The sequence below is a fragment of the Carcharhinus amblyrhynchos genome, unplaced genomic scaffold (genome assembly GCF_965287045.1).
Source record: "Carcharhinus amblyrhynchos unplaced genomic scaffold, sCarAmb.v2.hapA scaffold_41, whole genome shotgun sequence".
NCBI classification, from domain to species: domain Eukaryota; kingdom Metazoa; phylum Chordata; class Chondrichthyes; order Carcharhiniformes; family Carcharhinidae; genus Carcharhinus; species Carcharhinus amblyrhynchos.
The window spans coordinates 1,289,645-1,433,823 of record NW_027649782.1 but is presented as its reverse complement, the minus strand read 5'-3'; the positions used below and the strand labels follow the sequence as shown (position 1 = coordinate 1,433,823).

The 144,179-nt window shown below is 43.7% G+C and overlaps 1 protein-coding gene across 1 annotated transcript; it reads right to left on the bottom strand.

The window, feature by feature from the left end:
• Positions 1 to 53,879: 53,879 nt before the first annotated feature.
• On the bottom strand, positions 53,880 to 140,223 carry zbtb40 (zinc finger and BTB domain containing 40). The gene is made up of 17 exons (XM_080181508.1): positions 139,419 to 140,223; positions 136,412 to 136,545; positions 135,813 to 136,011; positions 129,008 to 129,147; positions 127,003 to 127,192; positions 117,144 to 117,280; positions 105,241 to 105,439; positions 99,470 to 99,606; positions 91,501 to 91,672; positions 89,154 to 89,573; positions 84,687 to 84,893; positions 83,147 to 83,311; positions 79,623 to 79,837; positions 72,243 to 72,405; positions 68,614 to 68,700; positions 61,638 to 61,855; positions 53,880 to 56,202 (listed from the first exon to the last, which is right to left on the bottom strand). The coding sequence occupies exons 1-17, from the start codon at positions 140,191 to 140,193 to the stop codon at positions 55,999 to 56,001; spliced, it is 3,762 nt and encodes a 1,253-aa protein (XP_080037634.1). The 5' UTR covers positions 140,194 to 140,223; the 3' UTR covers positions 53,880 to 55,998.
• Positions 140,224 to 144,179: the final 3,956 nt, after the last annotated feature.

The window sequence follows — 144,179 nt, the reverse complement described above, 5'->3', positions numbered from 1 at the left end:
GAAATTAGCTGCTGTGTTTGCTACCTTTACAGAATTTAAAAATTCTATATTTGAAAAGACTTAATTGGCTGTAAAGTGCTTGTTGTGCAGTCACAAGGCAGTGTGGAAATGTTAGTCTTTCGTAGAGCGCAAGAGTGTATTTCTTCTGCTGTCTCTTCTGAACAGTAATAGCCCATGTTGTTACCAAATGTCTACAGATTTAATGGCAGATTTATTTATAGCAGGAAGAGTAATGGCCTACTCAGCTCAATTTTCTTCTCTCTTAATTATGAATAAATTTGCTAATATATGAACAGAAAGAATCTGTACTCAAGCTAAATATATATACACATGCCTAACAAGACCTAAGAGATGACACCAGCCCCTTAAAAGTTTGCCGTGTGCAGTTTTTCTGTTTATTTTTATAAACATTTTTTAATTGAATAAGAGACAGTTACACCTTGTGAATTTTCAGTAACATTTGCTTCAGTGATGAGCAGGATGATTAACGGGATCTTTCACTGGATTACTGTACAATTATCTTTCTTCATGTAATCATATTAACCATATATGGAGTACAAAATGTCACAGTCTTTAGTTTCAGAGGTGTAAAAGGCAGGGTTCCCCACTTTCTGGCGGATTAGTGGCAGGCAAGGACTCCCACCCAACTCTCTGAAACTGCCCTCATTCATAGAACAAGGAGTCTAATCGGGCTATCATATTATAGGATCCCTATAGTGCGAAAGGAAGCCATTCAGCCCATTGAGTCTGCACTGACTCTCCCACAAAACATTCCCGTAAACCCATGCATTTGCCATGGCTAATCCCTGTAACCTTTTGGTTATTAAGGGTCAATTTAGCACAGCCAATCCACCCAATCCGCACATCTTTGGCTTGTGGAAGAAAATCAGAGCACCTGAGGAAACCCACGCAGACATGCAGAGAACATACAAACTCCACACAGACAGTCACCTGAGGCCGGAATCGAGCCTGGACCCCTGGTAGCAGTGCTAAACACTGTGCCACCTGTTTGGCTCTTTGCCCAACCTCTACCCCATAACTCTTTGCATCTTCCTCCATCTCAATCATCCAGACAATATTCCCTTAATATTCCCACTGGTCATAACTGACTTATACAGTGAATTTCATGATTTAGTCTTCCTCATACAGAGCTTTACATGACAATGGTGAGAATCTGGACTTTGAACATTATGTAGGTTTCACCTGTAAAATTGTGAAGGACTTTCTCTTATTCCTGTTCCTATTGCTGAAAAAAAATACTTCTGTCAAAGCTTCTCATCTTGTACTCATCAGGACAATATCAGGTGAATAAACAACATTATACTCCATGAGAAGAGAGTGCTGATTGTTTGACAAGTAGACTCTGATTGGTACAAGTGTGCCATAAAGAATGCACTAGTTGAAGGTGACTGACAGTTAATTGCCAAGCCATTTAAACTAGGCAACTTGATTGATTGGTCAAAGAATTGCCCTCTGGAATGAACAAGTGAATGACTGTCACTCTTTTTATTGAGCTGAAGTATGTGCCTATGGTCTGTCAGCAAAGAACAGGATGTGTAGCTTCCAGTACATGCCAATGCGCCACACTGTGAGCCTGACTAACGGTATTCAATTGGTTGTCAGTGTAATTTTTAGTATACTGAGGAATATTCAGCCAATGGCCATTTGTGGAATCACATCTAATGTTGGACACAGTTTTGCGTTTTGCAAGCACGGGCTAGTTAGTCTGTACTTAACCTGCTGCAAACAACGGCAGGGGTATACTCTTCTTTTATTGTGGAATTCTTGAACACGAGCTCACAACCCAATCATGAAACTTCACTCCAGTTGCATTGTGTGTGTGTTCTCCTTAATTCTTTCTTTGATTCATTCATGAGGCATGGGCGTCGCTGGCTGGTCAGCATTTATTGCCCATCCCCTAGTTACCCTTGAGAAGGTGCTGATGAGCTGGCGCTGTCCATGTTCTGTGGGTTGACCCAGAATGCCATCAGGGAGGGGATTCCAGGATTTTTGACTCAGTGACTGCGAAGGAATGGTGATATATTTCCCAGTCAGGATGGTAAGTGGTTTGAAGGGTGGTGTTCCCAGGTATCTGCTGCCTTTGTTCTTCAGTATAGAAGTGCTTGTGTGTTTGGAAGGGGCTGTCTAAGGATCTTTAGTCAATTTCTGCAGTGCATCCTGTAGCTAGCGCACACTGCTGCTACTGAGCATCGGTGGGGGAGAGAGTGGATGTGATGCCAATCAGCTGGTTGCTTTGTCCTGGATGGTGTCAAGCTTCTTGAGTGTTGTTGGAATGCACTCATCCAGGTAAGTGGGGAGTATTCTATAATATTCCTGACTTGTATGTTGTAGATAGTGAACAGTTTTTTGGGGAGTCAGGACAAAAAAACATAGAACATAGAACCCTACAGTGCAGAAAGAGGCCCTTCAGCCCATCGAGTCTGCTCTGAACACAATCCCACCCAGGCCCTACCCCCATATATTACACCCACTAATCCCTCTAACCTACACATCCCGAGTGCACTTTTCTTGCCTCTGTCCTGCTCTTGTAGGCACTGTGTATGTGGCAAATCCAGTTGATTTTCTGGTCAATAATAACCCCAAGGTTTTTAAAGTTTTGTTTTACATTTTATTTATTAATGTCACAAGTAGGTTTACATTAACACTGCAATGAAGTTACTGTGAAAATCTCTGCTCCGGCTAAGGGAGAATTTAGCACGGCCGATGCACCTAACCAGTATGTCTTTCAGACTTGGGAGGAAACTGGAGCACCTAGAGGAAACCCATGCAGACACAGAGGAACATCAAGTTGTGCTTTAGTTTCTTTTAATAGTGCAGCTTTTAATTTCTCCTCAACGTCCATCAGTCTTGTCCTCTTCCTCTAAAGTTGCGAGGACCCCATCAATCTTGCTTTTATCTCTGGTTTTGGCCCTCCTTTGATCAAGATCTTCTGCGGCAGAGGCTCTTTTTTCAAAAGGATGGCTGGAACATATTCTGATGTGTTGCATTCATTGCTCCCGACATAAGATGCAATCACAATGGCGGAGAAGGACCTGAGTGGGGGGGTGGGACGGGGGTGGTCGGGCACGGGGGTAACTGTGAGTTGCAATGGCCTCTCTTTGTAACAGTCCAATGAGGTGAGGCCTAATCAGCTTCCAAACACAGAAACCCAAAGACAGACCATCAAGTGGAAAGAAAATGAGGCAAGGTTACTCAATGAATGCAGAAAACCTTGTAGCTACATGTCAGGCCATACCATTGAGGATTCATGAGCAATTTAATGGGATTGAGGGTTATACCTACCAGAGTGAAAATCCACTGCTGTTGGGGGCTGGACCAGAGTTTGTCTGGTGTCGAGGGGATCTGTCTTGTCTTCCAACTGTTCTGAGTCTCAAGAACATTTAACTGCAGAATTCAACTGATGGCCTCTATCCCAGTATCACGTGAGCATTAGTCTATGCTGTATTGAACCTATTTAAAGGGTTGTTTATAGAGGTTAGTTTGATTGGGGCAACTTATATATATTCATTAAGGATTATACATTATTGTAGTTGTTTTGGTTTTGTTTGTAATTGATAAAAATTCTTGCGAATGTTCTTCCTATACATGTTGACTATATTCTTAAATAAACTTTGCTTGACAAAAGTTCGCCAGTGGGTCTTTTGAATCATAGCTGAAGTGAAACATCTCATGCTTATCCCAGCCAAATTCAAGATGTACGGGGTGGCACGGTAGCACAGTGGTTAGCACCGCTGCTTCACAGCTCCAGGGTCCTGGGTTCGATTCCCGGCTCAGGTCACTGTCTGTGTGGAGTTTGCACATTCTCCTCATGTCTGCATGGGTTTCCTCCGGGTGCTCCGGTTTCTCCCCACAGTCCAAAGATGTGCAGGTTAGGTTGATTGGCCATGCTAAGAAATTGCCCCTTAGTGTCCAGGGATGTGTAGGTTAGACGGATTAGTGGGTATAATATGTAGGGATATGGGGGTAGGGCCTGGGTGGGATTGTGTTCGGTCTAGACTCGATGGGCCGAAGGGCCTCTTTCTGCACTGTAGAGTTCTATGAAATAAGAGTTTCTATGAAATGCAGAACTTATGATTCACGCAGGCTTCATAAAACAATCTGAACCATAACAGAATGTTGAAATGACCAAAAAGGACAGATGTATCACCAATTTGCAGTTCCCTTTGGTGGTGAGGATGGACCTTTGGCACGGCTGACGGTCTTGCTCAGCCACTTCAGGAAGAAGTTAAGAAACAACCACATTCCTGTGGAACTTGGAGTCACCTGTAGGCCAACCAGGTAAGGATGGCAGACTTGTTTCCCTGAATCACATTGGCAAGCTGATTGGCTTTTAACAGCAAACCAGGAATGGAAACTGAGGGACTTAACTGACTGGGATATTCAGAAAGAACTTGATTAATGTCCAAAAGTTTAGGTTAAAGGTTAAAATGAGTGATCAGTGAGTGAACCTGAATAAAAGAGGTTTGGTAACAAAGAATGGATATCCAAGGGACAATGATTAACGCAGGGCCCCACTCTTAATCCTTGTGTTCAGGAATCGAACTCAGGATGCAAGTCCTGTTTTTATAATGGTGGCTCATAATATCAGGTGATCTCCCTGAGGGCATATACACAGGGGGATAAATGGCAGTAAGTGTTCTTCACCAATTATGTCATGGGATCAGGAATTACTTAAGGAATGTAAGATATAGAATAGTTGAAATTATATTGTGGTGTTCATAAACTCAGGACACTTCAACGCAGGTCAACGCCAATATGGTAACATTGTTTTAATGCGACTTAGGAAATTAGAGCAGCTGATTGATACATAGCAAGGTCCAATTAAAAAATAAAGAGATAAAGACAGGAAATGCTGATATTACTCACTCGCACCCAATCACAGTCCTTCCCTTTTGTCTTTCTCCCCCTAGGCTCAAATTCTGTGCTGTCAAATGTGATGATTCTATGAATCTAATTCTTTACAAATAGAGAAGGTTAGATATTACTCAGATAAAATCAAATCACTCTGGAATCTGAAACTAAAACAGAAAATGCTGGAAAATCTCAGCAAGTCTGGCAGTGTCTGTGGAGAGAGAAAAGATGTGGAGATGCCGGCGTTGGGCTGGGATAATCACAGTAAGAAGTCTCACAACACCAGGTTAAAGTCCAACAGGTTTATTTGATCGTAATTCCACAAGCTTTCGAGGTTTGCCCCTTCGTCAGGTGATTGGAGAGTTCTGGTCTCAGACAGAGCATATAACAGCACACACAGTTTACAGGTTACTGATTAGAATGTGAGTCTTTCTAACTAACCTGCTATTCAAGTCTTAAAGATGCAGACAAGAGCCAACATTTCCAGTCTGGATGACCCTTTGTCTGAGCTTTGTCATCCAGACCCGAAATGTTAGCTCTGTTCTCTCTCCACAGATACTGTCAGACCTGCTGAGATTTTCCAGCGTTTTCTGTTTTTGTTTAGATGTTACTCAGTCTCCATCATGAGTTTTCATGACTTGACATCATTATGCTCTTATCAGACTTGGAAGATCAATAATTTCCTTTCAAATATCCTTCCTTTGACTTGGTGAATCTTCAGCAAGTGTTGTAATATCTGCTTTTTAATATGGTTGAGGAATAAACATTGAAAAGAAAATCACCAGGTCTCCATTTGGAAGATCCAGATGTTGAGTTATTAACTGGCAATGCACCAGATGTTGCAACACTTACTGAAGACCAAACAAGTCGAAGGAAAGATGTCTAAAGGGAGATTACTGATCTTCCAAATCTGATGAGAGCATAATCATGTAAAGCCGTGAAACCTCCAGGTAGAAAACTTTTACAGCACAGAAGGAGTCCATTCAGCCCATCATGTCTGCACTGGCTCCTGCAAGAGCTACATAGCTAGTCCCATTCTCCAGCATTATATGTAAATTCATCACTTTCAAATGAGTATCCAACTCTCTTTAGAAATGTCCGATGGAATCCGCTTCCACCTCTTTCCCAGGCAGTGCATTCCAAATCCCAACAACTCTGAGTGATGTAGTTTCTCCTCATCTCTCTCCTAGCTCTCTTGCTGACTATCTCGAAATGGTGACCACTAGTCACTGACTTACCGACTATTGAACACGAAAGATCCTTCTTTACCGTATCAAAACTGTTCAGAATTTTGAACACCTCAATAAGGTCACCTCTTTTCTGCTCAATTTCTCTAAACTTGCCTTGTATCTAAGATTCCTCATTCCATTTCAGTAGATCTAGAATTATGTTTATCCATTGAACAAATTACAGTTCGGACACACCTATTCATCAGGAATTATTCCTTAGCCAGTCACAACCAAGACAGAGAAATCCTGAATTATTCCCTTCACTCGAGGGTCAGTTTATCGAACATTAGAACTATCGCATCTACTTTCCAGACAGCAGTTACAATGTCCTCAGTCTCTGGGTTATATGAGAGAGAAGACAGATAACTGGTCAAGAGACCAAAGTGGTCACGGGCATTCAGCCTCTGACCTTCGGGTAAGCATTCTCCCAGGCTGCCTTCACGACACACGACAGCGCAGAGTCGCTGAGCAGAGACTGATAGCCAAGTTCCGCACACATGAGGACGGTCTCAACCGGGATCTTGGGTTCATGTCGCACTATCTGTAACCCCCATGACCTGCCTGGGTTTGCAAAACCTCACTCACTGTGCTGTCTGGAGACAATACACATCTCTTTAACCTGTGATCAGTGCTCCTTCCACACACATTGTCAGCCACTTTAAGGCTTGAACAGCAGGTTAGGTGTAAAGATTTGCATTCTAATCAGTAATCTCTAAACTGTCTGTGCTTTATATGCTCTGTCTGAGGCCAGAACTCTCCATTCACCTGACAAAGAGGTAACCTCGAAAGCTTGTGAGTTTACTATCAAATAAATCGGTTGGACTTAAACCTGGTGTTGTCAGACTTTTTACAATAGGGGTACCATTTGCATACACACGGGGCAAGGTAGGTGTAGGAAAATGCTTTGTTAAGATGGCGGCGCGGGCTCGTTGGGCCGAAGGGCCTGTTTCCCGTGCTGGGTTGTTCTTTGTCCTTTGTTCTTTGTTCTTTTCAGAGCACCATACTTCAGGAAACTTGGGGAAAGTTTTGGAGAGAGGACAGAAAGTATTTACCAAGATTGCTCCAGGGGTTAGAGTTACACAGATGGGCTGGTGGAACTGGGAATGCCTTCCAAAGGGAAAAGGTTAGTTGCAATTTGAGGGGTACAGAGAGAGTAAATAAAAAGAGAAATGTCAACAAATGTTTGTTCATCCAGCAGATATAGGCAACAAAATAAAACATAACTTTCTCCAATTTGTAAATCAAAGAAAAAGGATTAATAAAGAAACATCATTACTCCAACACTTAAAGCCTCACCCTGGGCCACTCCAAGCAATTTAACAGTATCAACAATTATACTGAGTCAGCTGACCACCACATCATTTTGTCATTGGTTACATAGTTTATTGGGTCAGCTGACCCTTACAGCTTGTTACCATTGGTTGCACGACAACAGGTCCAATGTTGCCATCGGTTACATTCTAACAATGTTAGCAAAGGGACCACGAGAAAAGTGTTTTTACACAGTGAGTGTTTCGGATTTGGAATACACTGCCCAATACAGGTCAAGCGTGGGATCTTCCAGTGCCACCGAAGTGGACCCCCTCAGTGAGTTCCCTAGCCATGCAAAACGTCCTAGGTTTCAGCGGGACTGGAAGATCCCGCTGGTGGTCACTGGGGGACTGCCTCCATTGCAGGAAAATCCATCATGGTAGTGGCCCCACATCAGCCTCTAAAACTGAATCGGGTAAATACTGAACTGAAGTTCACGTTGAAAGAGCTGGCATAGACCCGATGGGCCAAATGGCATCAGTCCATGATGTGTTGGTCAATGATTCTATAATTACACATTCCACCTGAGTTAATAAGTCAGTTTTCTCTGAATACCCTGTACGTGATGCTAATTGTTTTTTGTTTACTATTTGGAACACGTTGTTAATAATAATGAATAGCTACAATTAATGTTGTTAATTAATGCCCTCTGTGTCTCCTGCAGGTATCAGATGTTTATTCTGATATCAACACCAACACAGCATGTGTTAAATAATACCAACATGGCTTTATTACAGAAGCAATGCATTGTTCTAAGCAGCGGTGTGACTGGAACTGTACGCTGAGGTTGTTCTGTTGACATTCTTTGGTCTCAAGAGTGCTGACACTGTAGAAAATGCCAAATTTGATTATGGCCGATGTTCCACAAATTATCTCAACTGCTTCTGTCGCTGCTTTTATCAGTGTCTCTCTCCCGGCAGTGTTAAATTGCCACTTCTAGAAGCACAAGGAATTATCCAAACCCCTGTGAGTTTTTGTGGAGAGATCACCTCAGTATGTGCAAAGAATAAGTCCAATAATTTGTTTTGTGCCTTTTGAATAGTGAAACACCCTGAGCCTCTTGATGGGAAGAGCCATGCAAGGAGACATTAAGATGTACAAACAGAGAAGACAGGCAGAGACACTGAGAGGTTTAGGGAGGGGATTCCAGAGTTCAGGCCTTTGGCAGCTGAAGGCAAGGCCGCCATTGGCCAAATGAAGGGATTCGGGAGAGGGGAGTGTGCAGAGGGATCTGGGTGTCCTTGTGCACCAGTCGCTGAAAGTAAGCATGCAGGTGCAGCAGGAGGTAAAGAGGGCAAATGGTATGTTAGCCTTCATTGCGAGGGATTTCGAGTACAGGAGAAGGGATGTGTTGTTGCATTTATACAATCCTTGGTGAAGCAATATCTGGAGTATTGTGTGCAGTTTGGGTCTCCAAGGATATTCTTGTTCTCAAGGAAGTGGAGCGAAGGTTTACCAGGCTGATTCCAGGGATGGAGGGATTGACGTATGAGGAGAGATTGACTGAGTTAGGATTGCTTTTGCTAGAGTTCAAACAAATGAGGTGGGATCTCATAGAGACTTATAAAATTCTAACAGGACTAGACAGGGTAGATGCAGGGAGGATGTTCCCAATAGTGGGGGGAGTCCAGAACCAGGGGGGGTCACAGTCTGAGGATTCAGGGTAGACCAGAGATGAGGAGACATTTCTTCACCCAAAGAGTGGTGAGCCTGTGGAATTCATTACCACAGGAAATAGTTGATGTCAAAACATTGAATGTATTCAAGAGGCAGCTGGATATAGCACTTGGGGTGAATGGGATCAAAGGTTATGGGGAGAAAGCAGGATTAGGCTATTGAGTTGGATGATCAGCCATGATCGTAATGAATGGCAGAGCAGGCTCGAAGGCCTGAATGGCCTCCTCCTGTTCCTATCTTCTAGATTTCTATGTCCCTGTGTTAAATGAAGGAAACTGGGGGATGTGCACGCGGTCTGGATTGGAGAGATCTCGGAGGGCTGCAGGGCTGGAGGAGATTATACAGGCAGAAGGAGTGGTGAGGCCTTGGAGGGATTTGGAAACAAGGATGGGGATTTTAAATTGGAAGCATTGTTCAGCTGGGAGTTCATGCGAGGGCTGTAATGGTGGGTCACTTCCAGCACTGCTGAAAATTTGCCAGCAAGAGCTGGTTTGTTGTTATTAAGGGAGAGGCTGCTGTGCATCTACAGTGACCTCTGACCCAGGTGACAGGGTGTGTACAGGAGATATAAATTACTGTAGAAACCTTGGTCTTTCAGGGCAAGAAACTTCTGCAAGAACTCAACGTCCAAACTTTTACTCCAATAGTATTTAGCCAAGAAATACAATTTATTGAGGCAGCAATGACTCTATGTTCTCGCTGGACATTTAAGTAAATGTCAACATTCAGTTTCCTTTTGAGCTGAGAATTGAATTAAGGGCAAAATCACAAAGAATAGAGCAGAATGAACCTTCTAGGCTTCTAGGGAAAGACGGGCCACCATTTATTGCCCATCCCTACATTCCAGAGGGCATTTGAGTGTCACATGTAGGCCAGACCAGGTAAGGATGGCAGATTTCCTCCCCAAAATGATATGAGTGAACCAGATGGGTTTTTACAATAATCAACAATGGAATTCCAGATTTCTTTTTAATTGAATTCAGACTTCACCATCTAACCTGGCGGTCCCCAGATCATATCCTGGGTCTCTGAATTACTAATCCAGTCACAATATTGGTTTAATGGTATTCGGAACGTTCAAAAGTCTGCTGGCAGGCAAAGGATGGCTCATAAGTGGGATCCTTTCGAAAGTGTTTTAACCTGGGTTCAGGCCAAGCACACTGCTTTTCGAGTGAAGGGCAAGGCTGGTAGAAGTGGGAACCCTGGATGACTCAGGATATTGAGGCCCTGGTCAGGAAGAAGAAGGAGGCATATGACATGCATAAGGAGCTGGGATCAAGTGGATCCCTAGAAGAGTGTAGAGGGTGTCAGAGTAGATTAAAGAGCGAACTCAGGAGGACAAAAAAGAGACACAAGATTACTTTGGCAGAAAAGGCAAAGGAGAATACAAAGAGCTTCTACAAATGCATAAAGGTCAAAATAGCAACAAGGGAGAGAGTAGGGCCTCTTAATGATCAACAAAGTCATCTATGTTCAGATCCACAAGAGATGGGTTAGATACTAAATGAATACTTTTCATCAGTATTTACTATTGAGAAAGGCATGGATGTTAGAGAACTTGGGGAAATAAATAGTGATGTCTTGAGGAGAGTGCATATTACAGAGAAATAGGGATGGAAGTCTTAAAGCGCATCAAGGTAGGTAGATCCCTGGGATCTGATGAAGTGTATCCCAGGAAAGTGTGGGAGGCTAGGGAGGAAATTGTGCGTCCCCTAGCAGAGATATTTGAATCATTGGCAACCAGAGGTGAGGTGCCTGAAGACTGGAGGGTGGCAAATGTTGTGTCTTTTTTAAGAAGGGCTGCAGAGAAAAGTCTGGGAACTACGGGCCGGTGAGTGTCACATCTGTAGTGGGTAAGTTGTTAGAAGGTATTCTGATAGATAGGATACACAGGCATTCAGAGAGGCAAGGACTAAATAGGGGCAGTGGGCATTGCTTTATGAGTGGAAAATCATGTCTCACGAATTTGATTGAGTTTTTTGAAAGGGTAACGATGAAAGTAAATGAGGACAGCGCAGTCAACATTGTCTACATGGAATTTAGCAAGGCCTCTGACAAGGTACATCTGATACCTGCAGGAGACACAGAGCGTATTAATTAACAATGTAAGTTGTTGCAGGATCCAGGCTGAGGTAGCTAATTGGATACAAAATCGGCTTGACGACGGAAAACAGAGAGTGGTTGCAGAGGGTTGTTTTTCAAGCTGGGGGCCTGTGACCAGTGGTGTACATGATGTGGAGATGCCGGCGTTGGACTGGGGTAAACACAGTAAGAAGTCTCACAACACCAGGTTAAAGTCCAACCAGTTTATTTGATAGTAAACCCACAAGCTTTCGGAAACGCTGTTCCCTCATCAGGTATGTGGAAAGTTGCATTCTAATCAGTATTCTGTAAACTGTGTGTGTCTTTATACACCCTTCTCTGATCAGAACCTTCCACACACCTGACGAAGGAACAGCGTTTCCGAAAGCTTGTGGGTTTTTACTATCAAATAAACCGGTTGGACTTTAACCTGGTGTTGTGAGACTTCTCAGCAGTGGCGTAACTCAGGGATCAGTGCTGGGTCCATTATTATTTGTCATTTACATTAATGATTTGGATGAAATATAGGAGGCATGATTAGTAAGTTTGACACCAAGATGGATGTCTGAGAGCTCATGAGTCCACATAAACCTGTTGGACTTTAACCTGGTGTTGTGAGACATCTTACTGTGTTTGCCCGGAGATGATACCGGAGATGAGGGGGTTGGACTATGAAGAGAGACTAAATAGACTGGGTCTGTACTCGTTGGAGGTTGGAAGGATGAGGGGGGATCTTATAGAGACGTATAAGATAATGAAGGGGATGGATAGGGTAGAGGTAGAGAGATTCTTCCCACTTAGAAAGGACAGCAGGACTAGAGGGCACAGCCTCAAGATAAGGGAGGGGGCGGTTTAGAACGGAGTTGAGGAGGAACTTCTTCACTCAAAGGGTGGTGAATCTCTGGAATTCTCTGCCCGTTGAAGTGGTGGAGGCTACCTCACTAAATATATTTAAGTCACGGGTAGATAGGTTTCTGATAGACAGGGGATTAAGGGTTATGGGGGGGAAAGTGGAATTGATCCACTTCAGATCAGCCATGATCTTATTGAATGGCGGGGCAGGCTCGAAGGGCTAGACGGCCGACTCCTGCTCCTATTTCTTATGTTCTTATGTACCCCAGTCCAACGTTGGCATCTTAATTACTTAATGTGGGTGGAAAGCTAATATTACTAATTCATGCTTCAAGTTCACTGATCGCTTGGGCTTGTTTGGTTGATTTCAAATAAAAGAACAATGCAATCGAGTGGAAACTCCAAGAGCAATATTTTAATCAGTAATTGTGCTAAATGAGTATAAAAGTTACTGTGTAAGTCTACTCTGATCAAACTTTAGATGGGTTGGTGTATTAATTACTGAGCTCGAGTAATAATCTGATTGATTCTTCATTTGGTTTTTGGTAAATTTCTACTTTGTATTCAATCAGATTTCTGCAGTGTAAAGGTTAATAGTTTTATATTAGGAGGGTTTTAATAATATATTCTTTCATCACAATGAACTGATGGGAAAATGTGACACAATGCACCATTAATTTGTTTAAAATAAATGAATTTCCACCAGCACCTGCACCCCCACCCTCCACCCCAACTCCATTTCAAATTTAATCTAAAATATTCTAATTTGGAAGTTGGAAATTCCCGGCGGTTTACTGGGATCCGCTGCTTTAATTACTTAGTGTGGGTGGAATATTACTGATTGGAGCTTTTCAGGACAGGTTTCACAAGGGAATCAACCCCCTAATTATTTTAATATCATTTTTTATTAAAGTATTAAAGAAAATGTACACCCCTGAGAAACCAGGTACATCAAATTTACATTTATTAGACCTGGCAGAGTTGTAGCTCCATTGAAACGGTCCTCTTGCTGTGCGCAATGTCTTGTTAAATTGAGGATCAAGGAAAAGCTAAAAGAGCAGCACTTTCTGTGCTTAATCACCCATTCTGTCTGCAGCCTGGTGAGATAGAGGACAGTTACAGGATGACTGGCATAAAACCTTCCATAAGTGGGGGATCTCTGCATGGGATGGGAGGATTCGGCAGTTTCTCTGACAGAGCACAGCTCTCTCAGTCCTCAAGTGTCAGCCAAGATTTTATTTAAATTTCTGGAGCATGTCTTGACCTCGCAGCCTTCTGACGCAGACCCCAGAAGTGTTCCCAAAAAAACCACAGGCGCAATATCCAGCGCAACTTGACACTGAGCCACAGTCGGAGACATGGAGGTGGATGGATGTGACCAAGCAGATTTTAAGTGGTATCTTAAAGCAGGGGTCAGAGGTGGGGGGGCAGGGTATGAGGAGGCGATGGGATAGTTTGAGGTTAGGATTATGTTTAAGAACATAAGAAATAGGAGCAGGGGTAGGCTATCTAGCCCTTCAAACCTGCCCCGCCATTCAATAAGATCATGGCTGATCTGAAGTGGATCAGTTCCACTTTCCCACTTTCTCCCCATAACCCTTAATTCCCCTGTCTATCAGGAATCTATCGACCCGTGACTTAAATATATTCAGCGAGGCAGCCTCCACCACTTCAACGGGCAGAGAATTCCAGAGATTCACCACCCTTTGAGTGAAGAAGTTCCTCCTCAACTCTGATCTAAACTGCACCCCCCCCTCTTATTTTGAGGCTGTGCCCTCTAGTCCTGCTATCCTTTCTAAGCGGGAAGAATCTCTCTACCTCTACCTTGTCTAGCCCCTTCATTATTTTGCAAGTCTCTATAAGATCCCCCCTCAGCCTTTTAAACTCTAACGAGTACAGGCCCAGTCTATTCAATCTGTCTTCGTAAGCTAACCCCCTCATCTCCGGTATCAGCCTGGTGAACCTTCTCTGCACTCCCTCCAAGGCCAATATATCCTTTCGCAAATAAGGGGACCAAAACTGCCCACAGTACTCCAGCTGCGGTCTCACCAGTGCCCTGTACAGTTGCAGCAAGACCTCCCTGCTTTTATATTCAATCCCCCTCGCTATAAAGGCCAACATCCCATTCACCTTCTTGATCACCTGCTGCACCTGCAGACTGGGTTTTTGCGACTCATGCACAAGGACCCCCAGGTCCCTCTGCACTGTAGCATGCTGCAGCTTTTCACCCTTTAAATAATAATCCCTCCTACTATTATTTCTACCAAAGTGGATAATCTCACATTTGCTAACGTTATACTCCATCTGCCAGGTCCTCGCCCACTCGCTCATCCAGCTAAAGCTTAACCGTCCAGCTAAAGCTAACTGTCACTGGCTGAGTTCACATCGGAGACAATGGGTCTTCATTTGCTGTTGATGAGGCAAATCACCTCCTCTGGCAAATGATGAAACCGATTTAGACAAGGGGAAGAGGAATGATTACACTCCAATATCCACACATTATTATCTGCCTTGTGTTATTCCATCATTAGTTCCATGAAAATGGCATCCGGCTGCCTCCCTGAACAGGCTGAATGGTGTGACGGTCTCACAACAGCAGGTTGCTGGAGTCACCTGATGAAGGAGCAGTGCTCCGAAAGCTCGTGGTTCCAAATAAACCTATTGGACTTTAACCTGGTGTTGTAAGGCTTCTTACGATGCTACAGATACGAAGGGGACTTTGACATTACCTGAAGCAATGACTATTGTAACCCAAGTAAGTAAATACTCCAAACATGTTAATAACTGCCAATTAACTGCTCTGTTATTTGTTATCAGTGTAGAGAAGGGTTAATGATCAACCTCATACCTCAGGTTTCCCAATGGAACTTCCTGTTGCTCCCACTAACCAGTGGATGTTACTGGTGCCGCGATGTGGAGATGCCTGTGTTGGACTGGGGTAAACACAGTAAGAAGTCTCACCACACCAGGTTAAAGTCCAACAGGTTTATTTGATCTGCACAGAGCTGGAAAATCCCAGCCATGACTCAACATCGAGTTACTAATTCTATATTTTACTTCTCCATCCTTTCTCCTTCAACCTCCTTTTTTCCCCGTTTGCCTTTCCTTCTTTTTATTCCTCTCTGTGCCTCATTTCATCACTGAATTCACTCACTCTCCTTTTGCGCTGTTAATGCCAACAACAGCTCGCATTTATATAACAACTTTAACGTCGTAAAATCTCCCACAGCACTTCACAGGGGAATTATAAAACATAGCACCAAGCCACATGAGGAGATGTAGGACAGACAACACAAAGCTTGGTCAATAAATGTAGGGTTCAAGGGGAAATAAAAGCTGGATAGATTCAGCAGGTCTGGCAGTATCTGTGGAGAGAGAAACACAGTTAATGGAGCGATTCTCCGAAAAAAAATGATCTCCAAAAAAAATTGTGTGTTGATTCTGTGTGAAAACTGGAGTAAATCACACCGTTTTTTCAGCAGGATTTTTAAAATGAATCTCCCGCACTGCACACTGCAGAGTGCCCCAGCGTGAATCACTCTGAAAAGCTGCGGTGGGCTCTATTCCGGCTGGAGAGGCTGAAATCAGCGTGCTGAGAGGTCCCCACACATGCACACATCTCTGGGAGATCACTAAACTAATCCTCCCAGCATTGAAACCACTGGGCTCTGGTTCCGCTCCACGGACAGTGCTAGCCTCAATCATTGCTGGCCACAGCCATCACTGGCTGCTCACCCCCTTCCCTGCCCCCACTCCCCCCCGCCAACCCCACAACACCCCCCCCCACCCCCCCAACCCTCCAACCCCCCCATCCCCCCACCCCCAACGCCCACCCCCCCCAACCCCCCAACACCCCAACCCCCCAACGCCCACCCCTCCAACCCCCCAACACCCACCCCCCCAACCCCTCCCCCACCCCCCCAACAACTCCCCCCACACTCCCAACCCCCCAACCACCCCCAACCCCCCCACCCCCCCACCCCCGCATCCCCCAACCCCCCCCACCCCCCCAACCCCCCACCACAACCCCCCCCACCCCCCACCACCCACCACAACCCCCCCACCCCCCCAACACCCAACACCCCCCAACCCCCCCCACAACCCCCACCCCACCCCCCAAAACCCAACACCCCCCAACCCCCACCACAACCCCCCCCACCCCCCCAACCCCCCACCCCCCAGCACAACCCCCCCACCCCCCAACACCCCCCAACCCCCAACCCCCCCCACAACCCCCACCCCACCCCCCCAACACCCAACATCCCCCAACCCCCAACACCCCCACAACCCCCAGCACAACCCCCCCACCCCCCCAACCCCCCACCCCCCAGCACAACCCCCCCACCCCCCCAACACCCAACACCCCCCAACCCCCAACCCCCCCCACAACCCCCACCCCACCCCCCCAACACCCAACATCCCCCAACCCCCAACACCCCCACAACCCCCACCACAACCCCCCCCACCCCCCAACACCCAACACCCCCCAACCCCCCCCACAACCCCCACCACAACCCCCCCCACCCCCCCAACACCCAACACCCCCCAACCCCCCCCACAACCCCCACCACAACCCCCCCGCCCCCCCAACACCCCCCAACTCCCAACCCCCACCACAACCCCCCCCACCCCCCCAACACCCAACACCCCCCAACTCCCAAACCCCCCCACAACCCCCACCCCACCCCCCCCCAACTCCCAACCCCCCCCCCCCCCAACAACCCCCCCCCCCCCCGCCCCCCCGGCCAAAAGAATTCCTGGCTTCCTGGCCTTCCCGATCCTCCACTGACCCGGACACTGCTGGCCCTCCCATTCCCCCTCGCCCACACTTCACACACACACTGTGTTGTTCTGCCATCCACACCCCATGTCTGCGAGCATTCCCCCTCGTTAAATGAGAGCCCTGGGATTTGCACCCCCCCCCGGACACTGTACCTTTGGAGATGGCTCTATTGAATCCAGGTTGCCTGTGCATTAAACTCAAGGAAATTTACCTAACGGGCCTGTGAGTGGCCCAAACTGACTGCACCTGGACTCCCTTAACAAGCTCGAGCTGTATATAAGCTGCAATCATGGACACTCACCAGTCATGACAGGAAGGTGGTCCCAGTGCCCTGAGAGCGACCAGGCCCACCTGCTAGATGCAGTGGAGAAGAGGTGCCAGCTGCTCGACCCAACTCTGGGCAGTCGCTCAAGGGGGTCGCACAGCAAGGGCATTTTGGGAGACGGTCGCATCGTCTGTCAATGCCAGGACACTGACCTTGGCATTGGACACTGACACAGGATGCTGATAACACAACACAATCTGTGGTGCCACATGTCACCTGGTTAGGTTGCCTGCCATTGGCATCATGAGCACTACTGGCAGGGAGAGCATACAGGTTGGTCTGTGGGTGTGACCATTGTGCCCCCTGAGCCATTGCAGTGAGTTCAAGTACAGCGTTCCCCTCCAGGCATGTGTTGCAGGTCAGGGACAAGGGACAAGGGGCAAGGATAGACTCCTAATTATCAAAGATGTGTTCACGTTCACTGCAGAGTATTTCCCTATCCTCCTCGCTAAAACCCCAGCACTCAGTCCAATCCCTCACCACACCCCACGGCTAGAACACTGGAACAGCCCAGTGGCTGCGGACGGCAGCATCACCAGCACTCAGTAAAGGACCCTACCCCACAGAGACTACATTGCCGGGCCTGGGGGACAGCACTTCCAGCTCTCCAGGAAGTGCCCCACTCCAAGAATCATTCCCAGGCCCTGCCTCCAACCTCCCTGCACTCCAGGGGATACAGTCCCTTTAGACCTTATAGTCCCTTACTCCTGTCCAATGTTGCCACGCCAACTGCTGATTTTTATACATCACACCAGACTGGGGGTGGGCGCAGGGAGGGGGGCAGGTGTGGGGGGGGAGCTGGGTGGGGGGAGTGAGGGACTAGCGGTGGCAGAGATTCTAATCACACACCCGTTAATAATATGCCATGGTGCGTAAATGTATCGCATGTCCGTTACGCTGATTTTCAGCATGGTTCCATCCATGCCCAAGAATCCTAGGCTCAGAGACACACGGAGGGTCAGACACCCAGCGCAAATCGACTGTCGCTCAAATCTCCTGGCCCCTTTGCGCTGAAAGATTAGCGCAGCCCGGATTGGAGAACTGCCCCCAATGCTTCGAGAATATGACTCTTCCTCAGAACTGATGAGGGGTAGAAATGTGATGGACTTTATTGTGAGAGAGGGAGATTGGAGGGAGTGGGGAAGAACAGAAGGTCAGGGAATAGCCCTGAACCCGATACCTATCCCTGATCTCCTACCCTCCTCCAACCACTTCTCTCACGATGAAATCCAGTGTAGTCGAGGAGGATACTGAGATACAGGGTTGTAGACTAGACGGGATTGAGGTACATAAGGAGGAGGTGTTAGCAATTCTTGAGAGTGTGAAAATAGATAAGCCCCCTGGGCCGGATGGGATTTACCCTAGGATTCTCTGGGAGGCTAGGGAGGAGATTGCAGAGCCTTTGGCTTTGATCTTCATATCGTCATTAGCTACAGGTATAGTGCCAGAAGACTGGAGGATAGCAAATGTTGTCCCCTTGTTCAAGAAGGGGAGTAGAGACCATCCTGGGAATTATAGACCAGTGAGCCTTACTTCTGTTGTGGGCAAAGTTTTGGATGAATAATAAGGGATAGGATTTATAATTATCTAGAGGGAAATAAATTGATTAGGGATAGTCAACATGGTTTTGTGAAGGGGAGGTCGTGCCTCACAAACCTTATCAAGTTTTTTGAAAAGGTGACCAAAGAGATGGATAAGAGTAAGGCAGTTGACGTGGTGTATATGGATTTTAACAAAGCATTTGATAAGGTTCCCCATGGTAGGCTACTGCAGAAAATGCAGATGCATGGGATTGAGGGTGATTTAGCAGTTTGGATCAGGAATTGGCTAGCTGATAGAAGACAGAGGGTGGTGGTAGATGGGAAATATTCAACCTGGAGTTCAGTTACAAGTGGTGTACCTCAAGGATCTGTTTTGGGGCCACTGCTGTTTGTCATTTTTATAAATGACCTAGATGAGGGTGTAGAAGGATGGATTAGTAAATTTGCTGACGACACCAAAGTCGGAGGAGTTGTAGACCGTGAGGATGGATGTTACAGTTTGCAGAGGGACATAGATAAGCTGCAGAGCTGGGCCGAGAGGTGGCAGATGGAGTTTAATACAGAAAAGTGTGAAGTGATTCACTTTGGTAAGAATAACAGGAGTACAGAATATAGGGCTAATGGAAGGACTCTTAGTAGTGTTGACAAGCAGAGAGATCTCGGTGTACATGTGCATAGCTCTCTGAAAGATGGCACCCAGGTTGATAAGGTTGTTAAGAAGGCGTACGGTGTGTTAACTTTTATTGGTAGAGGGATTGAATTTCGGAGCCTTGAGGTCATGTTACAACTGTACAAAACTCTGGTGCGGCCGCACTTGGAGTATTGCGTACAGTTCTGGTTGCCGCATTATAAGAAAGATGTGGAGGCATTGGAAAGGGTGCAGAGGAGGTTTACCAGGATGTTGCCTGGTATGGAGGGAAGGTCTTATGAGGAAAGGCTGAGGGACTTGAGGTTATTTTCATTAGAGAGAAGAAGGTTAAGAGGTGACCTGATTGAGGTGTGTAGCAATTTGTCAAAAAAATGTAAAAAGCTAAACATGCAGGGTCATGTCTAACTAAAATCAGATGTAATTAGATTCAATGCAGCACCAAATGGTGGCCCAATAATTATTGGAGGGATAACAAATGATGTTTACCAGAAAAACTATATTCTACAAATGATTCAGTGCCTTGCGGTGAAGCAAGGCAAGGGGAGATTTCAGAAGCAGACCAGAGAGAGATTGAATAGGTTAGGACTTTATTCCCTGGAGTGTAGAAGAATGAGTGGAGATTTGATAGAGGTGTATAAGATTTTGATGGGTATAGATAGAGTGAATGCAAGCAGGCTTTTTCCACTGAGGCTAGGGGAGAAAAAAAACCAGAGGGCATGGGTTAAGGGTGAAAGGAGAAAAGTTTAAAGGGAATATTAGGGGGGGATTCTTCACACAGAGAGTGGTGGGAGTGTGGAATGAGCTGCCGGATAAATGCGGGGTCACTTTTAACATTTAAGAGAAACTTGGACAGGTTCATGGATGAGAGGGATGTGGAGGGATATGGTCCAAGTGCAGGTCAGTGGGACTAGGCAAAAAATGGTTCGGCACAGACAAGAAGGGCCGAAAGGCCTGTTTCTGTGCTGTAGTGTTCTATGGTTCTAGGAATAACTACAGAAATGTTAGCAAAGGAACACTCAATTTTGTTAATGGGGTGTTCCCCTATCCAGGATTTCACCGCAGCTGTCGACACATTTAATTAACGGGTGTTAAACCTTAAATTCTCCTCCATTATCACTGCTTGTTGTTTGTATCTACCTGTATCCACTACACTGCTCAAACTGATCTCCACAGGATGTGTTAATCCGGTGGCCTCGGTGCTCTCTTTTTGGACGTACTGCATTGTTATCCAGAGTGAACCGACGCTCTCAATTGCGTGTGTCAACTCCCATGCTCTAAAGAAAACCAAACTGTTCAAATCTCGCTGCTATTTCTCGCTTGGCAATTTCTCCCCCAGAAACAAGACAACTTGTTTTGTAGGTCACTTTTCTCCCATGGGTGATGTTAAAAAAAAATCCCATTCTGCAGCTTTTTTGATGCTATTCTTTCATATGAGCTTGCATTCATTGGCTGTACACTGACAGACACATTATAAACCGCTGCACAATATTTAGCATGCCTGAATATTGGTCTAAAAAGCACGATGACAATGTGGCGATGCTCTGAATGGTAAGTCCCGTTTTTGACCCATTCTGATGTTGCTCCATACTTCACACTCCATGCTGTGGTGGAAAACATTTCAATTATTTCACATTTCTACACAGATACAACAAATTAAATCGCAATTGAGGCAAAGTTAAAGAAAGGGAGGGATTGGCAGGGAAGGAAGGTTTAAAGGGTTTGGACAACCAGATTCCAGGAAACATGTCCAACTTTCCAAAAAAGTCATCTTCCTATTCCATCGCTCCAGGCATCTGAAATAATCGAAGCATTACGTAGAGAGGCTGAGAAACACTTTCATATTTGATCAAATATGTTCCCCTCTCTTGCAGTTTCCCAAATCTCCACTACATCCCCTTTCTCCCAGGACCCTGGCTCAGGCTAAGGCTCTGAATGGGTGAGTCACCGACCTTCGGGTAAGCGTTCTCCAAGGTGGCCTTCACGACACACGACAGCACAGAGTCGCTGAGCAGAGACTGATAGCCAAGCTCCGCACACATGAGGACGGCCTCAACAGGGATCTTGGGTTCATGTCGCACTATCTGTAACCCCCGTGGCTTGCCTGGGTTTGCTAAACCTCACTTACTGTCCTGTCTGGAGACAATACACATCTCTTTAACCTGGGCTTAATGCTCCTTCCACACACATATTTGGCCACTTTAAGACTTGAATAGCGGGTTAGGTGTAAAGATCTGCATTCTGATCAGTAATCTGTAAACTGTCTGTGCTGTTATATGCTCTGTCTGAGGCCAGAACTCTCCATTCGCCTGACGAAGGGACAAACCCTGAAAGCTTGTGAGTTTACTATCAAATAAATCGGTTGGACTTAAACCTGGTGTTGTCAGACTTTTTACTATGCTTAACCAATTATCCCAGCATGCTTTGTTAATCGCCATCTGAGGTGGCCCAATTGCCCCCAAGAGCCAAATGTTTTCTAAGACACCTTTGCAGTTTGTAGGATATTGTTGACCACGTTTAATTAGTTGAAATTCGTCACACATGAAATATTGAAGAGTTGGGTTAAGTTTACAATGACACATTGACTTCTTTTAAGAACTGCTTTCATTGATAAGATGTGTGACGGGGTTACTACCTAGTTCAAAGTGAGATGGATGAGACAGACTGACTGAGTTTGACTGAAGGGCTCTGTATTGACACATGAGGCAGACAAGGCAGATGCTCCTAACCCTCTCCGTTGCTGGTTTTCCCTGGAACAGGTCAACAGAGCTTCTTGCTTGAGTGGCGCCATTCCATATGTAGAGTGACTGATCAGGAGTCTCTGCCGTTCTTGAGCTGAAATTAAGAGAAATAATAAAAAATGAAGAAACTTCAGGTTCTGGGTTTGGACCAAGCAGAGAAATTTCCAATTGCAGAGTTGCCAGGATTCTCCCCAGAAAATTCTAAGTGTTGAATTTGCATAAAAATGGCAGTAATTCCTGCTGTTTTTGTTTGAGTGGGAGTTCAGACTAGAATCTCCCACACCCTGTGTGCTGCAGAGACCACCAGTGTGAATCTCATTATAAATCGGGGGGACGGGGCCTGTTTCCACCCAGGGGGCTACATGTGCAGTGGGCCCACACTGTCAGCCTCCTGATTGCTGGCCAGCGACCCCCCCCCTCCGACCACCCCACCTCCCCGCTCCCTCAGTCCGATCGCGGGCCTCCGACAATTCCTGGGCCAGCCCCAACCCACTCTCCTATCCCGGACTGTCCCAATCCCCAGACGCCCTCCGCCCCAACAGTTAGCCCCCTGCCGAATCGACAGTGCCAAGGTGCCCCAGGACATCAGCACGCTGCCCCGTGCGAAGGCTGGCACTGCCAGGGTGCCCATGCACAGGGGGCACCACCCTCCCTCCCTCACCTCCAAAGTCCCTGAGGGAGCCCTGATTCACTCCACTCCAGCAGGGGTGGGGAGATAGTGTAATATCTGCTGGAGTGAAACCCTCTGAGTGGTGGGAGAGGCTAGCAGCCCAGAGAATTCAATCCTGGGCCAACTAATAGCATTTAAATGGTATTTAAAATTATCCCCCCCCCCACACCCCACCTCCACTCTTGAGAATCACAGCTACCGTCTTTCATCTACACAAGAACGTAAAAAATAAGAGCAGGAATAGACCATTCAGCCCATTGAACCATCTGTCATTCAATACTATCATGGCTGATCTTGGGCTTCATTTCCCTGTCCAATCCCCAAATCCCTTCATGCCCTGAGAGACACAGGGTGGGATTTTCCGACCTCACTCACCCCGAAACCATAAAGTCCCAACATGGACTTTTCCACGTTCCGCCACTCACCTGCTCTGATTCCTGTGGTGGGTAGGGATACAAAATTCCAGCAAAGAACTCTGTCACAATCCACAACATATTTAACGATGGAACATCCTCAAGCAGCTGGAGGAGAGAATTCCAAAGATTCAAACCCCTCTGAGTAAAGGAATGCCCCTCACCTCGGCCCTAAGCGCTTTATCCTGAGACAGCGCCGTCATGTCTTAGATTCCCCGATCAACAGAAGCAATCCCTCAGTGTCCACCCCAAAAATGTGCTTTTAGGCTGATTGGTGTTACTAAATTGTCCCTAAATTAGACCTCCCTTAATCTGGCGCACATATAATTCTCTAAATTTGCACCCCTTTATTGTGGAGTCCAACAGACGTAGACAAAAGTCGTGGGTAGAAAAAGGATTGGAATGAGGCACTCACTGAGTGTTAAAATGGGCAGCGCGGGATCGTTGGGCCAAAGTTTCCTGTGCTGAGTTGTTCTTTGTTCACCCGATCGAATCCCATCAGGATCTATTACATTTCAGTCTCCTAAACTCCAGCAAAAATAGACCCAATTTGCTCAGTTTGTTTTATTGGCCTTTATATGGTACAGATGTTTTTGTTAAGTGGCAGTGATAAGGCCATACGCCGCACATCTGGAACAAAATACAGGTTTCAATGTCATAATGACACCTGAATGTATCCACCATGAAGTAATGTCCTTAAAAATCAGAATGGGGCAACGACAGAAAGACAACTGCCACATTAATCATATCCAGTTATTACAGAATTCATTCCTTTATGCAACGAAATTAGATCTTTGAGGAATAATCAAGCCTTTCCATGAAAGATCTCCTTCTATCTGCCTGCATTTATGCAGGTATCAGTAATTTGTGTTAGTATGTTTATTTACTAAAGGAAATAAGATTAAGGAGATGAGGCTGGGAGATTCTCCCTGGGTCCTAATTCCCATCGACAATTCATTGCTTCATCAACAGAAATTCAATTCTCTGAACATAAAGGAGTTCATGTCTCGAGTGATTCAACTAATTTGTTTTATAAATTGATAGGTTAAACTCTTGTTTTATTAGAGTTTAAAGAAAATACAAGCAAATAATTTCCTTGTCTAAGCCTCCTGACATTTGGCAACGAGGCTTTGCGAATTAATGCTTCCAGTGTGAGCTGCAGTTTAATTTTATGAGATTCTCAAAATGAGAACAGGATCCTAATTACCTCACATGTCATTGAAACGTTGTGCCCTCTAAATTATCCTGGAGCTATCAGGTGGAATTAAATGCCCTCTGGTCTGACGGGGTTGGGTGGTGGCTGGGTTTGATCGGGTGGGAGGACGTCAAATGGGGACCCCCCCACCCCTCTCCCATCTCCAGTCCAGACAGAACATGGGTCTTTCTCCGAATGGCAGGCAGCGACGAGTAGGGTAGTGCAAGGATCGGACCCTAGCTGCTCATGATAAATATAAAAGATCAGGATGAAGGAACCAAATGTAACATTTCTAACGCAAAGCTAAGTGGAGCTGTGAGTTGTGAGGAGGATGGAAGGAGGCTTCAAGATGATTTAGACAAGTTCAGTGAGTGGGCAGATGCAGTACGACATGGCTAAATGTAAAGCGTGAAAAACGGAACTAAAGAGTATTATTTAAATGATCCATTAGGGATGTGCGAAGGGATCTGGGTCTCCTTCTACACAGTCAAGGCAGATGCAGCAACTGCAGGGGGGCAGTAAGTGAGTGGGAGTTCAAGGGTTTGGACTCAGGGAGCTTTGGATGAGTTTATAGAGGTTGCAAGGTGCTAGACCAGGGCAAGGTTAGAGTCATTGAAATAAAACAAAAGACGCAAGAAATAATCAGTGGGTGTGGCAGTATTTGTGGAGAGACAAAAGCACAATTAATGGGCAAAAGTTTCAGACCCCTCCAAAGTCAAGGATTGAACAAGTGGGAATGTGGCAGTGGAGGGTTGGAGGGAGGCTGGCGTGGGGTTGGAGTGGGATGGGGTGTTGTTGGGGGAGTGGGAGGGGGAGTGGGGCGGGGGGGGTGGAGGTGGTAGATGATTTGGTTTGGCCTAAAGGTAAGCGCTCCAGCTATTCCCAGTGAGGGTCAATTTGGGGATGTGAGTTCGGAGGTCAGGAAGGTTACCCAGCAGTGCAATTAGGCTCACTCAGAGATAACCAGAGATTCAGGGATCTGGGATTTTCCCATTTGCCTCCAGTTTGCCCACGCAATTGGGAACAGGTGAACTTCCAGGAGGCTGGAACTCCGTTACAGGCTGGGATGAAAGCACAGCAGACCGGACTAGAGGACCTCCTTGTCTGCCTGGGTGAGGGTACAACCAATGGCCACCCAATTAAGGGTTCCCCCACCTCACCCTAAACTGCAACCCCTCCCCCAAAGTGGGGGCCTGGTGCGTTTTCCGGTTTTTAAAGTATGAGGGGGGCACCTTCTTGTTGAAGGGTCCTCCTGGTTATTTACCTTACAGCGAAGCTGGAAGGCCTCTGATTGGCTGTCCAGCTTTGACACTGCCCTTGGTTGGCCCCGGAACTTGTCCCAATCCCACTTTCCAGCAGTTGGCCCGTAGCCTTACAGCTAACAGCACTTTAGTCACAAATCCAGGAACCTTTTAAATGAGATGAGCATTTCATCCTCAGCCTCATTTAGTCAGGCAGTGAATTCCAGACACTCACCACCCTCAGGGTGAAACACATTTTCCTCATGTCCCCTCTAATCCTTCTCCCAATCGCCTTAAATCTAGGCCCCCTGTTAATTGACCCCTCAGCTCGGGGAGAAAGGTCTTTCTTATCTATCAAAGTCCCTCATAATTTTGGATAGCTCAAATTGGTCGCCCTTTAGTTCTAAGTTTAATCCTAGCCTATCCAATCTCTCCCCTTGGCTGCAATTTTCATGCCCCAGTAACATTCTTGGAAATCTCTACACTCTCTCCAGAGCAATTTTGTCTTTCCTGTAACACGCTGACCAGAACTGCACACAGAATTGAAGCGAGGTCTCACCCACATTTTATACAGTTCCATCGTTACATCCCTGCTTTTGTATCCAATATCTTATCCAATAAAGGAAAGCATTCCACGTGCTTTCTTCACCACCTTATCCACCTGTCCCGTCACCTTCAAGGGCCTGTGAACATGTGTTCCCAAGATTTCTCTTTTCCTCAACCCTCTCAATATCTTTCCATTTATTGAGGATTCCCTTGCCTTGTTTGCCCTCCCAAATGCACAACCTCACACTTTTTCTGATTGAATTCCTTTTGCCACTTCCCTCTCCACTCAACCAAACCATTGATATATATCTGGAGGCAATAACAATTCCTCACTATCAATTGATTTCCATTCACTAAAAAATCCATTGATCATTGCACTTTTCTTCATGTCACTGAGTCAATTTGGGATCCAACAAATCACCTACCCCTGTATCCAATGGGATTTCTCTTTTTTTGACCCGTCAGCCAAGTGGGACCTTGTCGAATGCCTTAGTGAAAGCTATGTAGACAACATCTACTGCACTACCCTCATCAATCCTCCCTGTTACTTTCTCCGAAAACTATCTTAAGTTAGTAAGATGCCATCTTCTCTTAACAAAACCGTGCTGACTATTCCTGATTAATCCATGCCTTTCTAAGTGACATTTTATCCTATCTCTCAGAATTGTTTCTGACAATTTTCCACCACTGAAGCCAGACTGAGCAGTGTGTAGTTTTTTGGCCTATCCTTGCACTCATTCTAAATAATGGTCCAGCTATTGCAGACGTCCAAGTCCCTTGGACATTGTCAGTATCTTATTAGGATTGGAAAATGAGAGCATCCTTTATTTTGTCCCTAGCTTCCTTTATTTTCACAGCCGAAAGATTCTGCAAATTCACAGCCAGGGGTAAACTTTCAAAGTTGTAATTCAGGGAAATGTTTCCTTGAATTCATTCCTGGGTGGCGCTGGCTGGCCAGCAGTTATTGCCCATCCCTCGCTACCCGAAGGCAGCTGAGAGTCAACCACGTTGCTGTGGCTCTGGAGTCACATGTAGGCCAGACCAAGTAAGGGCAGCAGATTTCCTTCTCTAAAGGACATTATTGAATGAGGTGGGTTTTTCTGACAATGGTTTCAGAGTCATCAATAGATTCTTAATTCCAGATATCTTTTATTGAATTCAAATTTCCCCACCTGCTGTGGCAGGATTTGAACCCGGGTCCCCAGAATATTAGTTGAGTTTCTGGATTAAGCCTAGCAATAACACCATCATTGTCGAGGTCATCGTCTCCCACTTCATAGATCGTAGAACCCTACAGTGTAGAAAGAGGCCCTTCGGCCCATCGAGTCTGCACCGAACACAATCCCACCCAGGCCCTACCCCCCATATCCCTACACTTGTGCATAGCAAGCTCCCAGCTGATCAGGACAATCTCTTTCGGTGGTTAAGGGATAAATGTTAACTGGGAAATCAGAAGAGATTAGCTCAGTCCTTCTTCAAATTCTGCTGCTAAACCTTTAACGTGCTCCTAATTGGTCAGAGAGGGTTTAATGTTGCGTTGAAAGGATTAGACCGCTGACAGTCCAGCATCCCCTCAGTATCGCACTGGGAGTGCTGGCCCCAGTATCTGCTCTGGTGCCTGATATAAAACTTGAACCTTCAAAACCTATTGAATCAGCAGATATCCAGTGGAGCAAAGTGACAGGATAATGAGATCAGCTTTACGAAGCTACACTTACCCACAGGGGAGGTGGCAATCTTTGCTGAAACACCAGACTGCAGGGCTGGTGTTTCTCATCAGGAGGGGGTGGGGTGGGGAGAGGTCCTGTAAACTAACAGTCACTTGTGTGTAACTCCAGACAGTCCTTTACAGAGGCAGAGATTTGAAAGCAGAATACAAGTACTCCGACAGCGAGGGAAACTGTACGGGAAGAGGAAATCTTGAAATTATTTTTAAATACTAGGATGTCCCATCATCTGAACTGTAGAAAGCACAGTTAGAGATAAGTGTATGATTTCCCCTCTCACATTTCCAGTCAGGAACTCACACGAATGGTGGGGGAGTAAGGCTGGCAGGAGTGCAATAAGTGTTCAGCCAGGGCCAGAGGGTTTATTCCTGTGCTGTAATTTTCCTTGTTCTTTGTTGAGTGTACATATTACAGAGAAGGAGGTGCTGGAAGTCTTAAAGCACATCAAGGTAGATAAATCCCTGGGGCCGAATGAAATGTATCCCAGGACGTTGTGGGAGGCTAGGGAGGAAATTACGGGTCCCCTAGCAGAGATATTTGAATCAATGACACGCAGAGGTAAGGGGCTTGAAGATTGGGGGATGGCAAATGTTGTGCCTTTTTTAAAGAAGGGCTGCAGGGAAAAGCCTGGAAACTACAGACCAGTGAGCCTTCTATCTGCAGTGGGTAAGTTGTTAGAAGGTATTTTGAGAGACAGGATCTACAGGCATTTAGAGTCGCAACATACTGAATGAGAAATTCCTCCTGAATACACTCAACAAATTTCTCTCCATCCAACCTTCTAATACTATGGCTATCCCAGTCAATATTGGGAAAGTTGAAGTCTCTTACTATTACCAATCTAAATTTTCTTGGAACAAGCTATAATCTCCTTACATATTTGCTCCTCACTTCCCCACTGACTATCTGGGGGCCTGTAGTACAACCCTATCAACCCCCTTCTTATTTCTCAGTTCTGCCCCTCTAGACTCAGTGGGCGAACTCTCAGAAATATTCCCTCTCCGTACAGCCGTGACGTTTTCCCTAATCAAATACGTAACGCCCCCCCTCTCTTGTCTCCTGTTCTATCTATTCTATAGCATCTCTGCCCTGGGGTGTTGAACTGCCAATCCTGTCCTTCCCTTAGCCATGTTTCAGTAATTGCTATAATATCCAAGTCCCATATACCTATCCGTGCCCTGAGGTAACCTTCCTTGACCATCAGGCCTCTTGCATTGAAATAAATGCAGTTTACTCTAGACTTCCCTAGCTCTCTGTCCTGCTTTTGCCTGACCTGTCTAGTACTAGGATTACTAACGCTGCCTTGACTATGTAATGTGCTCTCTTTAACTTCTATGCTGTCCTTAACCTTCTCTTCTGTCTCTCTGTTACTTGGGTCCCATACCCCACGTCAAACTAATTTAAACCCTCCCGAGTGGCTCTAGCAAATATCCCCACGAGGGATATCGGTCCCCCTCCATTTCAGGTGTAACCCATCACCTCCTGAACATGAAAGAAATTGTGAAGAAACTGTTCAAAATCCTGTGGTTCCGATTAAGATCGATGAGTTTGAGATTGCCATCACAGAGTGTAGTACAAGGAAGCTGTCAAACATCAGTGGATACGCTGTCATGAATACCATCAGAAGGAATCAGACAAGAGAATTCACATTTCATCAACGTGTTTGAGGTATCTCCGTCCTCACCCACTCAGCATTTCTACTGAAAAAGCTGCAGGAATTAAAACAAGCCCAGAAACAAGACGAACAAACTTCAAACCTGGGACAATATCTGGAAAGATGTTCAGATGATACCCCAGAATAATACCTGGGGTGTGTGGATCTTGTGAGAAAAGATTAGTTTTGTATCCACTGGGGTTTAGGAGAGTAAGAAGTGCCTTGATTGAAAGATATTCATTATAGTCCACATTACAAGAAGGATGTGGAAGCTATTGAGAGGGTGCAGAGGAGATTTACAAGGATGTTGCCTGGATTGGGAGGCATGCCTTATGAAGATAGGTTGAGGGAGCTGGGACTCTTCTCCCTGGAGAGACGAAGGTTGAGAGGCGACCTGATAGAGGTTTATAAAATGTTGAGAGGAATAGATAGGGTGGATTCTCGGAGGCTATTTCCCAGGGCTGAAATGGTCGCTACGAGAGGACACAGGTTTAAGGTGCTGGGGAGCAGGTACAGAGGAGATGTTAGGGGTCAGTTTTTCACTCAGAGGGTGGTGAGTGAGGCTGCCGTCGGTGGTGGTGGAGGCGAACTCGCTGGGGTCTTTTAAGAGACTTCTGGATGAATACTTGGGATTTAATGGGATTGCGGGTTATAGATAGGCCTGGTAGGTAGGGATATGATCAGTGCAACTTGTGGGCCAAAGGGCCTGTTTGTGCTGTAGTGTTCTATGTTCCATGTATATAAGATCCTGAGGGGTTATTGACAAGGTGGATACGGGGAGAATGTTTCCCCTTGTTGGAGAATCGAGAACTATGGATCACTGTTTAAGAATAAGGAGTCACCCATTTACAAAACAGATGAGGTGGAATTCTTTCTCTCACAGGTTTGCGAGTCTCTACAACTCTCTTCATGAAAAAGCAGTGGAAGCAGAGTCTTTGGCTGGAATCTTCCCACCGTTCACACCGGGGGGGGGGATTTTCCCTCCCGCTGCGTGAATGGAGATTTGGCTGGCTGCCAAATTCTCCGACCTCACCATAACAGGAGCACGGTGTGAACAGCCGGTAAGATCGCACCCTTTGAATATTTTTAGGGCAGAGGTGGGTAGGTTCTTGGTAAGCGAGGGGGTGATAGGTTATCAGGGATAGGCAGAGTATAGGTTTGAGGTTATTGTCATATCTGCATGATCTGATTAAATGGCAGAGCAGTCTCAAGGACCCAAGCGGCTACTCCTGTTCCTTGTTCACGTTTATATGTATCATTGGTAACCTGAAACTTCACCAGTACAAAGAACAAAGAACAAAACAGCAGGGGAAACAGGCCCTTCGGCCCAACGAGCCCGCGCCGCCATCTTAACATTATGAGTCCCCCCTCTACCCATGACCTTTGTCTACATCTATTGGGGAAGATTGAGGGGAGACTAATTTAGGGACAATTTGTTACACCAATCAGCCTAAGAGCACATCTTTGGGGTGTGGGAGGAAACCGGAGCACCCAGAGAAAACCCACGCAAGCACGGGGAGAATGCGCAAACTCCCACAGACACCGGCCCAAATCCATGTATCTGCACAGCAATCAGTGATAGTCACTAAGCTGTCGTGTTGCCCGTCAGTTGGTCCAGTTTAAGCGTACACTAACGACGTGAAGCACTAGGCAACTCTCGAAGCAACATCCAAGAGCAGCCCTCGCACGACTCACCGCGTGTATGCCCCTTGTTGGCCAACAAGGCGGACCGAATTTTAAGTAGTATTGACAACTTACCAATCTTCAACTGTGTGCAGTTTTGGTCGCCGCACTTACGCAAGGATATTTTGGCCTTGGAGGGAGTGCAGAGGAGGTTTACTAGGCTGATGCCGGAGTTGAGGGGGTTGAGCTATGAGGGGAGGCTGAATAAACTAGGCTTGTACTCGTTAGAGTTTAGAAGAATGAGGGGAGATCTCATTGAGACGTATAAGATGATGAATGGGATGGATAGGATAGAGGTGGAGAGGCTCTTCCCGCTCAGAAAGGACAGTAGGACTAGGGGGCACAGCCTCAAGATAAAGGGGGGGCGGTTTAGAACGGAGTTGAGGAGGAACTTCTTCACTCAAAGGGTGGTGAATCTCTGGAATTCTCTGCCCGTTGAAGTGGTGGAGGCTGCCTCGCTAAATACTTTTAAGACGCGGGTTGATGGGTTTTTGATAAGCGAGGGGATTAAGGGTTATGGGGAGAAGGCGGGAAAGTGGAACTGAGCAGCGACAGATCAGCCATGATCTTATTGAATGGCGGGGCAGGCTCGAAGGGCTGGATGGTCTACTCCTGCTCCTATTTCTTATGTCCTTATGTTCTTGCCCATTTCCCCGAGCTCCACGCACAGATTCCCTCCCCTCGCTGTCTACCCTCTTGCTGTTTATATATGTATAAAAAACCTTGGGATTCTCCTTAATCCTGCTGCCCAGTGATTTCACTCGGAGAATGAGGGGAACCTGATCGAGGCTCACAAGATTACGACAGGCTTGGGTGGAGTGGATAGTCAGAGTCTTTATCCCAGGATCGAAGGGTCAATTACTCAGGGGCATAGGTTGAAAGTGAGAGGGGGAAAGTTTAAAAGGGATGTAAGGGGCAAAGTTTTCACACAGAGGGTGGTGAATGTGTGGAACTTGCTGCTGCAGGACGTGATGGAGGCAGATTCTATAACAAGGTTAAGAGGCACCTGGATATTACAGGAATAGGCAGCGAACAGAGGGATATGGGTCATGTAGGGGCAAGAAAATATTAGAGAGGCATCTGTGTCGGCACAGATTCCTGTGCTGTACTGTTCTTTGCCCTCTTTGATCATGGACAGGAGATGGTGAACTCAGCTTTTGATGGCAAACTCAATGTCAGCTCCAGCAACCACTGGAGGGTAAAACCTCATGCGGACAAAGAGAGAAACAACCAGGATCGGAACTTTAATCACAGGCGTACAGCACGTGAGTTATCGGTGTTAAACCCAGCGAGAGAATCTGGATAAAAGCAAAACACTGCGGATGCTGGGATCTGAAACAAAAACAGAAAACGCTGGAAAATCGCAGCAGGTCTGGCAGCATCCGTGGGGAGAGAATAGAGCCAAAGTTTCTAGCCGGATGACCCTTTCTCAGAGCTGAGGGCAAAGAAAACCAGCAGAGGTTTATACTATGAAGGGGTGGAACGGGAAAAAGGAAATGTAACTAAGGATACTGAAGGCTGCGGAGGTGCTAAAAAGTGTCCATTAAGTGTGAATGGCAGGACAGAGGTACAGATTGATAAGGGGGAACTATCTGAGGAATGTGGCAGTTGCCCTGGGGGGGGGCGGTGGGGATGGGGTGAACAAAGAACAAAGCACGGGAAGCAGGCCCTTTGGCCCAACGAGCCCATGCTGGGGGGAAGCGGGGAGAAAGAAGGAGAGGTGGAATGGAGAAGTGGAAAAATTGAAGTAAGAGAGATGGATGAATGAGATGAAATGAAATGAATGGAAATGGGGTGAAGGTGGAGGGGGGAGTTCACGCTCTGAAATTGTTGAACTCAATGTTCAGTCCGGAAGACTGTAGGGTGCCCAATCAGACGATGACATGCTGTCCCTCCAGTTTGCATTGGGATTGGCTAGAACATTGCAAAAGGCCAAGGACGGACACGTAGACAGGAGAACAGGGTGGCGTGTTGAAGCAACAGGAAGCTCTGGGTCCTGCTTGTGGATGGACCAAAGGTGTTCTATAAAGAGTCTGGGTTTGGTGTCTCCAATGTAGAGTAGGCCGCATTGGGTGCAGTGAATGCAATAGACCAGATTGAAGGAAGTGCATGTGAAGCAATGCTTGCCTTGAAAAGGGGTGTTTGGGCCCTGGGATGTGACGAACAGGGAGCTGAAGGGGCAAGTGCTGCACCTTCTACGAGTGCATGGGAAGGTGTCGTGGGCAGGGGGTGAGATATTGAGTGTGATAGAGGGTGTCCCAGAAGGAATAGTCTCTGTGGAATGCCAATGAGGGGAGTGAGGGGATGTGTTGAGGGCTGGCAACATGGTGGAGTTGGCAAAAATGGCGGAGCTTGATTCTTTGAATGCGGAGTCAGGGTCAGTGAGGACAAGGGGGGCCCTATCCTGGTTCTGGGAGGGAGGGAAGGGGGCAACAACAGTGGCCCAGGGGATGGCTTGGACTCTGTTGAGATCACTGTCAACCACAGTGGAAGGAAATCCATAACTGAGGAAAAAAGGAAGACATATCAACAGCACTATTTTGGAAATGGGTATAATCTGATGCAGCAGAGGCAAAGGAACTGAGAGAATGGGATGGAGTCCATTCTGGATCCAAAACCAACAAAGTGAGGCCACAGTCATGGAAATAAACTCCATAACCAAGACTGGATCGAGATGGAACAGGGTATCAAAAGGAGAAACTACCTTCATATCTTAACAGAGAAACTCAAGAGAACCTTGGACTTATTACTTAGTTCCTGAAGATCGGTAAAGATTTACCAGAAGCTCTAGAACCAGTTAGGACTACATCACTCACACCGACAGAAGGGAAAACATGGAATATCCTCCACCTCAAAAGAAGGAGATCGGAGGGAGGGATTATTCAGGGCTTGTCAGAGACTAACCCTGTGAAGCTTTACATGGGGAGAGATGTGGGGGGAGGTAAATATGATGGGGTTAAAGATTTGGGAGGAGCTGTGGATGAAAGAGTTAACAGAAGCATGCATGATGCTGAAGCAATAATACTAGGTCGCATGATTGCAGAATGAGAGAGATCTGGAAGAGGAGAAGTTCTAACTTTGTCTGGAGGACAAATGTGTAAATATTTGCTGTAAATAAAGACTAACAGTTAAAGGGACTCGAGACTGGCAGCATACCATTCAGAGGCGAGACGATTAAGTTCCTACCACACAAAATAATTCTCTGCATTTGCTTGTTTCCAATACACTGGAATGTATTCATAAACAGCAACGTTTCACTCATCTCTCCCAGGCTCTGGGATGAATGACAATGAAATAAATATCATTCATTCTAGTGAGGTTATCACTGCTTGGGGAATGGCAACCCATTGAGGCAAACCCTTTATAGCGAGGGGGATACAATATAAAAGTAGGGAGGTCTTGCTGCAACTGTACAGGGCACTGGTGAGGCCGCAGCTGGAGTACTGTGCGCAGTTTTGGTCGCCGCACTTACGCAAGGATATTTTGGCCTTGGAGGGAGTGCAGAGGAGGTTCACCAGGCTGATACCGGGGATGAGGGGGTTGGACGATGAAGAGAGACTAAATAGGCTGGGTCTGTACTCGTTGGAGTTTAGAAGGATGAGGGGGGATCTTACAGAGACGTATAAGATAATGAAGGGGATGGATAGGGTAGTGGTAGAGAGATTCTTCCTGCTTAGAAAGGATAGCAGGACTAGAGGGCATAGCCTCAAGATAAAGGGGGGCAGTTTAGATCAGAGTTGAGGAGGAACTTCTTCACTCAAAGGGTGGTGAATCTCTGGAATTCTCTGCCCGTTGAAGTGGTGGAGGCTACCTCGCTGAATATATTTAAGTCATGGGTAGATAGGTTTCTGATAGACAGGGAAATTAAGGGTTATGGGGAGAGAGCGGGAAAGTGGAACTGATCCACTTCAGATCAGCCATGATCTCATTGAATGGCGGGGCAGGCTCGAAGGGCTAGATGGCCTACTCCTGCTCCTATTTCTTATGTTCAAACCATTCCAGCTGTTTAATGAATAACTCATCACCTTCTATCTTGGAAGTGGAAGGTAAATGGGATTAAGATAGTTCAAATAAAACACTGTTGGTAATGGAAGCTGAGAATCAATGCTACGCTCTGCAGTAGGTATGATCAATCCAACACCTCAACCAGTAGCCAATGGTTGAGGAGAGTCTTGGTGGTTAATCAGTTGGCCTGAACCACTGATGGGATCTGAGGCTCCCATTGGGACTTCTCCTGCTGACTTCATGTTACAACCCCAGCTGGATAAACAATAAGAAGATTATTCAATAATCTGTCCTGCTTTGTTTTACCAGGTTAAACTCTGCATCCTAAAAGTGAACTGGAACTCTTAGAAAGCTGCTGGGAAACTGAACCAAAGCCTCTAAATCCCTGAAGGGGAGAGGTGTGCAGGTTAGGCGGATTGGCCATTTTGTTACCCCTTAGTGTTGGAAGATGTGTAGTTGGGTGGATTGGTCAGGGGAAATGTGTAGGGTCACAGGGATATGGTGGATAAGTGGGCTTGGTTAGTATGCTCTTTTAGAGAGTTGGTGTTGACTCGATGGGCCGAGTGGCCTCTTCTGCAAAGAACAAAGAAAAGTACAGCACAGGAACAGGCCCTTCGGCCCTCCAAGCCTGTGCAGATCATGATGCCTGCCTAAACTAAAGCTGTACGCTCTCACAGAGTCCGTATCCTTCCATTCCCATCTTATTCATGGATTTGTCTAGTTGCCCCTTAAATGCCACTATTGTACCCGCTCCCACCACCTCCCCGGGCAGCTCATTCCAGACATTCACCACCTTCTGTGTAAAATATTTGCCTCACACATCTCCTCTAAGCTTTTCCTCACGCACCAGAAACTATGTCCCCTAGTATGTGACTTTTCTACCCTAGGAAAGGCATCTGACTATCCACTCTGTCCATGTCACTCAATCTTATAAACCTCTATCAGGTCTCCCCTTAACCTCCCTCTTTCCAGTGAGAACGAACCAAGTTTCTTCAACCCCTCCTCATAGCTAATACCCCCCAGACCAGGCAACATCCTGGTAAACCTCATCTGTACTTTCTCCAAAGCGTCTACATCCTTCTGGTAGTGTGGTGACCAGAATTGTACACAATATTCTAAATGAGGCCTAACTAAGATTCTTTAAAGCTGCAACATGACTTGTCAATTGTTAAACTCAGTGCCCGGATCGATGAAGGCAAACTACTGTCTGCTTTCTTGACCCACGAAGTGGAGGTGCCAGCATTGGACTGGGGTAAACACAGTAAGAAGTCTCACAACACCAGGTTAAAGTCCAACAGGTTTATTTGATTCGCTGTAAAGACTCGCATTCTAATCAGTATTCTGTAAATTGCCTTTGTATGCCCTGTTTGTGATCAGAACTCCCCACTCACCTGACGAAGGGGCAGTGCCCCGAAAGCTAGTGGCGTTTACTACCAAATAAACCTGTTGGACTTTAACCTGGTGTTGTGAGACTTCTTGACTCACTACAGGGTTCGATGATTCTATGATTCCACAACATAAGCTTCACATCAGGGAAATGGAAACTCTTTCTGGGTGGTCTTAAGAACAAAGAACAACACAGCACGGGAAACAGGCCCTTCGGCCCAACGAGCCCGCGCCGCCATTTTAACATTGTCAGTCCCCTCTTCCACCCATGACCCTTGTCTACACTTATGGCACTCCACATTGGAAACCAGATTAAGGGGAGACTAATTTAGGGACAATTTCTTACACCAATCAGCCTAAGAGCACATCTTTGGGGTGTGGTAGAAAACCCACGCAGGCACGGGGAGAATGCGCAAACTCCCACAGACACCGACCCAAATCCATGTATCTGCACAGCAAACAGTGATAGTCACTGAGCTGTCATGTTGCCCTTCTCTCCGTTCTGCTCGCTAGACAACTTTCCCTCTGTTTGACAAACCTCACTGACCAAAATAAGCCAAGGTGAGCAATAATGTTGTCCTGAGGTAAAAAGAGCAGGCACTGGGGCCAGGCAGACTTTTTTTTTTACACACAGCTGGGGAGACAACCAGTGACTTCAGCAGTGTTCCTGAATATGTTAAATCTACTCATAACAGGAGCTGTTCTGACCCAGCTGACTGACCTCTTTAAATCTATACACCCTGTTCACCTGTGTAATGGGCAGTAAGAATTAATGCCCCATCCTGTGAAATTTACAGATCCATCTCGATTTTAATTCCAGAGTGTCATTCATTCAAAATAGGAGAATAAAAACCATTATTTTAATCACATTTAAATTGTAATTATTTTAATCATACGTTATAAATCCTGAGTTTGAAGCATCTCAGAATTGATAGAATATTACGTGACCTTGTGTGAACCTGTTACTGATTTCCAGCATTTGAAAATCGATTTGTGATATGATACTGTCATCTGCTGGTGAAATGGGATATTATAATCCTGCAATGCAGTCACATTCAAACCTTTTCCTGATTTAAAATTGATTTTTCCTCCACAAATTTAACCTACTGGAGATAAAATTAAGACTAATGGACAACTACAAGTGAACTAGAAGTGAGGAGCGAAAGGTGGCACAATGGTAGCAGTTAGCATTACCATCTCCAGGGACCCAGGTTTGATTCCAGCCTCAGCCCACTGTCTGTGTGGAGTTTACATGTTCTCCCTGTGTCTGTGTGTATTTCCTCCAAGTGCTCTTATTTTCTCTGACACTCCAAAGCTGTGTGGATTGGTGGAGTTACAGGGATAAGCCATGTGTACTCGATGGGCTGAATGATCTCCTTCTGCACTGAAGAGATTCTATGAAAGTATTTAGCTGAGATCAAAACTGAAACATTCATTAGGTCTGGCAGTATCTTTGGAGAGAGAATATTTCAGGTCTAGGACGTACCATCAGGACTGGGAAAAGTTCAGGATGTAATAGGTTCTGAGCAAGTGAAAGTGGTGATGGTGAGGGGGAGAGAACAAAAAGGAACGTCTGTGGTAGAACATAGAACATAGAACATTACAGCGCAGAACAGGCCCTTCGGCCCACGATGTTGCGCCGACCAGTTAAAAAACAATGACCCTCTAACCTAAACCAATCCCTTTCCATCCATAAACCTATCCACGGATCTCTCAAACGCCCCCAAACTAGGCGCATTTACAACTGCAGCAGGCAGGGCATTCCAATCCCTCACCACCCTCTGGGTAAAGAACCTACCCCTGACATCCGTCCTATAACTACCACCCCTTAATTTAAAGCCATGCCCCCTCGTGCTAGCTTTCTCCATCCGAGGAAAAAGGCTATCACTATCCACCCTATCTAAACCTCTAATCATCTTATATGTTTCAATAAGATCCCCTCTTAGCCGCCTTCTTTCTAACAAAAATGAATGAGTGAAAAGATTCAATGACAAAAAATCATTGACACTTTAGTGGAAACAAGGCCAAAAGGTCTGGCAATGGGACAAGTAAAAGCAAAAGATGTGGCTGGATGAGGTGTGAATGGCAAGATGGTAGCCATCCAAATGCAAAGTAAAAGGATTAAGAAAGAAACAGGAGGGGAAAAGCAGAGTCAGCAAACATAATGAAACAAAAAGTGGAGAGGGTTATGATTTAACATTGTTAAAATCAATGATCCATTCAGAGAGTTGTAAAATGCCAAGTCTAAAACTGAAATACTTTATCTCGAGCTTGTGTTGAGTCTCACTGGAACCTGGAACAGATCGCGGACAGAAAGGACAGCTCGGAGCAAGAATGTCACGCTTCCAGACCAACTGGAGATGCTCCACAAAGTGGCCGCCCAATCTACCTTTGATCTCTCTCATGGAGAAGAAGAGAGGCGTTTTAGATGATATTTGTTAATCCGAATTTTACCTCTGGCTGCAATTCACAGCTTCAGAACATAGAAAAACTACAACACAAACAGACCCTTCGGCCCACAAGTTGTGCCGATCATATCCATACCTACCAGGCCTATCTATAACCCTCAATCCCATTAAATCCCCTGTAGTCATCCAGAAGTCTCTTAAAAGACCCCAGCGAGTTCACCTCTACCACCACCGACGGCAGCCGATTCCACTCACTCACGACCCTCTGAGTGAAAAACTTACCCCTGACATCTCCTCTGTACTTGCTCCCCAGCACCTTAAACCTGTGTCCTCTCGTAGCGACCATTTCAGCCCTGGGAAATAGCCTCCGAGAATCCACCCTATCTATTCCTCTCAACATTTTATAAACCTCTATCAGGTCACCTCTCAAATCTTCGCCTCTCCAGGGAGAAGAGACTTAGCTCCCTCAACCTATCCTCATAAGGCATGCCTCCCAATCCAGGCAACATCCTTGTAAATCTCCTCTGAACCTACTCCCCAGCATGCTTCGTAATGCAGAACTTCAAATATTATCTTTTGGAATGGATTGACCTGTGATCGGTTTGAAAGATTTCAGGGTCAGCTTCACGATAAAAATATATTTTCAATTTGTAATATAAAACCTGCCAAATATTTGAACTGTTGTGGCATCTTGATTTCTTGATAGAATCGGCCGTTTTGCAAGATTATTGCAAGAGGGAAGTATTTGCATTTCAGAAGAACCTTTCATGACCTCGGGACAGCAGAAAGCTCCACAGCAACGCTCTAACACTCAGAGCACTCCTGCGTCCAGAGTAGATCAGGGTATCTACTCCAACTCCTGCACTCTTAATAATCTCCCATGTGAAAGGATTAAATAACAGAACTTGTGACCACAACAAAAACTCATATTCCATCCTTATCAGATTTTTAAAACTAATTAGTGTCTGAATATTAGTGAACTGATTTCAGTCTTTAAAAGATTTCCCTTTGCCTGTTCTTTTAGCAATGTTCAAAGAAAATAGAGTAACATCTGTGTTAAACAACAGGCAAAGAATTCATATCATGCAAATATATTAAGTGTCAGTCTGTGAAGCCAGGGAGATATAGACACATCAGTCTAAGACTCTCAGTACACTATGAGGTGATTTTAACCCACCCTGCACAATCCAAACTGAAACAATCAATGTTGTTTATTTTACTGTCGACTAAGTTCTGAAGTCAATAGAAATACAATCGTACAAGTTTATAGAAACAGTTCAACATTTCAAGTTTGCTTGTTAGTAGACTTACACTAACACTGCAATGACTGTGAAAATTCCCCAGTCGGCGCACTCCAGTGCCTGTTTGGGTGCACTGAGGGAGAATTTAGCAGGGCCAATGCGTCTAACCAGCACGTCTTTCAGACTGTGGGAGGAAACCGGAGTACCCGAAGGAAACCCACGCAGACACGGGGAGAATGTGCAAACTCCACACAGACAGTGACCCGAGCTGGGAATCGAACCCGGGTCCCTGGCATTGTAATGTTGCTGTGCTAACCACCATAAAAACCAAGGCACCCAACGCAGGGCACAGTGGGAAGTACGCAACTTGACTGTTTCAAATGCTTTAGGAAAGTGTATTTCTCAAGATGACGTATGCAAGTCCCCTGTAAGTTGATGTGAGCTATCTGTCTGACAGCAACTGCAGAATCCAGTGCAGATTGTAAATCTGGTGTCATATTCCACCACCACTGCTGCATCACACTTTTACATTGGCTTCTTAAAATCACCGCAGTTCTTTTGAGGTTTTGACATAGGTGCAGAGATCATGAAAGAAGAGTTAGGCTACATGTAAAATATACAATTAATATGTCCAAACCCTCCCTCCCTCCCCCTGCCCTCACCCTGCTTTCCCCCACCCCGCTCCCCTCCTCCTATACCTCCCCACACCCCGTCCCTTCCCCTCCTCACATTCCTCCCTCCCTTACCTCCTTGTTTACAGAGGCAACAGACCCACTGTGTTAGAGTAAAAAAATCACTGATCGTTGTCAAGAAGAGTATTTTATTGCAAGAAATTTGAAAAAGTGAAGTAAAACACCACACTGCAGCTGCTAAAGTAATTAGTAAATGTTAACACCTCATCAAAATTTTGTACTTGTAACACTATTTTGTAAATAAACGATTTCCATTAAACTTTCCAAAATTTTACAAATGCTTGATTGAAACATCAAAATGCAACATTTAAATATGAGATAATTATAAATGAAGTAAACAAATCAGAAGAGTATTAACGATAATCTCTTGGTAGTTTTGATTTTCTACAGTGTAAGATGTGAACTCTCCATTGTTTAAGCCCATACAATAAAGATATCCAAATTATAGTCCGAGAAGCTCTGACATCTCTTCCCCAATTATGTTTTAATTTTCCATATTCTAAATTAAAACATATGAACATTATAAACATGCCATATATAAAATTACATAACAATATAATGCAGGTTTAAATAGTAATCTCACAGATTTAGAACAAATAACAAAACCTATATTCATTTATACATATTAAATAATACCCATCAATGATAAAAATAAAATTAAGAACTACATTTTAAATTAACCAATTCACTGCTAAAGAATTAGCACAAATAAATTTAATAATTCGACGTACCTTTATAATAGCTGGAAATCGTTACGATCTCACTAGCTCAAAGCTAGACCTCAATGGACATTCCCAGACTGGCCCTGTCAATAGCTAGCATGGCTGGAGTCCTCCTGTGCCAGGCTGCAGAGATTGTCCCACCAAAGGCCAATGACTGCTGCTCCCGTCTTGAGTTAGATCACGATTTTTGAACTATTTTTAATGGCCCATGACTTTCCGCTGCTAGTCAGAAGGTATAGGCCATTCTGTGCTTAGTTGTAACGCTCTGCACACGTGACACAGCTTCCAAACTTTAAGGAACAAGGACAAGTTTACAAGACAAGCAGCATGTGCCATCTCCAAGATGCACTGAAGAAACTTACCAAGGCTCCATTGACAGTGTCTTCCAAACCCGCCACCTCCATCACTTAAGAGAAGGGCAGCAGATAGGAACGACCCCACCTGGAAGTTCCCATCGAAGCCACTCACCATTCTGACTTGTAAATGTATCACCGTTCCTTTACTGTTGCTGGATCAAAATCCTCCCTAGCAGCACTGTGGGTATACCTACAATTCAGCTGTTCAGGAAGGCAGCTCACCACCATCTTCTCAGGGCAAGTAGGAAGGGCAACTAGCCAATGACACCCACAGCCAATGAATGAATTAAAAATAAAGATCTGGATTATGGGTGACAAATGAACCACATACTTCCGGGGGAAATGGTTCACTTTAATTTTACTGGAATGAAAATTGTGTAGGTTGTATAAGAGGCTTGTGATAAACCTTTCCAGCTTGCTATTTGCATATTAGAGATGAAAATACTTCTTAAGGGGTCAAACAATAGGACGACACGAGATGTTTTATTGATTTGAATGTTCTTGAGGTAGTTTAGTTTACTGTCCATTGCTATTGAGCCATTTTGATATTTACCAATAATTCCCAAAATAGTTCAAAACTGAATGTAAAGCACTTTGGGACATTCTGATACCATGAAAAATGCTATATAAATGTAAAACTTACTCCCTTTATCTCAAATGTACTTTGTCAATTAGAAGAGAATAAAATAGCAGCGCCAAAGAGATCAATGAATGGGGAATTTACAACTGCTTATCGGCAAAGTCCAGCCGTGTAACAACCCATTTTTAAATAAAAATCCATCAAAAGGCAAACTGTATTTAACACACACATCCACAGCTGTTGAGGATAAGTTACACAGCTAAAATAAAACAAAGGAACTTAAATGGTCCCAAAGCGCAGGAAGGAAAGTGTGTTTGATTTATGACTGCAATTCCTTGCATTCTGCTGCAGTGTCAGTGTTTAGTTTGCATATTTGAGTTGGTGGATTGTAGCATATTTATATTTAAAGGTAGTTACTGAGCTATATAATCTGCTCTGGAGGTTCCGTCTAAAAAAATCCGTTCCGAAGATGGAGGCAGTTTAACTTGAGATATCTGATGACTGATGTGAGGGTCTTTCTTGTGACGGATCGGCACGGCGAGGTAGAATTGTTGCCTATACATTACAGGAAATAACATTGCCACTGTCTTTTCATAAATCAACAATAGAACATAATTAAGTAGCAGGTCTGCTATTAAGGAAACTATTTCTTGAGAGGCCATAAAACAACTTACCGTAGGAGGTCATTTCTGATCTATCAACTTATTGTTCCACGCGCAAAGCAGATCATCCAGGTGTTTAATGAGAAAAGTAAGTTGGAATTTCAGTTCCTTTGTGAATACACACACTGAATTAGATCTACCAGTCTAATGGGAGGACAGATTAACTAGAAACTAAACTGCATACTTTGCTAAAATAATGCAGCTGTCTTTCTCAGAATAAATTCATCAAAAGCTATAATATTTCAGACAGAACAATTATTCCCTCTTTGTATTACAGGTGCTCGTTTGTTCCACTCAGAGCAGGTGATCTGACAACTCTCGCAACAGAATAAATATTGCAACTTGGTAATTCATCAGGGCTGCAGCCAAATTATAGCATTGTAGTATTAACACAATTAACCGTTGCAGTGTAGTCATACCAGCAAAAGATGAGCGCCTTCTGGGGTGACACGGTGGCACAGTGGTTAGCACTGCTGCCTCATAGCTCCAGGGACCCAGGGTTTGATTCCCGGTTTGGGTCACTGCCTGTGTGGAGTTTGCACGTTCTCCTCGTGTCTGCATGAGTTTCCTCTGGGGGCTCCGGTTTCCTCCCACAGTCCAAAGATGTGTGGGTTAGGTTGATTGGCTATGCTAAAATTGCCTCTTAGTGTCAGGGGAACTAGCTAGGGAAATGCATTGGGTTATGAGGATGGGGTCTGAGTGGGATAGTGGTTGATGCAGACTCAATGGGTTGAATGGCCTCCTTCTGCGATGTAGGATTCTGTTCTATAATTCATGTTTAATATCTATTGAACAGCAATTATTGGGTTATTAATCATTCAAAGACAATAATTCTTCCAGTCATTTCACACCCAGGAAATATTGACTCGATGAATGTATATAGACTCACTCTGGGCACTTTCTAATGAAGCAATAGTTGTGTGAATACCAAAGTGGTCATTAGGGATTGGCTGTGACTTCAGTGTTAATGTCACACAATGTCCAAATTATAAAATATTCAGCTGAATTTTCAGTGTTGAAACCACAAAACATTCCACTGGGCAAAGAAGTTTCTGATGAAATTATGATTTTAAAGTCAGCTTTGCTTGTAAACACACAGAGCATTCACACACAACAATATCATTAATAAAATAGATTAGCTGGCCACCTATTTGCTTGTATTTTTTGAGGGAACTTGCTGTGCTGTAGGGTTTACCATGCACAGTAGTGATTGTACTCCAAACATATTTTATTGGCTTTAAATCACTTTTTGATGTTGTGAGACACTACATCAACAAACACAACTTTTTAAATTTCTTTAGTAAATAGGTGTACACAGATTTTACCCTCCACATGAAATATTTTAGCTGGGAGGTTAGCTGGAGTGTTTCGGCAGGGTTTAAACTAATATGGAGGGGGGGTGGGGAGGAGACAGATAGCTCAGTAGGCACTGGGATTGGGAGTGAGTTGGGTGACAGGGTAAGTCTAGATGATAGGAAAATCTCCCAGGAGAAGGAGGATCCGAGTGGGCCTGAGGGTCTTCAGTGCATCTGTTTTAATGCGAGGAGTGTGACAGGTAAAACAGATGAACTTAAGGCCTTGATGTTCGCGAGGAATTTAGATGTGGTGGCAGTGACGGAGACCTGGTTAAAGGAAGGGCAGGACTGGCAGCTAAATATTCCTGGGTATAAGTGTTTTAAGCATGACAGGGGAGGGTCGAAAAGAGGAGGGGGAGTGGCGCTGTTGGTTAGGGATCACATCACAGCGGTGCAGAGGGAGGATAACATGGAGGGGTTGGAAATTGAGTTTCTGTGGGTGGCGTTGAGGAATAGGAAGGGAGTGAATAGGAAGGGGGTGTACTACAGGCCACCCGACAGCCCGCGGGCAGTGGAAGAGGGTATACGTAGAGACATTTTGGATAAGTGTAGGAAGAACAGTATTGTTGTAGTGGGAGATTTTAATCTCCCTGGAGTGGATTGGAAGGCACCTAGAGCTGGGGGTTTGGACAGGGAGGAATTCGTAAGATGTGTATTGGAAGGGTCCTTGCAGCAGTATGTAGATAGCCCGACTAGAGAGGGGGCGATACTGGATTTAGTTCTGGGCAATGAGCCAGGTCAGGTGGTTGAGGTTGCGGTAGGTGAACATGTGGCTAATAGTGACCACAACTGTCTACTTTGGATACGAATGGAAAAAGATGAGAGCTGTCCTAAGGGGAGGGTGCTAAATTGGGGGAAGGCTAGATACAGCCGGATTAGGCAGGAGCTTAGGGATACAGACTGGGATAGGCTGTTGGAAGGCAAGACCACGTTAGGCATGTGGGAGTCTTTCAAGGGAAAACTGAAATGGGTGCAGGAAAGGCATGTGCTGGTTAGGAGGAAGGATGGGAAAGGTAGGATTAGAGAGCTGTGGATTATTAGAGATATTGAGGACCTGGTCAGGAAGAAACGAGAGGCGTACGTCAGGTCTAAGCAACTGGGAACAGAGAGAGCATTGGAGGAATACAGAGAGAGTAAGAGGGATCTCAAAAGGGGAGTTAGGAGGGCAAAAAGGGGGCATGAAATGGCTTTGGCAGGTAGGATTAAGGAAAATCCAAAGGTGTTTTACTCCTATGTTAGGAGCAAAAGGGTGGCTAGGGGAAAAATTGGTCCTCTCAGGGACAGAGGAGGGGAATTGTGCTTAGAGTCTGAAGGAATGGGGGAGATCCTGAATGAATACTCTGCGTCGGTATTCACAGAGGGGCTTGATGTCTGGTACGGGCATCGAGGGAGCTTTAGACCAATTGAAGGAACTATCGATTATGAGGGAAGAAGTGTTAGGGCTTTTCGGTAGTATTAAAACCGATAAATCTCCGGGGCCCGATTGCATTTATCCTCGGCTACTTAGGGAGGTGAGGGATGAGATTGCTGGGCCTCTGACACAAATCTTTGTCTCTTCTTTGGACACAGGTGAGGTCCCAGAGGACTGGAGGATAGCAAACGTGGCACCATTGTTTAAAAAGGGTAGGAGGGATAACCCGGGTAACTATAGGCCAGTGAGTTTGACATCAGTGGTGGGCAAGTTGATGGAGAGGATTCTTAGGGATAGGATGTATGAGCACTTAGAGCTTTGCGATCTGATTAAGGATACACAGCGTGGCTTTGTCAAGGGGAAGTCTTGCCTTACGAATCTGGTAGAATTTTTTGAGGTGACAAAAACGGTCGACGAAGGACGAGCCGTTGATGTCGTCTATATGGATTTCAGTAAGGCGTTTGACGAAGTCCCCCATGGTAGGTTGGTAGAAAAGATTAAGGCTCATGGGACACAAGGCCAGGTATCTAAATGGGTTGAGAACTGGCTTGCTAAGAGGAGACAGAGAGTAGTAGTGGATGGGTCCTTTTCTAGCTGGAGGTCTGTCACTAGTGGTGTGCCGCAGGGCTCAGTACTGGGACTTCTTCTCTTCGTAGTGTATATAAATGACTTGGAAGAGGGAGTCAGTGGTGCGATCAGCAAACGTTGGTTAGACCGCATTTGGAGTACTGCGTCCAGTTCTGGTCGCCTTACTACCGGAAGGACGTGGAGACTCTGGAGAGAGTGCAGAGGAGGTTTACCAGGATGTTGCCTGGTATGGAAGGACTGGGTTATGAGGAAAGTTTGAGCAAATTGGGGCTGTTTTCCCTTGAAAGACAGTGACTGAGGGGGGAATCTAATAGAGGTATATAAGATTATGAAGGGTATAGATAAACAGAGATAAGCTATTTCCTATGTTAGAGACACACACTACGAGAGGCCATGGGCTTAAGGTGAGGGGGGGAGAGGTATAACACAGATGTTAGAGGGAGGTTTTTCACACAGAGGGTAGTGGGGGTATGGAATGCTCTGCCTAGTAAGGTGGTGGAGGCAGGCACACTGGAGTTGTTTAAGAATTACTTAGACAGACACATGAGTGGGTTGGAGATGGGAGGATATAGGAGATTGTTTTAAATAAGGTTCATTAGCATTGGGACATCCCTGGTAACGTAAAAGGATGTGGTATGACAATAATGTTTTTCCCTTTTAATTCACAAGTTTTAAGTCGGTCCGCCTCGTGTCCAACGAGGGGCATACACGCGATGGGTCGTACTGGGGCTGCTCTTGAACGTTCGAGATTGGCCTAGTGCTTCATGTCGTTAGTGTGTGCCTAAACTGGACCAGATACTGGGCCAGACGACAGCTCAGTGACTATCGCTGATTGCTGTGCAGACACATGGATTTGGGCCGGTGTCTGTGGGAGTTTGCGCATTCTCCCCGTGCTTGCGTGGGTTTTCTCCGGGTGCTCCGGTTTCCTCCCACACCCCAAAGATGTGCTATTAGGCTGATTGGCAGGAATAAATTGTCCCTAAATCAGTTTCCCTCAATCTGGATGGCCATAAAACAATAGATAAGGGTCATGGGTGGAGAGGGGGACTGGTAATGTTAAAATGGCGGCGCGGGCTCGTTGGGCCTGTTTCCCGGGCTGTTTTTGTTCTTTGTTCAATCCCACTCCCTGTCATTCTGGAGTGCTCCATGTGACTATCCAATAACCGTTTGAAAGTTCCTAAAGTGTCCGACTCCACTATCACAGCAGGCAGTGCATTCCACACCCCAACCACTCTCTGGGTGAAGAATCTACCTCGGACATTCCTCCTATATCTCCCACCCCTAGTAACAGCTACCCCCTAGTAACAGCTACATCCATCCGAGAAAAGAGTCTCTGAATGTCCACTCTATCAATCCCCCTCATCATCTTATAAACCTCTATTAAGTCGCCTCTCATCCTCCTCCAAAGAGGAAAGCCCCAGCTCCCTCAACCGTTCCTCATAAGACCTACCCTCCAAACCAGGCAGCATCCTGGTAAATCTCCTCTGCACTCTCTCCAATGCTTCCACATCCTTCTTATAGTGAGGTGACCAGAACTGAACACAATATTCCAAATGTGGTCTCATCAAGATCCTGTGTAGTTGCAGCATAAGCCCACGGCTCTTAAACTCAAACCCCCTGTTAATAAACGCTAACACACTATAAGCCTTCTTCACGACTCTATCCACTTAAGTGGCAACCTTCAGAGATGTGTGAATATGCACCCCAAGATCTCTCTGTTCCTCCACATTCCTCAGAATGCCAAATGCCTTCTGATTATGTTGAATATTTACAGTGCTCCTAAACTCAAGCTCACAGATGCCAGATCGACCTTCTTGAAAGTCAGCCCAGGGGAAGTAGCTGGCCAGGATGGAGTACCCAAACGAGCACTCACATCCTGTGCAGACCAGCTGACCATCTTTAACCTTTCCTTATACCAATCTGAGGTCCACGTGCTGCAAGAAGACAACCACCATCCGTGTATCAAAGAAAAGCCAAGCAGCATTCCTTAATGACTATCACCCGGTGACACTGACATCCATCATTGTGAAGTGCTTTGAAAGGTTAGTCATGGCACGAATCAACTCCAGCCTCCCAGATTGCCTGGATCCACTACAGTTCATCTATCATTTCAACAGTTCCACAAGAGTCACCATTGCCCTGGCCCCACACTCAATCCTGAATAACACAGACATCTTGCTAGGACTCCTATTTATTGACTACAGCTCAGCCTTCAACACCATTATTCCTACGAAACTCACTTCCAAACTTCATGGCTTAGAGTTCTGCTCCTCCCTCTGCAACAGGATCCTAGATTTCCTACCCACAGAACATAAGAACATAAGAAATAGGAGCAGGAGTAGGCCATCTAGCCCTTCGAGCCTGCCCCACCATTCAATAAGATCATGGCTGATCTGTCGTGGCTCAGTTCCACTTTCCCGCCCTCTCCCCATAACCCTTAATCCCCTCTCTGATCAAGAACCCATCAACCCGCTTCTTAAAAATATTTAGCGAGGCAGCCTCCACCACTTCAACGGGCAGAGAATTCCAGAGATTCACCACCCTTTGAGTGAAGAAGTTCCTCCTCAACTCCGTTCTAAACCGCCTCCCCTTTATCTTGAGGCTGTGCCCCCTAGTCCTACTGTCTTTTTTGAGCGGGAAGAGTCTCTCCACCTCTATCCTATCCATCCCATTCATCATCTTATACGTCTCAATGAGATCTCCCCTCATTCTTCTAAACTCTAACGAGTACAAGCCTAGTTTATTCAGCCTCTCCTCATAGCTCAATCCCCTCAACTCCGGTATCAGCCTAGTAAACCTCCTCTGCACTCCCTCCAGGGCCAAAATATCCTTGCGCAGGTGCGGCGCCCAAAACTGCACACAGTACTCCAGCTGCGGCCTCACCAATGCCCTATACAGACCACAATCAGTAAGGATAGGCAACACCTCTTCCACGATTATCCTCAACACCGGTACCCCACAAACCTGTGTCCTCAGCTCCTTTCTATACTCCTTATACACTGATGACTGTGGTGGCAAAATCCACTCCAATTCCATTTTCAAGTTTGCTGATGACACCACCATATTGGTTAGGATCTCTAACGATGAGATGGAGTACACGGACAAGATAGAGAATCTGGTGAAATGGTGCAACTGCAATAATCACTCCCTCAACATTAGTAAAATAAAGGAGATCATCATCAACTTCAGTAACCATAGTGGAGAACATGCCCCTGTCTACATCCATGGCGAAATGGAAATAGTCAAGAGCTTCAAGTTTCTAGGTGTCCAGATCAACAACCTGTTCTGGTTCCTCTAGTTAAGAAAATGCTATAGTTAAGAAAACCCACCAATGAGTACTTTCTCAGGAGGCTAAGGAAATTTGGCATATCCACTACGACTCTCACCAACTTTTATAAATGCACCATGAACGCATTCTTTCTCGCTGTCTCACAGCTTGGTATAGCTCCTACCCTGACTAAGACCACAGGAAACTACGAAGGGTTGTGAATGTAGCCCAGCCCATCATGCAAAAGAGCCTCCCATCTATTGACTCCATCTACACTCCCCGCTGCCTTGGAAAAACAGCATAATCAAGGACCACATGCACCCAGGATATACTCTCTTCCATCTTTTTCCATTAGGAAAAAGATACAAAAGTCTAAGATAACATACCAACCGACTCAAGAACAGATTCTTCCCTGTTGCTATCAGACTTTTGAATAGGCCTACCTTATATTAAGTTGATCTTTCTTGACATCCTAATACTCCATTCTGCACTCTCCTTCTCTATGAATGGTACACTTTGTCTGTACAGCGTGAAACAATACTGTATCCCAATGCGTGTGACAATAATAAGTCAAATCAAAATTCAATTGATTGCAATGATAACTTCTAGTTCTCTCTTAAACTGCTTTAAATTCAAGTAAATGTATAAAAACAACTGGACAATTTGAAAGCTTGATTGAAGAGCTAGAACAGATGTGTGTGCATGAAAGATAAAATTACCAGTGTTGGGATTACAAACATTTTTCAGTGCAGAAGGCAGCCTGATGTTGTGAGACTTCTTACTGTGCCCAGCCCTGTCCAACACCAGTATCTCCACATCATGTTTTATGACAAGAGAGAGGGGGATTACATAATGGTAATTCAAAACTCAACTATTAATTTCACTTGTCGGCAGTTAGTAAAGGTTTAATGCGAGTTACTTACCTGTGTGATGGATTCTAATTTCTGAGACCAATGAGACAGTGAGCAACAGAAAAAGGCAAACATGGCAAGTTCTTCAGTCTAATTAAGTGTATTCAAATGGATTTAACTCTCAAGTCCACAATTCATGGATATCTCAGTGTTTCCCACTGCAATACAACTCCTTCAATAAGTGGAGGGATAGAAAGACGGAGCAACTGATCTGCTCTCTGGTCAATGCTGATGGCACAATACACCAGTACTATGATAGTACCCAAGTCACTTTTATTATGATAACTTGTGCCCTGTCGTTGAATCACCTGGAATTAAGTTTCCAACAAACAAACGAATGCTCGAGACAGTCTGTCTGAATGATCTTGGGCTTTCCCCAGCTCCTGAGAAAAACTGAATAAGATCTGGTCGGTATGTTTAATTTTTCCACATTCTTGCTTGGCATCTGGGGCTTGGTCTCTGTACTGACCCACAGATTTACTGTGGGGCAATGGCAGTGTTATTGATCCATTCAAGTTTTGTTCCAATCCTTAAGTGTCCGCAGTCAGCTTTGTCAATTAGTTCAGGACAAGGCTGTGCATGGTCAGCAATCTCTCAGCACCAGATCATGCAAGTACCATCTCGGTTTGACTGTGGCTAATTGAAGGTCAGTTTTTTTGGAGCTTGCATCCCAAGCTATACAGTTTTGAACTATGTCATTGGAATGATGATTTATGGTCCTTGCTACTAGACTCCACCATCAACTAATGCAGCTGGCAAAACACATGGAAATTTGATCTTAAACAGGGCACTGACTATTACTGCTAACACATTCAAAAATATTGTTTAAAATTAATATTAATTTAATGTTGTAATGCAACTTTATAGCGATTTTGAACTGAGAATTTAGAACTTAGAATCCCTATAGTACAGAAATAGGCCATTTGGCCCATCGAGTCTGCACTGACCACAATCCCACCCAGGCCCTAACCCCATATCCCTACATATTTACCCACTAATCCCTCTCACCTATGCATCTCAGGACATTAAGGACAATTTTGGCACGGCCAATCAATCTAATCCGCGCATCTTTGGACTGTGGGAGGAAACTGGAGCACCCGGAGGAAACCCACGCAGACATGAGGAGAATGTGCAAACTGCACACAGACAGTGACCTGAGCTGGGAATTGAACCCAGGTCCCTGGAGCTGTGAAACAGCAATGTTAACTACTGTGCTATCGTGCCGTCCCCACAGACTTTGACTTTGCAAAAAACTGCTGTAGATGGCCAAACAGCCACATTAAAAGGGCAGATCAAACTCTTTATGGAACAAAGCACTGTTATGTCAAGGGGAGTTGAAGGTACCCCAGAAGTTAAGCACAAAAATCAAGACTGACACTCCAATGCAGTACTGCTGGAGTGCCGCACTGCTGGAAGTATCACCTTTCTGTTAAACATTAAATTGAGGCTCAATCTGTCTGCTGCAACTGCAAACGGTTTCAAAGTAACGACAAACTATTATAAAAGACAGCATTCCAGTGTTTTCAGGGCATTTGAATCGCAGCCCATTCAGTTATCTGGTCAGCAATGTAGGGATTAATTCTATCAAACTATTTCTCAAAAAAACTCATTAGATTGAATTCTAATATTGGACAACGAGACATGAGTGAAAGCAGATCAAAATACTTTCTAGTTTCATCATGATAAGTTTAATAAATCTTACAGAAATTATTACATTAGATGTAAACTGGTATTTTTATTCATTGTACAGTTTAAGAAGCGTTCTGCATGGGTTTTAAAAACACTAGATCAGTTATCAGTTCTCAATGTGCAACACGGTGTAACATTAACAGCTCATTGTGCAGTTTCTGCTTCGCTCTCTTCCCAAACTCTTTCCCCTTCCAATGCAGCCAAATATTCAATAAGGGTCTGGTGGAAACTCCATTTAAACCACCTGATCACAATAACCAAACATGATGGAACAACAGCCATTGTTTGTAATGAGCATTTAATGCAATCTTCACCTTGGCCACCAGAACATAAGTTGCTGTCACCAGACTCCTTGTCCCCAGTCCCCTCCATTATGAAGGACATTTATTTCTTTTTCAAAATTAAACTTGTATTTTAATACCACCGCCCCCCCCCCCCCCCCGCCCCACCCCCCACCTTATTTCAAGGCTACAATGAGAATATTTTTCAGGTTATAACACCAATGAATTCTCGATATCCAGTCTATCGGTTAAACACCTTTGCAATACCGTCCATGGGGAGTTTTCAATTTTCCTCTGGCACAGAAATCAGCATTGCTGCCTGCAGACTATAGGGAAGAAAAACCCATGATCTAATGACTGAGAGGAGCACTGAAGAGCATCGAAGATGCAAGGATATTTTAATAGTTCAGCAGCAATTGCTTCCTTTAAGGTACATCAACAGTCTCTGGTTTGACAAGGTTAATGGAAGAGACAGACAAAATTGCATTACATTATCCAATGATAACACTTTTGGTTCAGACAGTTGAAAAGGTTCCGTAAGGTTGCATAAACTTGCAACTCCAGCTATAATTGCCTGTCACAATTAAATATTATTCCATGACAACATTACAGGCTTGTCCTTTCGATTAGCCATCCAGTCTCACATCCTCAGCACCCATTTCATGGCTTGTAAATTCAGTTGACCCCATTAAGCATATTACTTAAGATCCTGAATTGATTGGACAAGATATCTCCCAATTTCCATCTCAGTTTATTTAACCATTTGAGTACTGGATGGGGTGTCCAGCTTTCAAAATGTGCATGTTTATAATATAAATCTAATAAGAATGACAAAAGGCAGTGCAGAGGGAATGAAACATTAAGGTTTTAGTCAGTAGAACTGTCAGCAGATCGGAAAGTAAGACCAATAGTTCAGCACTGCTTTCCGATTGCATCAACCTTTCTCAATGCAAGCCTCAGATCAGCATTCCTGCAGTGATCCATTTTCACTTCCCACACTCTTGCTGCTGCTGCCAAAAAGACAGCTTAAACAGTGAAGGATTAACGAGTGTCTGCTGACACTGGATAAAAACATTGATACTTTTTTCTTTTAGTGTCATCTTTCAAAAAAAATACATAGACACAGACACAGAGGCAGAAGGACCTTCATCACATTTAATGTCATCATTCCACGGTACGTTACAGCACCGAGTCAATTTAAACTAATCTGGTACCCTGACCTTGACAAACCGTTGGCCATGCTTCTGAGACGTCCATCCTATGGTCTGCCTTTCGCATGCCTGAAATCTACCTCTGAATTCTTGCCCTGTTGTATTTTTGAGTCCAATTTGTTCTACCTTATCTTTTCTTTCAGAAAGCACTGTTGAGATTGAAACCAAGTCCCCGGGTTCAGCCTGAACTGTTTCCTCTATGAGCCAGTCAGCCTCGTTTCACTATTGTTTCTCACATATCACTAGACATTCTAATTTGGGACTTTCCCAATTTACAGTATTCAAAATGTGATTATTCAAATTTGCAGTCATTAGTTAGACGCTACCTTTTCTAGTGTATAATGTTTTGGCAGGTTGTCCAATATGAAACTTCAGCCACTCTTCCTCCATTGTCCATAAAGTACACGGAGCATGTATAATCTATTGCTCTTTACTGATGTGAATGCTTAAATCTGACATGGGCTGTCACCTTTGAGATGAATAATAATCTGGATAATAACATTTGATCACTACTGTACACACAGACATGTGCAAATCAAATCCCGAGTGGCCCCATTAGCAAACCCTAAGCCAAAATATTGATTTTCAGAACAATTAAGAGCACCTTTTCATGAATATACTGGCAGGTCATAGGAGAAATAATGCTGACAGAGTGAAAATGTAAATTGATATTCTTTAATAGGCGCACAAAGCTGATCATTCTTTCCAACTCAGCATTGTGATTCACTTTCAACCTGGAAATGAAGTGGACTTCTCCAGAAGAATAACTTCCAACTGAAATCAATTTGATCAAATCAAAAGGATGTGGACGAGGAACCTGCTCCTTTCTCTAAGTAATCGGATGCACATATCAGAACACAGATAGTCAACCTGTGCTGCGTGTTTCCGAGTGTAATTACAGTCCAACATTGATCCAAACTGGAGTCCATTTTACACATGCAAACAGCAGATGGGTTCCTCTTCATTTTAATGAATAGGTGCAAAATAAACAAAGCATGCTGCTTTATAAATAGAGGACTGGTGTGTTAAAACTGGTTATAACAAACTCAGAGATAATTTGATAGTTGGTGAATGATTATTAACAGACTGGATTTTCCCTTTCATTTATAAGCCTACTGAATAAACATAACTTCATGTATTTTGTGCAAATTTTGCAAGACATTTCAGCATCGGTAAACTGTAGTAACCTTTAAGAGAGTTATAAACATTGATGTAATGGCAGTGCCTCTCTGGTGCCATTATTATAAATTGATTGAGTAAGAACACGTCCTGAACAACCCAGAGTCCATAGGACAACAGAATCCCTACAGTGCAGACAGAGGCCACCCGGCCCATCGAGTCTGCACTGACTCTCTGAAAGAGCATCCCATCCAGATCCTTCGCTCCGCCCTACCCTAAAATGATGATCTGGATCCTTTATTTCTCCTCAGGCAGGCTGAGGTAGATGCACACTAGGGTATATTTACGGTTGTGATATCAGAGAGCAGCCAGTGCCCGAGAGTCTGTACCATGATTATTGGCAGGACATTCAGCACATCTTTCCATTGATGCCAAGACCCCTGGCTTATTCCCCCTCCCTTTGACGGGAACGGCAAAAGCAACTGTGAGATCCACCAAAACGTGCCTGAGAATATAGCTCATTGATCGAACCTGGGACCCTGTGTCTGTCAGATTAATCATTTGGCAGTCAAAGAAACTTCTCCACACATCCTCAGCAATTGTTTAAAGAACTGTGATAGTATGAAAGGAATGAGGTTTGGATTTGAAATGCATCGCCCAGTGTTGGTACTACTGGACTCACTGCAACCTCAGCTCAACATTTTTAAAATGGATATTAACATGACAAATATTCAGGGAGTTACCAGATATTTGTACTGGTTAAGTTTCTAAACTTACATTAAAATCATTGCTGAAGTGCTCAAACGAGATCTAAAGTTGATATGATCCATGATTATCGAAAAAATTGCGAAGAAAAATGTCTTTTTCGTATCGCCAGAAGTCTTGCCTTTGTGTTTAGATCCTCTATTTTTAAACCTTCTATTTTTCATGGGGTATCTCCACAGATAAGCGTCACAGACCCATCAAGTAAATCGTTCACACTCACAGCCACAATTTCATGGGGTCCTGAGGAACTATTTTGGGAATCGGGCAATGCCACAAACACCTGCGATCCAACACCGCCGAGATCAGTATCCTCCAGGGATATGACCTGTTCAGTGGCAGTCATTTGTTCTGATGCTTGGATAACCTACATTAAAGAAACAGAAAATACATGGCAATCTCAATAATGCATTATAAAACCAAACACTGTGGTTAAAACAGCATTTGTGCAGAGAGGAGAAAAGTTTCTGATCCATTGCCCTTTGTCAGAATGACATGACACTCCAGACAATTTATGAAGGAAGATAACTAAGATCGCCCATTTGTAACAACACCCAGTACTGAAGGGCCCACAGATCGGAGTCATTAACTTTGACTTCCCCTTTCACAGAAGCTGTCTTTACCAAGTTTCAAATTCTGCAGAGTTCTCCCAGTATTTTATTTCAATACTATAAAAAAATTGCACCTAAAATGTAAGATGGTAAGATATTCCACTGGCCCTGACTCCCTCTCCAAGAATTTGTCCCAAACACACTATTTATTTTTTGAATTGTATTTTGCAATATGCCACCTACACCACTGTGACATAAAGCAAATGTATTGTGTTGGATGAAAGTTTTTCAGATTAGCAGGTAATTTGCAGTGGAGCCCCCAAGGGTCAGTTCTGGGTCCATTACTCTTGTCAGTTTTATAAATGGCCTCAACTTGGATGTCGGGAGCACTGCAAAGTTTGCAGGTGATTCAAGCCATGGTAAAGTATTAGTGATGAGGGTAGTTCTAGGCTTCAGGGTGATAGACAGGATGATGAGATACAGCAGACGGTCTTTAACGTGGAGAATTGTGAAGTGATAATCTTTGGAAAGATAGTATATTATAAATGGCCTCACTTTGAAACGTGTAGAAGAGCAGAGGGCTTGGTGTCCAGATAAACAAATCCTTACTGGCAAGTTGATAAATTCATTAAAACAAAACATGAGTTACCTGGGTTCATAAACAGAGGCATGGAATACTAAAGCAGAGATCATGCTAGAATTTAAGAAACCAATGACTAGTGTTATGAACAATCGTCTCTGATGAATGTACCAGATGCTATAAATTTAAAGTCATTGGCAAAACAACCGAGAGGGGAGATGAAGAGAAACTTTTTCACCCAAGAATTGAGAATAATTTGCAATTTTAACCTGAAAAGGTGGGAGAAGCTGCTTCCACAAATAGTTATAACAAAGATTGACAGGAATTTGAGGATGTGTAACTTGAGAGCTATGGACAAAAAGCAGGACTAAACATGACTGCTCTATCAAAGAGGCAGCAGAAATACGATGGACCAAATAGCTTCCGTCTATAAAACACTCACATCACTCACTGCTTTAGTGCTTGTGAATGCGGTTGCTGTCTGTACCATGTCACACTGTCAATTGGCATGCAACAGGTCAGAGAACAACCCTTTGCTCCATAAGTCAATACTCAGCAGGGAACACCCAGTTCTCCCTCCCACTCAATCTCATAACACCCACAAAGAAAAAAATATATCCCCAAATTCAGTGAAGATTGTTCATGTTTGTCAGCGGCAATGATAAGAGGCGAGTTTATGATTTAATAGGTGATCAAGCCCACATAGATCTTCCTGCGTTATGTATTAGCATTTTATCTCCCACCATAATAAATCCCATTCAATAGACTGAAATAAAACCAGCACGACGGCATGTACAATGCTACAACTCAATGCACTGCGGGATTCCATTGGAATTTGTTTTGAATAATTGGTGTAATAGCACTCTCATTAAATACCAATAACAGAATGGCACTGTGCATTGTTTAAATTTACAAATGATAATTGCTCCTTCAAAAAAAGTATTGCACAAAACCTTCTGGCAATTAAGGAAAATAAGTTCATTCAATTGTTCAGAGTATGTGCTTCTGCCCGGTGTTTCTGCCTTGTTAGCCTGATTTTCAGTACACAGCAGTGGACACAGTGAGTGCCTCAGCTCAGCATCACTGATCTAAGGTTGTTGCCATTGATGAAAGCCTTGCATCGCCTGTGTGTCGAGGGCGACATCCATAAAATCATTGCAGCCTGGTCAGGTGCATTGATTTGTCAAGCACAAGGTGCTTGTTTGACTAAAGGTAAGGTTGAAACACTAAGCACATTACAGTTAACATGAGATGTGGTGGATTGGAGGGAACTTCATAAATCCTAGAACCCTACAGGAGGCCATTTGGCCCATCAAGCCTGCACCGACCACAATCCCTCCCAGGCCCGATCCCCGGAACCCCATATATTTACCCTGTTAAACCCCTTAGACTAGGGTTAATTTAGCTTGGCCAATCCACCTAACCCGCACATCTTTTGAGTGTGGAAGGAAACGCACGCAGACACAGGGAAAACATGCAAACTCCACACAGACAGTGACCCGAGGCTGGAATCGAACCCGGGTCCCTGGCGCTGTGAGGCAGCAGTGCCAACCACTGTGCCACCGTGCCACCCTTAGCTCTCCTCTACTGGTCAGGGAATGAAGACTTATTGTGGGCGACGTGGTGGCTTAGTGATTAGCATTGCTACCTCTCAACACTGGGGACCTGGGTTCAAATCCTACCTTGGCTGACTGTCTGTATAGAATCTGCACATCCTCTCCCTATCTGCATGGGTTTCTCCGGGCGCTCTGGTTTCCTCCCACAAATCCAAAGATGTGTAGGTTAGGTGACTGGCTAAACTAAATTGCCCTTAGTGTCCCAAGATGTGTAGGTTAGATGGATTAACTATGGGAAATGTGTGGAATTACTGGAAGAGGGCCTAGGTAAGATACCCCGTTAGAGAGTCAATGCAGACCCAATGGGCCAAGTGGCCTTTTCTGCATTGTAGAGATTCTATGGTCACCACTTACAGTCTTAAGCACTGTCCTGTTGCTGTCAAATGCAATATAGATATAGCATCAACTGATGTTTAGGAATATACAAAATAAATTTGGAGAATTGGAAATGCATTGAAGGAAAATCACGAAGTAACTAGAATGGCAAAAGACTTGGTCAAAGCAGAAGATAGATTATTAATTTAGAAGAGACACGACAAGGAAACAGTTTGTGGAAAGGCACTTTGTACAAGAGAAAGAATTCCATGTAAGTAAATAATAGCACTGCTGGACAGAAGCAGTAAGGTGAGTGAACTGAGGTTACAGGGCTATTAAAGAAAAGGATGTCCTTCGGAGCAGATGGAGGAGGATGACAGGAGAGGGATGGTAGAAGTAGCGTAAAGAAAAGGTTAAACATGGGGAAACAAAAGATAACTTTGAGGGTTAAAGTCTTACCATGGAACTTCAGATGTGTTAGGATTTGCAATGTACTGCCTAATGTGGATACAGTTTCAACAATAATTCCCTTGCCAAGAGAGAACTGGATGAATATTTGAAGGGGAAAAGCTTGCAGCAACATGGGAAAGAGTGAGGAATGGAAGTAACGAGATTACTTTTTGAGAGAATGACTACAAAGTCTCCTTCTATTACTCAATTCTATAACTCTGTGGAGAGACAAGAGAGGCTCGAATTATTTTCCTTGGAGCAGAGAAAGTTGGGGCAACTATAACAGGCAGATTCAACATTATCAGGGACTCAGATTAAAAAGGGCAAAACTTTTCTACAAGCAGGAATACATGACCCAGGTTTAAAACCAAAGTGGGATACAGAAAGAATTGTTGTCAAAATATGATGAGTTGTCGCAATCTGGAACGGATTTCAAAGGAAACTTAAAAATAGATATACAAATTGATAAGGAAAAATCACATGGCTATGGTACAGAGCAGGAAGTGGGACTAATAGGCCGGTATTCTGTCAATAAAGTTTTAAACATTGAATTTGCAGGAAAACTGGAGTGAATCATACTGGTTTTTTCAGTGGGAGTTCACACTAGAATCTCCCACACTCTGTGCACTGCAGAGGCCAACAGCATGAATATCAATAGATTTCAGGGGTGGGACCTATTCCAGTCCAGGAGACTAACAGTTCAGAGCCACTACACATGCACAGAGGTCCTGAACTATCAACCTCTGGTTTGCTGGCCAGCCCGGGACCCCCACAGTGCTACCCCTCCAAACCTCCACGGCCCGATCGCAGCATCCCCCCCCATCCATTTGTGGGCCAGCCCTGAACACCCCCCTCCCCTCCTGTCTCTGCCCCTGCCCCAGCAGTGACGACACCACCCACCTGGCAGACCCTCCCCCCACCACAAACCCCTGGAGGCAAACGCTCCCTCCGGCTGATGACCCCACCCCCGACTGCGGGCCTCCCTCCAGCCTCCATCGATTGCAATGGCAGAATGGCAGCGGGGCCCCTCCGCTCCCACCCATTGTCCCCTAGGCCTTGCTCCCAGTAGGCCTAATCCCCTGGCACTGCCCCACGTCCCTGGGCATGGGCACTTTGAAAAGTCTGACAACGCCAGGTTTCAGTCCAATCGATTTATTTGACAGTAAACTCACTAGCTTTCGAGGTTACCCCCTTCGTCAGGTGAATGGTGGATGAAACCTGGTGTTGTCACACTTGTTACTGTGTTTACCCCAGTCCAGCGCCGGCATATCCACATCATGGGCACTTTGCCCCTAGGATAGTGCCAGGCAGCGCAAGCCAGCACTGCCAGGATGCCCATGCCCAGGAGGCACCAACCCACCCCCCTCCCTGATCCCCTGGGGGCTCCAACTGCCCCCTCTTCACTCCAGCAGGATCGTCCTGCTAGCTCCCCAAAAGTGGGAAGCTGATCTGAATCCCACTGGAGGGAAATACTCCTCAATCCCATGCCTGTTAATTACATTAAAATAAGATGTAAAGTATTTATCTGGTGCTCCTGCCTGTATCAGTGCGAATCAGACGGCGCTGGATATTAGGCGCTGGGAGATGCGTGCGCGGCGGGAACCTATGTGCGAGTACCCGGAAGCGAGATTCTTTCACCACGCTGCGCTTGAAAATTAGCACAGCAGGATGGGAGAATCACCCCCATAACTTCTGGCCTTGCCAGCAACACCTAGACTGCATGACCAAATTAAAAAAGTTAGACAACTCTTTCAGAGACATGAGGGGTTGAATAGATTCCTCCTGTGTTGTATTGTTCTCTGAATGCATGTTTCCAGGAATGTTGTGGCACTATTATATCATTCAAATTTATCCAACAGCCAATCGTATACTGAGACATTTCTGGATTTTACCTCAGTAGTGGCACAGCTAAAGTTTTCCACGTAGAAAGCATCAGAATATTCTGAATCCATAGAATACAGCACAGATTACTTCAAGGGTGTATTTGAAATAGAATGGTATAAATATAAGAAGCTTTTACAGAGCCAAGTCTAGGAGCGTGATTACCAATTAACTAGGGCACAATAGAAATGAATAGAAAAATGTTAAAATATTGAAGGAACGGAATGGCACAAGGATATACCATGTCATGGAAGACAGGCAGAGCAGGTTAAAATACAGCAGCCAAATAACAGTAGTCCACATGAGAATAATATAGAAAAGCAAAGCTATTTAGAATGACAAAGGCATTTAACATTTCAATAGTCAACAGCAGAGTTTTGCCAGTCCCAATACCTGACTGAACATTTACCATCTGAGCTGCTTCCTGAACATTAGCAAACAGTATTCCAGCGTGCTTGTTCCTCTGATGTTCCTCCAAGTCCTGCTGTGAGGTGAACAGCTGGGCACAATCCCCACACACAAAAGTGCTGGTTTGCGCAGTTGAATGTTCTGTGCTCAGATGATGATGCAGAGCCCCAGGAAACCTGAACGTTGATGAGCAGTACGAACATTTAAATGGATGGATTCCTAATAAGAAAAGTTCATACTTAATGCCAGCACAAGTCAATGTGAAATAATATTAAGCAAATTAAATTCCATTTGGTAAATGCTTCTCTGCAAAAAACACATATTTGTACTGCAGTGACAGGGGGAAAGATAATAGTCTTCTGCGAAATTAGAGTTAGTGAACTTCCATAGAATGATGACACTACAGAATGCAGCCATTCAGCCTCTTCTGTACTGTATGATACAATTAGCTCAACTGTATGCGCGATTCTAATGATAAAGTTGCACGATATGTTTTATTTAATTTTATACTCCAACAATAGATTCACTAATATAGAACCATAGAAAATTACAGCTCAGAAACGGGCCTTTTGGCCCTTCTTGTCTGTGCCGAACCATTTTTTACCTAGTCCCACTGACCTGCACTTGGACCATATCCCTCCACACCCCTCTCATCCACGAACCCGTCCAAGTTTTTCTTAAACGTTAAAACTGACCCCGCATTTACCACTTTATCCGGCAGCTCATTCCACACCCCCACCACTCTCTGTGTGAAGAAGTCCCCCCCCCAATATTCCCTTTAAACTTTTCTCCTTTCACCCTTAACCCATGCCCTCTGGTTTTTTTTCTCCCCTAGCCTCAGTGGAAAAAGCCTGCTTGCATTCACTCTATCTATACCCATCAAAATCTTATACACCTCTATCAAATTTCCCCTCATTCTTCTACGCTCCAGGGAATAAAGTCCTAACCTATTTAATCTCTCTCTGTAACTCAGCTTCTCAAGTCCTGGCAACGTGAACCTTCTCTGCACTCTTTCAACCTTATTTACATCCTTCCTGTAATGAGGTGACCAAAACTGTACACAATATTCTAAATTCAGCCTCACCAATGCCTTATATAACCTCACCATAACACTCCAACTTTTATACTCGATACTCTGATTTACAAAGGCCAATGTACCAAAAGCACTCTTTACGACCCTATCCACCTGTGATGTCACTTTTAGGGAATTCTGTACCTGTATTCCCAGATCCCTCTGTTCAACTGCACTCTTCAGAGTCCTACCATTTACCCTGTTCTACTTTGGTTTGTCCTTCCAAAGTGCAATACCTCACACTTGTCTGCGTTAAATATAAAATTAAAACACTTTGGATGCTGGAAATTTGAAATAAAAGCAGAAAATGTTGGAAATACTCAGCAGGTCTGGCAACTTCAGTGGAAAGAGTTAAAAGTTTCAGGTCATAGAATGATAGGAATACATGGCACAAGAGGTTGCCATTAGGCCCATTCTATCTGTGCAGACTCAAAAAAAGAGCTCTCCAACCTAACTCCAATTTCCAGCTTGTGGTCTATAGCTCGTGTGTTACAGCATGTCAAATGCATGTCCAAGGATTTAAAATGCATTGGTCCCTAGTCATTGATCACTCTGCTAAGGGAAATAGATCATGCTCATTCCCTCTGTCATACAATCCCTACAGTGCAGGAGGAGGCCACTCGGCCCATCAAGTCTGCACCAACCACAATCCACCAAGGCCCTATCCCCATATTCCCATGTATTTAAAGTAGTCAGTTCCCCTAACACTAAGGGGCAATTTAGTTGTCCAATCTACCTAACGCGCACATCTTTGGACTGTGGAAGGAAACCAGAGCACACAGAGGAAACCCACGTAGACGCAGGGAGAATGTGCAAACTCCACACGGACAGTGACCCAAGCTGGGAATCAAACCTGGATCTTGGCACTGTGAGGCAGCAGTGCTGGTCACTGTGCCACCATGCCGCCAATGAAATTGTAGGTCTCGGTCCTACAATTTCATACATCTCAATTAAATCTTCCCTCAGACTCCAAAGAAAACAATTCCAGTTTATCCAAGCTTTCCTTATAGTTAACATTCCCCAGTCTAGCAATATCTGTGACAATCTTCACTGTGCCCTCTAAGAATTGTACAGAGTACTGTAGCTGAGGCCTCAGTACTGTTCTAGTATAATCTCCCTGCTCTTTTTTCTATTGCTCAGTTAATAAAGGACATAAAGGTGCCTTATCACTCATTCTACCTGTCCTGTTGCCTGATCCGAATATTTTTAGTATTTCTTTGTTTCTATAATAGTGTTATTTCCATGGGTTAAGGATCCAATGCAATACCTAATTAAGAATTGTAGAATATTCAACCACATCCCTCCTATCAAAGGATAAACGTTGGATTGATTAGCGTGCCAAAGTTTTAAGCTCCTTGGTTGAGGTTAATTTGACTCTGCAAGCCAATATCAAAAGAACATTTCTGGAATCCGACATATTCTTTGCTTGAAGGTAACCAGGGAGAAAATTGCCAATTATGAAAAACGTTCATGACATAGTCCTGGCTTTCTTCTTTACGTTTTGAAGGCTGTTCAATCTCCATGCTGTGCACTTCAATACTGCCCCACTGTGCAGATGTTTTATCAAACTAATCCTCACCAGCTCATTTCTAAGATCTCTTCTGGACCTCACCTTTAATGAAATGACAGGAGGAATGCTCCAACAGAACCAAAAATATGGCAAACACATTACAAAGCATCTCTATAAGTCTATGATATAAAAGGAACCACGAGCTTCAGGATAGTCGCAGTTGTTCCATAGCTGTCCAGCAACAGTGTTTACTCCCTCCCTGGTGCTAAGTCAAGGATATCTGGAGCGGTTACAGGACATTTTGGAGAGGGAGGGAGAACAGCCAGTGGTCATGGTACACATCGATAATAATGACATAGGTTAGAAAAAGGGATGAGGTCCTGAAAACTGAATATAGAGAGTTGGGAAGTTGAAAAGTAGGACCTCAAAGATAGTGATCTCAAGATTACTACCAGTGTCACATGTTAGTCAGAGTAGAAACAGCTACATGGCTGGAAAGATGGGGGGGAGGAGGGGGTGCGGTGCAGTGGTTCAGATTCTGGTGGCATTGGGAGGTGGAGGAGTACAAGCAGGATAGATTATGCCTGGGCAGGACCAGGGCTGATGTCCAAGGGCAAGTATTTGCTAATGTGGTAGGGGAGGGTTTAAACTAGACTGGCAGAGGATAGGAACCAAAACAGGGAGCAAAGGAAAGAGAAAAAAGGATACTAATAAATGAAAGAACAATAAAATGCTAAAACAGTACACAGGGTAATCAAAGGTGAGGGACAAATAGGGTCTCAGTACAAAGAAAAATTAGGATGCTTAAAAATGGCAAAAAGACAAGCCTAAAACTTTATATCTTAAAGCACAAAGCATTCGGCATAAGGTTGATAAACTGATGACACAAATCAATGTAAATGATCTTATAGTCATAACAGACATGGTTAAAAGGTGATCAAAACGGAGAACTTAATAGCAGAGATATCTGACCTTTCAGAAAGATACGGGAGGAAGCAAAGTTGGAGGAGTAGCTTTGTCAGCAAGAGACAAAATTAGGTCAGTTGATTTTGATTTGATTTATTATTGTCACATGCACTAACATGCAATGAAAAGTATTGTTTCTTGCGCGCTATATAGACAAAACGTCCCATTCACAGAGAAGGAAACGAGAGAGTGCAGAATATAGTGTTACAGTCATAGCTAGGGTGTAGAGAAAGATCAACTTAATGCGAGGTAGGTCCATTCAAGAGTCTGACAGCAGCAGGGAAGAAGCTGTTCTTGAGTTGGTTGGTGCGTAACCTCAGACTTTTGTATCTTTTTCCCGATAGGCTTGGATGATGAAGGATCCATTTGGGTGGAAGTAAAAAAAAAAGCAAGGGAAAGAAGACATTGACGGGAATGGTGTATTGGAGCACGTAAAAAGATGAGAGCAATAATTATGGGTGACTTTAATCTTCGTGTTGATTAGGTTAATTATGTTGGAAAGGGAAGCTATGACAACAAATTAATAGAGTGCATTAGGAATAATTTCTGAGAGCAGTATGTCATGGAGTCAAACAGGCTACCTGGTAATGGATAATGAAGCAGGTTTAATAAATGACTTCAGAGTAAAACATCCCCAAGGAAGTAGTGATCATAACATGATAGAATTTAATATTCAGTTTGAGAATGAGAAACTTGGGTCAGAAACTGCTGTGTTTAACTTAAATAAAAGGAATTTAAATGAAATGAGAATAGCGTTAGCTGAAGTGCGCTGGGCAGATACTGTAGCAGGAAATACAGTAAGCAAGAAGTGGCAAACATTTAAGGAGGTAATTTATGACTCAACAAAAAGATACCCCAGTGAGGAGGAAAGATTTTGAGGGGGATAAACAAATCATGGCTAATCAAGAAAGTTGGGCTGAAAGAAAAAGCATACAAGGGAGCAAAAGTCCATGATTGCCCCAAGGACTGCGATAAATTCAGAATCCAGCAAAGGAAGAGTTTAAAAAAAAGAGAAAAAAAAACTACAAGGGCAAACTAGCGTGAAACATAAAAACTGATAACAAGAGCTTCTTGAAATATAAGAGGAAGAGAGTAAACATAGTAAACAAAGGCCACTTAGAAAATGAATCTGGGGATATAGTTATGGCAAACAAGGAGATAGCAGGACTTAACAGATATTTTGCATGAGTCTTTACGGTGGAAGATACTTCAAACATCCCTTTAAGACTAAAGAACACAGGGGAGGAATTAAGTACCATCATCATCACTAGAGAAATAATATTAAACAGATTAATGGGGATAAAGGCAGGTAAATTCCCTGGCCCTGATGCTTGCATCATGGGATCCTAGAATAAGTAGCTGCAGGGAGAGTGGATGCATTGGTTGTAATTTTCCAAAAATCCTTGGATCATGAAGAATTACTAGAGGATTGGAAAACTGCCAATATGATGCCCCTATTCAAAAAGATAAGGAGGCAAGAAGTGGGTAACTACAAGCTGATTAGCCAAAGATCTATTGTTGGAAAAATGCTGGAATCAATTATTAAAGATGTAGCAGCAGCAGCACATTTAGAAAATCATAATCTAATCTAACAAAGTCAACATGGCTTCGTGAAAGGGAAATCACGTTCGACTAATTTATTAGAGTTTTCCAAGGAAGTCACAACCAGAATAATAGAGGGGAATTAGAAGATGTGTTGCATTTAGACTTCCAGAAGGCATTCAACAAGACAACTTACGATTTAACCTTGTGTAAGATAAGAGTCCATGGTGTTAGAGATAGTATACTGGCATGGATAGAAAATTCACTAATGGACAGGATACAAGTGAGGGATAAGGGGTTATTTTCAGGGTGACAACCTTTAACCAGCAGGGTTTCACAGGAATCAGCGCTGGAACTGCAAGTGTTTACAATATATATGTATTAATGACTTGGAGGAAGGAAGTGAATATACCTTAGCCAAATTTGCAAACAACACAGAAGGAAGTGGAAAGACAAGCTGCGAGAGGGATACAAGCAGTTTACAGAGATATTGATAGGTTAAGTGAGCAAAAAGTTGGCAAATGGAATATAATGTGGGAAAATGTGTTCATTTTGGAAGGGAAGACAAAAGAACAGTTATTTAAATGGAGAAAAACTGCAGAAAGCTGCAACACAAAGGGACTTGGGGGCACCTGTGCATGAAACACAGAAAGCTATCACAGGTTCAGCAACCTATCAGGAAGACTAATCGAATGTTGGCCCTTATTTCCAGAGAGTTGGGAATACAAGGTACTGCTGAGAACACACCTGGAGAACTGTGAGCAGTTCTGGTGCTCATATTTAAGGAACTGGAGGCAGTTCGGAGAAGGTTCACTAGGATAATCCCGGTATGGAGGGATTGACTTATGAGGAAAGGTTAAACAAGAATTTATTGATCCCATTGAAATATTTCAGATTTTTAATGGGCTTGATAGGGTAAATGCTGAGAGGATGTTTCCCCTCATGGGAGAGTCTAAGACCAGAGGGCACAGTCTCAGAATAAAGGGATGCTAATTTAAGACCAGTTGGGGAGGCATCTCTCCTCTCAGAGTTGAACATACAAATCCTACAGTGCAGAAAGAGGCCCTTTGGCCCATCGAGTCTGTACCAACCACAATCCCACCCAGGCCCTACCTCCACATCTCTACATATTTTACCCGCTAATCCCTCTAACCTATGCATCTCAGGACACTAAGGGGCAATTTTTTTTAGCATGGTCAATCAACCTAACCCACACATCTTTGGATTGTGGAAGGAAACTGGAGCACCCAGAGGAAACCCACGCAGCCACAAGGAAAATATGCAAACTCCACACAGACAGTGACCCAAGCCGGGAATCAAACCCAGGACCCTGGATCTGTGAAGCAGCAGTGCTAACCACTGTGCTACCGTGCCATCCCATTGCATGTCTTTGGAACTTCTTAACACAGAGAGCAGCGGAGGCAGAGTCCTTGTGTGTATTTAAGACTGACATATATATATATATATATACACATAGATTTTTGGTCAGGAAAGGGAATCAAAGGTAATGAGGAAAGGGCAGGAAAGTGGACATGAGGAACATTGGATTAGCCATGATCCTACTGAGAGGAGAGCCATTGAAGGGCCAAATGCCTTCCTTCTGTTTCTATTTCTTACGGTCTTATACATGGTCTGAAAACCAGGTTTTACAGTAATCAAAAAACTGCACTAATGTGCATACATTATGTCATGATCGATAAAAATTACCCTTTACGTTCTTAACACGGCAACAACTTCATTTCACCTGAAGCATAAAATGTCAGATTGCAATGACTATTCACTGCAATGCCAACAGCACAGGAGCATTCACTCTGAGCATCCAACATCAGTGCATTTATCCATTATGGGGGGAGTCTAAATGGGTTAATGCTACCCAGCCCAACATACCTGAATGTTTGGACTTCATGTGTATGTGCAACAGTGCTTGTGTGGCAAAGGTGTCTTTACACTTCTCACACTCCAACATCTTGATATCTGAGAGAATAAAATGCAATATTTCATCAACAGAGAAAGAAAATGGTGATTAGAATTCAATACTCATCAGGTAATAGTTTACCTTATTACCATTGTTGCATTCTAGATTGAATATTTTATCTGGTTCTTCAAGAGTTATGGTCAGGGTCAGGATTTTCCCATTTCTGCTATCACCAGCCTGAGTGTTTCTACTTACTTTAATGTTGGGAAAATCATGGATTGATGAGCGCTGAAAGACTATCATTGTATCATAGAACCCTACAGTGCAGAAAGAGGCCCTTCGGCCCATTGAGTCTGCACCGAACACAATCCCACCCAGGCCCTACCCCTGTATCCCTACATATTATACCCAATAATCCCTCTAACCTATGCATCTTGGACACTAAGGAGCAATTTCTTAGCATGGCCAATCAACCTAATCTGCACATCTTTGGACTGTGGGAGGAAACCGGAGTACCCGGGGGAAATCCACGCAGACACGAGGAGAATGTGCAAACTCCACACAGACAGTGACCCGAGCCGGGAATCGAACCCAGGACCCTGGAGCTGGAAGCAGCAGTGCTGACCACTGTGCTACCGTGCCGCCCACTAACATGTACCACTTTGCAAACAGGAGAATTGTGCTCAGGTTAACAACTGATCGGGGCTGAATTTACGCCCTTTTCCAATGCTGACAGTCAGGACATATTGGACAAGTTACCGAGAGATGCATCCACTGCAGAACCAGACTTGGGCTAGGAATCAAATTACTTGTATTTTGAAAATAGCACACACTATGTTTATGTAGCATCAACTTGCTGCATAAATCACCTACATTTATGCAGGAAGTTCTTGTACAATAATTACCATGAAAGGCAATTTATATTCCAACTGTCGCAACATGCCTGATTGGACTGTTCACAATTATTACCCTGGAAAAGTTGTGCACCCCCTCCAAAGTAAACACAGAATTTTAAATAGAGTGTTAAACAACTAATAGGGATGAAAAGCAGAGAAGAGTTAAATTGCAAAATAAGTTGAAAATGTAGAAGAATATTAACATCTATATTTAAGACAAAAATCAAGGTTCAAACTGTAACATACTTTGATTTAACACTGAAGTAAGCACTAAGGAAACCAGGGATGTTACTTTTCCTCCCCGAATTCTTTCTCTGAGACAGCAGATCAATGGCTACCACAACTCATCAAGTGGGGTTCTTCACTCATAGGTCTACAGAACGTGATTAAGTTATTCAACCAGGGAGTTGTTGCAGCTGCATGTTAACATACATAACTGCTCTTCGAGTAAATCATGAATGGTTTCGCAACAGCCTAACCTGGTGTATCCAGCATGCTTTGCAATCCAACATTCCCAAATCATTTTTCCAGGTCCTGAAAATTTATCGATTTTGTTTCCAATTTTCACCCCTCTATCACCTTCATATGGCGCATCTGACACTTCTCTTGCCTTCCTTGACCTCTGTCTCCATTTCTGGTGATAGATTGTCCACCTGTATCCATTATAAGCTTATCAACTCCCACAGTTAGCTTGACTATAGCTCTTCACACCCCACATCCTGTAAGGTCTCTATCCCGTTGTCTCAGTTCCTTCGTCTCTGCCGCACCTGTTCTGATGATGCTACCTTCCAAAATAGCGCTGGCCAATATGTCTTCCTTCTTCCTCAATTGTGGTTTTCCACCCACTGTGATTGACAGGGTTCTCAACCATGTCTGACCCATCCCCTGGGCCACTGCACTCACTCCTCCCCTCCCCCCCCGCCCCCAGAATCAGGTTAGGATCCCTCTTGTCCTCACTTCTCACCCCACCAGTCTCCACACTCAAAGGATCATCCTCCATCAATTCCAGCATGGTGGCACTATTCAACACACCTTCCCCTCTCACTCCCCCATCAACATTCCAAAGGGACCGTTCTCTCCAGGGCACCCTGTTCCACTCCTGCATCACACCCAACACCTCACCCCCTGCCCACGGCATCTTCCCATGCAATTGCAGAAGGTGTGACACTTGCCCCTTCACCTCCTCCCTGCTCACCATCCCAGAGCCCAAACACACTTCTCAGGTGAACCTGCGCTTCACATGCATCTCTTTTAATTTGGTCTATTATATATTCAAGAGACCAAATGCAGCCTTCAGATCATCCATAAGCAGGACCCAGACCTTCCGAATGGGTGCATTACAGCCTTCCGGAGTGAACATTGAGTTCAACAACTTCAGAGCCTGAACTCCCCTCCATTTCCATTTATGTTATGTCATTTTATCTCATTCATCTATTTTTAATCACTATTTTTCCACTTCTCCAAATTCACTCTCCAGCTTGTCTCCAACTGCACAGCGCCACCACCCTTTTTCTTCAGGGCAACTGTCACATTCCTCAGCCAGTCCCTTAACAATCCGTACCTCTGTTCACACATTCTGATCTTTAATGGACACTTTTAGCACCTTTCTCAGCCTTTCATCACTAATTTACATTCCTCTTCTCCATTACAGCTTCTCTCTCCCCCGCCCCCTCTCCTCACAGTATAAATCTTGTCTGATATTCTTTAATCTCAGCTCTGACAAAGAGCTCAAAATGTTGGCTCTACTCTCTCTCCATAGATGCTGTCAGACCTGCTGAGATTTTCTAGCATGTTCTGTTTTTGTTTCAGATTCCAGTCTGCAAAAACCCAGCCTGCAGGTGCAGCAGGTGATCAAGAAGGCGAATGGGATGCTGGCCTTTATAGCGAGGGGGATAGAATATAAAAGCAGGGAGGTCTTGCTGCAACTGTACAGGGCACTGGTGAGGCCGCAGCTGGAGTACTGTGTGCAGTTCTGGTTGCCGCACTTGCAGAAGGATATATTGGCCTTGGAGGGAGTGCAGAGGAGGTTCACTAGGCTGATACCGGAGATGAGGGGGTTGGACTATGAAGAGAGACTAAACAAACTGGGTCTGTACTCGTTGGCGTTTAGAGGGATGAAGGGGGATCTTATAGAGATATATAAGATAATGAAGGGGATGGATAGGGTAGAGAGATTCTTCCCGCTTAGAAAGGATAGCAGGACTGGAGGACACAGCCTCAAGATTGGGGGGGAAGCAGTTTAGGTCAGAGTTGAGGAGGAACTTCTTCACTCAAAGGGCGGTGAATCTCTGGAATTCTCTGCCTGTTGAAGTGGTGGAGGCTGCCTCGCTAAATATATTTAAGTCACGGGTAGATAGGTTTCTGATAGACAAGGGAATTAAGGGTTATGGGGAGAAAGCAGGAAAGTGGAACTGATCCACTTCAGATCAGCCATGATCTTATTGAATGGAGGGGCAGGCTCGAAGGGCTAGATGGCCTACTCCTGCTCCTATTTCTTACGTTCTTATGTCCAGCATCGCAGTATTTTGCCTTTATTCCCAAATCATTACTGCCATGAAAGCCGACACTCCCGGGAATAGTATCAATTATCACTCTAGGGCAAGGGACCAAATACAAGACTTTCCTCCCGTGTGTGAACCAATGTCACGACACACATTTACATGCGGAGATTGAGAGGGGTACAAAATCAGAAAGATAGATATTACCTGAATGGTAGGACTTCACGTGCTTATTCAGAGATGCTGTGCTGCCAAAGGACTTCTCACATGCTGAGCACACCAGAGTGGCAAACTTTGGAGAGCGGTGATTCTGTGCTGCAAAGATGTCAGGGTGGTGGGTACGATTATGATACCAAAGCCCAGACAGTTGCTGCAAAAGATATGATAAAAAACACATTAGAACATTAGAAACGTCATAGATAAGAAAGGGCAGGCTGGTCCTCTGGGACTTCTGTTCATTTAGCTTCTCTTCTAAAGTATCTTCAACAATTCTCTCTTCAATTTCAACCTACCCGGTCAGTTAATCAGAAACTTATCATCTTTGCAAAGAAATTGGATTCAAACATAAAGAATGAATCAAATGTCAACTACCTCCTAACTGAACTATGCTGTACATTAAAGCAACATCTCATAATCTAGTCTATCGTAAAGTCATATAGTACCTAAGGGGCCCTTCAACCTATTGAGGCTGTACTGATAAAACTACAATAATCTACACTAACCCCACTTTCCAGCACTTGGCCCATAGGCTTGAATGTTCTGACATTTCAAGTACTCATCCATGTATGTTCTGACAATTGTGAGGTTCCCCCCTCTGCCACCATCCTAGGCACTGCATTCCAGACTGCCACCACCCTCTGAGTGAAAACACTTTTCTTCCAGTCTCCTCTAAACCTATCTCAACACTATGTCCCCTCATTGTTGACCCTTCAACTAAGGGGCACAGCTCCTTCCTTATCCCCCTCAAACTCACTGCTCTTTTATAGAACTATCTAATTACTTCCCTTCTTTCATGTTGGCCTAGAATAAAGATAAAGGTCAGTGATAGGAGGTGTAAAACCTAAATAACAAATGAACTCCATCTCTAGGTTTGCAAAGGAGCCAGAAGGTCTACACAATAAAACGTTTAAGCTACGTATATAGCATCCAGGTCAAAGGAGTGTAAAAGAGGAGAGTGGAATAACAGAACCTGCAGTTCTGGAGAAAGGGCAACTACATCTCTTAGCCATATGAATTATTCATATAGGTTTCATAACCAAAGAGTTATGTCAAAAATAAAAATTTGTTTGCATTTCTGGTTTGATAATTTCAAATACATGCCAAGCTGTTATGGTGATAGTGATTGAGAATGGAATTTTAATTATTTGTCTCTGTGTGTGTTTGCTGACAGAAGCAAACACTTCAGGTTGGATTTCATGAGGGAGGGGCAGCTGGAAGATTTCAGAGCCTTGTGGCAGAAAGGAACTAGTAGCATTAGCTTGGAAAACTGTGGATAGGCAGTTGCAACATAGAACATAGAACATAGAACACTACAGCACAAACAGGCCCTTCGGCCCACGAGTTGTGCCGATCACATCAACACCTACCAACCTACAGACCTATCTATAACCCTCAATCTCATTAAACCCCATATACTCATCCAGAAGTCTTTTAAAAGACCCCAGCGAGTTCGCCTCCACCACCACTGACGGCAGCCGATTCCATTCACTCACCACCCTCTGAGTGAAAAACTTACCCCTAACATCACTTCTGAACCTCCCTCCCCGCACCTTAAATCTGTGTCCTCTCGTAGCAACCATTTCAACCTGGGGAAATAGCCTCTGAGAGTCCACCCTATCTATTCCTCTCAACATTTTGTAAACTTCTATCAGGTCGCCTCTCAACCTTCGTCTCTCCAGGGAAAAGAGTCCCAGCTCCCTCAACCTAACTTCATAAGGCATGCCTCCCAGTCCAGGCAACATCCTTGTAAATCTCCTTTGTACCCTCTCAATAGCTTCTACATCTTTCCTATAGTGAGGCGACCAGAACTGCGCACAATACTCTAAATGAGGCCTGACAAGGGTCTTATAGAGTTGCAGCATTACCTCCCGACTCCTAAACTCAATCCCTCGATTAATGAAGGCCAGTACACCATACGCCTTCTTGACCACCTCCTCCACCTGCAAGGCCGATTTAAGAGTCCTGTGGACCCGGACCCCAAGATCCTTCTGCTCTTCAACACTACTCAGACTTCTGCCCTTGATAGTGTACTCGTTCATCCCGTTGGTTCTGCCAAAATGGACGACTACACATTTATCTGCGTTGAAGTCCATCTGCCACTTCTCCGCCCAGTCCTGCATCCTATCTATGTCCTGCTGCAACTTTTGCCATCCTTCCAGACCATCCACAACACGACCAACCTTCGTGTCATCAGCGAACTTACTTACCCATCCCTCCACTTCCTCATCCAGGTCATTTATGAAAATGACAAACAACAAGGGTCCCAGAACAGATCCTTGAGGCACTCCGCTGGTGACTGACCTCCATTCAGAAAAAGCCCCATCCACAACCACTCTCTGCCTTCTGCAGGCAAGCCAGTTCTGGATCCACAAGGCCAAAGGCCCTTGGATCCCATGCCCTCTCACCTTCTCAAGAAGTCTTGCATGGGGGACCTTATCAAACGCCTTGCTGAAGTCCATGTACACTACGTCCACGGCACTTCCTTCGTCAATGTGTTCAGTCACATTATCGAAGAACTCAACTAGGCTTGTAAGGCACGACCTGCCCTTGACAAATCCATGCTGACTATTCCTGATCATGTCAAACCTCTCCAAATGTTCGTAAATCTTGTCCCTCAGAAGCCTCTCCATCAGCTTACCAACCACTGAGGTTAGACTCACCGGTCGGTAATTTCCCGGGCTATCTCTGTTCCCTTTCTTGAAAATAGGAACTACATCCGCAATCCTCCAATCCTCCGGAACCTCTCCTGTCTCCATTGACGACGCAAAGATCATCGCCAGGGGCTCTGCAATCTCTTCCCTCGCCTCCCACAGTATCCTGGGGTACATCCCATCTGGTCCCGGCGACTTATCTACCTTGATGGAATTCAAAAGTTCCAACACATCCTCCTCCTTAATATTCACGTACTCAATCCTTTCCATCTGCTGGAAATCCATAACAAAATCTCCCAGATCGGCTTCCACTTCCACTTCCAGGAAAGAGGAATGGGCCATTTTGCCCTTAGTGTCTGCTCCACTATTCAATTAGATCGTGGCTGATCTACTATCTTAATGCCATTTTCTCTCCTTGTCCCCAAATTCCTTGATATCTTTAGTATCTAGAAATATGTTGACCTTTGTCTCAATACTCACAATGATTGAGCCTGCACAGCCTTCTGAGATCAAGAATTACAAAGATTCATCATCTTTTCTGAATGCAGAAATTCTTCCTCGTTTCAATCCGAAATGATCTACCTCTTATTCCAAAGCTGTGTCCCATGTCATCTGTCCTTTGAAAGTCCATATACACATCAGCCATACTACTTTCAAACCCTATCTGTTACTTCATCAAATAACTTAAAATCAGCTCTGATGAAAGTTTATCGATTTGAGATGTTACCTCTGTTTGTCTCCCCATACGTTGCCAGATATTGAGTAATTTCCGGCATTTTCTGTTGCTCTTAACTTAAAATCCGAGCTGGATTTCATTTATTCAATCATACGTCCCCAAATCCTAATTAATTCCATTGTTATTGTCTCCAAATTTCCTCAGTGAATGCATTGAAGTGTAAACATCACATTCTACTACAGTAATTAAGGAAATTAAGATTTCTGAAAGTTCAGTCTTTAGATGGAAGGATCCTAATGTCAGAGATCAAAAATAGGACCAAAGCCAACAACAGTGAAAGATGCTGGCTCTGTATCTCAATATTAAACATTTATTCCGAACTACCCCTTGGCTAGAGTTCAAAATTTTGTCTCATGGAAAATGTTTTGGGGTCTGAATGTGTTGTGTGAGGACCTTCTAACCAACTGGCATACTTCCTGCGAAAAATTTCCCATCTCCTGCCTCCAATTTATCCATCTGCTGACAACATTCAAGTTTTTCTAGTGAACAGCAATTAATTGCAGAGTATACCAAAATGGTTCAAAGCCATCTATCTAGTAGATAAACTTACAATCAGAGAGTCATAGAGATCAGCATGGAAACAGACCCTGCAGTCCAACTTGTCCATGTCGCCTTTTTTCTAAACCACTAAGCTGGTCCCAGTTGCCCATTGTAACTGTCTAAATGCTTTTTAAAAGACAAAATTGTACCCGCCTCTACTGCTACCTCTGGCACCTTCTTCCAGACCTGGCCCAGAACCAATTCAAGGTGTGGGTATCAGGGAGTCCCGAGGATCAGCCTTGACCCATCCTGACCTTTGATTTGGAAGGTTTTTAACTTGCCCCACAGCACGCAACAAGTACAGTTCTGGAAGCAGGATGAACATAGAACCGAGAATGTAAGTTGCAGCAATCCACACTACAGCTGGAATGTGCCAGGCCAGAGCTCAAAATGCTGCATATGTAAATACAGATCTGCACTTACGTACAACAGAGTGCCAACCACGATAAGATTAGGATTAGTTATTATATGCTAACTGCTCTGTTCTCTCCACATATGTCCCACTAGCTAATTCTCGCATTTTAAAATTTTCAGTTTCCAGTCTCTGCAGTTTTTTCTTGGTTTTAAAATGTTTTGTATTCTCTTTTTTATGTAGAGCATGTGGGCATCACGGGCTAGGTCAGCATTTATTGTCCCTCCCTAACCGTGTCCAAGAAGGTGGTAGCGAGCAGCGCACCCGAACCACTACAGCCCATGAGGTGTAGGTTCACCCACAGTGCTGTTAGGGAAGTAGTTTCAGGATTTTAACCCAGTGACAGCGAAGGAACAGAGATATATTTTCACGTCAGGGTGTTGTGTGACTTGAAGTGGATCTTACAAGTGATGGCAATCCCAAGCATCCGCCGCCCATGTTCCTCTACATGCCAGAGCTCACGGATGCTGAACGTACTATCAAAAGAATCTTGACACTTGTCAAAACAACTCAGCTGTAGTCCATTTTGTAGTTTGCACTCATCGAAGTAAATGGAGAGCATTCCATCTCATTTTTGATATGTAGATGATGGACAGGCTTTGGGAAATCAGGAGTTGAATTACTCGTCATAGAATTCCCGACATTCTGTGCCTGCTTTTATAGTCACAGTGCATGCGCGCATGCACACGCACACACAGCCACCTGGTTGAGATAGTGCTGGGCTCCTCAGTTGGGTGTACTTCAGAGTGAATTACTGACATCAGAAATTGAGAAGTTTGGGACAAGAATGAAGTGGAAAACTTATGAGTGGATATTCAATCCTACGAAAGTGAAACGTATTAGTTATACTAATTGTGTAGAACCTATAACTGGGCAATACTTGAGTTCAAGGTATCAAAATTACAATGTATCAGCAATTCTAATGCTACAATCAACAGTTAAGTGATTGAATATATCTGGACCTCTGGTTATACTAGAGAAACTAAGGACTTCTACGAACAAAGCAATTTCTGTTGGAGCATAAGCAACACTGATATAGTTGAGGTATATATCTATACAGTACCTTTCCAGATACTGTTACTATAATTAATCAAAACACATGCAAAGTTAAAACATAGTCCAATGTTTCGTTATCAGAATTAAGCAACTCACTGGGAAAGGAGGCTCCACAAAAATCACCACCCTCAATGATGGAGGAGACCAGCACATCAGTACAAAAGGTAAGGCATTCGCAACAATCTTCAGCCAGAAGTGCCTCATGGATGATCCAGCTTGGCTTCCTCTGGTGGTCCAGAGTATCTCAGATGCCAGTCTCCAGCCAATTCGATTCACTCCACATGATATAATGAAACGGTTGGAGATACTGGATACTGCAAAGGCAATGGGCCGATAACATTCTGGCAACTGAAGACTTGTGCTCCCGAATTTGCCACTCCCCTAGCCGGGCTCTTCTAGTACAGTTATAACACTGGCATCTACCCAACAATGTGGAAAATAGCCCAGGTATGTCCCATCCACAAAAAGCAGGACAAACACAACCCAACCAATTACTGCTCAGTCTACTCTCGATCATCACTAGAGTGATGGAAGGGGTCATCAACAGTGCTATCAAGCAGCACCTGTTCAGTGACGCCCATTTGGGCGTCACTCAGCATCACTCAGCTCCTGACCTCATTACAGCCTTGATCCAAACATGGACAGAAGAGCTGAGAGTGACAGCCCTTGGCATCAAGCTGCCTTCAACCTAGTATGGCATCAAGGAGCCCTAGCAAAACTAGAATCAATGGGTACCAGGGAGCAAACACTCTGCTGGTTGGAGTCATACCTGGCACATAGGGAGATGGTTGTGGTTGTGGAGGGTTAGTCATCTCAATTCCAGGACAGCTCTGCAAGAGTCCGGCAGAGTAGTGTCCTGGGCCTAACCATATTCAACTGCTTCATCAACGACCTTCCCTCTATCATAAGGTCAGAAGTGGGGATGTTCGCCAATGAACGTACTATCAAAGCAACCTTGATACTTGTCAAACAACTCAGCTGTAGTCCATTTTGTAGTTTGCACTCATCCAGGTAAATGGAGAGCATTCCATCTCATTTTTTATATGTAGATGGTGGACAGGTTTTGGGAAATCAGGAGTTGAATTACTCGCCATAGAATTACCATTCGCAACTCCTCAGATGCTGAAACAGTCCATATTCAAATACAACAAGACCTGGACAATTTCCAGGCTTGGGCTGACAAGTGGCAAGTAACATTTGTGCCACACAAATGCCAGGCAATAACCATCACCAATAACAGACACACTAACCATCGCCTCTTGACATTCAATGGCATACCATCACTGAATCCCCCACTGTCAACAGCCTTGGGGGTTATCATTAACTAGAAACTCAACTGGACTCGCCAAAAAAAAAAACCAGTAGCTACAAGAGCAGGTCAGAGACTAGGAATACTGCGGAGTGTAACTCACCTCCTGACTCCCCAAAGATATCCACTATCTACAAGATATAAGTCAGGAGTGTGACAGCACACTTGCCTGGATGGGTGCAGCTCCAACAACACTCAAGAAGCCTGACATCATCCAGGACAGAGTAGTCTGCTTGCTTGGCACCACATCTGCAAACATCCATACCCGTCACTCAGTAGCAGTAGTGTGTATTATCTACAAGATACACTGCAGCAATTCACCAAAGATCCTTAGATAGCACCTTCCAAAACAATGACTACTTCCATCTAGAAGGACAGCAGATACGTGGGAACACCACCACCTGCAAGTTTCCCTCCAAGCCACTCACCACCCTGACTTGGGAATACATCACTGCTCCTTCGCAATTGCTGGCACAAAATCCAGGAATTCCCTTCCTAAAAGCATTGTAGGTCAGCCCACAGCACATGGACTGCAACAATTCAAGGTGGTGACTCACCACCACCTTCTCAAAGGCAACTAGAGATGGGCAATAAATGCTGGCTAGACAGTGACGCCCATGTCCCATGAATGAATGAGAAAAAGAATGTCGTTCACACTGCCCACCTGATAGGCCTTGTCACAAATATCACAGTTATACGGCTTTCCACCAATATGCGTGACCATGTGCCTTTCAAGAAGCGACGGAGCACTAAAGTTCTTCCCACAAATGTCACAGGGATTGTATTCGGGAGGATGCACCTCTTGGATGTGCTTCTTATGCTCCTCTGGAGTTCGAAAACTCATCCGGCACTTCTGACAATCATATGGGTCTTCAACATCTGAAATGGTCAGAAAAATACTCCCATCAGCTAATTCTGCCTACACTATTAATCTGGTGCCAAAATACACTATCCCATTTAGGAACGTGTCCTTAACTTACAAAGAAAGGTGCAGATTCTGTGAACAAATTGCTCAAAACGATCACCGACTTGGAGTGAGCAATTCTCGTGCTTGGCTGGTCAAGCATTTTGATCAGTTTTACAACGCATTAGACTTACCACATTGATCAGCAGTTCTCTAATTGGTGATTCTTTTCAATTCCTAGTCATTGATAATGATAAAGTACTGCTTCATAAAGCATGCCTCACATTTTGCCGACGTTGACAATTAACAACGGACTTTTGTTTGCACAACTAGTTTCATGGAGATCAAACACCTCAGCTCCAGACTTTTCATTCATAAGGTTGGAAATAGATTCTGCATCAACAGTGGCAGCTCTGCATCCTAGCTGTGACTGTAACACTACATTCTGTACTCTCTCTTGTCCTTCTCCATGTACAGTATACTTTGTCTGTATAGTGCGCAAGAAGCAGTACTTTTCACTGTATGCCAATGCATGTCACAATAATAATAAATCAAATATCAGACTAATAGGCCAGCAGTTCAGTTCTCCCCGCCGCCCTCCATCCCCCAGCGCTCATTTTGTTGCAAAATCCATCTATCTACAGAGACTGAATGAGCCTTTTTCCTCGGATGGTGATAGCTAACACGAGGGGAAATAGCTTTAAATTGAGGGGTGATAAATATAGGACGGATGTCAGAGGTAGGTTCTTTACTCAGAGGGTAGTAAGGGCATGGAATGCCCTATCTGCGAGCAGTAGTGGACTCGCCAACTTTAAGGGCGTTCAAATGGTCATTGGATAGACATATGGATAATATTGGAATAGTTTAGGTTAGAGGGTCATTAGATTGGTTCCACTGATCGGCGCAACATCGAGGGCCGAAGGGCCTGTACTGCGCTGTAATGTTCTATGTTCTATAATCCATCTTGCACCCATCTGTAAACTTCAGCTCATTCAAAGCTCTGCTGTAAACATTCTAATTTGCACCATTCCCAATCACCCAACAGCTTTATACTCACTTACTTACTGTGGCTTCTGGTCCAGTAATTTTTAAATTATTGTCCTTATTTTCAAATCTTTTCATCACTTCCTCCTCCCAATCTTTATATTCCCTTCCAGCCGTACAACCCTCAGATCTCAGGGCAATACAAATTCTAGCTTCTTGCCTAAGCTCTATTTTAATCATTCAAACATAAGTAACCATGCATTCAGTTGCTTAGATCCCAAGTTCAGGAATTTGTTCCCTAAATCACTCTCTGTCTCTTTTTTTTAAAGGCGTCCCTTAAAACTCATATCTTTGACTAAGCTTTTATTTCTCTGTCCTAATTTTTCCTGGTTCAAAGTCAAATTTTATTTATTAAAGCTTCTCTGAAGCACCTTGGAATGTTTCAGTATTCCAAAGGTGCAATTTAAATGGAAGTTATTGCACTGACAGCAAAACCTTCAGCTATCTGAATACCCATCTGGCAGAGAAACAACTCATGTTTCTCCAGAAAGATGAGGAATATTGAATTAGAATCCCTACAGTGCAGGGGGCCGCCATTCAGCCCATCAAGTTTGCAACAACTCTCCAAAAAAGCAAAAGAGAAAATGCTGGAAAATCTAAGCAAGTCTGACAGCAGCTGTAAGGACAGAAAAAAGAGCTGATGTTTCAAGTCCGGATGCAGTCAGATTTTCTAGCATTTTCTCTTTTGGTTTCAGACTCCAGCATCCACAGTAATTTGCTTATCTCCAAAAAAGTATCCCACCTCGGCCCTCCCCTCTGTCCTACTGCCATAACCCCTTGCATTTACCATAGCTAATACACCCAACCTACACATTTTGGGATACAAATGGGGAATTTAATATTGCCAACCCATCTAACTTGCACATCTTTGGACTGTGGAAGGAAACCCATGCAGGCACAGGGAGAACAGCAAACTCTGCATAGACAATGACCCAAGGCCAGAATCAAACCCAGGTCCCTGGCGCTGTGAGGCAGCAGTGCTAACCACTGTGCCACCGTGCCGTCCACTGAAGCAGTTAGAGAGTTACCCTTACTGATGTGATTGATGTGCTCTTAATAGGAATAGCCAAATATATGAGATCCAGGGAGAGAATTTAAAAAAAGAGAGTCACTCAGAAAGATGCAAAGCTCGGAAGACGCAAGCAGACTGTGCCCTGGAGTGAGACAATTTTCTTTAAAGTGTGACCAAAGTCATTTCATGCTGTAACACTTCTGTCTTTCTAAGTTATCCATTAACAGATTGTGAACATCGCTACGGCGGTTCCATTATAATTCACGATCAGTGTGAACTATTTACAGGAGATCTTGTGGCGCAGCAAGGAGCTCTGGGTTCAAATCCCACCCTAGGGCTTTTAGGCCAAGGCAAGTGTGTTCATAATACAGCCAAACAGGTTGAGTATCAACCTATATAATCCTACCAATGTGCCAATGGCAGGCGGTCAGACTCCTGGTCAGCCATGCCTCATGTGGAGTGGTGCCCTCCTAGCTATAAGCCTCTAGTGACAGGCTAGTGACCTGTTCCAGGGAAACATTCACTATGGGAATGGGTAAAAGTTTGCCTTGTGCGCTTCTTGGTGCAGGAAATGAAACAAACAACAACGAACTGCACAGCAATGTCTCCAGATAGTGTTCCCCTATTTAGCATGGGATGCTGGATGTTTTCCCTTTCCAGCTTTTAATTCCACATACTTTTATCCCCTTCAAAAATGAATAAAGTTCATCAAATGTTAGAATATAACCGGTGACAACTTTGCACTGGACATAACGTGACCAATGGGAATAAGATGTAAAGGTCAGCTGACTCAGTAAAACCATGGAACCAATTACAAAGTGATGTAATAGTCAGCTGACCAGCTGATTCACTATAAATAGGGAACTATGTAGAAATGTGGGGAGCTTGGAGTGGCCCAGGGCGAGACCCCAAGTTTGGAGTAATGATGTGTATTAAACCCTTTCTTTGATTTATAAGTTGGAGTCAGTTTTATTGTATTTTCATTAGCTGCATTTTGAAGAGTTCCTTCTGAAGAAACATCAAATGCCACCTGAAAATCCATTTGGATTCTATATCGTTGGATTGATGTCATTAATTAAGTTCTGATAGATTTCACACAATGTGAAGGTACATTAGGCACTCCGCTTTCTTATCTCATTGCTTAAAATGTTACATAAAAAGCAGTGAGGCAACACACAGCAGTTTTCAAATATATAATGTTAGTACAGAGTACCTCACTCATACTCACTGTGGAATGAACGTAGGTGCATGGATAGCCCATTGGCCTGGCTGAATCCTTTGCCACATTCCCGACAGACATATGGCTTGTCCCCCGTATGGGTCCGCACATGGCGTGTCAACTCAATTGACTGGGCAAACACTGCTTCACAGTACTGACACCCGTACATTTTACCTGTGCAATTGTAAAAGGTGCAGGAGCTTATAAAACCATGACACAGATTTCATTGTTCATTCCATTTTCATCCATTAATAGGTCTGCCCAGGCTAGTCTCTTGTGGTCAATTCCTGCCTTCTCTACTCACTAACCAGTTAAGACACAATGGCCGCAATTCTCCCATCCGCGCCCACCACTTTTCTGGCTGGTCTGGCTGGGAGACACGCATCCACACATCTGCAGCCATGAATGGGGATTTGTGCATGCACATCTCCCAGAGCCGGCAGGCAGTCACCGACCAGATTACACTGGAAACCAGCAGGAAGACAGGTAAATAATTTAAATGTTTTTTTTCTATTTTAAATATGTTGATTTGTTTATTATTGGGACCTTTCATGTCCCGATCGAGTCTCCCACCCAGCCAAGGAGTACTTCATTTTGGCGGGCTTCAGGCTAGCTACCCACATTCGGGGAACTAGCGGGAAACCTCGTCAGAATGAAGGGGGGCAATCAGGGTGGCAGGGGATGGTGTGCCCTGAGCCAGCCTATATCCCCGGCACTGCTCAAGGGACAAAGTGCCCATGCCTGGGGGGGGGGGCATCTTGGTACTGCTCATCAGGCACTGGGCAGTGCCAAGGGGATGGAGTCTATCGTGAGTGGAGCCTAGGTGTGATTGGTGGGGGTGGGGGAGGGTCCCACTGCCACTGGGCATTGGGATCGGTCTGGGATGGAGGGAGGGCAGCGATTGGGGCAGGCTGGAGGGGGGCTCCCTTCGGGGGGGATCTGGATCTGCGGAGGGGGGTCGGGGGGTCTGCCAGGATTGGTGTGTGTGGTGGGGGGGGGGGGTGGAATCATCACTGCTGGGGGATGGGGGCTGGGCATCAGGGCGCTCTGGGACAGGGGGTATCATCAGGGCTGGCCCGGGAATTGTTATGGGGACCACGATCGGGTCATGGGGGGGGCACTGCGGGGTTCCTGAGCTGACCAGTGATCGAGCTGGGCGGCAAACGGTAGTTTGACAGTTTGGGGCCACTGCACAAATAAACCCCACCCCCTCAGGTTTTTAATGAGATTCACAACTGGGACCGCTTCAGTGCCCAGAGTGCAGAGGTTCAGGTGAAAAGCTGAACTGTCAGAACTGTCGTGATCTACAACAGTTTTCCCACTAATTCAGCACTTTTGGCAGCATTGTCCCATGTTTTTCCAGATTGACCCGATATGATATCCTCCTCTCGCTAATGAGAGGTTTCTGGCTGTGAGAATTACTGAAAAACAGCAGAGCAGATCCCAAATCGGAAAATAATCTGACAAGTCTTTCAGTGACACCTTGAAAAGTCAATAACACAACAATTTCCAAAATGACAATTTTGCAGTGAAGTGATGTCATTCCCACCTTCTGAGTGCTTTTTCTTCATATGATAGGCAAGTGCAGCAGCCTGCATGAACGTCATATCACAATGTTTGCAGAAGAATGGTTTCTCTCCAGTGTGGAGCCTCATGTGATTCTTTAGGGTGGAATTTGCTGCAAACTTTGCTCCACATTCACTACAAGAAAATGGTTTCTCATCAAAGTGATCAGAGCGTTTATGGTATTGCATTCCTGCAGAGAAAGATACTGGTGTAAATATTAAACATAACATAAAGCAGGCTAGAGGCAAGGACAAACTCTACTGTATGTATTGGGGAAGGCGCATGGGTTATCAGATAATGGGAAGGGAGTTTGAAACTCCTCAGCTGATGCTTTTTCTGAAGGGTCTGGTAGCTTAGTGAACACAATACTGGACAAACAACCAAGAAACATCAAATCCCACCATAGCAATCTGTGCATTTGAATTTTAAATGTCTGATAATTTGAGGGCAGACATCAGTAAGTGACCATGAAAATCAGTGTATGTTCAGTCAATGCTGATGATAGGTTTGTAGTAGAAGGTCTTTAGGGCAACATAAGAAATAGGAGCAGGAGTAGGCCATCTGGCCCTTCGAGCCTGCCCCGCCATTCAATAAGATCATGGCTGATCTGTCGTGGCTCAGTTCCACATTCCCGCCCTCTCCCCATAACCCTTAATCCCCTCTCTTATCAAAAACCCATCAACCCGCGTCTTAAAAATATTTAGCGAGGCAGCCTCCACCACTTCAACAGGCAGAGAATTCCAGAGATTCAAACCGCCCCCCCCTTTATCTTGAGGCTGTGCTCCCTAGTCCTACTGTCCTTTCTGAGCGGGAAGAGTCTCTCCACCTCTATCCTATCCATCCCATTCATCATCTTATATGTTTCAATGAGATCTCCCCTCATTCTTCTAAACTCCAACGAGTACAAGCCTAGTTTATTCAGCCTCTCCTCATAGCTCAACCCCCTCAACTCCGGTATCAGCCTAGTAAACCTCCTCTGCACTCCCTCCAAGGCCAAAATATCCTTGCGTAAGTACGGCGCCCAAAACTGCACACAGTACTCCAGCTGCGGCCTCACCAATGCCCTATACAGCCGCAGCAAGACCTCCCTACTTTTATATTCAATCCCCTTCGCTATGAAGGCCAGCATCCCATTCGCCTTCCTGACCACCTGCTGCACCTGCAAGCTGGGTTTTTGCGACTCATGCACAAGGACCCCGAGGTCCCTCTGCACCGCCGCCTGCTGCAGTTTTTCTCCACGCAAGTAATAATCCTTCCTACCATTATTCCTACCAAAGTGGACCACCTCGCACTTGCCAACATTAAATTCCATTTGCCAGTTCCTGGCCCATTCGCCCAGCCTATCTAGATCCTTCTGCAGACTCTCCACACCCTCCGCACAATTTGCCTTTCCACCAATCTTGGTGTCATCAGCAAATTTCGACACCATACACTCGGTTCCCTCCTCCAGATCATCTATATAAATGGTAAATAGCTGAGGCCCCAGCACCGACCCCTGAGGCACTCCACTAGTCACCAACCGCCAATCCGAATAGCACCCATTGACCCCCACTCTCTGCCTCCTATTTGACAACCAGTCCTCTATCCATGCTAACACCCTACCCCCAACTCCATGTCCCCTGACCTTCTGCAATAACCTCTTGTGAGGTACCTTGTCAAACGCCTTCTGAAAATCAAGAAAGACCACATCCACCGGCTCTCCTCTATCCACCGCCCTAGACACATTCTCATAGAACTCCAGTAAATTTGTCAGACACGACTTCCCCTTAACGAAACCGTGCTGCGTCTGCTCTATCAAGCAATTCCCCTCAAGATGCCTCGCTATTTCCTCCTTGATGACGGATTCTAACATTTTACCTACAACAGACGTTAAACTAACCGGCCTATAATTCCCTGCCTTTTGCCTGGCACCCTTCTTAAACAACGGCGTAACATTAGCCGCTTTTCAATCTTCCGGTACTTCCCCAGAATCCAGCGACGTCTGGAAAATAACCACCAAGGCATCCACTATCACCTCCGCCATTTCTTTCAGAACCCTCGGATGCATTCCATCCGGTCCTGGGGACTTGTCCACAATCAGCCCCTCCAGTCTGTCGCGCACCACCTCTCTAGTAACAGTAATGTCATCGAGACCCTCCAGTCCTACCACCGTTCCATCTCTAACACCCGGCAAATTATTCACGTCCTCCTCCGTGAAGACCGAAACAAAAAAGTTATTCAAGACCTCAGCCATTTCCCCATCCCCTACCACTAAGTCCCCCTTCTCATCCTTTAAGGGTCCAACGTTCACCCTAGCCAGCCTCTTCCTTTTTATATACTTATAAAAACTCTTGCTATCCTTTTTTATATTAAGCGCTAGCCCAGCTTCATAGTTTATCCTACCCTTCTTTATCAATTTCTTTGTCAATCTTTGTTGACATTTAAACCTCTCCCAATCCTCTTCTCGCCCACTACTCTTAGCTACTCTAAACGCCTCCGCTTTTAATTTAACACTTTAATTTAACACAAGGAACCCTTGCTTTTATAGGACAGGATATAGAGTATAAAAGCTGGAGTCTGATGTTACAGCTGTACGGAACGTTGGTTAAGCCACATTTGGAGTACTGCGTCTAATTCTGGTCACCACACCAGAAGGATGTGGAGGCTTTGGAGCGAGTGTAGAGAAGGTTTACCAGGATGTTGCCTGGTATGGTGGGTCTTAGGTATGAGGACAGACTGGGTAGACTGGGGTTGTTCTCCCTGGAAAGATGGAGAATGAAGGGTGACCTAATAGAGGGCTACAAAATTATGAAGTGTATACATAGGGTGAACAGTGGGAAGCTTTTTCCTAGATCGGAGGTGACAATCACGAGGGGTCATGGGTTCAAGGTGAGGGGGGGGGGGGGGGCGAGGTTTAACTCAGATATCAGAGGGACGTTTTTTACACAGAGGGTGGCGGGGGCCTGGAATGCGCTGCCAAATAGGGTGGTGGAGGCAGACACGCTGGGATCGTTTAAGACTTTCCTGGATAGTCACATGAGCAAACTAGGAATGGAGGGATACAAACGAATGGTCTAGTTGGACCAATGAGCAGCACAGGCTTGGAGGCCCTAAGGGCCTGTTTGCTGTGTTGTACTGTTCTTTGAACCCTTCCATGTCTGACCTGTGTCTCCAATTTTCCACCATGTGGTTGATTCCTAACGTTCTTGGGACAAACAGGGAGAGGCAATAAACAGTGTTCACTGGTGCCACCTACCAACCAAGCATGGGGGCAAGGGATAGCAATGAGGAGGGTGGGGGTCAGCAATATGGGAAGGGAACAAATGTGAGATGCAGTGGAATATGAAGAACTGATGAGTGATGTAGTGCAGGTACTGATAAACCAGGTTTGAGTTTGTCTTGCATCCCATACTTCTACTACTTGTACCAGGAAAGATGTGTACCAATGGAAAGGGATATTTTTGAAGTTTGTTTAGCCAGTGAGGGCCTAGCTCATGCACAGATCCTTTCTGAGGCTGTTGAACTTTCAGATATTGGGTCTGTGACTGACAACTGTCAATAGCATTGTTGCATTTGCTTAGTTCCAATGCTGCAAAGTCTCATCAATAGCCAACAATTCCTATCGGACAACATATATGCCTTCTCCCCAAGTCTCCTTCTGCAACCTGAGATATACATAATCTGGACCAGATGATTTATTGGGTCTATGTTTTCTAAACTTAAACTTCAGTGTCACACTGATCAAGTCCTCTTAAGATTTTGGGTATGTTGCAGATATTAAATTGTCATATCAAGGACATGGAGGCTTTGGAGACAGTGCAGAGAAGGTTTACCAGGATATTGCCTGGTAATGGAGGGTCTTAGCTATGAGGAGAAATTGGGTAAACTGGGGTTGTTCTCCCTGGAAAGACGGAGAATGAGGGGAGACCTAGTAGAGGTGTAAAAGATGATGAAGGGCATAGATAGGGTGAACAGTGGGAAGCTTTTTCCCAGGTCGGAGGTGACAAACACGAGGGGTCACAGGTTCAAGGTGGGGGGGGGGGGGGGGGGCGAGGTTTAACTCAGATATCAGAGGGACGTATTTTACACAGAGGGTGGTGGGGGCCTGGAATGCGCTGCCAAGGAGGGTGGTGGTGATGGACACGCTGGGATCGTTTAAGACTTATCTGGATAGTCACATGAACAGGCTGGGAATGGAGGGATACAGAAGAATGGTCTAGTTGGACCAATGAGTGGCGCAAGCTTGGAGGGCCGAAGGGCCTGTTTCCTGCGCCGTATTGTTTTTTGTTCTCTTTGTATATCCTCACCAAGTGAATACTTCCCGAAAATATGCATTCAATATTTTGATCAATTTATCTTCTTCCATTCCACTGGCACTTTCAGTTTTCACAAATTTAAGCATTCTCTCCAACTGATTTGTTACTTATGACTCAACCAACTGTGTAAGAGGATCTCAAAGCTGCTTTCTAACCTGACTGGTGAGCAAAAGATTTCCCGCAGATGTCACAAGTCACAGGCAACCGCCTCTTCTTTCCCTTTGGCGCGTTGTGCACTTCTACTCTTTGTTTTTCTAGATCCTTCTGGGAAGTCCTGGCCTCACCACATTCCTCACAGCTCGTTCCTTTAAGGTGACCACTGCTGCGGCAGCGCGTGAGGTGCAGCTCAAGGCGACATTTAAATGTAAAAGTTTTGCCACATGCGTTGCAAGTAAAAGTCTGCTTGGCCCCAGGTTTGCGCTTCACTTCTTTCTGATCTGCGATTGGTTCGCTGTCACCCTCTCTTTCACAGCCACTGCCCTCTGGGTGCTCTGCATCTTCACTTCTCTCTTCCTGATCCATCGGATCTTCTTTCTGATCCTCTTCCATGTCACTCACTGATTCTTTCATTAGTCCTGAAAAAGTTAGAGAATTCCACTTACGGGTTTCAGAATTTATATTTCCAACAACAATTCTACAAATCGTTCATCACGAATATTGCCAAACAGATTTGCAAAAAGTTTTCATACTTCCTCTGAAAAATTTAACTTTAAGTTTATTTATTAGTGTCATAACTAGGCTTACATTAACACTGCAATGAAGTTACTGTGAAAATCCCCTCGTCGCCACACTCCGGCACCTGTTTGGGTACACTGAGGGGAAATTTAGCATGGATAATGCAACTAACCAGCATGTCTTTTGGACTTTGGGAGGAAACTGGAGCACCTGGAAAAAACCCACGTAGACGTGGGGAGAATATACGGACTCTGTACAGACAGTGACCCAAGCCGGGAATCGAACCTGGATCCCTGGCACTGTGGGGCAGCAGTCTAACCACAGTGCCACCATGCAAAAACATGCAACATTACTGCCTACAATCTGTATAAAGACATTATATAAACTTGAGACACCTATAAGCTTAAACGTCCAGGTATAGCTTTAACTATTTAGTTTCAATGAAAAAGCTGCTGCAGTTTAGGAGACTCAAGAGCAGAGTTTAACAGATTAAAAATCCTTTCAGCTCTGGGTTACTCTTGGTCCAATCTAACAAACAAAAAGCTTCAATACACAAGTAAATACTCCGACATTGAAAACGTGAAATCAGACAGAAAATGCTGGAAATACCCAGCAGGTCTGGCAGTACCTGTGGAGAGTGGTCATCAGAACTTCTGAAACACGAACGGAGTATTTCCACCAATTTCTGTTTATACGATAAATGAAAAGCTTTTCCTCTCGATTTTGAAGTTGAAAAGGATTGAGAACAGTTCAGCTCAGCTGCAAATAGGTGTGAGTTCACTGTACGCACTATTCAAAATTTGTACTAATCTTAAAGGTCCATGTGGAGCTTGGTAAAGAAATTTGAAAAATCCAGACTGGTGCGGAAGACAAAAGGCCGCCATTCATTTCTCCAACAAGGTGAATTTGCTCTTCATTCTGATAAGCTACATTAACCAAAAAGTGTGCCACATGCTCTGTTCTACAGCATGTTTATCCCTCAGTGATAACCAAGGAAGTCTATCCTTTAAATCAAAATATAAACTAGGTATTGGTTTTACATCACATCCTAAAATATCTTAATTCTGTACTTTATTTTAAAGCAATGATTGCTGGACCATTATATAACTTTTCAGCTAAATTTTGTAGGTGATTTGGTTGGTGGTGCATTGTGAGCCCCCTGTGAGTGGGTTTTAAATCTACAAAGGATTATCACACCTCTGTCAGAAGTTAGTGTTGGAGGAATATCAGTCCAAGGGGCATGCAGAAGGGCACTTTTTTCAGGCAAGATAGAGGGGAAACTCACTTTCACCTTTCGTCACTGTAAATCTTTTAGTATTTTCAGTTGTTTCAAATTAGTTTTCAAGGTTGGCTGTTTTGTACTATCAATAGACTCACTCGTTATCACTGAAGGAATATATTGCAAACAATCAACTTTGTGGATCAGCATCAGCTTTCAGGAACGCTCGTGTTAAACATTTATCAAGTTCACCACGTGAAGCAGTGCAGGTTAGGAACTGGGAGGTGTGCTTGTAGGGATTTAGGAAAAGTAAGGAAGCAGTCAAGTAATTAGATTAACATACAACACAGAAAATCAGGGAAGTTCTCACGCATTGACATTCCAGCTTTGTAAAGGAGTGCAGGCAACAGCCAAAATTAATGGGGAGCACCTGAAAATTACCTTGCATCAAAATCAGAGTGAAACTTGAACTATTCCATGTAGCTGTATTAGTGCAAAGCAAACAAACGGACTAGCAATGGAACTGAATATTAGTTTTCTAATACCAGAAGCCAAAACTTTAAAATGTTACTTGCACTATATATGTAAACCCTTCATTGAACGGTTACCTGCATGCTCCATCGCCTTTATTACCAATTCAAGGGACGGATGGGACTCACTGATCATATGCAAGAGTCTACAGAACGTCAGGGCAGGAATGAGTCGCTCTTCTAGAATTTTACCCAGAATGCTTTCTAATGACTGACCAGCACTCTCCTTGTAACAGCAGCTCTTCAAAATCTGACAGTAGGAAGAAATATAAACCATCCAAATGATACAATAGAATGTATAAAATGAGCTTCTTCACGGCAATGTTAAATTCCACATGTTAAGTATCCTAGTCTGTACTGAACAAGTCACATCTCTTGAATAATTACTGATCAGATGAGTGAGTTTCCTTATATAAAGATCAAATAAACCAGGAACTCTGGACACTCCCTCAACCAGATTCAGAGCTGATACATCCAGCCAAGAATATTATAAAATATTGATACCAACCCACTATTTTTCTCCCAGTGGATTGCATAAAGGATTCAATACTTATGGTAACACCACCTATATGTGGTGGATATTGCAAGCACAGTCTCAAAAGTTACTTTCATTATAAATTACTTTTTTTGCTTCCCTATCCATTACTTGTGTGAATAAACAATCTGCATGCTCTCCAACTTCCTCTCCCAAGCAGACGCACTTTCTAGCTGCACATGTTTAAGTGCTGCGATGGCACGTTCTGTAACATCACATCCAACTAATAGAAATCAATTAATCTTTGTAACATTTAGCATTTTACCAACCAAACGTAAATGAGGTGAAATCACACGGAGTGGTGTTCCTGTATGAACGAGTCAATGGCATTGTATGAAAAAGGTTTACTTTGAGTTAAGTCTTTGCTTTTCTTCAAAGGAGTGGTTCCCAGATTGGTTGGGAACACTAACTATCTGTTTTGTATTTAGCACTTTGTATCTAGTGCACTCTTTCCTGCTTCCGTCTTGGCAATTAAATTTGTTTGTTGCTTTTCTTAAGCTGAAGAACTGCAAACCTAAATTTCTGATCTGAATACGTACAGTGTTCTGATTTGAACTCAAATATTATGGATTATGACATCAACATTATTAAGTCAGTCATTTGAAGAATGTAGATTTGCAGGATTTTCCTAAGCTCTCATTGAAGGCGGAATCATAATTCCACTCAAAATAGAGCTGCTTGTCCCCAAATCGGAACGAGGAAGAAAATACACGTTGCTGATGATCTTAGTCAACCATTGCAATCCCCTTCAAAAATCCAATTAGTTTTCCGTGGCCTTTTGCCTAAGAGTCAATTCTATGGGGCAGAGTGATTGTGATAGGACAGGACAGGAATGGCAGGCAGGGTTGGGCAAGCAGCTGAGACAGAGCAGGACAGGTCAGTCAGAGCAAGGAAAAAAAATCTTTCTAAAGAGTTTTTACATTCTTCCAAAAACTATCCTCCAGCTACCCAAGTAACCCACATCCTCAGCCACCACATCATCAAACTATCATCCCAATCTCCGCAGTTATATTCATGTTGTATTTACTGCAAATATTGAAAAACAGACACTGCTGCCTCACATTGAGAACTAAGACTGGGAAAAGGTCACAGGAGGGACAGGCTCTGCCACAAGACTACCAGCTCTCACAGAGAGACTTCCCTACAGGTGGTCAACTCCCACCTCACAACCTCTTCATGTTCGTGACCATGACTGCACACTCCAGCAGTGTGACGGGAGGGCATACCTGTGTATTTTAACAATGCAGCAACTTGCTTAAATAAGAAATAGGAGCAGGAGTAGGCCATCTGGCCCTTCGAGCCTGCCTTGCCATTCAATAAGATCATGGCTGATCTGTCGTGGCTCAGTTCCACATTCCCGCTCTCTCCCCAAAACCCTTAATCCCCTCTCTTATCAAAAACCCATCAACACGCGTCTTAAAAATATTTAGCGAGGTAGCCTCCACCACTTCAACGGGCAGAGAATTCCAGAGATTCACCACCCTTTGAGTGAAGAAATTCTTCCTCAACTCCGTTCTAAACCGCCCCCCCTTTATCTTGAGGCTGTGCCCCCTAGTCCTACCGTCCTTTCTGAGCGGGAAGAGTCTCTCCACCTCTATCCTATCCATCCCATTCATCATCTTATACGTCTCAATGAGATCTCCCCTCATTCTTCTAAACTCTAACGAGTACAAGCCTAGTTTATAAATAGTGGAAATATCAATTTTAATTCAATGTTGCAATATTTACTGCAATATTGCACAACATCATTTCATCCACATTATTTACATTTTAATAAAAGAATCAAATAGATACAACATTCCAGCGCAGAACAGGCCCTTCGGCCCTCAATGTTGCGCCGACCAGTGGAACCAATCTAATGACCCTCTAACCTAAACTATTCCAACGTTATCCATATGCCTATCCAATGACCATTTGAATGCCCTTAAAGTTGACAAGTCAAATGTACAAGGTAAAAGATTTTATTTTATAAGCACCCTGCAGAATGTGCACCTTTTCACTTCAATAAAGCACACTCTCTGATCATTGCTATATGTACACCAACGTACATAAGAATACACACTTTTAACCTGAAAGGGCTGTAGCAAAAATGTCAAAACTTTAGTTAGATTTAATATTGACTGAACAATAATATCAATGTAACTACAATAGTAGCCTCATTTAAGTCCCTTTAAGTCACTGGCAGCATGGAGCAAAAATGGGTTTGAAGTTATTTTCAGGTACTGAGAGATCAGGAACATTGTGTTCTAAAAGCATGAAGCACATTTCCCAAGGTTAAAACAAGTTCAAATTCTAAATTGGAGCAAGGCCAATTTTGATGGTCAGGCAGGAAATTTCGAAAGTTATTTGAGGGAATCTGTGGGAAAACAAAGGGACGTCTGGTTAGTGGGAGGCTTTCAAAAGTGTGTTAACCAGGGTTCAGGGTAAACACATTCCTCTAAGAGTGAAGGGCAAGGCTGGTAGAAGTTGGGAACCCTGAATAACTCGGAGATACTGAGGCCCTGGTCAAGAAGAATAAGGAGGCACATGACATGCATAGGCAACTGGGATCAAGTGGATCCCTTGATGAGTATCGAAGGTATAGGAGTAGAATTAAGAGAGAAATCAGGAGGGCAAAAAGGCAACCCGAGATTGTTTTGGCAGATAAGACAAAGGAGAATTCAAAGAACTTCTACAAATACATAAAGGGCAAAGGGTAACTAGGGAGACAGTAGGGCCTTTTAAGGATCAAAAAGGTCATTTATGTGCCAATCCACAAGAGATGGGTGAGATCTTGGTGAATGATTTTTTCACTCACAAAGATTGGGAACTTGGGGAAATAAATAGTGATGTCTTGAAGAGTGTATATATATATATATATCTCAGAGAAAGGGGTGCTGGATGTCTCAAAGCGCATCAAGATAGATAAATCCCCAGGACCTGATGAAGTGTACCCCAGGACATTGTGGGAGGCTAGGGGGGAAATTACAGGTCCCCACGCAGAGATATTTGAATCATAGACAGCCACAGGTGAGGTGCCTGAAGATTGGAAAGTAGCAGATATTGTGCCTTTGTTTAAAAAGAGCTGCAGGGAAAAGCCTGGGAACTACAGGCCAGTGAGCCTCACATCTGTAGTGGGTAAGCTGTTAGAAAGTGTTTTGACAGACAGGATCAACAGGCATTTAGAGACGCAAGGACTGACTAGGGACAGTCAGTATGGCTTCGTGAGTGGAAAATCATGTCTCGCAAAGTTGATTGAGTTTTTTGAAGGGGTAACCAAGAAGGTAGATGAGGCAGTGCAGTTGATGTTGTCTACATGGATTTTAGCAAGGCCTTTGACTAGGTACCACATGGTAGGTTGTTGCATAAGGTTAAATTTCACAGGATCCAGGGAGAGGTAGTCAAATGGATACAAAATTCGCTTGATGACAGAAGTTATAGAGGGCTGTTTTTCAAATGGGAGCCCTGTGACCAGTGTTATGCCTCAGGGATCGGTGCCGAGTCCACAGTTACTTGTCATTTATATTAATGATTTGGATGAGAATTTAGTAGGCATGTTTACTAAGTTTGTAAATGACACCAAGATTGGTGGCATAGTGGGCAGTGGAGGTCAACTAGGATTGCAACAGGATCCTGATCCATTGGGTTAGTGGGCTGACAAACGGCAGATGGAGTTTAATTTAGATAAACGTGAGGTGAAGTAGATCGAACCAAGTCAGGATTTACTCAATCAGTGGTAGGGCATTAGGGGTACTCGTTCATAGCTCCCTGAAAGTTGAATCACAGGTGGCGAGAATGGTGAAGAAGGCATTCGATATGCTTCGTTTCATTGGTCAGAACACTTTGTTGAAATTGTACAAGACATTGGTACGGCCACACTTGAAATACTATGTACAGTTCTGGTCACCCTATTATAGAAAGGATATTATTAAACTAGAAAGAGTGCAGAAAAGATTTACTAGGATGCTACTGGGACTTGATGGTTTAAGTTGTAAAGAGAGGCTGGATAGACTGGGACTTCTTTCTCTGGAGTGTACGAGGTTTAGGGGTGATCTAATAGAGGTCTATAAAATGAGAGGTGTAGATCAGCTACATAGTCAATATCTTTTCCCAGAAGTAGGAGAGCCTAAAACTAGAGGGCGTAGGTTTAAGTTGAGAGGGGAGAGATACAAAAGTGTCCAGAGGGGCAATTTTTTCACAGAGGGTGGCGAGTGTCTGGAACCAGCTACCAGAGGTAGTAGTAGAGGCAGGTACAATTTTGTCTTTTAAAATGTGTTTCGGTAATTACATAGATAAGATAGGCATAGAGGGATATAGGCCAAATGTGGGCAATTGGTACAAGCTTAGGGGTTAAAAAAAGGGGCAGCATGGAATAAGTTGGGCCGAAGGGCCTGTTTCCATGCTGTAGATCTCTATGATTCTAAATAATGTGAAGTGCTGACACAAAAACCATGAACTGAAGCACACAAGTGATATAGATTTAAAACATCTTTTTAAAAAAGTGTGAGAAGTTTAAAGGCAGTGGATGCATCATCATGGGAAAGTGAAACAGCAAAGACACTCAGCTGTAGCAGTATTAGTGAAAAACAAAGGTCAACTTTTCAAATGGGAAGATATCACAGGTGAGACAAAGGGAGAGGAGGAAAAGAGGCAATAAAATAGCAACAAGCAACTAAACATTTCATTGGCTACAATGCAGCCACCTTTAACAACTTCCAACATTAACTATAATTCCCTTTTTTCCCTGGCAGTAGCTGCTGACATTTCTGTAACAGGGAAAGGGAGCAGCTAACAACTGTACAAGTAGGATGGTCTGCAACCTTGATGTTGATCTTCTTATCTCTTCCTGTGCCATTTGCACCATCCACATTCCCTGACCCCTCTCCCCACCCCACGCCCTATTTACCAGTTTTACTATTTGTTGGACCATCTTTTGCTACTTTCAACTTGCTACCCATCTTTTATTCTTCACAACACGTCTCATTTCTTCTCATCCTTTGTTATTTAACCACATTAGCATTTTAACTCAAAATATTTTCCTGTGTATGATTTCCCCTTTGCTTCATTCTACTCATATGAGGAGCGAGTACAACATTCTTCATTCCACGCTGTGATGATGTTTGGGATAAGATGATGAAAAGCAGACAGGATTTTAAAATTGCTTCATATAGTGCAAAGCTATAAAAAGATTCCAATTATCTTAAATATTGCACTTACCATAATTTCCAATGGCAAAGTGACAGCCGAAACTGCATAACTAAGAGTTACATTATACATGTATGTATAACTAAGTTTAAATTGTACAGCTGCCTTTAAATTACATACTGGGGAGTATCTTGCAGAACGAGGGGTTAAATTATATAACCACGGGTTAAATTGGGGAAAAAGGAATTAGTATAGGTCAAATGATAAAGTGTGGGCTAAGTTGGAGAAGTAAAGTTTCATCTGTGATGGACATATGGCCAAAGGGCCTGGCAACGAGAAATTTCAACTTCAGCAAAAACTCCATCTTCAGCAAAGAGGAGAGAAATTAGGAGGGAAAATTAATCAGAAACGTACACAGTTCCTTTCTAACGTCACGCAAAGTTATCAACCTCTATCTGCAAGGACATCGGAGGATTGGATATTTACTATAACTACCACTTGTGGCATTTTATCATATCTTGGCCCCCACAGACTTTTTTCTCCTTGCCCCATTTACATAAGAACATAAGAAATAGGAGCAGAAGTAGGCCATCTGGCCCTTCGAGCCTGCCCCGCCATTCAATAAGATCATGGCTCAGTTGCGTCTTGTAAGCTGTTCAGTTTTAATATTAAGTAGAATTATCTGGCAATTACAGCTCAGGAACGGGTCATTCGATTCAACTAAGCTGCTCCAACATTCATGCTGTACATTCGGCTCCTCGACCCTACATCATCTCATCTCATGAACATAACCACTGACTGCTTTTTCCATCAAGGCTTCAGGATAAGGGGCAATCATTTAGGAGTGAGATGAGGAGAAATTTCCTCACTCAAAGGGCTGTGCTTGCAGCATTGTTGAATATATCCAAGACTGGGACGGACACATTTTGGGTTTCTCAAAGAATAAATGGGAAAGAGGCAGGACACTGGAGTTGAAGCATATTGATCATATTGCATTGCAGACTGGTTTGACAGCCAGCATGCTCTCCCTCTGCTCCCATATCTAATTTCTGGTTCTGACAAAGTGTTTGGCCTTGTTCTCTACAGATACTGCCTGAGCTGGTATTTTCTGTTTTTAGTTCAGAATTGCAGCAGCTGCTGCATTTTACTTTTTACACTGAGATTTATTTCTTTCCAATGATTCTACAAACACTACAGCATGCAACTCTGTAACATTCTCTGTTAAGAGTCGGGATTCCACCTCACATTCAGCGCATGAAGCTGCTGCATATTAAAAACTGACCAACAGCATCATTTTAAATGCACTGAGTTCAGACAATACAAAATTAGACTGGCAGAAACTATACAGTAAGCTACCATCTCGAAATGATACATAGGACAGGAAAACATTTCAACAACTGGAAAGGGTGGCACAGTGGTTAGCCTAGTGGCCTCACAAACCCAGGGACCCGAGTTCGATTCCAGCCTTGCTTGGCTTTTGCACATTTTCCATATTTGCATCCAAAGACGTGCAGGTTAGGCGGGTTCGCCACAGAAAATATTCACGAATTACGGGGATAGGGCGGAGGGGAGGTGCACTTTCAGAGTCAGTACAGACTCAATGCACCGAATGGCAAAGAATCCCTACAGTGCAGAAGGGGGCCAATTGGCCAAATGGAGTCTGCACCAACAACAATCCCACTCAGGCCCCATCTCCATAACTTATTTACCCTGCTAGTCCCCCTGACAATAAGGGGCAATTTAGCATGGGCAATCTACCTAACCCACACATCTCTGGACTGCGGGAGGAAACCGGAGCACCCAGAGGAAACCCACAAAGACCACGGGAAGAATGTGCAAGCTCCATACAGGCAGTCACTCAAGGCCGCTGTGAGGCAGCAGTGCTAACCACTGTGACATCATGCTGCCTGTGCCATATCTACTTGCACTATAGAGATTTTATGTTTCCATACATTCTTGCTAATTATAGCTTCTGAAATAAGCTAACAAATCCTACTGTCACCTTTTTGGCACACTTGTGTATCAACTGTTCACTGTGACAAACTCCTGTGTTCACCTGTATAATGGAAATGACCACACTACAATTACACTTTCTAGTCAATGGTAGCACTAGAGCAATTCAGATTTGCATACTGAATTGGATGTCCTAAAATACCGTAAGCTTTCTTATTCCACAATGCAGATATATATAAAAAGTTATGGGTAAAGACAGAGGATACGATCCCGGTCAAATTGCTCCTCACTCCTTTACCCCACTTCACCTGATGGCCCCATGCAAATTACACATGAAATCAACTTAACATAAATTTATCACAAACAGTTCAACATTTTTTTGGTAAAGAAAATATAAGCTCACGTAAAGGCATTGAACACATGAAAATAAAGCACCTCTATTGCTTCAGGGGGAAGATCCTCTACACCAGTCATAAAACAATCCAGAAGTGGACTGATATCATCAATTGCATCAGTGATCAGCTGTCTATGTCTCCTCAAAATATCCACAGCTTTACTTTCCTTGTCACTCACTGGAAAAGATCAGTAAAAAACATCAATTCACACCTACAACCAAGTACTCACTCTCAATTAAATACACTCTGTACAGATTGATACATGCAGAATCATTTTAAAATCATTCAAGCCTGATGAAAATTTTACGTCTATTTCTTTTACACATCTTCTCCTGCTGCTTTCCAATTTAACGCATTGTATAAAAGGGACCAGTCTAGAACCAGTCACACAGTTACTCCTGGTTTAAATAAATCTGTAAAGTTAATAGGGAAGCCAATGACTACTCATCAGAATCAATTTAAATCAGAAAAAAATACATCGGTGTCAATATCAAAATCATCTACAAAATCTACAATCTCAATGTTTGTAATCATCATCCGGCAAACTTTCTCTAGAACACTTATTATTGTCAGAATTTGAGTGCATCTTTATTCAATACATCTCAGTTATAGTGGCCACAGGCAGTGGGGGCTATAATTTCTTCTGAAACTCTAACTAACTTTATGATAGGAAGTTGTGTGCTGAATTGTGGCCTGACCAGCATAGGTTATACCAACCCACAGCTGCAGATACCTGCTGTCGTAGTCGTAATTAGCAACAAGAGGTTGTTGGTGCCAACAATGGCCAATGATTTCTGCTGTCAGTATCACTAAAATCTGCAGAAGTGGGAGACCGGCACAATGTGGAATTCATAGTTGCACCCACATGCACTGAATGTGGCCATTGCTGGCTAGGCCAGCATTTATAGCTTATCCTTAATTATTCTTAGGTGTTGATGATGATGATGATGACCTTCTTGAAATACTTGTAGTCCATGTGATGTAGGTATACCCACAGTGCTGTTAGGAGGGAATCCCAGGATCATGGCTGAGCGACAGTGAAGAAATGGCAATATACTTCCAACTCAGGATGGTGAATGGCTTGAAGGGGGAGCTGCAGCTGAAAAATGTTCCCACTCTTCCACTGGCCTGACCCATCTAGGTGATAGAGGTTGGTGGGTTTGGAAGATGCTGTTGAAGGAGCCTTGGTGATTATCTGCAGTGCATTTGTACATGGTACATAGTCCTGCCACATTGCGTTAACGGAAGGAGTAAACATTCAAGGTGGTGGATGGGGGGACCATGATGTGTTTTTTGAGCCTTGCTGGAGCTACACTCATCCAGGCAACTGGAGAGTATTCAGCATAGGTGATGGGCAAGTTTCAGGCAATCGGGTGGTGAGTTACTCACCACAGAATGCCCAGCCTCTGATCAGCTCTTATAGCCACAGTATTTCCACGGCTCTTCCTGTTCACTTTCTGGTCAATGGTAATCCAAGATGGTGAGAGTGGGGGATTCAGCAATAGTAATGCCATTAAATGTCACAACCTGCTGGTTAGATTCTCTCTTATTGGAGATGGTCATTGCCTGGCACTCGTGGCACGAATGTTACTTGTCAGTTATTAGCCCAAAATTTGCTGCATTTGGGCATGGACAGCTTCAGTATCTGAGCAATCGTGAATGGAGTAAGAAGTTTGACAACACCAGGTTTAAGTCCAACCGATTTATTTGATAGTAAACTCACAAGCTTTCAAGGTTTATCTCTTCGTCAGATTTTTGAGATTTACCTGACGAAGAGGTAAACCTCAAAAGCTTGAGAGTTTACTATCAAATAAATCGGTTGGACTTAAACCTGGTGTTGTGAAACTTCTTACTGTGTTTACCCCAGTCCAATGCCAGCATCTCCATATCGTGAATGGTGCAGACCTTTGGGAGAATCAGCGAACATTCTCAATTCTGACCTTTTAATGGAGGGAAGCTCATTAATGAAGCAACTTAAGATGGTTTGGCCAAGGAAACTACCCAAATAATGAACCCCTGCAGTGATGCCCTCAGGCTGAGATGATTGGTCTTCAACAACCACAATAATCTTCCTTTGTGCTCGGAATGACGCCAACTGTGGAGTTATTTGCCTCATTCCCATTGACTCAAGTTTTGCAAAGTCCTCTTGATGTCATGCTCATCGAACATAGAACATTACAGTGCAGTACAGGCCCTTTGGCCCTTGATGTTGCATCTACCTGTGAAACCAATCTAAAGCCCATCTAACCTACATGGGGCAGCACAGTAGCACAGTGGGTTAGCACTGCTGCTTCACAGCTCCAGGGTCCTGGGTTCGATTCCCAGCTCGGGTCACTGTCTGTGTGGAGTTTGCACATTCTCCTCATGTCTGCGTGGGTTTCCTCCAGGTACTCCGGTTTCCTCCCACAGTCCAAAGATGTGCAGGTTACGTTGATTGGCCATGCTAAGAAATTGCCCCTTAGTGTCCAGGGATGTGTAGGTCAGAGGGATTAGTGGGTATAATGTGTAGGGATATGGGGGTTGGGCCTGAATGGGATTGTGGTCGGTGCAGACTCGATGGGCCGAAGGGCCTCTTTCTGCACCGTAGGGTTCTATGATTCTATGACAATTCCAATATCATCCATATGTTTATCCAATGACCACTTAAATGCCCTTAATGTTGGCGAGTCCACTACTGTTGCAGGCAGAGTATTCCACATTCTTACTACTCTGAGTAAAGAACCTACCTCTGACATCTGTCATATATCTATCACCCCTCAAATTAAAGATATGTCCCCTCGTGCTAGCCAAGGCCATCTGAAGAAAAAGTCCACCCTATCTAAGCCTCTATTAAGTCACCTCTTAACCTTCTCTCTAACGAAAACAGCCTCAAGTCCCTCAGCCTTTCCTCATAAGGCTTTCCCACCATACCAGGCAACATCCTGGTAAATCTCCTCAGCACCCTTTCCAATACTTCCACATCCTTCTTACAATGTGGTGACCAGAACTCCAAGTGCGGCCGCACCAAAGTTTTGTATGGCAGTAACATGACCTCATGGCTCCGAAACTCAATCCCTCTAACAAAAGCTAACACACTATACACCTTCTTAACAACCTTATCAACCTGGGTGCCAACTTTCAGGGATCTATGCACATGGACACTGAGATCTCTCTGCTTATCCACACTCCCAAGTATTTTACCATTAGCGCAGTACTTTGTATTCCTGTTACTCCTTCCAAAGTGAAGCACCTCATACTTTTCTGCATTAAACTCCATTTGTCACCTCTCAGCCCAGCTCTGCAGCTTATCTATGTCCCTCTGTAACCTGCAACATCCTCCCGCACTGTCCACAACTCCACCAACTTTAGTGTCATCCGCAAATTTACTAACCCATCCTTCTACGCCCTCAGCTAGGTCATTTATAAAAATGACAAACAGCAATAGCCCTAAAACGGATCCTTGCGGTACACCACTAGTAACTGAACTCCAGGATGAACATTTCCCATCAACCACCACCCTCTGTCTTCTTGCAGCTAGCCAATTCCTGATCCAAACCGCTAAATCACCCTCAATCCCATGCCTCCGTCTCTTCTGTAGTAGCTTACCGTGGGGAACCTTTTCAAACACTTTACTGAAATCCATATACACCACATCAACTGCTTTACCCTCATCCACCTCTTTGGTCACCTTCTCAAAGAACTCAATAAGATTTGTGAGGCACTACCTACTCTTCACAAAACTGCAGACTATCCCTAATCAAATTACTCCTTTCTAGATGATTATAAATCCTATCTCTTATAACCCTTTCCAAAATTTTACCCACAATAGAAGTAAGGCTCACTAGTCTATAATTACCAGGGTTGTCTCTACTCCCCTTCTTGAACAAGGGGATAACATTTGCTATCCTCCAGTCTTCTGGCACTATTCCTGTAGACAATGATAATGTAAAGATCAAATCCAAAGGCTCTGCAATCTCCTCCCTAGCCTTCCAGAGAATCCTAGGATAAATCCCATCAGGCCCAGGGGACTTATCTATTTTCATGCTTTCCAGGATTGCTAACACCTCCTCCTTATTAACCTCAATCCTGCCTAATCTAATAGCCTGTATCTCAGTATTCTCCTCGACATCAAAGTCTTTTTTCTGTGTGAATACTGATGAAAAATATTCATTTAGTGCCTCTCCTATCTCTTCGGATTCCACGCACAACTTCCCACGACTGTCCTTGACTGGCCCTAATCTTACCCTAGTCATTCTTCTATTCCTGACATACCTATAGGAAGCTTTAGGATTTTCCTTGACCCTATCTGCCAAAGACTTCTCATGTCCCCCCCTGGCTCTTCTTAGCTCTCTCTTTAGGTCCTTCCTGGCTAACTTGTAACTCTCAAGCACCCTCACTGAGCCTTCACTTCTTATTTTGACATAAGTCTTCTCCTGCCTCTTCACAAGAGGTTCCACTTCTTTAGTAAACGACGGTTCCCTTGCTCAACCACTTCCTCCCTGCCTGGCAGGTACACACTTATCAAGGACACATAGTAGCTGTTTCTTGAACAAGCTCCACACTTCAATTGTGCCATCCCCTGCAGTTTCCTTCCTCGTCCTATGCATCCTAAATCTTGCCTAATCGCATCATAATTTTCTTCCCCCAGCTGTAACTCTTGCTCTGTGGTATATACCTATCCTTTTCCATCGCTAATGTAATTGTAATTGAATTGCGGTCATTATACCAAACTGTTCACCTACCTCCAAATCTAACACTTGGCCTGGTTCATTAAAGAACAAAGAACAACACAGCACAGGAAACAGGCCCTTCGGCCCAACAAACCTGCACCGCCATCTTAACAATGTATTTTTCCTACACCTCCCTTGACCCGTGTCTATGCTTATGGTACTCCCATTGGAAACCAGATCCAGGGGAGAATAATTTAGGGACAATTTGTTACACCAATCAGCCTAAGAGCACACCTTTGGGGTGTGGGAGGAAACCAGAGCACCCGGAGGAAACCCACGCAACCACAGGGAGAATGCGCAAACTCTCACAGACACTGGCCCAAATCCATGTATCTGCACAGCTAGCAGTGATAGTCATTGAGCTGTTGTGGTGCCCATCACCCAGTACCAAATCCAATATGGCCTCGCCTCTTGTTGGCCTACCTACGCGCTGTGTCAGGAAACCCTCATGCACAAATTGGGCAAAAACTGACCCCTCTAAAGTACTCAAACTATAGCGTTTCCAGTCAATATTTATAAAGTTAAAGTCCCCAAACTCAGTCAAATGCTGCCTTGATGTCAAGGGCAGTCACTCTCACCTCACCTCTAGAGTTTAGCTCTTTGATCTATTTTTGGACCAAAATCGTCACATAATATTGCTAAAACTCTGATCAATAATTCACCAGTAGAACACAGCTTCACATCACAGTGTCAATTCACTTTAAAACAGAATAGAATAGAATCCGTACAGTGTAGAAGGAGGACATTTGGCCCATCAAGCCTGCACCGACAACAATCCCACCCAGGCCCCATCCCCACAACTCCATGTATCTGCTAGTCATCCTAACACTAAGGGGCAATCTAGCATGGCCAATCAACCTAACCCAAACATCTGTGCACTATGGGAGGAAACCCATGCAAAGAGCACAAACTCCACACAGACAGTGACCCGGGGTCGGAAATGAACCCGGGTCCCTGGCGCTGTGAGGCAGTAGTGCTAACCGCCATGTTGCCCATAGGAAGGCACCCTGTTCCCCTTGCATCAAATGGGTTATTTTCATTAATTGTATTTTATTTACAATTATCCAGTAGTAATTCTAGTATTGCTAATTGAAAGTCTCACCAGATAAAATGAGCTGGAAACTCTCAGGTTCTTTTTGGAGCTCGGTTAGCAGAGTGCACAGCTTTGGCGCAGCCTCTTTCATCCGGATGAGCAGCTTCCAGACAGTGAGTGCTGCCAACGTTTGCTTCTCCAACACCGCTTCCATCAAACCGCCAACACAATCCACCACATCTTTCCCTTTCATAAGGTCTTCAATTCTCTGTCAATAACCAAAACGTAAAAAAAAAAGAATTAAATCACTTTAAAAATCACACATGGTACCTTTTGCAACACCTCTGCGCAACAGTAAAGTTGCAGTATTCAGGACAAGTGTGTTGCATTTTGACTGGCTGCTGTGTATCGTACCATAGCAACCAAAGCAACAAAAACGGTTGGCACTGCACTGTCAGAGTTACTGTGCCTAGCATTTAACGAAGATTAGCAAAAAAAAACAATGGGAATTTACTGCACCAATTCACTCGCTGTACTTCCCTCAGAGAATCCATTGTTGATACACAACAGAACTTCAACAAAAATGAATCCATTAACAAGGCAACTGGAACAGCACTGAACTTGAATTAAAAACTATACATATATTACTGCTCCAATCTTTGTTTAAGCAGAAGTGGATGATTCTTTTTAAAATTCTACTGAAAATTGCGAGGCGGTGCAGTGCACTAGAAGGTGCAAAGTACATGAAATCCTGGTCACCCATTATCAAAAAAAAAATCAATATTCACCCAGTTACAACTTTTAAATGAAATTTGTGAAAATCGGGAAGCTTTAAATGAAGACTGGGGAACAGAAATGAAAAAAGATCATCCAATCAACATATGTTTAAAACAAAACATCTAAGTTGGAAGACTAACAAGATAAACATACACCTGCTTAGCTGATCAATGCTGGCAGACAGAAAAGCAAAAGGACAAATTACATTCATTGGCCTGATAAAATCGAGCAAGGAGCAGCCTTGAAACAAATTACCTATTTTCTCCGTACCATGAGCCCCAACCCAGTGTGCAAGACAGCGACCCAAGGAATTGAACCTGGCACTGCGAGGCAGCAGTGCCATGAGATGGCAACATTCTTCTAAATCTCTGCGCTCTCTCCAGAGCAATTATGTCCTTTGTGTAATGTGATACTGTATACAAAATTCCAGATGTGGTCTAACCAGCATTTTATATATTTTCATCACCACATCCCTGCTTTTGTATTCAATACCCCACCCAACAAGGAAAACATTCCACATGCTTTCTTTGTGACTGTACCTACTTGTCCAAGCACCTTCATGAAACTGAGAGCGTGCACTCCCAAGATCTCTCACGTCTTCGGTCTCTCTCAATATCTTCCCGTTTATTGAGTATTCTCTTGCTTTGTTTGGCCTCCCAAACGCATCACCTCACACTTTTCAGGATTGAATTCCATTTGCCACTTTTCTGCCCACTCAACCAAACCATTGATACATATCTGGAGTCGACAGCTTTCCTCTTCTTTAACAACATAGTCAATTTCCCGATCATGCCACCCACATTTACGTCGAAATCATTAATTTATACAACAACTGTGGAATGTGATTGGAAACTGTTTTCCATTCACAAAAACATCGATTGATCATTATCCTTTGTTTCATGTCACTGAGTCTATTTTGGATCCACCCTGCCAGATTCCCCTGTGTCCCACGGACATTTACTGCTCTGACCAGTCAGTGATGTGGGACCTTGCCTTAGTGAACTCTATGTAGACAACATCCACTGCACTACCCTAATCAATCCTCCTTGTTACTTGACAAAAAATCTGATTAAGCTGGTAATACACAATCTTCCCTGAACAAAACCATGCTGACTATTCCTGATCAATAATACTTTTCTAAATAACAGATTATCTGGCCCTTCAGGATTGATTCCAATAATTTGTCCACCATCAAGGACCAGCCTATAATTTTCCGGCCCATCATTCACACCCTTTTTAAATAATAAAAGCAAGACAGTTTCTGGAAATCTAAAACAAAAGCAGAAAACGCTGGAAAAACTGAGCAGGTTTGGCAGTATCTTTGGAGGAGAAACAGGGTTAACGTTTCAAGTCTGTATGACTCTTCTTCGGAGCTAAAGAGAGGAAGAAATGTGATGACTGTCACATGCCACTTTGGCTCCTCTCTCTTCACTTCCCAAGCCCCTAAGTTTCTTTCAGGTGAAGCAGCATTTCACTTGCGCCTCCTTCAATTTGATCAATTGTATCGGCTGCTGTTGATGCCATCGACAGCAGCCAGGCTGTCTGTTTGTTGGTTCAAATCCCACTAGCTGCTGTGGTGAGATTTAAATAACGTTGCTAAATCTGAAATTGAAAAACAAAAGCTAGTGTCGGTAATGGTGATCCTGAAATGATGGTCACATAACCCCTTTTGTCCTTCAGGGACAGAAATCTGCCACCCTTACCTGGTCTGGCCTACATGTGACTCCAAATCCACAGCAATGTGGTTAACTCCTAACTGCCCTCTGAAATGGCCGAGCATGTCACTTAATTGTATGAAACCATTATGAAGTCTAAAAAAAGAATGTAACTAGACAAACCACCTGGTATCGACCTCAGCACCATCTACCCTGAAAAGTCCTCCTTACTTACATCTGGGAGCTTTTGACAAAATTGAGAAATGTTTCCTTCCCCACAGATTCTGCCAGACCAGCTGAGTTTATCCAGCATTTCCTGCACTCACTAAAAACCCTGCTCACATCTTCAGCATTGACGCACCAGTTGCCATGTACATCTCTGACTGGCTCTACTGTTTCCTTAGTTATTCTCTTGGTCTGAATGTATTGGTGTATACTTTTATTTCTCTTTGGTTTTACCAGCCAACATTTTTCTGTTTCCCTTTTTGTGTCCCTAATTTCCTTTCTCACTTCACCCCTATACTTAGGCTTTCTACATTATTAAGCTTTTTGTGACTATCATAAGCTTTATTTTTCTGCTTTGTCTTGCCCTGTAAGTTTTGGGATTCAGTGAAAAGTCTGACAACACCAGGTTTTAGTCCAACCTATTTATTTGATAATATACTCACAAGCTTTCGGGTTAGTCCCTTCGTCAGGTGAAAGTTTTGGGATTACCAGGGGGGTATAGATTTGGCAGTACTGCCTTTTTCCTGTGGGGATATATCGACACGGTGCCTATAGAAATGCCCCTCACTGATCTGAGACTGGTTACCCTTCTAATAGCTGTTTCCAGTCCACTTTCAACAGCTCCCCCCACCTCAGTTTTGCAAAATTTATCTTCTCCTAGTTTAGAACTTTTACTCCTATTCTTTCAGGTCAATATCACTGTGACTTGGTGCTGCCAGTGATTACATAGAACATAGAACATAGGACACTACAGCACAAACAGGCCCTTCGGCCCACGAGTTGCGCCGATCACATCAACACCTATCCATAACCCCCAATCCCATAAAACCCCATATACTCATCCAGAAGTCTTTTAAAAGACCCCAGTGAGTTCGCCTCCACCACCACTGACGGCAGCCGATTCCATTCACTCACCACCCTCTGAGTGAAAAACTTACCCCTAACATCACTTCTGTACTTTCCTCCCCGCACCTTAAACCTGTGTCCTCTCGTAGTGACCATTTCAACCCGGGGAAATAGCCTCTGAGAATCCACCCTATCTATTCCGCTCAACATTTTATAAACCTCTATCAGGTCGCCTCTCAACCTACGTCTCTCCAGGGAAAAGAGTCCCAGTTCCTTCAACCTAACTTCATAAGGATTAATGTGTCTCTGTCCCCATGCGCACCCGCATCGAGAGTAGTAGTGTAGAATCTCACTGACGGGTATGAATGTTTGTGGTTTTCTTTTTAAAGCTGCGGTTTAAATCGTTGAGAAGCAACAGGATTCATTGTTTCCTCCCATTTCCCACCAGTGGCGTTAATGTACAACATACAGCAGGTGTGAGGTTACCTCAAGTCACCTCAGCAGTGATGGCTGCTTGACAGTATTGGTAAAAGTGATCACCACACAGTTCTTGTGGAGACAGTGACCCGTCTTCACACTGAGGATTCGCTCCATCATGTTGCTTGGCATTACCTCAGTGCTAAATGAGACAAACATAAAACGGATCGAGCAACTCAACACTGGGCATTCATGAGGTGCCGTGAGCCATCAGCAGCTGCCAAATTATACTCAACCCCAATATGTAACCACATGGCCTAGCATATTTCCCAGTCTACCATTACCACCAACCCAGGGATCAATTCTAGTTCAATGGAGAGCGCAGGCAAAATGAAAGAATTACTGCTTTAAAAGGGAACAAACAACTGGGAAGCACACTGCAACAGGACATAAACAAAATACAAGAACAAAAACGCATTGACTATCTGATTGGTTCATCAGTGATTAATAACTATTGTCTAGTGATCTAGAGGGATTTAGGATTGATTTTACATGTAGGCCATGCCAGGCAGCAGTCGCAGGTTATCTTCCCTGTACATCAGTGTATCAGTTGGGTTTTTACATTCAGACATGGAGCGATTCCACAAGCAACTCACTATAGATCACTAGTCCAGAACCACAGCCACTAAATACCTGTACTCTTCGTAATATTAACGACTGGTATCAAAATAGTTCTGAGTAGAAGAAATGATGCAACATGGAGCTCAATACAGGAAATAAAAAACCGAGAGAGATAGCAGAGCTTTAGAAAATATACTTGAATTTTCAAACTGTGATCTGCGAAAGGATCTGTGGTTATTTGTGGGGAGTTCTGTAATCAGATTTCTGGATTTATGCGTGTCAGGGTCACAAGATCTCCTGGAGTGCATTAAAATTGATGTTTCTAAACCTAATGGTTTAGAAACATCTTCTTGAGAAGGTGAGAGGGCATGGGATCCAAGGGCCTTTGGCCTTGTGGATCCAGAATTGGCTTGCCTGCAGAAGGCAGAGAGTGGTTGTGGATGGGGCTTTTTCTGAATGGAGGTCAGTCACCAGCGGAGTGCCTCAAGGATCTGTTCTGGGACCCTTGTTGTTTGTCATTTTCATAAATGACCTGGATGAGGAAGTGGAGGGATGGGTAAGTAAGTTCGCTGATGACACTAAGGTCGGTGGTGTTGTGGATGGTCTGGAAGGATGGCAAAAGTTGCAGCAGGACATAGATAGGATGCAGGACTGGGTGGAGAAGTGGCAGATGGACTTCAACGCGGATAAATGTGTAGTCGTCCATTTTGGCAGAACCAACGGGATGAACGAGTACACTATCAAGGGCAGAAGTCTGAGTAGTGTTGAAGAGCAGAAGGATCTAGGGGTCCGGGTCCACAGGACTCTTAAATCGGCCTCGCAGGTGGAGGAGGTGGTCAAGAAGGCGTATGGTGTACTGGCCTTCATTAATCAAGGGATTGAGTTTAGGAGTCGGGAGGTAATGCTGCAACTTTATAAGACCCTTGTCAGGCCTCATTTAGAGTATTGTGCGCAGTTCTGGTCGCCTCACTATAGGAAAGATGTAGAAGCTATTGAGAGGGTACAGAGGAGATTTACAAGGATGTTGCCTGGATTGGGAGGCATGCCTTATGAAGTTAGGTTGAGGGAGCTGGGACTCTTTTCCCTGGAGAGACGAAGGTTGAGAGGCGACCTGATAGAGGTTTATAAAATGTTGAGAGGAATAGATAGGGTGGACTCTCAGAGGCTATTTCCCCGGGTTGAAATGGTTGCTACGAGAGGACACAGGTTTAAGGTGCAAGGAGGGAAGTTCAGAAGTGACGTTAGGGGTAAGTTTTTCACTCAGAGGGTGGTGAGTGAATGGAATCGGCTGCCGTCAGTGGTGGTGGAGGCGAACTCGCTGGGGTCTTTTAAAAGACTTCTGGATGAGTATATGGGGTTTAATGAGATTGAGGGTTATAGATAGGTCTGTAGGTTGGTAGGTGTTGATGTGATCGGCGCAACTCGTGGGCCGAAGGGCCTGTTTGTGCTGTAGTGTTCTATGTTAAATGTAGCTAGAAAAAGAGATGTGGTCCTGCAAGCAGAATTTGGAGAGCAGAAAATTAGATTTAGAAATAGGACCCAGAAGGCAGTAACTTTTGCGTTACTTTCAGTGCCATGTGCTAGTGAGTTCAGAAACAGAAGGTTAATCCAGATGAATGTGTGGATGGAGCGATGGTGCTGGAGGAAGGGCTTTAAATTTCTGGGACACTGGGTTTCTGGGACATTGGGACTGGTTTTGGGGACAGTGGACCTGTACAAGGTGGACAGGTTGCACCTGATCTGAAATAGGACCAGCGAGGGAGGTTTGCTCGTGTTGTAGTGGAGGGTTTAACCTAGCTTGGCAGGGGAGTGGAATCTTGGGAGAAGGATCAGGAGGAGGATAAACACAGCCAAGATTAGAAGAGACAGCAAATGAGTCAGGAAAGCATAGAAATTATAGGCCATATAAGGCATAAGGGAGTTCGGCAAGGTTGGCTGGTATTTATTTTAATGAAAGGAGTCTGACGAACAAGACAGATGAGTTGAGGCACAAATCAAACCATGAGGGTGTGATGTCATTGAGACATCATTGAGAGAGGGGCAGGATTGGCAGCTCAATATTCCAGCTTATAGGATCTCCAGAAGAGGCAGGGAAGGGGGTAAAAGAGGAGGAGGTGTCGCAATTTTGATCAGGAAATCAATTGCAGCGGCAAGGAAGAACAGCATCTTAGAAGACTCTTCAAATGAAGCCATATGGGTCAAACTTAAAAACTGAAAAAGAGCAATCAGTGTTCTATAGGTCCCCTAACAGTCTGAGAGAAACAGAAGAGCAGAGATGTAGGCAAATTTCAGAGAAGTGTAAAAGTAATTGGGTAGTGATAGTGGGGATTTTCAACTTCCCCAACATTAACCGGGGAAGTCAAAGTGTGAAAAGTTTAGAGGGAGCAGAATTCTTAAAAATGCGGCCAGGATAACTTTCTAAGCCAGTCTGTAGAAGGTCCTACAAGAGGGTCAGGATTAGGGTCCTGGATTTACTTTTTGGTAATGAAGCCAGGTAAGTGGTTGAAGTGTCAGTGGACGGAATGTAGAAAAGAAAAGGGCTACTATAAAATTGGCAGATTCTGCCAGGGTTTTTGTTTAATCAACTTAGATGTAGAAATCACTTTAAATCAACGGGGAGCAAGTTTGTTAGTAATTGTAATGAGGTGTTTTAAATACTTTGTAGTTTTAAAGGTATATGTAATACCTTGAATTAGTCCATAAATATATACATTTTTAGAACTTAAACAAAAACTGAGATGCACAGAGTGCCCTTTGATACTAAACATACGTTAGATACAGTTCTTTAAAGCACCCAACTATTGGAATCACAAGGCCATAAAGAACACTTAACTGCCTCACCAGACACCTTGTCAGAAACAACTGACACAAAAGTGAGGCTGCCTTCACAGCTTCTAATCAAAATTTCTAAAACAGAGTCAGAAAATATTAATATCTCAGCTAATGAAAAAGTTATGGTAGGGGACTTAATGGGAACTGACCAGCATTAATGGTAACATAGTGATATCCCTCAAAATTGTAGGTAGTGATAAAATGCTTAGTCATTGAATTGATAAAAAAAAATATGTATAGATGTGTTTCATTATGTTGGCAATAACAAGCTTATCAGGGCTATAATTCGGGAACATCCTGAAGGCAAGTTGAGTTGGCCACATTCCTTAGAGATTCAGTTAACTTCACTGACATGGCCATGAAATAATAATGGCTTTTGTAGGCCCCCTTTATCAATTAAATGTTGCCCATGTGAGATTGTTTTAGTGAGGATGCTTTGTGAGGCTGCTATGAAAACAGAGGCACGATGTCTAAATAAGAGACAAGAGGACAAGCTTAGGGATGATATGTTGGAGTCTCTCGCGAGGTTTCGTGATCTCATTGATCAGGGTGGTTCAGTATTTTTCTATTGTATAAAAACGTAAAGTATGTCATTTGTAACACTTGATTGGACTGTGTCCGACTGACTGTGAGCTGAAGAATGGTATAAACCAAGGTGATTTTCTTTGTCCAGAGGAGTGGTGTCTCTGACCCATTGTGTCAAGACTCTCCCCTTGCTAGCAAGTAAATAAAGACAATCTGTTGGTTAAGTATCTTGTGTTAATGTGTGTTTGTGTTAAAGTCAAACTTGGAAGTCGAAATTTCAACAGCAGCATTGTGCAGACAGCGATCGTAACTCCGTTAGATAACGAATCATTATGGAAAAGGACAAGGATGGGTTTGAAATCAAAGCTCTAAATTGGCGAAGGCTGATATTAATAAGATTGGATATTATTTGATCAGAGTGGATTGGGAGCAGAGACTTTAGATAAATCTGTAACAGAACAGTGAGACACAGAGGGAGTGTAGAGGGCCAACATGTCCCGATAAGGGAAAAGGGTAGGACAAATAAATCCAGCGCACCCTGGATAATGTGGGATATACAACATTGGGCAAAGGGAAAAAGGGAGGCTATGGCAGACATTGAGGGCTCAAAACAGGAGAAGCTCTAGAGTATGAAATGTGCAAGAGGTAACTTAAAAAGTTAACAAGGAGACCAAAAGGGGAACATGAAAGAATACTGGCAGGTAAAATAAAGGACAAGTTGTTTTACAAGTATATTAAGGGTAAAAGGATTACAAAGAAAGAGTAGGGCCTATTAAGGACCACAGTGGTAATTCAAGTGTGGAGCCAGAGGACGTGGGTAGGGTTCTAAATAAATACTGTGCGTCAGTATTCACTAACGAGATACTAATGAGATAACGAGTATAGAAATTATGGAAAGGACCGTGACACAGCTAAAGAAATTAACATAGACAGAGAAGAGGTTCTAAGTGGTTTAGCAAGCTTAAAAGCAGATAAATCGCCAAAGCCGGATAAAATATATCCCAGGCTGCTGAATGAGGCAAGGGGGGGAAATAGCGGAGATTCTGGCAATAACTTTTAATTCCTCTCTGGCCTTTCGAAGAGTGACTGTGTGGAGTTTGCATTTTCTCAGTGTCAGCATGGGTTTCCTCCAGGTACTCTGGTTTCCTCTCTCAATCCAAAAGTGTGCAGGTTAGATGAATTGGCCATATTAAATTGCCCCTTAATGTCCTAAGTTATGTAGGTTAGGTGGATTAGCCATGGTAAATGTGTGGCGTTATGGAGATAGAGAAGAGGGCCTGGGCAAGATATTCAGTCAGAATTGGTGCAGACTCAATGGGTCGAATGAACTCCTTCCGCACTGTAGGGATTCTATTATTCTATGATAAAGGAACTGTAGCAAAGTGGATCCAGAAGTGGCTGAGTGGCAGGAAGCAGACAATGATAGTTGAGGGGTATTTTTCTGATGGGGGGCTGTGACCAGTGGTTGCACAGCAAGGTGACCACAGAGATTAGTACTGGAGCCTATGTTGTTTGTGGTTTATATAAATGATTTGGACCTGAATGTAGGAGGGTTGATCAGTAAGTTCATGGACGGTATGAAAATTGGTAGGGTGGTAAATAGTAAGGAATATAACCTTATATTACAGGAGAACGTAGATGGGCTGATCAGTGGCAAATGGAATTCAATCCAGATGATGCACTTGGGCAGGACAAACGAGATGGAGGAATACATGATGAATGGCAAGACCCTGGGATGCACAGAGGATCAGAGGGACCTTCGTGTGCATGTACACCAGTCCCTTAAGCTAGCAGAACTGGTGGATATACTAGTTAAGAAGGCATATGATATGCTTGTCTTTATTAGCTGAGGCATAGAGTTTAAGAGCAGGTAGGTTATTCTGGAACTATATAAAACATCGATTAAGCCATAGCTAGAGTGCTGTGTGAAGTTCTGGAACCCACATTATTGGAGGGATATGATATCTTTGGAAAGGGTGCAGAGGAGATTTACCACGATGATGCCTGGGCATCATTTATGAAGAGAGATCAGATAGACTTGGGTTGTTTTCTTTGGTGCAGAGGAGACTGAGGGGGGACATGGAACATGCCATAAGTTGATCGGCCATGCTAAATTCACCCTTATTAATCATCGGGGAATTAGTGTGGGGTTAAGGAGATAGGACCTGCGTGGGATACTGTCAGTGCAGGTTTGATGGGCCAAATGGCCTCCTTCTGCACAGCAAGGATTCTGATCACTAAAATAGTTAGATGTGCACTTGTGAAGCCACACCTTGTACAAGGCTGGAAAATTGGATTGGAATAGTTAGGTGGTTTGTTTTTGACTGGTACAGATGTGATGGGCTGAAGGGTCTTTTTCTATGATCCTGTTTTGGAGACAGCAGCTGCAGAAGGGAGGTACAATCATTTTGAGATCTATGTAGCTGTGCAGAACAGTTATACAGGACATCTCAGAGACATACTATACACAGTAGATCGCATTTACATCCGGTCACATCTATAAGAATAATGACAATTTTCACTACAAGGTATCAGTAGGGCCCCAGATATTCAACAATGCTCACTGCATATTACATTATTTTTTATCACTTCCAAACACAAAGATCTCGTGCTGGATAAAATTCAGTTTCTCCTGACCTGTTCACAACTACGCAAGATCACAGCATAGCAATCTTAATAGTCCAAACAAACAACTGCATCAAAACTGGAGTTACTCACTAATCTGCATCAATTCCCAATGTGCCTCTTGTATTCCCACATTATTCATACTGCTATCATGTCATAAAATTATCTTAAATGGACTTAGATTTTGTCACAATCACTTAGTGCAGGCTGGTAGGGTGGGAGGAGAGGACAAGTGAATGTGAGGAGCAGAGAAATTAAGATGGTCAACGTCACTCCAATAGCTGTCAATGAAAAGATTAGTCGAGCAGTCCAGGTGGAGGGAGAGTAGTGGAGACAGCTGAAGCAATCCATTAAGCCGGGGAAGACCTATGGTTGCATCAGGGTCTGACACATCTTGGATTAATGTGGGTCCCATTACTGTGCCACACAGTGATGCAAGAAGGCACATGACCCACACGTAGGATCAGTGTGGTGTTGAGCAGAGATGTGTCTAGACCCAAACATGGAGACAGGTCCTGACTATGCAAGTGTAAATAGTTCTAGCGGTTAATAAAGATTTACAGCTAACGTACAGAAGGCTTTGGAATCTTCTTGAAGACATGCTGACCTGTAACCAACAGGCTCTCAACAGGTCAGACACTTAAGATATTAACCATTTCTGGTATGAAGAACAATCATCTCCAAGCCACTGATCATCTGTTTTCCTGTGACACCCAAATCCCTTTCTTTGCCTTTCACAGACGACAAAACACACTTTTCTTCAGCAGAAAGATGCTGCCCCCTGACCAACACAACATGCCTATTCCATGCGGGGGTGGTTCCTGTCATACTGGTTGTGGATATTCTCTGAACACAGTCTACTGGTTACTCCTTAACCACAATATAATAACTTAAACAAAGCTCATTTTTTAAATTTTCAATATCTAAACTCAAAAATAACCAACAAAAATGTTTTATTTCCATTTGACTCATGACTTAGTCCTTCCTGCTGTCTCGTTACATGCACTCATATTGTTACTTTGGCTGGACACAATGCACACAAACTCAGTCATTTCCTTAATTCCCTATAACACATACAAGTTGTTGGCAAAAAACGAGATCGAAAAGTGAAACAAAAGTAGATCTATCTCACTGATTTAGATATCATTGGATGAAAAAACACAATAGACACGCATCTATTAATATGCCAAGAACGTAAAAGGCCAGCCCAAAACAATGTTCTTGCTGATTTTCCTTTGTTGTGTGTAGGTTTCAGTGTATAGTCCCGTTAAGACTGGTGAGTGGCTGCACATCCACACTTCTTAAAAGCATCATTTCTTGCACACTGCCTATTTTCCCCCCTACGCAACAAGTTCTGGACTGCTGCGTGGCCACTTGTACTGCAGTTTGCATGGAATATTTATTCACGCACCTCATACTTGGCCATATAAAAATAAATTTACTTCTTACCTCTTTCTCAACATCAGATACGTCCTCAGCGACAGATAGGATGTCATGCAGAGGTTGGAGGTCTGTTACTGCATCAACAATGTTATCTTGATACCGCCTCAGCAAGTCAAACCCATAATCTTCTGGGCTCTTCACTTCTGTTGAGAAATTCAAATAACCTTTTCAACCTTTTAACTAATCACCCATTTGACAATGTTACTGCGAGGATCAATACAATAACTGTCTGCAATTATATAGTGCCATTAAGGTAAAAATAGTCCAAGATGTTTTATAAAGGCACAAAGAAAGAAGAGCACCAAGTGAAAACAGAAAAGATTGGGGTGGAAAGGTTTTGAGTTTAGAAATTGAAAATTAAAAATGACCTTTGGTTAGCTGAATCTTTGAGAGTTGATATTCACAGTTAGCACAGCAAGGAACTCCCTCCATGGGAATAAACTTTCTGTACAGTCAGACGACAAAGAACAAAGAGCGAGCAAGGAACAGTACAGTACAGCACAGGAACAGGCCCTTCGACCCTCCAAGCTGTGCCGATCAGCCTGCCATGAGGAACCTTGTCAAATGCGTTACCAAGTAGACCACGTCCACATCCCTTCTCTCTTCAATCATTTTTGTCACCTCAAAAAAACTCAATTAAATTAGTGAGACATGACTTCCACATTCAAAACCATGCTGTCTGTCACTAACAAGACCATTCAGTTCCAAATGTGTGTAAATCCCATTCCTAAGAATCTTCGTCAACAGTTTCACCATGACTGACATCAAGCTCACTGGCCTTTAGTTACCCGGGTTATCCTTGCTATTCTGAAATAACGGGACAACATTGGCTGTCCTCCAATCCTCTGGCACCTTACCAGTGGCCAACGAAAAAACAAAGATTTCAGTTAGAGGCCCAGCAATTTCATCTCTTGCCTCTCTCAGTAATCTGGGATAGATATCATCTGGCCCTGGGTCTACCTTAATGCTTTTTAATTCACCTCACACATCCTCTCTCGTAATGATGACTTGTTCTAAAGGCTTTACACACCCCTCCAAGACACCATCAAATGACGTGTCCTCTCCTTTGTGAATACTGATGCAAAGGATTAAGGATCTCACCCACTTCCTCTGATTCTAAACATAATTTTCCTCCTTTGTCCTTAAGCGGACCAACACTTTGTCTCGGCACCCTCTTGTTCCTAATGTATGTATAAAATGCCTTGGGATTCTCCCTAATCCTGTCTGCCAAAGACATTTTATGACCCTTCTTGCCCTCCTAAATCCCTGTTTGAGCTCTTTTCTACTTTCCCTGTATTCTTCAAACGCTTCAACTGTCTTTAATTGCCTGGACCTCATGTATGCATCTTTTTTCTTTTTGACCTAACAATTTCCCTGGTCATCCATGGTTCCTGAATCCTGCCTTTCCTGTCCTTCCATTTCATAGGCAGAAGCCTGCTCTGCGCTCCGATCAACTGCTCCTTAAAAGGCTCCACATGCCAAATGTGGATTTACCCTCAAACAGCCTCTCCCAAAAAACAGCCTCGAAATCCTGCCTAATTTGGTTGTAGTTAGCCTTCCCCCAATTTATCACCTTAACCTTAGGACAACACTCATCCTTTTCCATCAGTATCCAAAAGCTTACAGAATTGTGGTCACTATTCGCCACTGCAACTTTGATGATCTGACCAGGCTCATTCCCCAGTAGTAGGTCCAGTATAACCCCATCTCTAGTGGTTTTATGTTAAGGGTGAATTAATTCTCCGGTCAGTGGAAGGATAGTTCTACAGTAAAGAGAGGGTTCTCTTCCTAAAGAAGAAATGATGGAGCAAAGGCAAACAACTTGCATTTATATAGTAGAGCCTAATGTGCCCTTAACACAATAAAACATCCCAGAATGCTTTATAAAAGCATAATGAAACAGAATTTGAAATCAATCTGAGGACATATTAGATGACAAGAAAATTAAGTAACCTTTGAGGAATGGCTTATTAAGCACAGTGAGAATAAGGTTTAGGGATGAAACTTCAGATAGGATACCAATGGTGGAGCACTGAAAATTACGAATGTGCAAGGGGCCCGTTTTGGTAACATACAAGTAGAAGATTAGAAATTGGAAGAGATGTGGTCGTAGAGGATTGGAAAGCATGGATGAGAAACTGAAATTTGAAGTGTTGCTTAAAATGGAACCCATGTTCAGTGAGTATAGAGCTGTAGGTGAGTGGGACTTGCTGCAAGGCAGCAAAGACTTGGATGAAGTCCAATTTACTGAAAATGAGGCACCAGCTGGAAAAACACTGGATTAGTTGAATCCAAAGAAAAGTAAGGATGATTGTTTCAACACCAGATGAGCTGAGGAAAGAGCATATATAGGTGATGCCATAAAGATATTTTTAGTGACAGAGAGAACATGGAGCTAGAAGCCCAGCAAAGGATTGACTAGAACACTACAGTTGTGAACGATATGGTTCAACTTCGGATAGTAACCAAGAAGGGTTCTCGAGGAGCAAATTTCAGAATATAGTGCCCAGGTGGCTAAAAGCACATCCACTGCTGGGGAGCAAGGGAAGAAGAGATGGAGTTCCAGAGACTAAAATCAGATGAACGAACAGTTCAGATCATTGCAAGAGGTTACTAATATAGAGAAGAGAGTGGGCATAATGTGATATGGGATATGCGCATTAAACTCAAAAGGAGAACTGAAATTTTACGTCTTGGAATGAAATTCAGAAGCTGCAGTGACACGGTATATTTACTTTGGCACCTCTCCAATTTTCACATGTTGATTTGGCCAAAACGTCAATCAAACTGCACTGCCAAAAATAATCATTTTCATGGAACACTGTCAGATTGTGAGGAGGTGTCACAATATCAGCAAAGGGTAGGGGGTTTTAGTTAAGTCGGGCAGCATGGTCAGTGCAGGATTGGAGGGCCAAAGTGCCTGTTCATGTACTGTAATTTTCTTTGTTCCCAAAGAAAAAGAAATAACTCCTGTCGCTCACACACTGGTACCAAATCTGAAAGGTGTCATAGTACCTCAAGTTTGCATCGACTCTCTGAAAGAGTATCTCACCAAGGCCCTCCCCTCCGCCCTAACCCCATAACCCTGCACATTTACCATGGCTAATCCACCTAACCAACATATCTTTGAACTGTGTCCCCCTGAGGTTTGCCCATAGCATCCACTCTATTCTACTGCATCTCCAGATCCTCAGTTCCATACGCTCCATCCGCAACTAAACCATCTGTTCACCTTTTGTCACATGTTGCTTCAACATGTATCCTCTTGCTATTTTATCAAATATTATCCTGGCCTGTATCCCTATATTTATATCTTTACTGTCTTGACTAATAGATCAGATTGAGAAGGTGGTTAAAAAACCATATGGGATCCTGGACTTCATAAATAAAAGCATTGAGAAAATTATGACAAAACACTGCTGCACTGGAACATTGTGTCTAATTCTGGGCACCATACATTTAGAAGAAGGTAAAGGTTTTAGGAGAGAGTGCAGAATGGTTACAGGGATAAGGAATTTCAGTTATATGGTGATATTGAAGAAGTTGGAACTGCATCGAGATATTCAAAAATATGAGGAAAACTTTTCAGGAAAGGATGTTAAGGCATATTCCAACGCTTCTCATGAATACCTTTCATTTCTTCTTATTCAGTCAATTAATGATCCACTTCAGAAGTTACAACCGTTTTATGTTTCCCAAGCTTACAGACCAAACTTTGTAATACTACCAAAACCTCTGCAAACATATTGAAGATCAAATTCCCTGACAGAAAATTGTACTTCTATAACTGATCACAAGCTTGTATTGAGAACACACACAAATTTCCATGCCTTGGAAAATTAGTGACCCTTGGGATCATCCAGAATCCAACAGTTTCTTTAGATGCCCAGTTATTGTTTAAAAATAAATATGAAAATATTTTAACAACGTTCAAGAAGCTTGACATCATCCAGCGCAATGGCTTAATTGGCGCCCCATCCACCACCTTAAACATTCACTCCATTCACAGGCACATGATAACTGCAACGTGCACCATCTACAAGGTGCACTGCAGCAACTCACCAAGGCTCTTTCAACAGCACCACATCTAAGGCCAAGGGCAACAGATACATGGAAACATCACTACTTACAAGCTCCTCTCCAAGCAACATGTCATCCTGACTCAGAACTATATTGTTATTCCTTTACTGTCACTGGATTAAAATCTGATAACTCATTTCTTATCAGCATTGTGGATGTGCCTACACCAAAAGAACTTCAGCAGTTCTAGCCTTTATAGGAAGGGGTTTAGAGTACAAGAGCTGGCGTCTAATGCTACAGTTGTACAGAACGTTGGTTAGACCGCATTTGGAGTACTGCGTCCAGTTCTGGTCACCTTACTATCGGAAGGAAGTGGAGACCCTGGAGAGAGTGCAGAGGAGGTTTACCAGGATGCTGCCTGGTATGGAGGGACTGGGTTATGAGGAGAGATTGGGTAAACTGGGCCTCTTCTCCTTAGAAAGACGGAGATTAAGGGGGGATCTGATAGAGGTGTATAAAATAATGAAGGGTATAGATAGTGTAAACAGTGGCAGGCTTTTTCCTAGATTGGAGACAAATATCACGAGGGGCCACGAGCTTAGGGTGAGGGGGGAGAGATATAATTTGGATACTATAGGGAGGTTTTTCACACAGAGGGTCGTGGGGGTATGGAATGCACTGCCAAGTAAGGTGGTGGAGGCAGGCACGCTGGACTTGTTTAAGGTTTACTTAGACAGACACATGAGCGAAACAGGGATGGGGGGTTATAGGAGGCTGTTTTAAATAAGGATCAGAGCCTCGGGACGATCCTGGAAATCAACTGTTACATGTGTTGATGTTTTTCTCTTTTACTCCGCAGGTGTGTCGGTCCACCTTGTTGTCTAACGAGGGGCATGCACACGGTGCGTCGTGCGTGGGCTGCTTTTGGATGTTTCGAGAGTAGCCTAGTACTTCGCGTCATTTGTGTATGCTTAAAACTGGACCAGCAGATGGGCACCACAACAGCTCAGTGACTATCACTGATTGCTGTGCAGATACATGGATTTGGGCCGGTGTCAGTGGGAGTTTGCACATTCTCCCCGAGGTTGCGTGGGTTTCCTCCGGGTGCTCCAGTTTCCTCCCACACCCCAAAGATGTGCTCTTAGGCTTATAGGTGTAACAAATTGTCCCTAAATTATTCTCCCCTGAATCTGGCTTCCAATGGGGGTACCATAAGCATAGACATGGGTCAAGGGTGGAGGAGGAAAAAACACATTAAGATGGCGGCGCGGGCTCGTTGGGCCGTAGGGCCTGTTTCCCGTGCTGGGTTGTTCTTTGTTCCAGTTCAAGGCAGCAGATCACAAGGGAAATTAGGGATGGGCAATAAATGTTTTTCCAGTCAGTGACATCCCATAAAAGAACTAAGTCTTTTAAATAGACTTAGTTTTCTATTTTAGCTTAATCTCTTCAATTTAATTATTGCATTAATCTCCTTAAATTTGAGAATTTCTATTGCCCTCTTCTTGAGTCTGACTTTAAACTCAAGCACTATGCTACCTGCTTTTAAGGTTTTCTAACTACAACCTCCTCTACTCATTATAGACGATCATCAATCTACCCCTGTGTAGTTTCTATGAATTTTTTTTTAAGTTTAAAGTTAAAGTTTATTTAATAGTGTCTCAAGTAGGCTTACATTAACACTGCAGTGAAGTTAGCGTAAAAATCCCCTAATCGCCACGCTCCGGTGCCCATTTGGGAACACTGAGGGAGAATTTAGCACGGCGAATACACCTAACCAGCACGTCTTTTGGACTGTGGGAGGAAACCAGAGAATCTGGAGGAAACGCACACAGACTCTGCACAGACAGTAATGCAAGCTGAGAACTGAACCCAGGTCCCTGGCACTGTGAGGCAGTAGTGCTAGCCACTGTGCCACCCCATAATTAGAGTCACATACGAGTCCCACACTGTACCCAGTAACATGTTTTTTTTCCCCATAGAAAACATTCCAATATCATTGCTGATACACAGAAATATCTCCTTGTTAATCCTGTACATGCTTATGTAATTTCAGCTAAATGACCAAGCACTGATCTCTCTTCCTACGGGGCAAAATAAGTCCAAATAGCTTATTTTCGTCCTTGATCTACAATGCTCCCCTTTTATCTGCATTGATCCAGAATTCTTTAGCTCCATTACAACCATGTTCTCTTGCAAATACGGAGTCACATTGACTCCTTGCTTCCTCTATTTATCAATCACTCCACGAACAGAGCTGTAACTGTAATTGGACAACAACCTGAAGTTAGAGTCATTTTTTGTACTTGCATGTGTCAGATGCAGATCTGGTTAAGATCTAATAACACCCTTACAGTAGAGGCTGGCAGGCCCAGGCTATAAACTATTATATAACTGCTTTTCAGCATAGATGATATTGTACGTTGCTAAGCTATGTTTTGTAAGCATATTTACTGCTGTATCCAAGTGTTAGAGTCTTGAACTAGAATCCCAAATTACATTAGGAAGGCAGACTAAACTCCAACAATTTTTCTGTTTCGGTACAAATATGAGGATATGATGTTGCACTCCAGAAGTTATTCCACTGATAAATTAGAGATATTTTATAGTAAAACAAATTTTATTTAATAACACCGTTTCACTATAAGTCTGACAAATGAAGCAGCTTAACTATTAACAGTTGAACAATATTTAAAAATGAAAGGAAACAAATTTAATTTCTAACTTATTACTGTTTCAGCTCCAAATAAGCAACCTTCCTCTTACAGACTTAGTGTCCCTTTAAATACAGTTAACACTCATAAATATACTTGCTATAATGAATGTAGTCAGTCTTGAAGCTTTCAGAGAGAATGAGTTTCAGCACAGCTTCTACAACCAAACCCCAGTTAGAACTGAGAAGCTGCACTCTACTATAGGCCTACCTCCTCCCATTAACATAGCATCACATGACAATAGCTACCTAGGATCACACTCCTTTTCCTTCTGTAAACAAAAGTTCATTAGCTCTATCTTGGCAAACATTATGGGCAAGATTTTATGGCCTCGTTCAACTTAAAACTGCAAAATTCGGCCTGAGGTCAACAGATCTTCGTCCCTTACCCACTCCAATTCCTGTGGCGAGTGGGGTGGTAAAATTTGGGCCTACATGACTAAAATTAGTAATTATCCTGCCCTCTTAGCACCCAATTGGTAAGACAAAGCTAAATTTTAAACATTTGCCTTAAACAGAAAAGTATTATTTATGTTTATATCAATAGTCAAGTATTATCACACAAGCATTCATTCATATATAAGAACCTAAGAACATAAGAACATAAGAAATAGGAGCAGGAGTAGGCCATCTAGCCCTTCGAGCCTGCCCCGCCATTCAATAAGATCATGGCTGATCTGTCGTGGCTCAGTTCCACATTCCCACCCTCGCCCCATAACCCTTAATCCCCTCGCTTATTAAAAACCTATCTACCCGCGTCTTAAAAATATTTAGCGAGGCAGCCTCCACCACTTCAACGGGCAGAGAATTCCAGAGATTCACCACCCTTTGAGTGAAGAAGTTCCTCCTCAACTCCGTTCTAAACCACCCCCCCTTTATCTTGAGGCTGGGCCCCCTAGTCCTACTGTCCTTTCTGAGCGGGAAGAGCCTCTCCACCTCTATCCTATCCATCCCGTTCATCATCTTATATGTCTCAATGAGATCTCCCCTCATTCTTCTAAACTCTAACGAGTACAAGCCTAGTTTATTCAGCCTCTCCTCATAGCTCAAACCCCTCAACTCCGGTATCAGCCTAGTAAACCTCCTCTGCACTCCCTCCAAGGCCAAAATATCCTTGTGTAAGTGCGGCGACCAAAACTGCACACAGTACTCCAGCTGTGGCCTCACCAGTGCCCTATACAGCTGCAGCAAGACCTCCCTACTTTTATATTCAATCCCCCTCGCTATGAAGGCCAGCATCCCATTCGCCTTCCTGACCACCTGCTGCACCTGCAGGCTGGGTTTTTGCGACTCATGCACAAGGACCCCGAGGTCCCTCTGCACCGTCGCCTGCTGCAGTTTTTCGCCACGTAAGTAATAGTCCTTCCTACCATTATTCCTACCAAAGTGGACCACCTCACACTTGCCAACATTAAATTCCATTTGCCAGTTCCTGGCCCATTCGCCCAGCCTATCTAGATCCTTCTGCAGACTCTCCACACCCTCCGCGCAATTTGCCGTTCCACCAATCTTGGTGTCATCAGCAAATTTCGACACCCTACACTCGGTTCCCTCCTCCAGATCATCTATATAAATGGTAAATAGCTGAGGCCCCAGCACCGACCCCTGGGGCACTCCGCTAGTCACCAACCGCCAATCCGAATAGCACCCATTGACCCCCACTCTCTGCCTCCTATTTGACAGCCAATCCTCTATCCACGCTAACACCCTACCCCCAACTCCATGCCCCCGACCTTCTGTAATAACCTCTTGTGAGGCACCTTGTCAAACGCCTTCTGAAAATCAAGACAGACCACATCCACCGGCTCTCCTCTATCCACTGCCCTAGACACATCCTCATAGAACTCCAATAAATTTGTCAGACACGACTCCCCCTTAACAAAACCGTGCTGCGTCTGCTCTATCAAGCAATTCCCCTCAAGATGCCTCGCTATTTCCTCCTTGATGACGGATTCTAACATTTTACCTACAACAGACGTTAAACTAACCGGCCTATAATTCCCTGCCTTTTGCCCTATAGCTCCACCAGATCATCAAGTATCCAATGGCTGTTGCTCCTTTTGATGGGTTTTCAACTGTTCATATATTTTTGGAGTTTCAGATTATTCTCATGGGTGAATTCTGCTCACTATGTCAAAGAATGTTGTCACTCACACAGATTTCCAGATAAATGCATGGCATACCTCAGGATCAAACCCTCCTCAAATTGTCCCTTGGTAATACAGAACTTGAATGTTGCTGAAAGAAGCTTTTCTCTTGCACTCATCAGAACAGATGCAAGAATTCTAAATTTTGAAGTAAACAACAACTTATAATGCATGAAACACCCTTTTCTCATGTAATATAAATGTTTGTTTCCTTTGAAATTCTTGCAACTGTCCTGATGAGTTCAAGACAGCAAACTTTGATAACTTGCCTCTTTTTTCAGCAATAACTCTCTGCAGTTTAATTCTGCCACAAGTTCTATTCATTCCTCATATGGTCCCCCATGACTCCAGAAGACAGCAAAAACACACTGCAGATTTTGAATTGGGCTTGAAATGCTGCATGCATTTGTTGAAGAATAAATCTAACAAGTAACAACAGAAAAGGAATATGTATTGCTAGAAGTTGTAAGTTATGCAGGCTCGGGGAAAAATAGTTTGCTACTGCTGCATTAATCTATGCTAGAAACAGAAGAAGCCTCAAGATACTTCAAACCTGCTCAATCATTAAATAAGACCATTGCTAATCTTCTACCTCAACTCTGCTTTCCCACTATGTCCTCATATTCAATTCTCATAGGGTATAAAAACCTACTGATCACAGTCTTGAATATATCCAGGATTCCACAGCCCTTAAGGTTGAGTTCAAAGATTCACAAAGCTTTGAGTGAAGAAATTTCTCGTCATATCAGTGTTGAGTGGCTGGCCCTTTACCCTGAGCCTACGATCTAGATTTTTCAGCTGGAAGGAACAGCCTCTTGGAAAACTTGACAGGGTTGATGCGAACAATTCTGTACATTTCAACGAGACCATTTTAAATTGATCAAATTAAAGTACTTTGTGGCAGCTCACCAGTTTACTACAATATTTTGCACTCATTGACTTCACTGAATCACCATTGGTCTCTTCAGGAGATTCCCCTGTAACTAACCTGACTTTGCAGCCATTGCTGGTTCTGTGAGAGTCCTTAGTAAGGACTGCAGCATAGGGTAAGCCTCTTTCATTGTCTGAAGAAGATTTGCTGCAGTCACAGCGCTGAGCAGTCTCTCTTCAATTACTTTCTTCAATAACTTAGCCATGGCGCCTCTGGCGGTCTCACCCTGACAGCATTCCACAATCACCTAAACATCAACACATTAACAACCATAACTACAGGAATTGGAGGTAACAGGACAATCTGGAAACAGTACATTTTCTGAAGAAAAAGTCAAATTCATCTGCACTCATGCTATACACACCAATCGCTTAAACAATACTCAGTCACATTTTGAATACAGTTTTGACATCCATATTACAAAAAAATTGTGCCATGTAAGGAAAAATAGATGTGCTAGAAATATAGAGGTGATGAAACACTGCATAGGTTTTGGCTGTTTTATCTGAAAAAGTGAATGTTGATGTTATAGAGGTCTTTAAAATGACATAGGGAATTGACAGGTTAGACGCAGAGATGGTTCCATTTACTGGGAGTCCAAAACTAGGGGCCATAAATAATGTTGTTATTTAAAAATTGCAATAATTAATTCAGAAAAATGTTTAGAGAGAGATTGCTTGCACATGAAATACACAGATGCCTTTACGGAAAGCCAGGTTTAACAGCAGCACAGATCAATGGGCCAAATGGTCTGTTTCTATTAAACATAACGGATCAAACTTTATTCTATATTCAAATCATTTCCTGAAAGGGTAAATAATGTGAACTATTTCATCCCATAATTGTTTATTATTGTTCCCACACCAGGTGATTTCTGTGTCTTCTATATGTCTACTAATTTTAAATTAAGCTCCATGCATTCAACCTTTTGCTGGTTTCTGATGTTTGGCACTGAACCTAATAGGAAAGAAATCCTTGGCTCAGTTAACTTTTTAATATATTAGTAACTTAACTCTCAGAGCAACATCATGAGCAGGGTAAAATCTTTCAAGCACATTACTATTTAAAATAAACTTGGATGTGCTGCATAGGCACAATATCATTTCAATAACATCTACAAGAAAACATTAAGCAGGTGTAAAAATACTGAAATGATGGTCTATTAGTTCTCCAGTGTGAAATACTGGACTCAGCCACAAGTTTATTCCCAAATCTATTTACAATAGCTCTGCCAACGAAAGCTCACTGGCTTGACTGACACTTTGAAAGCTTATTTCATTACCTATTCAGCTATTGTAAGCTGATGTAACGAGCAACATTAAATATATCCAAATACAGTCACATTGGCAACGTTTGTGAGTTAGGCAAGAGTAGGTCGCAAACATTCGGCACTCAATTAGAAAAAGGCAGGCTGATAGATACCCTGAAGAAAATGTCTGTGATGAAACAGATTTAAATATACTTGGGCTTTGATCATTTTTGTAAGCTAGAGTTAGAGTATGACCTGCAGTTTTAGACACCCTAACAAAATCATAGCTCCATCAGGGTGATATCCTGTTCTTACGAGGAAAGGCTTGAAATACTGGACTATTACCTATTCAAGCAGGCTTACAAGGCATAACAGAAGTTTTTAAAAGCATGAAAGATTTTGATCGCACGAAGAAGGTCAGATTATTATGGAATAACAACGTCATTAATTAAACAGTAAAGTAAGAGCTTAAAAGAAATGTTTATAAAGATAACTGTGAAAGCATAAAATGCTTTTTCAGAGAGAGTAGTGAAGGTGGAAGCAGAAAATCATCTGATTCTGTATTAGAGAAATGAGGAGCGGGCAGGCCAGCAAGACTTGTTCTGGATTGCTCTAGCAAAGAGCCAACCAGACACGATTGGCCGAATGACCTCGTTTTGTTCATTTCTGTATCTCTAAAGGAAGGAGAGCCACTTCAGTCTCAGATTACTGAAGAGGACAAATCGAGGTCGCCTTTCCTTTACAATACAGACAGAAGGTAAAACATTTCAAAACTGGCTGGATAAATAAATACAACACCACAAGGAAAATGACCTTTCTTTCCTCCTCACTGAAAACCATTCCTTCAGCAGAGGCCAGGCAATCCAATAAAGGGTTCAGGTCCGTAACACATTCCAGAACCTCCTCTTTGTGTAAGTAAAGGTTGAGCAGAAAATCTTCACTATCAATCCGACCTAAGTATTAGAAACAACCAATTCATTAGCTCCAAATAAAATGAGATACAGAAGCCAATCTGTGAACAAACAAGGCTTGAATCAAAGGTAAAGTCATTCCTTCACATTAAGCCAGATGAAGATAACGTATTCAAGAGATGGTTAGATATAGCACTTAGGGCGAATGGGATCAAAGGTTATGCAGATAAAACAGGATGAGGCTATTGAGTTGGATGATCAGCCATGATCATAACGAATGGTGGATCAGGCTCAGAGGGCCAAATGGCCGCCTCCTGCTCTTATCTTTTATGTTTCTATGTAAGATAATGGGCCCGATTTTACCACTGTGTCGTGCCCAGGGACGGGCGCGAAAACGTGGTAAAGTTCAGGCGTGAGGCCATTAACGCACCCACGACCTTGCAGACTGCCACTTGACCAAAGTGGTAAAGTCGGGAGTGAGGCCAAACCATTCTCGGGGGGGGGATTGCTCACTGGTGAGGGGGTGGGGGTGCAGATGGATCTCTGGTGGGGAGGGGGGGATCCACTGCCACTCTGTGGGTGATCGGTGGGCGCAAGAAGGGGGCGGGGGTAGCGATCGGTCTGGATAGCGGGATGAGTGGATAAGGGGGACAATGATGTGTGTGGGGGCCACGGCTCCCACTTTTTGCTCCTGGGCCACTTTCTCCGGTCCGGGAGCGATCTGACACGGGCACGCCTTTCAAATTCTTTTCTAACCGCGCATGCGCAGTTCAGAGCTCCGATCGTTTTGGGCACGCTAAGCCCCACCCACAGCGCAATTCAGACCCGCAACTCTTTTTTCAGGCTGAGTGCATATAGTGGCGCCTGAACGCAGATTTCCAAGTCGGATCTGCATTACGCCCAGAAGCAGCACTTAAAATGAAAATGGTAAAATCTGGCCCAATATTATTCACATTCAGATGTAAGATTATAAGCCTGAAACATTAACTCTGTTCCTCTCACCACAGATGCTGCCAGACCTGCTCAGTTATTTTGAATATTTTCTGCTTTTACTTCAGGCTTCCAGCATCCATAGTATTTTGGTTTTATAATATTAATCCTCTTGGTTTCTCCTGTATCAATCTAGCTCCCAAGGCTTCCATAAACAACTCTCTGAACCAGCAATGACATTTTTGGATAGGCTCAAAAATAACAAATTATTTTAAATTCCACCCATTGTTCAGATGTCAGACATACACTCCCACGCCAGTGCATCTCGAACCCCTAGCTAGTACAATTAAAGCAAGTAGAAAGCAAAACCTCTATTCTTCTCAGTACTGGTAGGCTGTATGCACAACACAAGTTAATGGGAGGATACTTGCTTCAGAGCTAGACAGTGGTAGAGAAAAGTTCCACTCCAGAGACTTAAGCTCAACATTTCTGTACTCCCACTGCAGGACAAAGGGAGTGCTGCACTGTTGGAGATGCTGTGTTTCCGATGAGAAGTTAAACTGCAGTCCTGCAAACATGACTTACACTGTTTAACTAATATTGTTCATTTTGGAGCCAGGCAAAAGGACGGACAAACAGATGGAAACATTACCTCAATCCACCAATGAACATAATGAAAGGCAAGTCTCGAACCATTAATTTTTATTTTGTCATTATGTAGGCAAATTGAAAATGTTTGACTGCTAATGCTTCTCCTGTTTAATTTAGAAATATCAAATAGTCCTCTATCTCTAATGACTGCCATCACCTTCACCTTACAATTAACCTTGTAAGATAAGGCAGATCGGCTATTTTTCAAAATACCATAGGTGGTTTTATTTAGAAAGTTGATTGCTTTAAAATGTTGTAAATTGCCTTAGCTGCCGTGGGGGAAATTTAATCACAGCTGTCAAAACTGAGCAGAGTTTTTGGAGCAGGTTGTTGGATGTGCACTGGCCTGAAACATCCTCAGTGAGATAGAAGCTCTCAAAGTTTTTATTTTACAGCTTTGCTGTTACAGAACACACTGTCTGTGTGGAGTTTACACATTCTCCTTGTGTCTGCGTGGGTTTCCTCCGGATACTCCGGTTTCCTCCCACAGTCCAAAGACGTGTGGGTTAGGTTGATTGGCCATGCTAAAAAATTGCTCCTTAGTGTCCAGGGATGCATAGGTTACAGGGCTTAGTGGGTATAATATGTAGGGATATGGGGGTAGGGCCTGGGGTGGGATTGTGTTCGGATCAGGCTCGAAGGGCCTCTTTCTGCACTGCAGGGTTCTACAATTCAATGAGAACATCAACCAGGCAGGAATAGTCTCAAGCATTAACATTAAGACAATATGGATGAGGCATTTACACTACCGAGTGTCCTCTTCACTTGTTCACAAATCTTTTAGTACATTATATAAAAAAAAAGTATAAAAAACAAAAACGATGTACCTTGTTGAAATGTGGCAGATGAAGCAAGGGGCAGGCAGGTAGAGAGACCTTTCCCTTAGATGCCAACAATTAAATGCATGGCCACTTCAATCTTAAAAAAAGTCTCCTAATAATTCTCATTTAACTGCCAACTTGCACTCCGTGCAGGCTCTGCCCAGAGCATTTCATCATCATCTAAATTGCAAAGTGGTCTGCACTGCTTCCAGATAATAACAAGGAGTTCAGAAACATAAGTACTAATCTAAACAAAAGAAAATGTTCCGGCAATAATTTAAATGAACTAAAGCAACAGGTCTTGCACAAAAAGGCGAAACTGCTACAGGATTACATTCTCAATATTTATTCTGGCTACAAAATGTAAAAAAATCAGTTAAACAACATAAGTCAGTACAGTTAGTGCAGATCCTGCATTTTCTTTTCCATAATATTAACTGTAATCAGTACAAGGAAGCAGCTTCTTGTGAAATTTCTGACGGTGTAACACTGGATACAGTAGAACTACATCACCACTTACTGACAGCAGCCTGTAACTACAGCACATTCAAAACTTTTCACAATGGTCAATTCCACAGACGTGCTCAATGTTAACCCACAATGTCCAAAGACAGTGACAAGGTTTTTTTTAAGGGCAGGAAATGCACACACAGACAAAAATCTTTTAGCATCATAACTGATTGAAAAGCGACTCATTGCAGCAGTGGACAACGTGTTAATGTTCCAACATGCTGTATCGTTTTCTGGTACAATCTCAGCATTTCCTCACACAGTAAATTCTGCACCCTAACCATGCCAACCAGGGACTGGAAACAAATAAAATATAGACCAACTGCCATTTAGAATAAAAATTAACATTAAACCAGGCTCTTAAACATAAAAGAGCTATATTAAAAAAAAGCAATAAAACACTATTATCACAATCCTTCAAGTGAAGAAGGTTTTCCTCATCTTTATCCTAAATTATCAGCCCCTTTTCCTGAGATTGTCCCCTTGGGTTTTACATTTCCTGGCCAGGGGAAACAACCTCTCATAAAAGTAACTGTAGGGCATCGGAGAAAGAACAGACGAGTAGCACTACTGCAATTCCATAGCTCTGAGAACCATTGACCAAGGCACAACAAGCTGAATGACTGCTTCTGCATTGTATCATTCTATCATTCAATTTCCTTTAAGTAACGTCCATGCAACTTTATAGCAAACGTATTTTTGGATATAATTGTGAAAGTCATAGTACTCACCCAAGGATGTCTAAAAGTTGACTTCAGGGTTCTCACTCTTTCACACGAACCCTTTCAGACTAGGTCCCATATATTGTCCACAGTCCAAAGACGTGCGGGTTAGGATGATCGGCCATGCTAAGAAATTGCCCCTTAGTGTCCAGGGGTGCGTAGGTTAGAGGGATTAGTGGGTATAATATATAGGGATATGGGGATAGGGCCTGGGTGGGATTGTGGTCGGTGCAGACTCGATGGGCCGAAGGGCCTCTTTCTGCACAGTAGGGTTCTATGATTCACTATCTTCCTCAGTTTCAGAAATAGTCAATTAATGTGAAAGTAACATTTTGGCAGGCCTAATTAAAATGTTTTTTAATTAACTAATTTTTCAACGGCCTGAAGCCAGGGTCTGATAAAAGTGTACACGTACTAGCAACCTTTGGTAAAGCTTATTTATCGAAAAGTTTATAGAAAATATTTCCAAACTCAGTTTTAAGGTTCTAATATCTGTCCTGTCACCTCCTCAGTACCTGCACATGTAATCTGGGTACTTACTGACTGACTGCTGCTGTCCATCACGATGTTTCTCTGGCTAACAATGATTTAGGGATCAGGAAAGGTTAGGAGCACAACACAATCTGCTCAGATGACAAATATCCAAAGTATCCATTAGCAGACTATTTGACTAGCCATAATGCTGGATATTTCTTTGGAATTGCAGTACATCATGCTCTAATGAGAACAGCACACTTGGGCGATCAGTCAGTTTGCCCTGATCAGTTTCGATCATTCCTACAGGCACAGTCCCCTGACAATGTGAGGAATTGCCCGCACGTGGTGTGGATGAGATAGAGATCTGCAAGATGACCTGTAGCTGCCATGCAGCATTGTGCTGGCACACTCAGTGACAGGGTTGGTCCACTACAGTCAGAACCTTGAACCTAGCTCCCTCCAGCTTGCTGTGACGCCGTACTGTGGAATGGCACAGAGAGCAAACATCTCATTCAACATCACCTCCATTTCACCAGGCATCCAACAATGGGGCTGCACATTCAGGTGCCTGTAGACTTGTGCTTGATTTCCAATTTCCTTTCCCTTTCGTTTTGTCTGCTGGCTCTTAAGCCCCGTTATTCCTATTCCTCCTCATGCGCTCATCACCTTGGACCTGCTCAAATCTGAACTTCAGGATGCACACAGTGCTCGCCTCAAAGTGGGATTCAAATACCACACTTCATCTTATACCCATTTCTAACTATTCGGGTATAAATTGGATCACATTAGAAAATCCAGATTTGGAAATGATTACATTCTCTAAAATTGGCAAAAATATCTGTTTTAACAAATCATAAGATTGAACTAAAGAAGTAAAGGTTTCTGAATCAAATTAGTCCCATAGCATCCATAGAATCCTACAGTGCAGAAGGCCATTTGCCCGATCGAGCCTGCACTGACAACAGCCTAAGGCTGGAATTGAACCCAGGTCCCTGGTGCTGTGAGACAGCAGTGTTAATCACTATGCCACGATGTCACCCTTGGCTGAAGCATTGATTGGATGCTAGGAATTATGTTAGAATAAATGAATGTCCGCACTTCAAAAGTGGCTTTAAAGCTAGAAAAGATTTGGATAAGCTGGTTAAAATTGTAAGCAAATTTTAGCCCAGCCTAAAACAGGATAGAGAGAAAATAAACTCTACAGTGGAGCACTGTGGTCTCACTCAGCCAAGCGTAAAAGATCCCAAGTTACTATTCAAAGAAAGGCAGCAAAGTTTGAGTGCTCCAGTCAATATTTAGCCCTCAGTCAACAATCATCTACCTTGCCATGTGTTTCTGAATTACTGCATAACTACAATTTAAAACAACTTCATAACTGTACGTTCTTTCATGCATCAGTTGACGCTCAGTGGCAGCATTCTCAATTGATGGTCATGGGTTCAAGTCCCATTCCAGAGAGTTGGATACGATGTAGGCTGACATTCCAACTACACTGGGGGGGGGAGGGGGGTCCTCATTCACGTGAAACATTCAACCAAGATCCCACTGCCCTTTCTGGTGGATGTGAGAGGTCCTGTGGCATGCTTCTGAAAAGCAAGAGAGTTCCTTCACTTTTACTTTTTTATCGGATGTGGGCATCACTGGCTAGGCCAGCATTTGTCACCCATCCCAAATTACTTTGAGAAGGTGGTGGCAGAAATACTGTAGTATATGTGGTTTAGATACATCTGGCGTGCTATGAGGAAGCGAGTCTAGGATTCTGAGCCAGCAACAGTGAAGGAACAGCAGACTAGTCCCAAGTCAGGGTGGTGTGAAGGGGAACTTGTAGTTGATGAGGTTCCCATTCACATCCTGCGCTTCTCCTTGAGGTTGCAGATTTGGAAGCTGCTTTCAAAAGTGGCTTGACATGTTGCAGCAATGCTTCTACACTGTGTCAGTGGTGGAGGAAGTGAATGCTTAAGTTGGTGGCTGCAGTGCCAATCTCGAAAATCACTTTGCCCTTAATGGAATCGGGCTCCTTGATTGCTGTTGGAGCTACATTCAACTAAGCAAGTGGGGAGTATTCCATCACATTCTTGACTTTTGCCTTGTAGATGGTAGACAAGCTTTGGGCACTCAGGAGGTAAGAATCCCCAACCTCTGACTTGCTCTTGTAGCCATAGTATTTACTTGGCAAGTTCAGTTAAGTTTCTGGTCAATGGCAACACCCAGAATGCTGATAGTGGGGATTCAGCAATGGTAATGCCATTGAAGGTGAAGGGGTGGCCACAGAATTGTTCCAGTACAGAAGGAGGCTCATCATGACTGCACCGATGATTGGATTATTTCTTTTTGGAAATCTTATTTTCTGGCACTTTCTGGAGGATATGTTACAATACCACTTCACCACTACCTCCTGTGCTGAGCAGTTAATACAGCTGAGTTACACTTGCTAGAAGCTACATATATTCAGATGTATATATTGATTTTTCTCTGAAATTTAGCGTCTGTCCTGATGAGCACAAGAGAAAAACCTTCATCAGCATGTCTCTCTTCTTCAACAGCATTCAAATTCATTACTAACAAGCGACTATTAGTTACTGATGCAGGGACTCACCAGTTAGTATTAAGCGTTCTATGGGTAGGTTTCGGTTTAAGTTCTGAAGCACAGTTTGCAGCCTTGGGTAAGCTTCTTTGCTCTGCTCAAGCACAAATATCAGGGTTTCTAGTTGCAAAGTCTTCTCTTCTGTAACTTTATCCAGTAACCTGCAGAAAACTTCACCACTTTCGGCCTCTTTACAGCAGTCTAAGAAGACCTGAAGCAGAACACAGGAGGGGGACACCAGTTAAGCTTGGTCAATCACCATACTACCTTTTTTCCCAAATGATTTAACTATTTCCAAATCTATACACTGGTAATCAACATTTGTACACTTCTATCATGTATCCACGATATGGAAACCTAGTGATCCATCTTCAGTGATTTTCTTTGCAGTGCTCACTTGGCCCTGCCAGCCTCACTTCGCAGGAGTTTAGTCCATTCTTTAATGGAGGGAGTGAGGTAGGAGTGGAGCAAGTGCATTTAATTGGGAAACAGCAGTTAATGTCAAGGATGGGACGGATGCATTTTCCTGAGTACGGGAAGGGGGAGTGAGAATAAACAGCAAGGGGAAGAGACAATTGTTTCAAACGTGGATATCAAATATTGGTCAATACCTTTTTCTCTGCTAGCGGGATGTCATCACATTTAACCACAGAATCCACTAAAGCACGCAGGTCCTGAACAGCCTCTGCTACATCATGTTTATGCTGCGAGAGGAACTCTAGCTCTGTCAGATTCCTGGGCTCTTCTGCTCAGGGAAACAAAAAACATTATTTCTGCAGAAGCTTCATAGTATATTGACAAGATCCAATCAAGTTTGGCAGAGGTTATACAAAACAGGTTATTTTAAACATCTCACAGAACATACACTGCCCAAATATTTGATCACTTAACACCAATGTTGTACTGGAGAATTTCTTGTTTCCCGAGTTGTGATAATTAAACTTAACGTTTCCTTTTCTAAAAATCAGCTAGTTTTTACTATCACAAAACTGCTTGCAGTATTTGGCTGAATCTTAGACACAGAGAGCAGTCCACACTAACTGCTGATTGTATCCCAAGACTGCGCCCACTACAAGGATCAATTCAATAAATTATACATTTTCTTATCAGCTTACATGATGTTAGTAATACAAGCAGTGGTACATTGAACAAAACAAATTCTGTGACTCCCTCATCCCCAACCTTGGTTCTGTGACTCCTTTATGCCTTATTTTCTGTAATAAGCAAATTCTGTGACTCCCTCCTTCCCGACCTTATCTAATGTCTCGTATGTTATCTCACGGTATATGGAGTCAAAACAGACTGAGGCCAAGCATTTGGCCTTCACTGATTGTAGTCATTTCTTTGTTCAGAGTTAGTCAGTTTTACAGGGGTCTGGCATTTTGATCTGGCTTGGTCTGCTGTCCTTACTTTATACTAAATACTTGACCATTTTTCCCATCAGGCCACTGCTTCATGTGTACACTATCACACCAATGTCAACATTCTCTGAACAATATTAAACCTGCTAACTTTTAGCTGATTTAATAAAGTGTTAATTAAAACAATATCATGTGCATTAACTCACCACTGACCAATCAGCTCTCTTAGGGGTGATCAGACACAGGTGAGAGCTACACTGTCATGTACCTGTAACTATCACAATCTTTCCAGTTCTGGCACATGGTTATCTGGAACAAAGCAGCGTGTTTACAGTTGCCTTTGAACCAGGCAATCGGGATGTCCCTGTCTATGATGAACAATGAAAATTAGAAGGCACAACAACTATCATATCTGATAGTCAAAGCTGACAGCCTCTGGCCAGACAAAATGGTGTTCTGTTGTCCGACTCCTGCCTTCGCACCGCCTATAAGACATGAGTCAGGAGTGTGATTGGATGAATGCAACTGCGACAACACTGAGTTCGACATCATCCAGGACAAAGCACCGCATTCATCAATTTAAACATCCACTCTCTTCACTATCTTCCGTCCTGTGGATGCAGTGTGTCAAACCTTCAAGGCGTATTGCAACATATACAGCACCTCCACTAACACTACATTTCAAAAATGTTTTGCGGACCTTGGGACATGTTGGAGACAAAAAAAAACTGATGTATAAACTCAAACTCTTTCATTCTACTGAACTGGGAAATTAATTCAAGGTGATCTATAAATCTTCAAATATTACAAAATTTATAAACTAACATTGGAGCATCACATAGGAACATCCAAATTCCACTATTTATGCTCTTGAGCTTGCTGCTCCATTCAGTAAGATCATGCCTGATGCAACTGTGGCCTCAACTCCACATTCTACAAAGCCCCGAAAGCTAGTGGAGTTTGCTACCAAATAAACCTGTTGGACTTTAACCTGGTGTCGTGAGACTTCTTACTGTTAAAAATCACTCTGCAGGGAAAAGAAATCCAAAGACTCTCAAGCTTCAGAAAAAAATTCTCATCTCCATCTTAAATGGGGGCCTCTTATTTTTAAACTGTGTCCCTCGTCTTCCCACAAGGGGCGGTGATAGTCTCGTGGTATTATCGCTAACCTATTAATCCAGAAACTCAAGTAATGTTCTAAGGACCCAGGTTTGAATCCCGCCACAGCAGGTAGTGGAATTTGAATTTAATAAAAAACATCTGGAATTAAGAATTTACTGATGACCATGAAACCCTTTGTCAATTGTCGGAAAAACCCATCTGATTCCCTAGTGCCCTTTAGGGAAGGAAATCGTTATCTGGTCTGGTCTACATGTGACTCCAGAGCCATAGCAATGTGGTTGACTCTCAACTGCTCTCAGGCAACTAGGGATGGGCAATAAATGCTGGCCAGCCAGCGACGTCCACATCCTACAAATGAATTTTGTTTTAAATCCTCTCAGCATCCATCCCGTTAACTCCGCTCAGGATCTTTGATGTTTCATCTCTCGTTCTAAACTCCAATGAATACGGGCCCAGCCTAACCAACCTTTCGTCATATAAAACGCCAACCCAGGACTGAGTCAAGTGAAACTTCTCTGAACTGCTTCTAACTCAATTATGCCCTTTATTAATGAAGGTGACCAAAACTATACACAGCACGGTGGCACAGTGGTTGTACTGCTGCCTCACAGCACCAGAGATTGACTTGGATTACTGTCTGTATGGAGTCTACACATTTGCCCTGTGTCTGCATCGGTTTCCTGCGGGTGCTCCAGTTTCCTACCACAGTCCAAAAGACATGCTGGTCAGCTGCACTGGCCATACTAAATTCTCCCTCAGTGTACCTGAACAGGCGCCGGAGTGCGGCGACTAGGGGATTTTTACAGTAACTTCATTGCAGTGTTAGCGTAAGCCTACTTGCGACACTAATAAATAAACCTTTAAACTTTAGTACTCTAGATGTGGTCTCACCAACAGCCTGCTACAAAGAATTGACCTGAAATAGTAAACAAGAATTAGAACATGGCACACATATTCATTGTTGGAACAACAGACTTCTTTCCCAACTCTAATCGGGAGAGTTTGAGAGAGATTTCCTATCAAGCCAACTGCTTCATTGACTGAAACTCACTGAATGACTTGTCATTGATAATTATCTGCTGATTGTGGTTACAAAGATCAATCCAAAGGAAAACATTACAGTATTATACTGTACCTGATAGTATGAGCTTCCCTTTCATGTTGGCTGGTTCACTGACCATTTCGCCATCCTCAGTACAAACTGGGGAATTACTAACAGCTTGGACGTCAGCAATATTGCTTTCTGCTAAACCTTCTTGGTGCTCAGCACTTTGTTTTGGATCAACAGTATCATCAGAGAGAATATTCTCCTCAGAGGGAAGTGCAACTCCAGTGCTTTCTAAGCCTTCAAAACCAGCAGAGCTTAATCCTTCCAGAGACAAGTTTTGCTCAGCTGTCCCAGTTATCTCGGTAACATTAGGAGCAGGCTCCTCAATCTTGTTGGATTCTTGCACTGCGCAATATTGAGTTGTGTCTGCTGGACTGTGTGTCTCTAGATGCTGTACAGCTTCACCTGCAGCAGGGCTAGACACAGTCATTTCATTTGCCGCAGTGTGCTTCATTAGATTTGCTACGATGTTTTTGCAGCTCACAGCGATATCAAACATTTGCAAATTGTCAGCAACAGAAACAACTTTTGTAAAGTTGTGCTTCCCTGGTGGAACTTTCCCCGTGTAGATCATCTCCAAAAGAACAGCAAACTCTGCTGGGCAGACAACAGCCTGGTCAATGGAAATTGTGTCTGTGTTGTCCAGCAGAGATTTAAAGAGCAAACTGGAGGCGGCCAGTACGAGCTTGTGCGCTCTAAACGGAGTGCTTCCGATAAATAAAGTGCAGTCACAGAACAGTTCCTCCTTTCTCAGGGTGTACAACTGCTGCATCAGTTGCCTGCTGTAGTTTGGCAACTCCATACTGTCAGGCACCTTCCTCAAGATTACTATTTAAAGGTAGCATCTGGAAAAGTTAAGAAAGATTCTTGTGACATATCAATATATTTTATCACAAATCAGTTCAGCACAAGTAAAAAAACATAGAAAATAGGAGCAGGAGGAGACCATTCAGCCCTTGGACCTGCTCCACCTTTCACTATGACCACAGTTGACCCTCTACCTCAACATCATACTCCCAGGCCCTCCCCATACTCCTTGATTTCTTATAGTCATATATATTTGTATACAGTGAAAAGTATTATTTCTTGCACGCCACACAAACAAAACGTACCGTACAAAGGAAGGAAAGCAGGGGATGCAGAGTGCAGTGTGACATTCATAGCTAGGGTGTGGAGAAAGATCAATGCAATGAGAGGTAGGTCCATTCAAAAGTCTGATGGCAGCAGGGAAAAAGCTTTTTCCGCCTAAAGATTGACAAATCAGCAAGAGATTCAATAAAAGCATTGTTGGAGAGTTTAAAAGAGCTGGAATAATGTAGTAGAAGCACAGAACAAAATATAGAATTAGGAGGTATGTTGGGCTCAGCTTGCAAGAAGTCACCTTGGTTCGGCGCCATCATGGCATACATAGAAACCTATCCATTTCCTTCTGAAACATGTTCAGTGACTTCCCAGCCTTCTATGGTTAACAATTCCAGAGGCTCACTACCTTTTAGGTAAAAGAAAATCTCTGTAGCTCAGTTCAAACAGCCTCCCTCATATCCCGAGACTGTGACCCTGTCAGAAGTTTACAGGTTTCAATCAGGTCCCCTCATTCTTCTAAATTTCAGTGAATGTAGGGTCAATTGGCCCAATCTTTCCTCATATGATAATCCCGCTATCCCAACAATCAGCCTGAACATTCACTGCACTCCCTCTATGGAAAATATTTCCTTTCTTAGATAAGAATCATCGACTCATAGCATTCTACAGTGCAGAAGGCCACTCAGCCCATCGAGTCTGCAACAACAATTCCACCCAGCCCAATCCCATAACCCCATGCATTTACCCTAGCTAGTTCCCCTGATACTAAGGGGCAATTTAGCATGGCCAATCAACATAACCCTAACATCCCTGGACGGTGGGAGGAATTTGGAGCATCCGAAGGAAAGTCATTCAGACACAAGGAGAAAACTCTGCACAGACAATAACACAAGCTGGGAATCAAACCCGGGTCCCTGGTGCTGTGAGATAATAGTGCTAACCACTGTGCCAACATGCCGCCTGTAAGAGCAAAACTGCATGCAATGCTCCAGGCATGGCCTCACCAAGGCTCTGTACAGCTGCAATAATGTGGATGTGCCGGCGTTGGACTGGGGTAAACACAGTAAAAAGTCTGACAACACCAGGTTTTAGTCCAACCGGTTTATTTGATAGTAAACTCACAAGCTTTCGAGGAGACTGCCTCTTCGTCAGGTGAATGGAGAGTTCTGGCCTCAGACAGAGCATATAAAGCACAGACAGTTTACAGATTACTGATTAGAATGCGAATCTTTACACCTAACCTGCTGTTCAAGTCCTAAAGTGGCCGACAATGTGTGTGGAAGGAGCACTGATCACAGGTTAAAGAGATGTGTACTGTCTCCAGACAGTACAGTGAGTGAGGAGAGCAAGAAACAAAAGTTCTGTTGCCTGGTCAGATATTGAAAAAGTTAGCATAAGAAAAGGAGACTCAGCCCTCCGCATTCAATAAGATACAACTGACCTTGTACCTCAACTACATTCCCATAACATCCCCTGCATCAAATCAACATTCCTTCCTCAACCAATATCACCAAAAGCTATTTAGCAACATCCATCCCTCTGTCACCAAAAGTAAAATGTAAGATTCTGAGGGATGGGGAAAGGCGCAGCGGGAGGACAGGGTAGATGCGGAGCGGATGTTGCTTCTCATAGGGGAACAGTTTGAAAATAATGAGTCTCCCAATTCAAGTGAAGCTGAGGCCCGTTGATCTTTGGAATTCGCTTGCACAGAGGGCATTGGAAGTTGGGTCACTGCAATATATTCAAGGCTGAATAGACAGATTTTTGTTCAACAAGTGCGTCAATCCACCATTGTCAGCATGGTTTTGTGAAGGGTAATTCATGCTTGACAACTTGCTTGAGATAAAAACAGCGTTAAAGGGATATAGGGAACAGGTAGGGAGGTGGATTTGAGACCAGGAAGAGATTAGCCATGATCTGATTGGAACAGGCTCCAAGGGTTGAATTGTCTACTTCTGCTCCTAACTCCAATGTTCCTAAACTGCACACAGTAATGGGGATGCAATCTCACCAATGCCCTGTACAACTGAAGCATAACATCCTTACTTTAATAAAAGCAAAATACTGCAGATGCTGGAATTTGAAAAAAAAAACAGAAACTGCTGGGAAAAAACTCAGCAGGTCTGGCAGCATCTGTGAAGAGAGAAAATAGTTAAAGTTTCAAGTCCATATCACTCTTTTCACCCATTTATACATACTCTGTTTTCAGCCAGCCAGCCAATCTTCAATGCAGGCTTATATGTTACCCCCAACCCCATGAACATCTATTGTTTGCAATAATCTGACATGGCATTTTATCCACGTTAGCATAGTGGTTAATATTCCCGCTTGTCACGCGAAAGATCGGGGTTCAATTACCCAATAGGGATCTTGGAAGTTGGGCAAAAGTTGCACTGGCAGTCACGGTGTAGTTTGTGGTGGCACTGTGATTAGCACTGCTGCCTCACAGCGCCAGGAACCTGGGTTTGATTCCAGTCTTGGGTGACTGTGTGCAGTTTGCATGTTCTCCCTGTGTCTGCGTGGGTTTCCTCCCACAGTCCAAAGATGTACAAGGTAGGCTGATGCTGAGTAGGTCAGGAGTATTATGGGGATAGGGCCTGGGGAAAATGCTCCAGAGGAGAGTTTGTGTGGACTCGATGGGTCCACACAAACTTCTGCACTGTCGGTATTGTATGATTCTTATCAAATGCTTTCTGGAAATCCAAACACAGTATATCTACAGGCTTCTCTATATCCACAGCATGTGTTACTCCTTCAAACTCCAGTAAATTCATTAAACATTATTTCCTTTAAATAATGATGTTGCAAAGCTGGCCAACTACTTTATGACATGGCAACTGGAGCCCAGCAACAACAAAACAGTCTCTGGTATATTTTCCCTCCACAATGCCAACACCAAGCGAGAACTCAACATCTCCTTGAATTGGAAGAAACTAAATCACAACTATAGCCCATTTACCTTGGTATTACCCTTAATCAGATATAGGCACACAAAAAACTTCTGATCAAGAAAACAGCAAAGATCAAAATGCAAAATGACCCTCAGCAAACTTGCCAGATCTTCATGGTGTGCAAATGCTCAAATCTTAAGGATCTCAGCTGTTGCCATTGCCTACTCAACTGCAGAGTACTGTGCACCAACATGCCACAACTCATCCCACACCAGTCTTGTGCATATTCAGTTTAACAACAATACGTAAAATTCTCCAATCAACTCAAAACCCCAGGCTCCCAATCCTGAGCAACATCACACCCCTTCACATAAGGAAGGAAATTGCAGTAAGAGAGAGAAGATTCACATCAACCCAAGCCTGGTGTTTGTTACACAATGATCTTACCAATCCACCTGCCCACGTCCCATCACACCAGCCTGCATGGCTAAGACCACCAACATTAGGCTCTCCTCAACCATATCCACACTGGCCAAGGTCTTTGTGCAGCAAATTGGCACCTTGCAGAGAAACTAAACCGTGGTGCTTCCCCAATCAATGATACACAAAATTCGGCAGAAGCTCAGGGAGCTCCATTCAGCCACTGCTGAAGCTAATGCTTGCCCTGGAGATTACTGCACACATTTAAGAAAATCCTGCTGACTCTTCCCAAATACCTGGAGCTTGTCTCAGTGCCCAGCTCTTTAGTGATTAATTCCAGCACTTTCCTCATGACAGCTGTCAAGCTCACTGGTGTGTAAACTCCTGTTGGTGT

Bases quoted from the DNA above. Each gene is read 5' to 3' on its own strand.
- zbtb40 (XM_080181508.1), bottom strand. From the start codon at position 140,193: ATGGAGTTGCCAAACTACAGCAGGCAACTGATGCAGCAGTTGTACACC. The intron at 127,193-129,007 runs GTCATTTTCCTT...GTTGATGTTTAG, and splicing joins TCAGTGAGGAGGAAAGAAAG to GTGATTGTGGAATGCTGTCA. The intron at 68,701-72,242 runs GTAATATCTATC...TTATTCTCTCAG, and splicing joins CGTGAAGTCCTACCATTCAG to ATATCAAGATGTTGGAGTGT.